The sequence below is a fragment of the Melanotaenia boesemani genome, chromosome 8, assembly GCF_017639745.1.
Source record: "Melanotaenia boesemani isolate fMelBoe1 chromosome 8, fMelBoe1.pri, whole genome shotgun sequence".
In the NCBI taxonomy this organism is placed as follows: domain Eukaryota; kingdom Metazoa; phylum Chordata; class Actinopteri; order Atheriniformes; family Melanotaeniidae; genus Melanotaenia; species Melanotaenia boesemani.
Window position 1 is genome coordinate 27,940,466 of NC_055689.1, and position 144,179 is coordinate 28,084,644.

The 144,179-nt window shown below is 38.3% G+C and overlaps 2 protein-coding genes across 3 annotated transcripts in view; one reads left to right on the plus strand and one right to left on the minus strand.

Annotated features, from left to right (window-relative positions):
- Positions 1–28,739: 28,739 nt before the first annotated feature.
- Positions 28,740–96,566, plus strand: LOC121644318 (zinc finger E-box-binding homeobox 1-like). Of its 2 annotated transcripts, XM_041992189.1 has the most exons (9): positions 29,421–29,509; positions 30,093–30,285; positions 71,123–71,302; positions 81,427–81,579; positions 82,179–82,381; positions 83,606–83,732; positions 84,233–86,040; positions 86,127–86,286; positions 94,587–96,566. In XM_041992189.1, the coding sequence occupies exons 2-9, from the start codon at positions 30,270–30,272 to the stop codon at positions 95,273–95,275; spliced, it is 3,336 nt and encodes a 1,111-aa protein (XP_041848123.1). In that variant the 5' UTR covers positions 29,421–29,509; positions 30,093–30,269; the 3' UTR covers positions 95,276–96,566. The 2 variants fall into 2 exon arrangements, with proteins under 2 accessions (XP_041848122.1, XP_041848123.1); XM_041992188.1 differs by lacking the exons at positions 29,421–29,509; positions 30,093–30,285 and adding an exon at positions 28,740–28,827.
- A 40,636-nt stretch (positions 96,567–137,202) lies between these two features.
- The window catches only part of LOC121644962 (contactin-associated protein-like 4), a 103,596-nt gene continuing 96,619 nt past the window's right edge, over positions 137,203–144,179 (minus strand). The window contains exons 21-24 of the mRNA XM_041993228.1: positions 143,299–143,386; positions 140,662–140,880; positions 139,662–139,733; positions 137,203–138,937 (exon numbers count right to left, since the gene is read on the minus strand). Coding sequence (XP_041849162.1) covers positions 138,741–138,937; positions 139,662–139,733; positions 140,662–140,880; positions 143,299–143,386 — 576 coding nt within the window. The 3' untranslated portion in view covers positions 137,203–138,740. The remainder of the gene's footprint in view (positions 138,938–139,661; positions 139,734–140,661; positions 140,881–143,298; positions 143,387–144,179) is intronic.

A 144,179-nucleotide genomic window follows, 5' to 3' on the forward strand; every position in this document is an offset into this window, starting at 1 on the left:
AGAGAGTGAGAGAATAAGGGATAGGACAGGAGTCATCGGACTGGTTTTTGCTGGCTGGAAAGAGCTCAGAGAAGAGACAGGATGCAAAACAGATGCTATATTAGCCTTCATCAGGGAGCACCAAGGTTGTAGGGCTTTTAACAACCCTACCACCCAATCTAATAAATTACAGGCTTTGTAATGAATTAACTTTGATTAACCACATTTTAATCACATAATAATATTTGCCCCAAAAAGCTATATATATTTTTTTATTTTAAATGGATTTTAGTAGACGACTGAATCAGACATTTAGACACAGACATTAATATTATAAACTCAAGCTCTAGTAATGTATGTAAAAATGCATTCAATTCCATTTCAATTCAAAACAGTAGAAAAAAATTGAAAATATTCCTGGCCAAAACTGAACAGACCTAATGTAAAAGTGCCATTTTAGGTATTTTAACTGTTCTTGCATTAAGAGTGTAGAACTTGTTACAGTACTTTTAACTTTTAAAATGTTTTAGTCCACACTCTTCATTGTTAGACATTAGTATATGACAGTAAGCCAGGGCGGGATCAGTCAGCATCAACTTTGTGTGTTTCAGTTTCTGTCTTCACTTCACTGAAAGTTCATATATTCTCTTATCATTCTGCCTTTATTTAGTATTTTGCAAGAGGAACAACAAAGTTAAACCTTACCCGCCCTTTCACACTCCACAGCAAAGAAGGTACACTTTTTCAGGAATCTTGTAAAGTCTGGACTGGTTGTCAACAGTAAATCTATCCATTATTTGCACTTGTGATATCCTGCACTATAACAGCTATTTACAGTGTTGGGAGTCACTTCAAAATGGGATAAAGTACTGCCAACCATCTTCTGCCATTTATGTGACAGCAGAAGAGGAATTTTCAGGATTTGCTAGAAAACACAGTGTCCATGAAGCCATCTCTGGTTTGATTCCCAGAAAGTTTAGCCAATCTCTTTTTCCGCCTGGAAAGTACCACACCAGGTGAACATGGAAATTCACATGTGTTTAAGTCATCCTCTGACCTAACATAGGTGTAAAGTTTCCTGCTGTTAGCCACAAACACACATGCATACACACAGTGAAGATTTCTCTCTGTCCAGCTGGAGACGATTAGTGTTTCTCCAGCCCACAGGAAGTCAGCCATCATTTCAGGCTGACAGGTACATGGAAGGATCTCACCGGCTCTCTGCTCTGCCGTCTCGTACAGACATCAGCTCTGTGATTCTTTACAACGCACTGGCAGTTGCCTGGATCATCTGGATGATCAGCTGAAGGAAAACAGCTTGCTCTATGGAGTCATTTTTGAGAAGATGAGATGGACTCCAGCTGAGATGCAATGCAGATTTTTTTAAAACTGTATTTATCCTGGCAGTTCACTGACATTCATGCTGTTTCACATTCATCCATTTCCCTGCATGCCAGTAAAACACATAATCTTCTGCTGCCCTGTTACTGAAGCAGTTAGGGGTTAGAGCATGACTTTTCCATCCATTGTTTTGACTGATTCGGCTTACAGTGTTGTAAATCTAAACCTAGGCAGAGTGGAAAACTGCAGCTCTGACTGAACAGTGACTGAATAGTGACTTAAAACAGAAATCAACTGGCTGATCTCTCTGAGCAGCAGGCTAAAAACACATCATAGGATCAGTTTGGAAAAAGGTTTCACATCATTGATAACAAGGAAAACATATCAAACTATCACCTCAGACTCTTATCTCAGCTTATTGTGAAGGTCATACAGAAAACTCAATCCCTGTAAATACAAAAAAGGTTAAAAACCACACAACTGCTGGAGTCAAATCAGGAGAGAAAGATAAAAATGAGAAAAAAATATGCAGAATATATCAATGTGTAAATTAATCCAATCAGTATTGCTGCTCCATCATTAAAGCACGATGAGCCAGATATGATTTATGTTTAAGTGTTTTGTAAAATGAATGTGCTGCAGGTGCATGTGGAGTTTTCAGTCTTATTCTGTCCGATGCTAGCTATTAGAGTTGGCTCTTTAAACTAAATAAACAGAAAAAAACAGCTACAAGCAGTTAGTGGGATTACTGTAAATGTCTAAATTAATCTTCTGTCATCCAGGCTCTGATATGATATAATAAAATGGGTTTTATTGTACAGTGACTTAAATAGGCCTGTTGTTAAAGTATTTTATAAGATGGATGTAGTCTTGAGTATACTCACCAAAGACACTTAGAAAATTTGACATGCTGCACACTTACAATAAAAAATGCTTAATTAATTGTTTCTACTATATTTAATAAATGAAACAGGATCAGTTTAAAATCTTAACGTGTCAACAGGAAGAAGTTTTATTGTGATCAGTCCATTTTAAGCCAACTATTCTTTGCTGCTGATATTACTCATGAGGATTCTCCTAAATGAAATCAAACAGTGAAGTCACAATCTAAGAGAAACTCTCAGTGTCCAACATCAAAAGATTATTGATTGATTGCTGGAAATGTGACCTGCTTAATCTAATCCAACCTGATCTAGAGCAGGTTCAATTTTGTATAACACTGTATGGTGACAGACTTAAATAACAAGTGAATCAGCTGTGTGAAAGTTAAAATCAGAGATTAACCTGAAGTTACATTACTAAGTCTAATCTCTTCTGAATAGCTAAATTTGTGTGCTTTCCGTAGCATTCTTTGCCAGCCATTGTGGGTTTTTCAGGAACAATTAAATAAAAACGATCCATTTCATCCCATATCTGAAAGGGCTTAAGATAATGATTTTAACATCACACATCAGACTTGTTGGAGACATTAACATGATGCCAGCTTAGCTAAAAGCTAACATCATGATGCTAACATCACTAACTTGGCTGCAGACTCTCCCAAACACAAAGTCAAGCTTTCATTCAATAATGATTGGAATTGTTTCACTACGCACTGTAGTCTATTGGAAATCTTAAAATTCACAATTATGTCTTAAGAGTCAGGGTGTGACTGTTGATTTGGATTTGCTTTCACCTACACACCATCTTAAGTCCTTACATTTGATGCAATTTGTTGGTCAGACAAAAATCAATCAAACAATTTAACTCAGTATCTTTTCTTTTTTGTAATGAACTGGCTTCATAAGAACACAATCATTTAAATGGGACTGATGTGGATTATTGAATGGATTTGTTTGGATTATAATTGTATTACACTGGACTAGACTGAATTATAATTGATTTGGACAGCATCTTTAAAAGTGCCTTGAGATGACTTGATGCAGTGGATGTTTGTCACTTTAAATATAAAAATGGTCAAATGCAAAAGACTTCAAATCCATCTTATTTATTCATTTATTTACTTTAGATTTTTTGTTTTTCTTCTTATGAGGACTTGCACTTGTCCAAAATAAACCTAAGCGAGTGTCTTCAGTTTGGGACATCTCCCTATAGTCAGCCAACTTATGTATCAGTCCTACACAAATTATACCTTAACTCTACTTGTTGCTCTTCATGATTTTCAAAATGCCTCTTTTTTATGCGAATAGATCTACAATAACACACTGACATATATTTTTATCTTTGTGGTTTAAATGTAAATCTAAAACAGTTTAATTGTCATATTATGACATAGTTGTTGCAGCAGCCCAGATTTGTGCCAAAGCACTACGATACATAAAGTGCGTGGAAGTGACACAAAAAGAGAAAAAAACAAACAAACAAATAAATAAATAAATAAAACTTAGGAAAGACTAATAATGCAGAGAAGATGGAGGTTATGAAAGTGTGAGTACTTGCTGGAAATTTGCCTTTATTGTTAGAGCTGGAAAATTCTAAACTGAAGACATCTTTTTAAAAGTTGGGCAGATTGGTTGGAGATGATAGAAATGCAATAGGAACTCAAATAAGGACTGGTTCCAACCAAGGTATGCAGAATAGCATCTGAACATGCAACACTTCCAACCAGCAGATGGGCTACAGCAGCAGAAGACCACACCACGTGCCTCTCCTGTCAGCTAGGAACAGGAAACTGAGGCTACAGGTCACACAGACTTACTAACACTGGACAATAGAAGATGGAAAAGCGTTTCTGGTCTGATAAATCTCAGCTCCATATTCAGATGGTAGGCTCAGAATTTGGTGGAAACAACTTGAAAACATGGATCCATCCTGTTTGGTATCAACAGTTCAGACTGGTAGAGGTGTGATGTTATTTCTTGCACTTTATCTCTTTTATTTTAGCCTTTTCTTTTCTTTTTGTTTTTATTTTACTTATTTTAATCTCTGTTTTTTAATGCACGTGTATTGCTTTCTGCACCCTGCTGTAATGTTTTATGTAAAGCACTTTGAATTCTCTTGTACATGAATGTGCTAAACAAATAAATTTGCCTTGCCTTGACTAATGATGCAGGGATATTTTCTTGACACAGTTTGATACCTGTAGTATCAAATGAGCATCATTTAAACTCCACAGTCTACCTGAGTATTGTTGCTGAGCATGTCCATCCACTTTATGACCACAGTGTAGCATCTTCTGATGGCTACGTCCAGCAGGATAATGCACCATGTCACAAAGCCCAGATCATCTCCAGATGGTTTCTTGAACATGACATTGAGTTCACTGGACTCCAACGGCCTCCACAGTCACCAGATCTCAATCCAATCGAGCAGCTTTGGGATGTGGTGGAACAGGAGATTCTCATCATGGATGCAGCCGACAAACCTGCAGCAACTGTGTGATGCTGTCGTGTTATAATGAAGCAAAATTTCGGAGGAATGTTTCTAACACCTTGTTGAATCTATAACACCAAGAAATTAATGCCGTTCTAAAGCCAGAATCTAAAATCATATTTAAAAGGGACATTTGTGTTCATCACACCAGGTTGTGAAATTTCCAGCATACATTTGAACACCTGATGCCACAGATGGCAGAATGAAACAGCTGGTGAACACACACACCCTCTTCAGGAGGTCACGGCTGTCTCTTTGTATTAATTTGCCAGCAAATGGTGGTGCATTGCACTGCTGATGAAGGGTGAAGCATGCAGCTCTTTTCATTACTGTGTGCTAATTAGAAACTGAACCGTTGTGAATGAATCACCTTATTAATCAGCAGAATGGGAATTTCCACTTCCAGTTTATTTTAACTCTCAGGAAGTGTCATAGTGTGCATTTGTTAGTGAGATGCAGATGAAATATTTTCCACTTCTGTGTTTGTGTACTTCAAAACAGCACACTGATAAGCAACCAAGAGCTCAGAAGCAGAAGATGTTACAAACGTATACTGCTGACAACTGAGGCAGAAGGAAGAAGAGTGTCGGGTTTCATCTCTGAGTGCAATGATGCACAAATATTATGTTACATCTATTTTAAGGCCACACTGGTTCTTAGTGTTGCGCTATTGTCATGTATGACATTACAGAGTATAGCTGATGATATTTTAAGGTATTCAGTGCCTCTGCATCTGTTGGCGTCAACATAGATGACACTGGGGTGAATGTCAAATAGAAGATCAGAGTTAAAAAAAATTGACCTTGAGATTCGTTTTTACTACCATCATTGCAGAAATTCATATACTATCTGAATTTTTTTGCACATATTTCCTTTGAACAAGTATATCTTAACATTCAACAGATTTAGTCAGTCAAGGTCAATTTATGCTTGATGCATAAGATGAATATGCAGACAGTCTTTCATCCGTCTCCTGCATTGTTTATGTGTGTATCTGGTCAGTTTTCAGGGGGTTTGCAGATCCAACGCTTGATGCAGCAAACGGAGCAAAACCACTAGAAACCAAGGGGACAGTGTTGAGCAGCATAGCTGACATGCGACAGGCGAAGAAAACAAACCTCAGAAGAAGAAGAGGAACAGAAAGAAGAAGACGACAATGACAAGGAAAACTGTAGAGATCATAAGAGCCTTTGAAGAAAGGCTGTGTAAGTGTGTCAGGCGTATTCGGCTGTTGCAAACAACCTTATAACGGTGCATTACCGCCACCAATCGTTGTCTGAAACCGACGTCAAAACTCTGAACTCAGCTCTGCCCACTAGTGGATGAACTGATGTAACAACCATGGGAAAGTGAAAGACGCATGTAAGTAAGAAGGGCAGTGACGCCTGACGCTTGAAATGGACATATCTATTATATACATAAGGAAGCATAAATGAGCCTTAAGTCAACTGTTCCAAAATGTACAGGACAGTAACTTTGTAGCACCAGATTTTACCATATTTGACAAGCTTCCAGGTTTTAAAAGTTTAAAATCTGAAGCTCTTTCTGTGCATTTATAAGCAGTCCTTTATTTTACTGTAGAAAAACTAAAGAAAATAGAAGCTCTATAAATAATGAATTCAAGTCATGTTATCATACTAATTAAAATTTATAATGCTGTAATAAAAAAAAGTTGTGTGAGCTTAAAATGTTTAAAATAATTTTACATACTGAATTTACAAAAAATGTCCAATTTATGCCCATAACAGGAACGTCAATACACTCATGTTCAGTAAAGAAAACATCCATCCATCCGTCCGTCCGTTCGTCCGTCCCTCCATCCATCCATCCATCCATCCATCCATCCATCCATCTATCCATCCATTTTCTTGATGTTTAACCTTTGTTGAGTCACATGGGCAGCTGCCTAAACAGCCACATTTGCCAGGTCCTCTGGGGGAATCCTGAGGTGTTCCCAGGCCAGACGAGAAACGTGGTCCCTCCTGCGAGTGCTGGGTCTTCCCTGAGGTCTCAGTGGGATGTGCCCGGAGTACCTCAGCAGGGAATCGTCCAAGGGCATCCTAACCAGATGCCCAAGGTTCCCAAATCACCTCTGCACTCTGCACCTCTGGCTCCTCTTGATGCAGAGGAACAGCGACTCTACCCTGAGCCCCTCCTGGATGACTTTTAGGGAGAGTGCAGCCACCCTGCAAAGGAAAGTCATTTCAGCTGCTTGTATTCGCGATCTCGTTCTTTCGGTCACCACCCCCACCTTGTGACCATAGGTGAGAGTAGGAGCGTAGATTGACTGGTAAATCAAAAGCTTTGCCTTTTGGCTCAGCTCCTTCACCACGAGACCGATGCAGAGTCTGCATTACTGCAGAAGCCGCATCGGTCCACTTGTTGATCTCCAGCTCCATCCTTCCCTCTCTCATGTACAAGACCCAGAGACACTTGAACTCCTCCACTTGGGGTAGACCTCATCCGCCACCCTGAAGAAAAAAAAAAACAAACAACTTATTTAAATAAACCATACACACTAACACACACAAATATACACTATTGCAGCATGTGTGACCTTTTATTTGGTACTTGCTACTAACGTGTTCACAGTATTGTCATGGTGCGATACCACAATCCCCAGACTGAACGACCATTTTACTATGCATGATGCTTTTAGTTGCATTTATGGAAGCACACATTATTATCTAAACTTGTCTCAACTGAAGAATTTCGTTCCATTGTACAGCTAATTTGTAAACTTGACATTTTGAGTTAGCTCAACAAAAACAAACCAAAGAAAAAACCCCTGACAGTGCAAGTAGGTATAATATTACAGTGGTACCTATAAGATTTTGAACAACCCTTATATACTCCACTGAGCAACTAACTAAGAATTTAAGGAGCTGACTGATGTCTGCAAATGTTATAAAAAGCTACCAAAGCACTTAGTTACCAATAAACAATTAAGTCAACTTTATGAAGATGTAGATGAACAAACTACTGCTCTCCAGAGAGGAAAAATAAAGCATACCCCACAACACTGCAGAGAAGCTACAGAGAGATTTGTTTGCCACTGGAGCATTGGTGCACTGTTCAATCATGCAGCACTGACGCAGAAAAATAACAAGCCTTTTGCACTCAACTCTTTTCTGAGATTGACCTCTTTGGAAGCATTTCCTCTTCAGAGACCCAAGTCTTCTTACCGCAAGCAAGATTATTTTACAGCCATTGCTTTTTATAATGACTCCAGTCCAATTTACCTCACTTTCTAAAGTATAAAACTGCAGTAGAATAACCAACAGTCTGAGGAAACCTTAGATCCTTAACCAGAGGTTGTAGAGATCGTTAGCACAAAACACTGGTGAACAATAGGTAGAAGAGCCATTACAGGTTAATATTGCTTGCAGCCTTGTTACAAAGTCATCATCAGAGGTCAACAAAACAACATTGGAAATATTTCCCTCACAGGATTAATAAAGTACATATCTATCTATCTATCTATCTATCTATCTATCTATCTATCTATCTATCTATCTATCTATCTATCTATCTATCTATCTATCTATCTATCTATCTATCTATCTATCTATCTATGCTGAAATGGCCGTGCGTTCCTGATTGCTGTTCCTTCTGCTTTCCTTCCTTCATTCTTTCTCACTTTATTTAACTTTTACGTATCTTTTCTCCACTGGCATTTATTTCTGTCCGCACCTAAGTTTTAATATCAGTTGAAAATTGGATTTTCTTGAAAAATATCAAATATTTTTAACTTCTTTTCTATACATTTCCGATGCGTTCCGTGCCCTGTGAGTATGGCTTACTAGTAGTCCAAGCCTTCTCACTCTCTTCTTCTCTCCTCTATTCACACTCCCCCTTGGGGAGGTTGTGGGGGAAGAGTTACTTGAATCTAACCGTTTGGCTAATGCTTAACAGCATCAAGCCACCTTCATTCTGGACTTTTTTCAAAATTGTTTAAAAAGTTGATGGACCTGAAGCAAAAATATTACCAGCTAGAAAATGCAGAAGTAACCGGAACATCTTTGAATAGCACATCTTTGCCATGAATACAAAATAAGGAACAAAAGAGAGCTGCTGACGCCATATGAACTACAGAGACTTTAACGATTGTCAGAGTCACATCTGCTTTTTATCCAAAGAGTTAAAACTAAAAAGGCTGAATATTTAGTTTTTAATGCTTTTGTTATGTGAAACAAATTACAAAAAATTCTGAGGTCTGCTTCAGATTTTAGCACTTTTAAACAGGGTCTTAAAACATTAAATTTGTAACCTTTTTTAATTAATCTAGGGAGTTTATTATAGATACAAACATCAGCATTATAGAATAAGAAGGAGAATGAGAGTAAAACAAAACTATATGATGCAAATATACTATATACAGAACATCTGAATTTAAAAATTAAATTGAAAAAATAGAATATAAAATATATGTCTGTGTGTGTGTGTGTGTGTGTGTGTGTGTGTGTGTGTGTGTGTGTGTGTGTGTGTGTGTGTGTGTGTGTGTGTGTGTGTGTGTGCGTGTGTGTGTACTGTATATATGAACGAAAACTCACTGCTAACAGTTACATGTCCAATGTGCAGATTTTCTTCTTTACCATGGCATGTCCAAGTTGAAAAGCACTGCAGGACCTCTTTCAGATGACAGCCTGGATCAGTAAAATGACATTTCAGTGTTTTCAGTCAATTTTCTTTTATATTCCTTCTTTTGCTCTATTATTTCCAAACTCGGTTTGGGAGATCTCTGAGGTGAAAACAGCCATGATTTGCCAATTTCATTAAATATGCCAGTGTGGGATGAGCCCTAAAAGCATCCAAAGTGCAATTATCTTCAAATTAAATATGCTGTCATGCTATTATCACAGTGATTCCTTCTGCTTTTCTGCACCTCCATTCATAATTTAATCCTTTATGCAGTTCCCATGTTGTTGCCAGTGCTCCTGGCAAGGTAGGATGACAGGAAGGCAGATGATGTCCTGCAGCCGCAAAGATGGCTGGCTGGCCTTGTTCTGGGTAAATGATCAGTTAAAGTTGTTGTTCTTCGTTTAGTGTTTTAGTTTTCATGTGTTAGTGAGTCAAGGCTGAAGATGGAAAGGAGAAGCCAGAAGTAATGATGTGACACAATAAAGAGAGAAGACAGAAGCAAACAGGATTGTGTGCGGGACATGCATTTGAATCTATTTTTTAGGTGGTCTAAAAGAAATGTAAACTTCTTTAAATACCTAATTAGATGGTGAACGCAGGGGCCATGCAAAAAAAGCCAATAGAAAGTTATTTAGAAGCTTTGTCATAAACACAGATTTCTATGTTTAGTTGAAGAAGTATTACAGGAAGTTAAATTCTCTTAAAGAGAAATTGGAAAGGGAAAAATAAAAGCAGAAATGCAAACCTATAGATGTTTTTTTTTTCTTTGCCATTGTTTCAGTGCATTTATATTCTGTATAAATAATGTCATGGTTGCCCAATTTGGTCTAGTTTAGGCAGTAAAATCCCTAGGTTTAGGAAAAGATTATTTGTATGGCAGCTCCTATATAAAATCATATAAAACCAGTTTTTACACAGAAGCAATGGTGTCCTCATGGAAGTCCATGGTGGTAGGGCTCTTCAGGTGTGTGGCAGCAAGCAGAGAAGAGATCAATGAGATTGGATATGAATAAAACTGAAGTTTTATCATCATACATCAGGAATGAGGCCCAAATTGTGCAATAGGCTGTGTGGAGGCAAACATTGTCATCTAAGAGGAAGGACATCAGTCATGTCTTGTTTTTGCAGACTTCAATCATTTAATCCAATAAATGACAGGAAACAAGAATCAACAACAGAATAAATTGTTTGGCATTGGCAGAGAAGACTTTGCATGTTTTTAACGGGCCCAACAAACTCAGACTCAATACTTAACTCTGCTGCTAATCCCACAAATCGTTGCGGTCGGGCACAAACCTCCTATGTCCAAAATTTGCGATTTTTGTTTTCCTTCATAAATCAGTACTATTGGTCACCCTTTATGTCTGTCTGTTGTTTTACAAATATTTAACCAAAGATATATGATGTAAAACACAATACCAAGTTTGTGGACATTGTGTCCAGTTATTACTAAACCAAACAGTTGTTTTCATTTATTGAAAAATGACAGTTTTGGCGATAGGTTTGCACCCGACAGCAGCAAAATGCATTTTCTTACAAATGTCACACCGCTTAAAAGATAAATAAACTGGTTGTCCGACAATATAAGATTTATTGTCAAGAGGTATTGTTTCATTGAAGAAATACTTGAAATTTCCTTACTTACTGTGCTAAGTTTCTTACAACCAGCTACTGGTTGAACAGGTTTTACAGCATATTTATATATATGCTATAACTTTGTTAGTATGACTACCAGCTTCAAAAACCGAAGTCTCTGAAGCACTTAGCTGTCATGACTTTGAATAGAAACATCTTAAAGTCACAATCGGAGGAAAATGAGTGACTTGTCAACCTTTTCGAAGATTGGTTTATGGAGGGTAAGCCTTCATTAGTAATCATGCACAACATGCCACAGCAGTTAGAATACATCAAACAGTGCAGACAGCATCTTTCCCCAGTTTTCTGCTTTGAACAAAACCCTGAAGAAGTGTGATTCTGAACTTGAGAGAAACATGGGAAGCTGAGGGTTTAAAAAAAAGTAGGTTTGAATATTAAATTTGTCTTTTATCACACAGAACTACATACCTGTCTGAAGTGTGAGATATGAAGCTCCTTTTAGTGACTGTCAAGTGTCAGAGTGAATTTTAGTTAGGTAAAACTCTGTTTGGCAGTTTGATCTTGACAGAGTGCAATTAGTGTCAAAACAGAGAGGAGTGCAGGGCAGATGGTTTCTGCTGATCTGAGGATGATGACAGGATGAGGTTGAGAGGGGGTCGTAGCTGCATGGTGAGAAATGGTGCTCATCGGATTGAAATGCAGCTGATTTATGTGTTCTTGTGCTTATATACAGGTATCTATGGGTAGCTAATTGGTGGGAGGAAAATCCCTTCTTTCTCTCTTGGGTGGTTGTATATTATTTGTCAGTTATAATCATCAAAATTAAAAGAAATAAACATTTGAAATATGTACATCCTTTATTTGTCTGTTAATCAAAACCAAAACTATTATTTTTACAGATATATATGTTCTACATGAATTAAAACCATTTTTCTTGTCGTGTTAATAGCTAATTTGTGGATAACACATTTTGATCAAACCCAGACATGAAAAACTGAAGAACTGTGAGATGGATTAATATGAAATTAAACATACAACAATCATTGTTCCCAGATGAAGTGCTCGATAACTTTTCATTTTTCCTTCCATCACAACGTGAGGTTGACAGTTGTGGCTTTTAGTGAAATGTGTCAACATCTAAGCCTGTTGAATAGATTGTTGTGACATTCATGTTCCCCTCAGGTTGAATTTTAACCAGATTCAGCTTTCAGTCCTGAATACTAAATTCTGAGAAATCTGGAAATACACTGCTTAAGATTAGACTTAGTTTGCTTTGTTTAAAGCTTATTGCACACCTCTGTACACTGTCCACCTCTGGTGCAGCTATAGTAAAGCTAAATTTAATAAGCTGCAGGTTTCATTTAATGACGCACTTCAAATTTTACTGAAGGTTCCTCGATGGACAAGTGCCACTCAGCTGTTTGTGCAGAATGCTGTGCCCACCTTCTATGCTTTTCTTAGAAATTTTGTAGATAAATTCATTATGATACTGGAGGATTCTAAAAATGATAATATTATGGTTTTAACAATGCTTAAAAAGAGCAGTGTACGATATAACTCTGGACTCTGGAGGCACTGGAGAAAGTGCTTGTATGGATTATAGATCAAATTTATAGTCTCTTTGTATTGCCTTTTTTCTTTGTGTTTTTGTTTTTTGTCTTTTTTGTTTTGTTCTGTTTTTATATGGACCCTCTTCCTGGCAACTTCTTCCCAATTGTTCTGGGGAATCTCAAGGTGTTTCCAGGCAATTCAAGAGATCTAATCTCTCCAGCATGTCCAGGGCCTCCTCCCCGTGGGATGTGTCCGGAATACCTCATCAGGGAGGAGTCCAGGAGGTCCAGGATGCATAAGACACTTCATCTGTCCTCTTGATGTGGCGGAGCAGCAACTCTACTTTGAGCCACTCCCAGATGACTGAGCTTGTCACCCTATCTATAGAGGAGAGCCCAGACAGCCTGTGGTGGAAACTTGTTTCAGCCTCTTAGATCTGGGATCTTTCACTTAGAGGTGTTAACTTGTGGAATAGTTGTGACAATGAAAAACACGTTCATAACTGAAATACTAAAAAGTTATATAAAATCAAGGATAAAAAGAGTAATAATGAAAATACTGAAATATTTATCTTTTTATTATTATGGAATTTTATTTTATGTATGTATTTGAAAGTTTTGTTGTTTCTTTTTGTTTTGCTTTCTTGCATTCAAGTCCTATCTATAATGTAACTGAGTTGCTGTAAAATGGGTTAGCTGTCACACAAAGTGGGACCCAAAAGCAGACTGATATGGAAGACTGAGGAACGAAGGAACAGTTTATGCTGAAGTGACGATTTCAAGAGTCTGCTATGGTCTGGTCTAGGGAATTCACTCTAGAAGGAGAAGGTTTAGTGTGGATCCAAAAAAAGGATAAACTGGCAGGGGATGATAGTTTGTCTGTAGGTGTCTTACTATGATCCAGAGGGAGTCCAGTAATGGAGGGGAGGCCCAAGAATGAGTCTCCAGCTGTGGTGAGGAATGTCCAAGAAGTTAGCAAGGCGAACAGGCAAGTAACTCAGAGCAAGAACAGGTAGTGGAAGCAGCTGGTGATTGATATCTGAATGCTGAGGCAGAATCAGCGATCTTAGCATGGAATCCAGGAGTGCCACGGTGTACACAGAAACAGTGAGACAATCCGGAAAAGACTGGGGTTCTTGCAGGTCCTTGAGTAGCAGATCTAGACAAACTGCAGGTGTGTTCTATCGGTATGCTTCAGCTGATACCTTTTGAGTAACTTTATCTAATTTTTCCTTGTTTTTCTGGTTTTATTGAAAGATTTTAAATGCTATTTAGTAAACACTGTTATATATATTAAAAAAAATACCATGGGAAAAGAAAAGTGTGTGTAACTGCACCCTTGTGGTAAATTAACATGGACACCAACATCCTCCTGTTATTTGTAAAGAACCATATAATGACTCATTCATTCCTCTTGTTTTGAGTGCATGGATATTTGCCAGTCATCTGTGATGAATGTCTGAAGTGATGTAAGACGTTGAGGTAATGTAGCTCACATCACATACTAGAGTGATCCTACCTGCTCTCTTAAATGTTTCCTTGATGTTGGTTTTAAACTCATCGTAGACTTACAGGATCAGTTTATCAATAAAGTGTCTTTGTGATGGAGTGTAGTTCAGCTTCAAAGTGCACTACACTGCACACAAGCCCTGCTTAGACAGTTTCAGTGTAATATTAACAGTTTATTCTGTTGTTCAGGTAAACATCCAGGTATCTGTGGTCCAACAACCACTTCCACCTCTTCTACTAGGATTAAAAAGATGTCCTGCTTATTTCCTATCCTGAAATACACAATCATTTCATTTGTCTTGTTCATATTTAAGATGAAGTGATTGTTGTCACACCATGCTGGGAAAGTGGTCAGCCTGTTCCCTGTATGCAGCATCTTGTCTATTATTGATACATTGAAGTCTGATGTGTTCTTGTGCTGCTGACTACAATCTTCTAGTCTCCCAAAATGTCTGTGAGGTAGATGGTAACCCAAGTGGCAGGTGGATTTCTCCACTAGTGTTTGCTGTAACATTTCACACAGCATTTCAGGCTGAATCATGTTAAATGCAATGGAAAATCAAAGTACATGATCCTCGCCATGCTATGCTGTCTGCAGTATGCAGATTAGAAAAGCCTTAAAAGGTAGATGATCTTCAGTCTAAGATTAAAAAGATTCTGTTGAATCCCACATAGCAGGACTTGAAGTCCCTGTGAAGCCTGAGGCACCACTTGACATTATTTTTTCAGCCTTTATTTAACCAGCTTAGTCCCTTTGAGACCTGGTCAACAGGGCAGCAGCATAGGTACATTAAAACAATAAGCAACATACAAAATTTACAACATTAAAACTTGAGCACATAAAACACGTGCACATGAACAAGGTAGACTGCGGTGATTTCGCCAGAGCTTTAAACTTATGCAATGTAACAAGGGCTTTAAATTGAAGTTCAGATTGTAATTTATTCCAAGTATTCGGTGCTGAAAACCTAAATGCTTTCTTGCCTAGTTCAGTTCGTACTTTGGGGACAACAAATTGCAGAGCAACCATAGACTGGAGATTGTAACTTCCTTGTTTCCTCACTTTTCCTCCTTGTTGAGACAAATAGGATGGAATGATGCCCAGACTCTATCAAATGCAAGTTTTAAATACTTGCATTTGATAGAGAACAAGAAAAGTTGTGACTTGCACATGGATAGCACTAAGCCATTCTTTGCCCACTCTGACACCTATCATTCAGATGGCAGAGGAAAGTAAAAGAACCAACAAGACCACAAGCACAAACAAGCTTACATCTCAGGTTGTGTCATATATTTTTGACACTACAAATCTGTCAGACTATAGTGTAATGAATAGGCAGAGAACTTGTTTGGCGGTACATGAAAGATGATGGGTCCCAGATCAGGCTAAACATTGCAATTATACCTGCAAAAATCCACCTTTTTATTATGTGTTAGCATATTAGCACATAGGCTAAGCCATCCTCACATATTTTGAACATGTTTGAAGCATCACAATATGTGAGTAAATGGTGTCACCCACAACTTCAAAAGGTGTCACAACAGCTGGCAAAAGATCAGTTTCGGTTGCTTTCTACACCCAACACCTCTTAGCTGGTCTGACTTTTTTAATGTGCCCCCCAATAAAATCCCCTGGCAAGTATGTGAATAATTATGCTCACAAAAGAACAGGCTACCCATGTAAATTTGAGATTAAAAAGCAAGTATATCTTTGGCTTTAGTGCGAATTTTAACTTTTTGTACTTTGTAAGCAGATAAATGGTATTTCTAAAATTAAGTATATTAAAGGACTAAGATTAATCGATAGAAACATACTCTGAAATGAACCTGACAATATCTGAAGAATTTAAATAAAATCAAACTTTTTATGTTGGATTGATGTAATTTTTTTTACAATTAAAAGAATGATTTGTTCAAAATTGTACATGATATCTATCACTTACTACAAGTGAGTTTACATCCCTGAAGTCGTACAGTAATTCTATTCATTCCCAGCTACATAAATAATAAACCAGGATTTTCATTCCTTTCTTTGAACTCTTTCCTTTCTTTTGCCTCTAGTTATTTCTGTGACAACCACTAAGTCTGACTTTCATCTTAAATAACGTCAACTAGGATGAGTCACGGGACGTCTTAGCAATGACTTACACTTCTCACACAGAGCACAGCTCCCTATCCCGTCATACACAGAGCTGAGGCAGGGTGAGATCATGGCTGAAACCCCAGGGGATGAGTTAGGAAAATATCATGTTATCCCTGCAGAATACTGGAATTAAAAGAGGAACAAGACTTCATATTGGTTGGAATACAGCACCTCGTAAAAAATAAAAATCGGTTTTATGCATATTTGAAATATGAAGTGCTGAAGCGTGTGCATCATTCACAGTGCATCAGCAGTAAATATGTCACAGCTGTAAGAGTTATAAAGACACAATTCCTTTGCAGTGCTGCTTGTTACATAAATCTGTGCTATTATGCATGGAAATTACATGGATGCAAGTACATTCTGTCATAGCAGGTGGTTTAATTTGATAGAATTTGCATGCCTGTGTGCAAAGAATATTTAGTCTTTCCACACATATACCCACTGAGGTTATAATAACGCAAACTCATGAATCTGCAGCAAAGGGTCCAATACAGGGTATGACTAAAAAGCTGGCACAGGTGTCTTGAGAATATTTCATGCCATGCATTTGGACTTGATTAAGAGTTTACAATAAGACTGGTAAACACATGATCCAATGTTGACTCAAACCCTGTAGGAATAAAGACAGCTCGGTAAAGAAGAGAAACTGAATACTGAATGACCAAAATCAAACTTTTTTGGTGTCTGAATGGAATATAGGACATAAAATGAATATGTTTATTTAGGAGGTAGTCTAAAGACCCATTTATGCTTCAGGCTAAAGGCCTTCCATCATCCTCATCCTCATGTGTCCTTTACCAGGGGTGTGGTCTGAGGGGGGCATGGGCCACCCCGATAATCTCATTGGCTCCCCAAGTGCTACCCCAAAAATAAACAATCAAATTCTGACAAATATTTAGTGTAAACTGACCTATACCTGATAAAGGTTAGATGTCCAGGTACAAGTGAATGGAGCACATAATGTTTATATGTTGTTCTGTATGATGTTTTACATCAGCACTCCTACTATCTTCATCATAATTTGGGGCATCAAACTGAGGATGTGGGGACGGTAATATTTTCCTAGGTTTCATTGCAGGGAGGGGCTCTCATCAAGACTGGAATTAAAAAGAGGTCTTGTGTTGCAATTTATATATACATATATATATATATATATATATATATATATATATATATGTATATGTGTCAATTTAATTTGTATCAGGTCTGCCCTTTTTGACGAATTCTGAGCTCTGCACTGCCTTCTGGTGAATGTATTGCCTAACAACCATGCCAACATAAAAGTATACATGATAGTATAACAGTGACATTCGAAAACGCTGGAAACAAACGTGCCGATTTATGTACATAAAAGGAGCCATAAATGAGACAGACAGACAGACAGACAGTCAGACAGACAGACAGACAGACAGACAGACAGACAGACAGTCAGACAGACAGACAGACAGACAGACAGACAGACAGACAGACAGACAGTCAGACAGACAATCAGATCGACAGACAGACAGACAGACAGAATGCACAACCACTTAAAGTCTCAATTTTTATAGTGATTGTAGGTCATATCTTTCTGTTTTCAACCATAAGGAACCCTATGAACCAATGGCTGACCTTATGTTGTGGACAGCTGTGAAGCTCCTGGAGCTGATTGTACAGAGAAGAATGCTGCACAAGCTGCTGAACATAATGGACAATTCTTCACACCCAACACAATGAGGAAACAACAGAGTGTGTTCAGTTAGAGGCATCCTGTATCCTGTACAAATCATGCATCTGATATGGCTGTGTTGGTGGTATATTTTAATAGAATAAAGTGACACTAAATTTAGTTTATTTAGTACAATTGCCCCACCATAGTGCCAGAATCCTAAATAAACTTTTTTTTTTTTTTTTTTTTTTTTTTTTTTACCAAATTAATAATAAGAAAAAATTTGGAAGGAATCAAACTTTAGAGGAAGTAAAGTTTTCTTACATAAAAGTGGAAAGAGCTACTTTGATAATAAGGTCAGCGGGGTCTGCAGAAGGAGGCTCGTGCTCCATATGGAGTCGGTAGGGCCTGATCATGTGACTTCATTGTGTCCTGAGCTGCAGTGTTGCAACAAATGAGGTCAGCCTCCAGGTATGGGGTTGAACAGCAGGCAGTGCCTCAGGATGAGCACTGCTTTACACTTACACACATATACAGGCATGCAATGAAAGCACATTATTACACGCATCCATGCACATATTAAAGTTTACACTGTAGCACACTCATATACACACATAATGCATACACACCAACACTGTGTGCCTGGCCCCAGTGAAGATGAAGTGATGCAAAAAGACATCAGTCGCTGCTGTTTCTGCATGTGACTCATTACACTGGCTGCTGAAGACTTGCCATTATCTCTGCTGAGAGCAAGCAAACAGGCCAGGTTATCACTGCACTCATCACCTGAAGTGCACACGAGCCTATTGATCCCCGGCACGATGTGTAGAGGGTTCTGGTCACTGCACAGGAAATTAATGTTGCACAAGAGAGGTGTTGATCTATTATGTGTGTTTGTGTAGCTTTGTGTGTTTGTGTCCCAACAGCTGTAATACACATGCACAAACAGCCACAAGTATGTACAATTGTTATGTAACATTAATGTTTATTTAGATATTTGTTCACTAACCCCTGAGAAAATTACCAATGTATTTGCAGCTCTCCAGCTGGATAATGATGTTCAAGTATTTGCTAACACTGTTGGTGTGCTGTTTGTGGTTGGGTAGGTACTTGACACACGAAATGGAAAGAACCAAATTCTTCTTCATGCATTTATAAATTATGAGATGTTTAACCCAAGTGCTAATCATGAATGAATGTTTGACCTGTTCTTACATGACCTCCTACTGTTGCAAACACTTGGTTGGTATTTCCATTACCTCAAAATGAAACAAAACCATTGTGTACATTTTAAAATGATGTTGTTTCTTACACATAGCACACAAAAAGATGTTCAAAACCTTTCAAGATGACTGGAAATACTCAATTTGGTTTAGGTTAAGGGTGGTGCCTTATGGTAGTGTCTCCATGGCATAAAAATATCCTGCAGCCACATAACTAGTGTGAATTGTTCTTAAGGCATTTGTGTTGCTCCCGGCATGTTAAATAGCTTTTTTTCTGATTGGTGGAAGTTAGTATTATTATTAGTATTATTATTATTATTATTTTGTACTACATGCAGGAAAGACACCTAATTACCTGCTCTTTATACATTTTACAGGTGTGAAAGTGAAGTTTCTATAAACTATTTTTGACGTGCATTAGAAAACAACTGATGGAAACAACTTAGTTTGAGATTAAAATGAGGATGCTTTTGCTTTTTTGGAAAGAAACTTGCTGGGATTCCATGTTTGAATCTCGGCTGTAGCTTTTCTGTACTCCAGCTTCCTCTTAGAATAAAAAGAAACAAAACAAAACATGCATATAAATCTCCAAAATAAGTTCAAATATGACAAAGAAAAAATGTCCACAACGACCACATTTGACTACAATTTGCCCCAATACAGACGCCCCATGGACATCAATACTTGATGTTATTTAGAAGTTGGAAAAAAGACATCTTCTGGTGTCACAGTCTGCACGTTTTGGGGACCAAAATTGGACGTCTGATATGACTTGGTAAAGACGTCGTTTAGACGTCACCTTATGAAGTGGGTAGACTAACAGGTAATTCTAAATTATCCCTATAAGTGAACTCTGTGTCAACCCTGTAGACTGTAGAATCAGCTCACTTCACGTTAAGAAAACATATTTTTAATAAGTTCCAGTATCAAAATATCTTTATTATCAACATAGTGAATCACACATTTTAATACAAATGACTCCATAAACAAAACACCCTGCTTAATGTGTTTTAATTAATACAATCTTTGACAAAACAGGTTTTGTATTTTCAGCAACTTATTTTCAATAAGTGTATTAACAAAAATTAACTGACAATCAGTTACTACTAGTAAGTTCCTTCTTCTTTTTACTCCTCCATCTAATCTGTTCTCTGGTAGATTTGTCCACTTTAAGTCAAACAAGACTAAATAAAACCAAGTAACAACAGTTGTAAACAAAGATAATGGGAGAGCATTTTTCCCAGGACGACACTCACATCCCACACAACACAGTGTGACATACTATCACATTCCGCATGCTTCAACACAGTGTGAGCCCTCTCAGACAAGCTTTCTTGTCATTTTTTTTAAGCAGTCAACTCTCTTCTTTGGGTGTTGGCTGCCTTTTGTTCCATTCTCTGTCAAGATGATCCCATACTGCTTCAGAAACATTGTGCTGGGCTCTGAGGAGGATTCATCCCTCCATCAGACCTGTTGCCACTGATTTCCAGTTCTTGTGTTATTTGGTAAATTATTGGTATTTGGTAACATTACGCCACTGTTTCCCTTCCCTAAGAAGGGCTTCTTGACAGCCAACCTTCCATGAAGACCATTTCTGATGAAGCTTCAAGTGAACAGTCCATAGATCAACTGAAGAATCAGATGTCAGGTCCTGTCTCAGGTCTTGGATTGTTTCCCTACTTCTTAAGTACATCACCTTCAAATACTGTTTAATTTTCTTTTTAAAATCTGCCATTTGTCCTCCATTTGTTCAGTTTTCTCAAACTGGCTCAAGGACAAACTGCACGCCAAACCAAGTTTTCAGCTTGTAGCTCTTAGGTAATCACCTTGTAGTGGTACTATTTTATGTTTGTCATTGGCATTTTCCACAGTTGCAACCAAAGGACAGGGAAAAGGGTGTATTTTTATAGCAGGTAACAGGTAACAAATCATTAATCAATATTAAGTTGCTTTGAAATAAACATATTACTCTGAAAATGGTCAGGTGTAAGGAATGGACTGAAAATAACTGAAAGAAAAGCCAATGTCAAAAAAAAAACTTTCAAAAAGCCAGGGGAAATATTATTTAAGACCACTTTAAAAGATTACATCAAAATCTGGTTCGCTGGAAGCAAAATGCAATGAAATGAAATGTCGCACAAGACTTTACCCAGTTTGTACACACACACACGTACACCTGAGAAAACAGTGAGCAAACTGACCCTGGTATACCTGTCTACAGCCAGAACACCCCTTAGACTTTGGCCTGTCAAACACAGCTCTTATCTCAGGTAACATGCTGCAACCTGAAATGAAAAAAACAAAAACAAAACTCTTTCAGCAGCTCAGATAGACACGACTCAGTCAATGAGAAATCGATTTAATTTTGGTTGATAAGAAACCCAACAACAAAATGTTTAGATAGCACTCAGTTCTCTCTACTTTAACTCACACTTTACTGAGTCAATGGGAAGAATTGTTGTTTACAGCCATAATCATTCAAGGTTAAAACCTAAGCTTTAAAACAAATCCTTTAATTAACTTGTTATAAAGTTAACAATTCTCAGTTTCCTTTATTTCAGGTTCATGCCAACTCTTCATGCATAATGTAACGCAGCTATCTTTAATGGAGAGAGTCGCAGACAGAGAGGGTGACTGATCTTTCTTTCCTCCTGCCATATAAACTCTGTGTGAGGTTTCACCATTATCATCTCCCCAACCACTCATCCCGACAAGTGATTTGTACCCACATCACTCATCTTGACACAAGATTAAATTATTCATATTTTGGTCACTATGCTCCTAAATACTGGCACACTGGAGGACAGTAGAGTTGAAGTTAATTGATTTTTCCAAAGGAAATGGTACATGTTTGGGGAGATTAACATATCAAAGGCTGAGCTGTGCTGTACCTTTGGCCTCAATTCCCTCTGAGAAAGAAAAGCACACACACACAGTAACTTATATACCACCTGACGCACATTAAAATACAACACCAACAGGTATTTAGCATAAAAGTATGGAGCTGCTTCAAAGGCTGAACCTATTAAGACAAACAGGTGACATTAAAGTGAGAACAGTAACATGTTGAAGTGGAGAAGCATCAAAGGAAGCATGGTAGGTTTATTATAGTTTTACCACTGCTTCTGTTGGGGTAAGCATTTAGTATTAGCTCCCTATTAGCATTTCAAAGGTACCTTGTAACTCTTGCTCTCACCTGATGTTTTGACATTTTTCACCTTAACTGTCAGCATGAAGATCTTAAGGTTACTAAAAAAAAAAATAAAAAATTAAGACTTAGGCAGCATTTACAGCAGGAATGTGTCTCTACATCCTTCTCCTGTGACCAGATTAGGCCTCCACATAAAGTAGGTTACATCACTCACAAACAGCAACCAGGTATTTGGAAACACCCGAATTTTGGACACATCAGAGTAATCATAGCTGCAGAACTTAATCTTAACAGACCTTTAATAGGCTGTGTTGTTTAATAGCTGTTGTATGAAAGAAGCAAGGGCATAAAACCCATTAAAGAAATGATTTCTGCTTTTGGAGAGTTATGGACCTCTGCTATGATTTAAACACTGAACATACAGCCCCTGTTTGAGGGTTTTTTATTTTTATTTATTATTTGTGTTTCATTAAAACCATGAAATACAGTAGGCTACATATCAGCTCAACATTTGGTCAATGCCATATTGGCTTTTAAAGACAGAAGTCACCATTTTTGGATGAAAAGATGGAGCTAGAAAGTAATATTTATAACCTTTGATACATGTATTGCATATATTTGAGATTTATTATTTATTTAAATTGTGAATTGTAAAAAGAAGGTAACAGCCCACTGATCAGAAGAATTAAATCCAGCCAAATGAGAGTCAAATAGAGTTCATCACTGATTACGCTTTATGTTGACAGCCCAGTCTCACTGTAAAAAGGAGATGTTTGTCTTGATGGAAATAGAGACCAATACTGTCGTCTGTGACAGCCCTAATCCTGTGTTTTCATTAACTCTATCAACTCTAGCCATTTACTTTTTACTCCTAACTGTAACCATTTGCAGGTGGTAGGAAAATAAAGAGAAAAGGTAATCACAGAGTCAGCTCCCTCTCAGTTGAAAGTCAGGGGTTTAACACCACTGACCAACCCCCCTCCTTCCCCCTAACACGTCATTTTTGTCCTAATCCAGGTCATCCGGTTGCAGCGGGAGAGGAAATGTCATCAATAGTGCATCAGTAGCAAAGTAGAAAACTTAGGATTCAAACTGTATCTGTAATGCTTTTTTATTTTTAATTATTATTACCTTTACTTTTAAACTGCTGAACCATCATGAGATCAAGTTGCTGGTTGAAGCTGGAGATCAGAGCCCTGAGCAGCCCACAACAGTTGTATACTTTAAGGTGGTTTCTTTTAGGCTTCACATCTCTTCCCCAGAGGTTACATCCATCTTTAGCAACTGTATGCTGTTCCTTATAAGCTCCCATTATTGTATGTGAATATTTTTTTAAGGCTCACAAAATTGCTTATGATATCTAGATCAACAGTTAAGGTCATAGATTGCATGTTCACTTACCATTAATCAATATACTTTACAGAAAGCTGCTCTACTGAGTCTATAGATATTTAGGATAAAACCCTCACAGGTTTATGAGCTGATGTCCCAGCATGTCTCCGTCAGATAGCTTCGTAAAGACCATAGCTTCGTAAACCCCTACCTGACATACAACAAAGGAAACTGTTAGGAGGCATTTAGCCTGCAGGCTCAACTCTTCCTCAAAGAACAATACTCATACTGTAGTCTACTGGCTGACTTCTCATTCAGAAGGATTTTCCAGCATAAATACAAATGAATTCACTAAAAAGAGGATAAAAGCACCAAAGCCTTTTGAGCCCAGTAGCTATTCATGTCAATACCAAATTAGCATTGAATAATGGCATCCGTTTCCCCTTTTACTTCACAGGCAGCAGGACAGCAGCAGCCTGGAGAGACGTTGTGATGTAACAGAGCAGGACTCCCCTGATAGGAGAGGACTCTATAGCCCTTCATATCCTGCCAGTGGGAGATTCAATTAAAGCATTACTAATGGGGTGGGGGGGGACTGTGCTTGTTTGGGGGCTTCGAAGTGATGGGTAGTTTAGCTTAGCACAGAAATTTGATTGTAGGAGCACAGAAAATAAACTGAAATGTACACATTTTTCTACCCATTGACGGGTAATAACATTAAGCATATGCTGGCAATTTTATGATATTTTGAGTTGTTTCTTAAGACTTGTTTTGTATTTGTTATGGAGCATGACAGTAATGCAGATTTCACTTTATTTATGGAGGAATTGTACATTTATCCAGGTTTGTAAAGTACTAACAGTAGCAGTATTTGATGTTTTGCTTTTATACAGTTCGGAGACTCACAAAAAAGTTAAACATAACAGGAAAAAAAAACACTATTGGCAAATACATTGTGGGTTTTGACGTGGCTCTGGACTGAATACTATACCTCCCGCAATGCAGTTTTTCACCAGTACATTTCTTCTGCTTAACATCTCTGTATAGTCTCAGGAACTCCAGTTTTCTATGCTGTCTGGAGGGAATTTAAAGTTATTTTTGATGGATTTGGAAGCTCTTCTCCCAGAGCCATCTGCTGCAATGTCCAGTTACTTAGCTGCTGTGAAAATATTGTTTATCTGCAGTATTTAAACTCATACTCACACTGAGCTGCCCTACCACCAAAAACACTCCGGTTTTTCTGTCTAGCACAATGACGACTCAACAAGTGGCTAGGAAATTAACCACTAATGCTTCCCTAGTGCACAATCCACTGTATCACAGTTGTCCCATCTACAAATATGCTCATGCAGCCTGAAACAAGCCTTAATTTAACCATGCAATTAAAAGGAAAAGGCAACTTTTCCCATTAACATATTCTGAACATCTTATTTTTTACCCTGTAAAAAGGGGGCAACAGTGTTAGAGGTGGCAGCAATTCTTTAACAGCTAAAGTCATGTTTGTGTGATTAAATAGAAAGCTTGGGTGGTAAAGCGGTCATCTGCCAGTAAGAGGTCTTCATTTCTGAAACTATTTGAACCACAAACACCTTGCATGGCAGCTCCTTCACCAGCGGTGTGTGAGAATGTGCAGGTGGATGACAAACCCTTGGTAAGGCTCTTTTAAGCTCCAAACCAAATGCATACCATTCATTATTTTTAATCTCATATATATTAGGGTGATGTTCTGCAACAGTATTGACTCATATCCCTTTTATAGTTTTTTACAAGTACAAAGTAAAAACAAATAAGATAACTAACTTATATGCTTAGAAAAACAAATTAATTAAATCAAGTTTTTTTTTTCCATACATTTAATATATATTTATATTAATGTATCATATTTATCTTCATATCCAAATTTTACTATGGTGCAGGATGGATTTGAAACATGGATTTGAAAATTAAAAACATAAAATTCAATTATTTTAGTTTTAAAATAATAAAAGAACATTAACTAACCAAGTGCTTGGAGTCACTGGAGAGCCACTTTGGATGGAACCATGCCTGAAATGATCAGCAAGCCAATAAGCATTTCCCTCATTAAGTCTGCCTCATCATGAAATTACACCTGATGAAAAAACAACCTGAGAAAAACCAATGAAAAAAATATTTTAAAATATTGCAGAAAATATCTCACTTGACTTTGAGGATAAGAACTTAAAATGCTCACAGGCGAAAGTAACCCACCGCTGCGGCATCAAGGAAGAAGCATTTTTTGCTGCACGAGCTTTCCTCCTGCACAAAAACCCTCATAATCCAATTGGTGTTCCCCTGCTGTCTCATGCAACCAAATGCAGCACATCAGCCATGAAGCACCATTGAACAATGGCTATAATCTCACATTTTTTGTTTTCCCGTTAAGCCTCTGCAGTCTAATATTCTCTGTTGTCACCATATGGTGCCATGACATCCAGAGGAGCTTCACTGTCAGACTTGCAGCATCTGGCATGTTCGGCCTGGAACCTGATCACCATTAAGTACAAGAATAGTTCAACTAGACCCTGTAGGCCCCTACTCTGACCTTCTGTAAGCTATCACAGAGCTTCTGTTACTTGGTAGGTTTGCATGAAACAAGGTAAACTTAATTATTGTGTGAGTTTGAGCAAAATCAGACCTTTTAAATTATTGTAAACACATTAGACTAACCAAAACTGTATGGTAGCTCATACTCAGCTGTTTATGTAACCACACTGACAGGAGATGAAACCTGATAAAACCTCGGATCTTACTTTGATCAATAAATCAGAACAAGCTCATTTTTTTAGATTAAATATTACTGTGCACCAGCAAGGTCACAAAAGAAGACTATGTGTCTGGAGTGTTTTTAGTTCACTTTGATTTCTGTGGAGCACAGAGCAGAAAAGGGGGATTCATCCTAAATAGGAAAGAGTTTAACTTAGTTCAGTAGTAAGACACAAAAAGAGTCACATTATAAGAAGTGATGTATTTTAGAGAAACCCTATGACTGCTCACTCTTTTTGCATTCTGTATAACAGGCATGCGGGGAAATCAAAATCAGTGAATTAGTGGTCTTATAAATGTAACTCCGATTAGAGACAAATGGCTGCTTTTGTGTGAAAGCTTCAATATTGCAAGAACTGCAGAAGATGTTATAAACAAAATATTACTTATTAGTTAAAAATGATAGTAGATCATTTATAGTAGTTTTTATTTTTATTTTTGTTGGCAATCCTGGTCCTAAGAGCAACAGCAGCAGCAAAGAGCCCTCAGAGTACAGAATACAGCAGCACTGATGACAAACATGTCACTGATTGAGTCAGATGCAGTTTATAAAATGGGAGCTGCTGCAGAGATGGCTTGAAAAGCCTCCTGAAGAGACTGCAACTAAGGCACCCAGGTTACAGAAGATTAAATATTAGATTTATCATCTGAATGCTGACAAAACAGTTGTTGGACAAGCTGATGTATGAGGCTGGGGCTGAACATAAGCAGCTGTTTTTTAATCTGTTTTCGTATATTTACACCTATTTTAAATTTTGACATTGCTCTTTGATGTGTGTACTTGTTTCATGTGACTTTGTTAGTTTTTAAAAGGTGCTAAACGTGTGTGTGTATATGTGTGTGTGTACCTTACGTATTTTTTTTTATTTTTTATTTCTCTTACAAATAGTATTAGTGCTATGTTTGCTGTAGCAGAGTGGAGTTTTCCACATTAGCCTATTCCAGCTTTATCCCTCTGTAGCATCCCTCTGTCCAAAGGTTTATGTTGTTAACCTGTCTGTATGCAGCAACCCACTATGCACATGTGCCTTGCATATCAGTCGCATGTATTAACATTTATTTAATTAGTTCTGACTCTCCTGCTTGATGTTGAAGGTAGCTTTTGTGTATCTGCACATACCGTGGAATAATGTATGAACAACTTCTATAATCACTAGTAAAATAAATGGAAAAATAAAAGCTGATTATTTAAAAATAATGTGTAAGATAAAACTTTTTTTCTCAAAATGGAGAAGGATTTGCAGAGTTGTCTGATTGCACATTGCCAACAAATTTCCAATCCTCATATTGGTGTACGTCAGGCTCCAGGTTAAAAAAAAAAAAAGAGCTGGAATGAAATCCAAACACTACCCGCTCTTTTCTTTGTGAACAATTCATGCTGAAAGAAACACCAAGAAATAGCATGTTTCTGTCAGTGATTCATTTACTTTAGCACACCTTACAATCTGTAACTCATAACTCATAAAGCTGCAAAATTCAGTGGGAAGGTAGTGGAAAGCGTAGAAATATCATACAAACAAAAATGTTAGCACTTTAAAATTTCAATAATCCGGAGGCACAAGTGTAACAATTCAGATCATGTACCAAAAGTTTTCTAATCTTAAAATGGGAAAGATTATTTGTTGCAGATAAAACTTTATAACACAAAATTAGAAACAGCTTAATTTGCTTCAGAGAAATTAAAAATAGACAATTCTGCTTCTTCAAAACTACACCAGTTTTAATAATCCAACATGTCATACATAATCATATATGACAGTTATCTTTTTCTTAAAGTTATGTATATGATACATGGCTTATGAATTAGCTGTTTACAGGGTGGCAATCTAATAATTAATTAATTCATTACAATTGAAAGAATTTATTCAAATGTGTCCATTTAAGCTTTAAAGCGTTCAGCCTTTTCAGAGGTGTGGGCCTATTTTGATTGCAATATTAGAATGTTTACAATATAATTAAAAAATATATGACTAATTTCTCCATTACTACATTTTACATAACACTTTCTTTTTAATACTTGTGGTTGTTATTGTTATATTTATTTATTGTTAGCCTACTATTAGTCTGTTTACTCCACTTCTCATTACTTAATCTCTTTCCTCCTTAGTTGTCCTATATAGCCATATTTGTACGTGTCCACCTGAGCAAAAAAACGTTGGCCTTATATTGAGTTTATCTATTTGTCTATCTTAAATCCAACTGTCAAGGAGGAGCGGAGATTGTTGGTACCGGGCTGACCCTGGCACAGTGGCAGAGCTTTCCTGAGAACACTCAACCACGAGCGGCCAGTAGGAGGGGCCGTGCTGAGGTGTTTGAGGAGCCGTAAAAGCAGCCAGTGTGTCGCAAACCAGGTGTTTTGCTCTGTGAAGGTGATGTCGTAAAGGGGGCAGGGATGGGAGGGGTGAGGAAGGGTGAGGAGGAGGGAGAGACAGGAGGAGGAGGAGGGAGGGAGGAGGTAACTCGCGAACGGCTGTATTTCAGACTCAGCGAGAGGATCATGGCGGATGGCCCCAGGTGTAAGCGCAGAAAACAGGCGAACCCGAAGAGGAGCAGCGGTAAGTCCAAACTCCTCTCTAACCGTCGCTGAGTAAGCCTGGCGGGCTGTCGGATAGCTTTTGACTCGGTAAAGTCCCTTTTTCGACTTTTGGGAGTGAGTTGGACCAAATTTCGGGGAGTTTTTGGGGCGTGAGTGTGTTCATATCCCAGTGTGGTGGTGTACCGTTATACCTGGCTGGCTTCTCTCCCTCCGCCTAGCGGTGCATGGGGCCGCCTGACTGAGTGAACCGTTATCCGTCTATTATAATAACCCGAGGGGCGCTCCAGACTCGTATGCATTTCCCACTTTCTTTCAGTTTTCTCATCTTTGTTTTTGTACTTTTTGCCACTTTCTAACGAAGAGCAGCACTTGGCGGCAGGTTGCGGGGCTTTCATATAACAACGTGGCTCGTTGAACGTCGCTTGCAGTTTAGTCTATGTGAATTTTAGGGCGAGGTTGTTGCGGGGGTTTGTTGCATGCTAACTTGCTGCTCTCTCGGTCCGGACAGAGGCTTTTTTCTCGCTCTGGTTTAAAATGATCCAACTCTACATGTTGCTTTTATGGCCGGATGGTTTATAGCAGTGTTGTTGTGAACGCATGGGTCTTTTTTTCTGCTCCTGCGATAGCAAAGAGATGGGATGTTTATTTTATCTCCACACTGCTTCGCTAAAACTGCAGCAACACTTGTTCACTTAGCTGAGGTAAGACTGGAAATGACAAAATCTTTTCTTTTTTTTAAAAAACAAACTAAGTTTCATATATTTCTACTGTTGCTTTGCGCATCTGTATTTTTCTGTTTCTTAACTGTTAGCATATTATTTTGCTACATTTTGACTAACTATAAAAGATTTAGCTCAAGTTCAGAGTTAATTTATAAAAAGTAATATACTTTAATAACGCTTTGGTTATGGTGTTATGGCGTCCACGTATGGTACTTTCTCAGTAATCCTCTAAAATCACCAGGGGATTTTTATCTGATATCACTACTAAAACACTAAAATGGCTTCAGAATACTTGTTTTCGGGCTGGATTATTTTTGTTATACCATCTAACGGTGTATAGTTAGTATAAATTTCAAATTTAGGCATCATTTTGAGCCAGAATCCCTCATTGGATAGTTTTTTACCTGTCCTCTCCCCCTAATACATCAACCAATAAAAAAGTAAACCCATAAATATATATATATTTTCGGACACGGATATGGAGTGTGCGAGCCGAGGGGCTGGAAAGCACCTTTTTTTTCTCCTGCTGACGCTTCGACGGTGACTCTGTGCGTCTGTACAGGAGCCATCATCATCACCACCATCATCATGTTTACCTGAACGCGGATAACGGGGCGGACAAATGGCCTAAAAATAAACACAAATAACACCTGCGGCTGTCGAGCGTTGACGGAACAGGATCATCTGACCGTTTTCTAAAGGCTCTGTGTGTCGTGAGGAGCCAGGAAAACCGCTTCAAATGTCAACTTGTGCAGGTAGAGATTATTTTTTTCACCGTGTGCCATGCCAGCTTCGCATGGATGCTCGCCACCCTTCATTCTCGCGGGATTTATCTAATCGAGACGCATTTCTGACCCACTTTTGCATGCGTTATCTTTCCTTTTATGTTTTCTTCTTCTTTTTTTTTTTTTTTTTTTTCGGACTGGTTGCCTCGTTTTTTCGAGGGCACCCCTCTGCCCCCCGCGTGTATGTGTGTTGTGGAATAAGAGCGGTCCATAAGGTGCTTATACCTCAGTTATTCCTCACCGTGTGTAGAAACACTTCTTAAAGGTCTCAACAACAAACCTTTTCATGTCCATCTATTGTGTTGCGACGATTCGTTATGCAATTTGCTGAGTGGAAGGGAATGGCGGTCAGTACCATTACTGCAGTGAAGGCGGGGTTGCTGCTTTTTTTCTGGACCGGAGACAGCCAGGTACGCAAGGTGATGCAACACCTATAAAGGTGGACGTTTTTGCCGCTTTCACATCATATACTCGCTGTAAAAGGCCCTGTTTTTTAAATATGATCTTATCCACTGGCTCATTTGGTTTAATTTCTTTATATATAACGTTGAATGAGTCTTTAATAAGAAACGAGCGCATTCTGGACCGACGAGGCGCACAATCAAGATGGCAAAAGGTGTGATTCAGTGCGCAGGGCTTTCATCCGCCTTGTATTTTCTTTCACTTTCATACAGCCTCTTTTCAGACGCATATTTTTTTTATTAGTTTTATTTCACAAGGCACACACAGCTTGTTCACAGCCACCTCCTTGAATATCAAAAGAGCTGCTGTGCCAAACATTAGCCTGTGCTAATGTACCATGACCCCCTTGCCAGTCATCATCATGATGAGGTAAACAGCTGCAGATACCGACTATACTGTCACAGAAGCTTTAATTTTGAGTTTGTAATCTCCTTACAGGTTCACGTGCTCACATCACTTGACATTTTTAACTTTGAATTATATGAACCAAAGCTATTACTCTGTATGCACATTAAAGGATGGATAAACTAGGTTAGACAGTTATCAGACCAGAGCTTTGCTAATCTTTAAAAATATCCTTGTTGTGGTTGATAATTATTTAATGTTTCTCAGGTATTTATAGATACATTGCACTTTTCAGATATAATAATTACTTTCTTTGTAATGCTAAGGAATTAATATCTTTAGCCCAAACTAAGGTGTTTTTTTGTGGTTCAATATTGAGTTTTTTTTTTTTTACAGAATAGGCCAGAATTAGGGGGATGCTACCCACGTCTGTGTTACCTTATTTTACTGTTGGGTCCAAAATGAACACCCAGCAAGTGTGAAATGTAGGTAAATTCTAGGTTTGGGGAAGAGTAAAACCAGGATAATCAGTTATGTTGTTGGTGAGTAACTCTAAATTACAGCTTCTGGTTATTATACGGACTGAGACTAATGAAAGACTCACCGTCCACCATACTTAAACTAGTTTGATATCAAATTAAACCTGCATGACTTATGTAGGGTTTTCTTCTCCAGTATGTCTCACTGTTTTTTGTTTTGTTTTTAAAGATAGACAGAATATGAGTTTAAGTACACCTTTATTCTTAATTAATAGGTAAAATACAAAATTTGATTCATGGTTGTCTCTATAATTCAGTGCAGAAGAAATATACATGACCGTTAGTTTTTCCATCAGTTTACCTTCCATCGTTTTTTCTGAGCATTAGCTAAACAAAAATGTGCATTATGCTGAGTAAATGAAAGAAAAGGATAGTTCTAATTTTAGTGCAGCACTGTTTGGAGGCTGGTGGTTTTGCTGGCTCAACCCTCTTTTGAGGCGGTGAGGTGGTGGTGAGGGGGGGGGGGTTGTCAAATCCCTGTGTGCTGGAAAAACCTTGACATTTCACAGTTATGCTTTAGTGAACCATGGCTGTTAACAACGACATTAGTAGATTGTTATCAGATGGAGCTGTAATCTGTCATTGTTGCTGGTTAGAGGCAGAGTTGCTGGTGATCACAAAACTGTTTCCAAGTGTTGTAATTAAGCTAATCATTAACTGCTTTCACTGCTTTGCTTTCTTTGAAATTTAAACCAGCGAGCAATGCAAGACAATGCAAGGATTGATGTGAGCTACATGTCATTCTTTAGTTTGTCCCTGCTTGATTCTCTGATGCCTGATTCATACCTTGTTGTAAAATAACTTCCTGAAGTGGTGCCCTCATTTAGAATAAGCCACTTTATAAGAGGAGTGAGGCTCATCTGTAGTGCCACCCAACTTCAGATAACATTGTTCTTGCTTATCTTAACCAACTAACCCTGAGCTGCATGGTAGTTGCCTGGAGGTAATGGTAGTTGGCAGTGAACTAGCCTTGTTCTAGTTCTCTACAGAAAGCAGGTTTTTGCTTTTTCATTATAAAAACATTTATAACACTCTACTCTCTATAATACTTGTTTTTTTGTATAGAATAACCATTTTAAGTATTATTTACAATGAAAACAGCTGAGGAGACAGTATAAAATAGTTTCTGCCGCTCATCTGCATGCTAATCTCTGGTTCTCCTGTAAATGGCAGGTGTCGGCCTCCATGCCGCCACCGTGGTCAAGGCTTCATCATCTGCCTGCGCCTTCAAAGCGCTTCATGTTTGTATGTGTATCGATGGACTCTCAGCTGTGCTGTAATCTTACACTGCAATTTAGGAACAACAGGAATGCAGGCTGGTGTTAACATACCTTTACAGGATAAACACAGCGGCCTACTCCCAGGCTTGGACTGCTCATTCTTAGAAGCCAGCCAAAACTCTGCCCTCATGACGGTCTGTGCACAGGAAGTGAAAAATTTACTTGGAGTAGTTGTTTATAGGTTTTGTTTTTGTATGATTTCTGTCTGGTCCCTCTTATCGTTCTAGAGTTAATTATTTAATGTTGAATGTTGTTTAGTTATTCACATAGCAGTTGTGTATGTGACAGAATTAGATGGAGCATTTTTGTTTTAGAAATGATGGCGTTATACAGCCTTGTGTGTATTTTCAGGGACTATTTTAAGTCACCGCTGTCAGGTCAAAGCAGAAGTGATTTGTACTGCTTTAAAAAACTAGTTTTGGTGGCAGACTATCTGATGAGCTTGCTGTTTAATGGGTGGATAAAGAGCATTTTCTTAGTGCCTGGTCTTTATTCAGCTCTCCAAAACTACACAAGCTTTCCACCATCATTCAGAACCATTTAATTTGGCTCAGGTCTTAATTGTTTTATGTTGTCAGCAACTGCACACAGAGTCCCTCCCTATCAAGCTTTAAACAAGGAACGAGTTGAATACAAAATAAGTGACACTTTTTTAGGCCTGTTTTGTCTTTATGTATGAATAAACCACACTCAGCCTTGGGTTCTCCACTTACAGCTGTCTTACAGTGAAGAGGAGTCATGTGAGTGTCCTGCCTCCGAGGTAATACTATGCCTATTTCTGCAGCTAACATGATTTGGCATAGCCTGGGTTCACCTAAGTACACTTATTAGTAAATGCAATTACACAAATCCAACTTGTTATTCTAGTGTTATCCTGGATTTTTCTATGGTTCGGCTGTGCTCACAACTGTTTCTATGCGGAGGACATGTTCTGTAAGTTTTACCTGCAGTTTTTTTTTATTTTACTTGAATGTTACATCAGTATCTGTTGACACATCCATCTCTGTTTCCTGTAGGAAAGATCATTGTTTCAGGATGGAAAATGATTTGAGCGGTATCAGAAGGGGTTGTGGTCAGCAGTAGCTGTTAATTGATCCATAACTAGTGATCATTCATGTGACTTTCTTCTTATGAGAAGCCTCATGCAGCATCTTTGTGTGTGAGCATGTTTCCCCTGCACAAATGGGCCTGTGGAATGACAAAGCACTACAGGATGTCTTTAGCAAGACAGCATTAACCCCTCCCCATCGCCTTTTATGGTCCAGAGGGGGAGGTGCGTCAGTGCTACTGATGCTGCTGCTGTGACTAATTGAGCAGTGTGTGTGTATGTGTGTTGTGTGGATGTTTGCGTGAAGGTGGGAAACAGCTACTTTCCTCTAGGCTTTGCATAACAACACAGGCCTGCTTGTTTGGATTTACATGCATTAACGTGGCACTGTGAGGGAAAATCAGCAGTTTTCTACTGTTGCACTTGTGTTTCAGTTAGATAACTTCAGATGATAAAAGCACCTTAACAGATCAGCCTTGAAATAGTGAAGCAAATGACTCCGTATGGCTGTATAAATACACAAGCATCAATTTTAAACTGGTTTAAATAATTTGACCCTGTTTGCCAAAGAGAGCAGCTACAATCACTTTATTAACTTAACAAGACTGTTGACTTGATCAAATGACAGATGACTAAAAACGGTCCTCAGTTCAGACGTGGTCGCTGCCCTGCAGGTGTGATTTTGTAGCTCATGAGCAGTCAACGTGAGGCTTATTTTTAGTCAAGGTGAAAGGGAAATGGTTGCTACTCTATGATTTAAAATGAAACCAAGAGCAACTAAGTAATTATGTTACTCAGGATGCACTGCACTGAATAGTGTAATCTAGATAGGTAGATAGATAGATAGATAGATAGATAGATAGATAGATAGATAGATAGATAAAAAATAGATAGTAAAATAAAGTGACATAAGGTAAAAACAAAGTTTGTATAGAAATGTAAACACAATAAGTAAACAATATATACAAGTTAGGTTGAAATGTCAAAGTTAAGGGGAACATTTTTAAATAAATGGACTCATTTTAGGTCCAGACAGCAGACATTGTTTTTTTTTTTAATGTGAGATAAAGATTTCAGTGTGCTCAAAATGTGACGTATCAAAGTTGGTTACGCTACGACTGAAGAGTTTATGAGGTAGTTATTTATTTCTGTGCTATGTAGAATGCCATGTGAAATTAAAATAAGCTTATACAGTCAATCCAAATTCTCCTTTCAAGGCTGGTAAAATTTGTCTACACCTACACCGTAAATAAAACTAAATGTGGAACCAGAACTGAAATCTACCTCGAGCGCCACTGGTGCATAAAGTCTCAGAGGAACTGCCAAACACATGTACTCTTAAAGGTGGCCTAACCCGTCTACACAGTTAACCTGATTCTCTTTCAATTTTCTGAATAATCATGTTTTCATGATCCGCTCCTGAAGCGGCTAAGAGCTAAAACTTTCACCCACACCTTGGTTAAGATGCTGATCTGTGAAGCCACCTTGTGGTGAACGGTCTTCATCAAATAATTAAAGTGTGTTTTAAAACTTTATAAGCACTTATAAATTGTGACAGAACACATGCACTAACTCAATTGTGTGCTTGTGTGGGATTTTTGTGCACACAGGGGTGTGTGTGTCAAAAGAAAGAGTCTCATTCAAGTTGTTTTAAGTGGGAGAGGGCTAGAACTCTTTCACACTCAGCCAGTGGGAATCTCCTCTCTCAGCCCTTTAGTGGTGGTACAATTTGCATACCCTACCCAGCTCTTTTCTCTTTTCTTTCCTTTGCAGCCTGAAAAGCTGCAGAGAGGCCGAGGGAATGAGTGAAAACTCAGCCCAAAGCTCATGCCTGCCTCCAGGCACAACACTGAGCCACAGCTGAGGGCGCTGTACAACAGAGTTCTGTTGTAATCCCATGTGTGTTGGTCACTGAAATGGAATGCAGCCTTCCTGTGATAGGCGACGTACTTTGATTCACTTTCATTTAAAATTAGGACACATCTCAAAGGTAAACCAAAAGGCAACAGAAACCATAGGCAAAGTAAGAACCGCATGCTGAAACTGAAACACTACATTCTCATCTCTGTCTGTTACAATACAGAAAGAAAATCATTGCTTTAAAGCAGAATTTAAACATTTTTCTAACTTTAGTTTCTTAATAATGCAGCTTTTACTGTTTGTGAAGCACTTAAAACAGATTTTTTAGAAATGCAAACAACTAATCTAAGGATTTTGTTTCAGTTCTTTTGGGAAATTCAGTATTTTTCACTTGTTTTTGACCATTTACATGAGCTGATTTCGAGATAAAAAATGTATTTACAGTGACACAAAGTAAAGCAACTGAATTGTTATTTACTTTTTATAATAAATTGAATCAGTCTGGATCAAAACATGGCAGGAGGACTGTGTAAGTGCAAACACTGACATCATGCAAATGAATTTTGCTTTGCTGGATGAACTTTAAGTGCTATTCATCCATGCTTTTTGACCATGGCATTTTCAGAAAAGATTCCCACTCTTTTCAAATTGCATTTCATACTCTATAGAGCTGGGAAATGTTTCTTTAGGTTTGTACTATTTCATCTTTTTCAGTTGCACCATGCTCGGTTGCTTTTCACAGGAACCAGATTCTTTTTGTTGGGATGTGTTCCACAGTGACTTGTAGAACCTCATTGAGTTGTTTATTCACATATAATATTTTACTACCACGACAAATCAAAACTGAATGCCTCTTCAACCCAAATGATGTAATATTGTGCATGTTCCAGTTGGTTTGTTACTGAGAAAATGATAAAAACAAAAGTAAAATGTAAATCTGCTGTTGGATGGGAGGAGATTTCCTAGCAGCCTCAGTGTTCTAAGGAGATATAAATCATGATTGATGGACAGGTGGGTTAGGAGGGGCCTGACTCACTAAAGACACTCCTGAGACTGCAGAGGGAACAGCAGCAGCAGGACAGGTGGGAGTGGAGGAGAATTAGATTAGAACACAGCAGAGTGATTTATCCTCCTGTTTTACTCGACCATCCATTTGTGTCAGAAAATTTTAGTGGAAGGTATAGGAGCCATTTCTTGTTTATTTTTAAATAAGTTTTGCTTGTCTGTCTGCTCATCTCATCACCAATTGTTGCTTCTTTGTTTAAATTATTGGTAAAGGAAGTTTGTTTTGATATATATATATATATATATATATATATATATATATATATATATATATATATATATATATATATATACATATACACAAATAGTATATGGAGCTGGTGGTAACATTGTTAGCTAGAGACAGGGTGAGCAAAGCTGTAGACTTCCAGGGACAATGACAGGTTACAATAAATCAAACATGCTAAGTTAAACAGAGTCCTGGAAACAATGCAAGGAAGACACATGAAATTATATTAATATAAAATTTTACTATAATAAAATTAAGTCAAAATACAACCAAAACCACAGTAGCAGATGATATATCGTTAACAGGGCTGATGTGTAGTTTTCTGTATTGTGTCATTCTGTTTTTTTGTGTAAATTGATTAAAAATTAGCAGACAACAAGCTGAATCACTATGCAGTCCATCTGAGTTTGATCACAGACAAAACAGGTATGTGACACTACAACTCCTGAAAGAGTGGCATACCTAACAGAAATAAATGTGGCATCTTCAGACTCTGGTTAGGTTGACAGCAACATTTCTCTCTCTGTAGAAAATACAGGTGGATGCAGTTGAACTTCACCACATCCTCTCTGTGACTCTCAATGAGGTAAAATGAGATGACTCATCGTTCATAATCATTCCCTTTATGGATTCCCTTATTTGTCTCATAGTACCTTGTTGGAGTTATGTGGTGATTGCCTATATATTAGGATTACAGAATCAGACCTCAGCTTTGTTGTATTTCAGCTTATAAAAGGACAATAAAGAAATTATTTCCTCCTCAGAAAATCTGTTGTAAAGTGTTTCAGTAATTCAGACGGAGGTGTTGCCTCTGTTTTCCACTTCCACCATGCAGGATGGATAGAGAGTGAATATGTTGAGAGGGAACTGAGAATTTGATTAGAAGCTGAGTATATGATCACTCTGGATTCTCGTCATCTCTCATCCATCGTGCGTCCTCTGGGCTTGGTTTGCAGTCCATTTATCAGCAAGTGATATATGACACCTGAATAAAGAAGGGAGAGGAGGTGAAAACAACTTACTCGCAGACAATATCTTCAGGTCTATTCAAATCTTGTAAACTGTCAGTGCAAATTTAGATTTGTTTAATTTCTGAGATTTGTCCTTCCTAAATCATTCAGGCAAATTCACAATGGAGTGAAAGAGAAAGCTGGAGGAAAGGTAGTGTTATTGAATTACAGGTGATGGCTGCTAATTGGGCCCTCCAGAGATCCTTTGTGCATGTGTTCAGTGTGAGAGTGTGTTAGGCCCAGGGGATGCAGACTTGATGAAGCTGTTAAGGTAAAGAGCAGGGCCTGAGTGCGGTGGTTTAGAGGCTGTCCTATCCCCAAGGAGGAGCACTAATGGAGGCCACCCAGGTCTGATGAATTACACCCAGACTGGATGGATGGAGGGACCATGGGGCCCAGGGTGATGCTGTTGTAATTGAGGCAGCTTGCTGAGTATAAAGAGTGCTTGGAGTTGGATGTGCTGCAGGCATGAAGCAACACGTTTGTGCTGAAGCTGTGACGATAACAGCATTAGCAGTCCACTGTGGTTCATGGCAGGGTGTCAGCAGTCACACTCAACAGGCTTTTTATCTGAATAACATGTTATTCTGCTCACACCGAGTGTATAGCGGAGGCATAAAAAAAAAGCAAAAAAAAAAAACATGATACTTGACATCAAATCTTTGGGACCATTATGTTTCGTGTGTGCTGTTGCAGCAGTTTGGACTTGTATAAAAAGAAGATCTGGCAGCTGACGTGATGGCAAGTTGTGCTGAAACAACTGGTTGACTGAAACACCTAACGTCTGCCCACAACAGATTGGCTTGTGATAGGCTGAACACACCTGATCCAACAAAGGTGCTATTGGAGTGGGGAAATCTAGAAAATATGCAACCACTGAGCTCTCCAGAACCAGGATTGAGCACTATAGGACTAAAAACTGGAAAAAGAATAAGCTGTAATCTTAGTAGACATCAGAATAAATTGTGATTTACAGATTTGAGCTTCATTGATGCTGTAATGTTTAATATAAATTGATTGTAAAAACAAAACAAAAAAAATGTATTTTCTTAGATTTCTCCTTTTATTTGATCCAGTTTGGTTTTTCTTTGTACTGCTGAGCATCCAGGAAGTAGGACACAGGCTCCTCCACTGCCACTCAGAATGCCACCATGCTCTTCCATCTTTGTTGATCAAAGCAGTTTTAGCATCCGTGTTGCCGCTGCAGCATGACTACTGAGGTGTCAGCTGTTTGGTATACACCATACTGTATGTGGGTCAACGTCTGTGCACGCTTTCTCATCTTTTGTGTTTGTTTCGCTGCTATTCATGTGATTTAGGCTTACCTCCATCACTAATGGAGACCTCTCCTAAAGGGCAGTGCACCATCCGTCTGTGTGAAGAGTGAGCGTTATCAACCATAAATGCTTATTGCTTAAAGGCTTGACTGCAATGGCAGGATGTGAGTGATGGTTGGCTGCCCTTTAGGTGTTCCTCTAAAAGGCTGCAGCAGTGGTTGAGTAGTCACATGATATTGTGGTGATGTTATACATTTCCAAAGAAAAGTAAAAAAAGGCTGGTGTTACTGTTGCGTCATTAAGATGCACATTGTGTGGTGTGTTGTTGATGCACAATTCCAGCCAAGATTGCTTCTGAAAGCTTAAATAAACATGATGGCAAGCATACTCAATGAGATGTTTTGGTATTAGTTTAAAGTGTCTTAAACTGATATTTCTAAAGCCAGTAGTTCCTTTTTTTCTACATTTACGCAATGGTAAATGGTCTGTATTTATATAGTGCATTTTCCCAAAGCGCTTTACAATATACATCACATTCACACACTGATGGTGGAAGCTCGACAGGCCGAGGATCGAACAGGCAACCCTCATGCTACAAGACGACCACTCTACCCACTGAGCTGTGCCGCCTGCTTCCAATAAAATGGGAAGATTTTTATCTTGTCCTAAAGTCTCATACCAGTCATTTTACCCCAGATTAGTTGTTGACTTTTGGATACAGTGTAGTAGATTGACAGAACGTTTAATTTCCTTCCCTCATCGGGGATGAAACCTAAGCAGAAGTCTGCCTGAGCTGCAGGTTTTCTTTTCGGGTTATCTGAGTAAGAAAATTGGCAAAGCTTCTAGGTTTAGACTGGGTTACATCAGCACACCATCTCTAGTCTCGTGCAGCTGGCAACCTAATGTCACTTTAAAGATGCTTGATAAATAAAAAAAACACTTTAATTTTCATATGAATGTCCATTTTACATGCAAACATCACTATTGTGGTTGTTCTCAGCATTAGAATCTTTATTAGTTTTTCAGTATTGGAATTTTTTTTCCTTTAGTCTGATGTTAATTATTCTAACTGGGTAGTTGGTAAAATAGGCAACAGATTAGCCAATTAAGACAAAGATTATTGAAAGCCCTGATTTTTATAATGTGTAAATTTTAATTTAAATTAAAAATTAATGGAGACAAGTTAGTATAAAATAGAAAATGGTGCATGTTAGGGATGGGAAGTGCAGTTTATTTATGCACCCACAGTTATCACATGGGTCTAACAACAAAGCTCTTTAGACAATGAAACAACAACAGCTAAAAGCTGAAACAAGCAACCTGAAAGATTTGCTGTCAGTAAATTTGTATTTGTGTGTGTGTGTGTGTACATCCTTCCCAGCGTAGCAGGTGTGTCTGAGCTTCAGTGCCATTATAAGTCTCATAAATACCACCTGACACCGTTACAGCAGGCAGGCTTCGATATAAAGCTCTCCTCCTGCGGTGTGCAGCCTTCAGCACAATTATATTATACAACACTTAAGGAGAGGAAAGCTACAGCCCTGCCCAGCCCCTCTTAACAGACTGCTCTGAGCACGCATCTCTGGTCCTGGATGTCTCCAACGTCAAATCTGAGTCGTTTTTATTTCCCAGCTTAATAACTTTCTATCAACTATGTTTTCTTATAAATTACTTTGTGTTTTAATTTGACTCAATTTGATCTTACTTGGCTTCTTTTTGGTTATTTTCTAAAAACTTAATCCTCTTCCAAGGATATAATGTCTGTTGCCACACATGCTCATCTGAGACCTTGTCCAAAATATACAGTCACCTTAATATACCTTTTCAGAGGCATTAAGAGTGCATCCAGTCTAATGGTTCTTAATGGAAAAACCCACATCAATCAGGCCTAGTTGTGCTGGATTTAAATACTTTTGTATCCCTTAAGTATTACAGCAAATGGCTACATTAGCAGACATGGCATGATGTAATTATAATTTCAGTTTGAAATTCAATTTGTGCAAATACGTCTGTGCAATGTTAGCCTCTTTGCTATCTGGTATGGATGGCATTTCACTCAAGTGGCCTATCTGAATGTACTTGACATTTTGCTAAACTGGATTCTGAGGGTCCGGCCTGTTCCTGTGTCCTCCCCTCCCTGCAATGTGTGAGCGGGTAAACAGGCAGACACACACATACACACACACAAACCTCATACGCTTTGTATTGCTACAAGCTTAGGATTATGCTTTTGTTTTTATTGCCTTCCATGTAGAAAAAAGCCTGATTTGTTTATTTTCTAATGTTTTCCCTAAACACACCTGTGAATGAGAAGTAGGGTAGCATCTCATTATGCTTCCTAAACAGGGCAGTGTTTTCATATTTTGTGCAGCAAGGATTTTCTGCTTAGCCTGTCTTGTGCCAGGCTTACAGAGATGCACAGTTTCTAGAACATTTGCCTTAATACACCTAATATGACTGCTTGATCTGCTTGCATGTTAGTTAACAAACTAAAGAACATCTAAAACACTTTTTGGGAAATATTTCCAGGGAGATGAAAGCACAAAGGCTTTTGAATTTCCACCAAACACTGTGTTGTTATTGTGAAGCTTTGCCTCCGCCCTTCATCCCAGATAGTCATTTGAACTTTAAATCCAACGGCTGGAAGCATATGGAGATGAGCCCCTGCCTCTGTTTTGTTGTGCCACTTGGATTTGGAGCCAGCCCTCCGCAGCTCTCTGTTATTTGGACACAGTTACTCCCAGCTTGACACTCCCCCCACTGATAGCCGTTCAAAGCGAGCTAGCTAGTCCAGACGGACGCGGATAGTCTTCATTTAGCAAGGACAGGACTACCATGCCAGCCGAGGCTACCTGCCAAAGTGCTGCCTGCAGAGCTCCCTATGGTTGTTGCCAGCTCCTGACATACAGTAGATGGCAGGTATTATGCTGGGAGTGCCAAAAACACAGTGCTCTGATTAAGAAATATGATGTAAGATGGTGTGAAGTAGCCTGCTGGATGTAGAAGATGGAGTTATTGTGTGTGGGGAAGGGAAGCAAGGTATCAGCTCTGTCTGCTTTCCATCTGTGTTCTGATTATGAAATTATTCTGCTGGCTGGATGCACAGAGCCATTCATAAGGGCTTAATCTGTGAGGAAAGTAGGAACATGCACTAACATGGATTTGTATGACTACAGTATGATACTGATATCACTTTGAGTAGTTTGTCAGTAACAAAGAGTAGTATTTTTTACTGTGCTCTCTAACACGGTTGTTAAATCAAGTCCTGTCTTTATGTATTTTTCTGTTGTAGGAACCTGATCCTTAAATAATCATACTTAGTGAACAATCAAAATGGCAGCTACTTCAAAAAGACAGTGTCTTAAGCTTCTGGAAGGTGACATTTCTTGGGGAAAAAGTATATATTATAGTTATTACTTGAAGACACATTACAAAGTCAGTGTGACTCATTGGACAAGGAAATAACTTTCAGCAAATACCTGTTCTTTCTTTCTAAGGTGTTCCAAAGATGCTGCTAATCAAATGCACTCTAACTGATCATCAGTGACTGTGAAAACCTCTATAAAAGTTGAGGTTTTGGCACATTTCTGGTCTGGATAATTGTGTTAGAGTGTCATTGTCAATGAGAAAAGGAATCAGATGCAAACTCAGTGAAGCAACCATTGCTGTCCATCAATCTGGGAAGGTTTTATAAGGTCATGTAAAACAAATCTGGAGCTCACAGTAAAAAAAAAAGAAAAAAAGTTATACACAGTTGCTAATCTTACTAGCAATTGATATCCCAACATGTTCATCCAAGAGATGCATCTCAAACTATACAGGCCTCAGTTGGCATGTTTAATTTTGAAGTTCATTGCAGTATCATTAGAACAGTTATTGCTTGGGTTGCAAGGAGAAAGCCTATTTTCTCTTAAAAGAAGATGCAAACCAGAAGACTTCTGGAACAATGTGCTTTGAATAGATTTGACCAAAGGAGAGATATTTGGTTGTAATGTGATGTTTGGATCAAATATGGGCTTGAGGTTGTTTTGCAGACACCTTGACACCTTGCAGTTATTGAGTTGACCGTGAACTCTGCTTTATACCAAAGTCTTTTAAAATCAAATGTGAGTTTGTCTGTCTGACAACTAAGACTTGACTGAAACTGGGTCATGCTATGCTACTAAATAATGATCTTAAATACAGCCACAAATTAACAGAGAATGAATCAAGGTGTCACAGTTGCCCAGTCAATGTTCAGGCCTCAGCCTGATTCAGTGATGTTGCAGCGTCTTAAGAGACCCGTGCAAAAAACACATTAACCTTGCTGAACATAACTAATGTTGTAATGAATAGTTTGACAAAAGTCCACAACAATGTGAGAAACGTAACAAAACAGTTACTTCACTATTGGTTATACTGGATATTAAAGGGTGGACATAATTTTTCACACAGCATTTTGGCTTAATTTTTCTTAAATAAAACAAAGTGTATGTTGTTCATCTGAGATGGTATTTACCTAATTGTAAGAACTGGTGCAGAGCAGATTTCATTGGGTCCTGATACAAAAACATTAGAAATGAAAGAAGGTGTACTTAGCTTTTCATTTAGAAATGTAGTTAAATTGATATCCATGCTCCCACCACAATATCAGTCATAATGGTCCAACTGTTAATAACAAAGATAACTGTGGTCATATGCAAGAGCAGGTATTTGAATTTAAGTAAAGTACTCCATATGCTTTGGACAAGTATATTACAGAGATGATAGGTAAATTACTGCAGAAAGATAGCAGGAAAACAAGGGGAAAAACAATCTCTCTTTTCCTGAGGGAACCTCTGTGATGTCTTCCAGAAGGTAAACATGTTCAAGTTAGTGTCAAGGCTCATTTGTCCTGGAGAAAAGTGGCTGTATACTTGATGCAAACGTTATATTGACTGATGTTGGGCATAGTCAGGCTAACACCAATGACCATGTGATGTGTGGATGTTTGCCCCCAAAACACAGAGCTGAAGCCCCATGAACCCTGCCTGGGTTTCTGTTAATCTGAGCACTTAGTTTTGCAAAGCGTAGCCTAGCAAAGCATAGTATGAAGTGTGTATTGCTCACAGCTATATATCTCTCTCTCTGTAGCATAGCTTTTGATTCAGAGGAAACCTCTTGTAGAGACACAGTTAAACACAAAGATGACATGCTTCTCACATCGCAATGTCCAGCTTTTACTGATGCCAAGCAGCTCTTTGTAATCAACACAAGCCCACAGTTTCTCCAACCTTTTTCCCAAGGAGTTTTCTGCCAGCGAGGGTGTGTGTTTGTGTGTGATTTGAATACTGAGCAGATGGGAATCGAAAGAAAATGTAGTGGAGCTGGTGAGATGATGACCACAGCAATGCTGCAGTACCTGCTGGGGCATAAATCAGGTACACAGATTGTATTATTGATAAGATGAAAGAGGTTTGGGACAAGAAAAGACGAGGAAATTAATTCTTTAGGTGCTAGTAGAACTTAGTGTTCAATGCTAAAATAAGAAAGCTACATTTAGTCAAACAATTAAAAGACAAAATATTGGTAGAAACCTTTTCCCTGCATTATCACATCAAACATGCATGGAGCTTGTCAAACATTCAAGAAAGCGTTTGCATTGAAGAATCTCAGTTGGGACAGATGAGGTAGGAAATTATTCAGCTGCAGTTTATTGAACAGGTATATGATTTAGCTGCGTGCCTCTACGTGCCTCTACATTACCTGATTGCCTATAGGATATCCTTTGTTTGGCACAGTGAAACACTTAAAGCCTAATGGATATTACATTTGAAATCATACAAAAATTGTAATGTAGATTTATTGAATCAGTCCTTTACTCTGCAATTATTTTAGTGGCTCTGAACCACCTTTTATAATTTTATGATAATCATTGTAAATATTTTTAAGCCTGTTTCAGCCAGGAAGAAGAGCGTTATAACGGGTGATTAAAGACTATACCTTGCAGTAACCTCCACATTCTTGAAAGGAAAGGTCACTAGAGACAGTATTAAAGAGTAAAGCAGAAACCAACAGAAGTCAAGTGTTTCTCCACACTTTGTGTAAAAGGATTCCTACAGATGATGTAACTTTTCCAGAAACCTTCATATGGATATCTTTTATCGTTCCACCCTCTTCTGTAATCTGGAAGTTTTACTCTTATAGCCCTCTGATGTAGGGATTCTTGACTGAGAGGATGTTAACCTTCTTGCACCCAGCAGAAATTAACCAACCCCCCTTTGCAGTGTAGAGTGGCAGCAGAGATGGAAGACAGAAAGGGGGTTGGGACTTGTGTCAAAGGTTAAAAGGCAATACTACTTGGGCAGTACATTGCACATGCACATCTTGGACCAGTCCTTTATGTCATTTTGTTTTCTGATATTGCCATGTCTAAAATGTGATTGATACATGTAAGAGGATCTCTGCTGTTATACACTGAGGTTACAGGTCATCGTTATAGATTTTCTTGGTACGATTATTTTCAATGAAATAAACACAATTTAATGATTAGCAAAAAATAAAGGGTTAGAAGCTGCTTTTAGCTGCTTTTTTCTTTTATTAGAATAACTGTTACTTGTTTAAATAATACTAGAACAGAGAAAACAGATAAACAAGACCATATGTCTGTTATTAAAAGACATCGACCTCACGCTAAGTCAGTTATGTTTTAACTGCGAAACTATCCTTAAAAAGAGATGTATTTTGGTTTTTCGTATCCGTATAATGTAACATTCAGTGAATGCTGCTGAATGAGTTACATTGTGCTGTAAACTCAATCAGATTCATATATAATTATAGAATTGCAAATGCCATCATGACTTTTCATTTCAGTGTTACGTTAGATAAACATTAACATTTAACGTTAAACCAAACTACGACGCATTTAATTTTACTTGAGCGTGAAAGGCTGGTGCTTATCTTACAGGTTGTGAAACGTATTGGATGTATTGCAATTTTTATGTCATGCTTTACAGGTTGGTGAGTCCTCCACAATGACACCGTGGTCTTTTTTTTCTGAAAACCAAGAAATCTGACATGGACGTTTTCATTAGTTTATTTGGAGGAAATAACTCGTCCTCTGCCATACTGTCCCACTGAGGCACGCCTCTTCTGCAACACACACAGAACAAAAGCAAACAGCACAGAGGTGCAACTTTGATTTTGTTCTGTGTCGAAGTTGCGCTGATCTGCCATTATCAGTCAGACATAAGAAAAATTTGAGGAAGCTTTATGATTAAATAATCATAGTGTTTAATACCAGGATTTTTATTTATACTATATTTTATTAATCCCAGCTGGTAAATTTATTATGCTTTTAACCCTTCCTAGTTACTAAGAGCAGTGGGCTGCCAGGCCAGGCTCTGACCCCCGGGGATCAGTTGGGGGTTGAGGGCCTTGCTCAGGGGCCCACAGTGGTTTACCTCAGTTGCCAGCTGGGGGACTTGAACTCAGGTGCTCCTGATCCAAGCCCACTTCTGTAACCAGTGCCCCATTAATTGGGACCTTAGCTGTGGAAGTCAGTAATTGTAACATCCTTAAAGAGGGTGCGGCTTCCTTTTAAGAACACATCAGTGACATGGGGGTTTGCTGAGATGAAAACAGCTGTTTACTTTATGGACGATCTAAGCTTTGATGTATAGATGTATGTATAGAACTGCAACACTTTCATTATTATTATTATTATTATTAAAATTATTATTATTTTTTTTTCCCTTTTGGAGCTGATTATTTTGCAGCATTTTAGCTAATTTGGATTTTGAAATATTTGGTCTGATCACATAAACTGTGGTGGTATTGTGAATAAAACAGGAACCATAAAAGGCTATATTTGTTCTTAAAAATCATATAAGATGTTTAGTCTAATGTGTTTAACTAAAACCACAAACTTTGATTTATTTGTTTTATTCGCATGTAGAGTAGAATCTACCTGATGCTGTTAATGATTTACAGTATGAGGCGTTACATGCGTAGTCATATTTCAGCTTAATCATTAGCAGTTTTATGGAAGAGAGGAAGAGAAGTCACCACTTGAATAAAAAACAGGGGTGGTAATTTGTTTTGGAGAGCATTACAAATGACATGGTGCCTGAAGACGTGCCTGGCAGCACAAAAATGACTTCATAAGCATATGTCTGGAACAATTGATGATATATTGGGTGATAGACAGTAGAAATTTATTTAAGTATGTGTTTGAGTGAAAATTTATGTATTTTTGCTTTGGAGCAGGTTTGCCAAGGCTCTGCTCAAACTGGGCAATTTTACTGCAACAATATGTCATTTATTTAATTAAATCCCAGTTGAAAGTCCCACATATTGCCAGTTAATCACCCCGGCTGTGTTCTGGTTCAACTTTCATTTTCTCATCACTCATTGCATTATACAAGTACAAAGTATGGTGTCACATCAACTCTTTAATCCAGAGGAAGTTTGCTCAGCACACACGCTCAGCAGCTGCTGGCTGACCAGTTCATTCGTTCATACAGATGGACACATTCAGACCAGTGTAATCACAGTCCTGGAGAAATTAGTACTTTTTTTAAGGAATGGAAATTCTTCACTTTAATACAACTCACCTACAATTTACTTCTGTGGAATTTATTTTAAAGATTTATTATCAAATAAATATTTACTCTTTGGACAAGATTCATTAATCAGTGTGAATTCATTGCTGAAACCACAATGACTGTGCTGTGAAACTGCTAGGTCAAATACTTTCTGAATCATCAAAACACAGCGACAGCCTAAAATTTGGTCTCAGAGGTATCTGTCTCCAGCAGAACAACACAGGATCCTAATGGGCTGCAAATAAAATAAAAATTCTCCCAGTACCTTCAGAGTTTTATGGAAGTGCCATCTGCTAGATATCTGCCTGTTTGTTGTTTTTGCAATCATAAGGTGCACCACGCAGCGTCTGCTTGGCAGGGAAAGTGTCGTGTGGGCACATTTCACAGTGATCTGGGGCTGGATAATAAGCTGTTTGGAGGACTTCCTCCAGATGTGCACCAGTCCCCTTAAATGTTTTATTTGTGATGCATTGAGCTAACATTCATAACCTGACTGATTTGGATGAAGTTTAAAGAATAGATTAAATGTGTTAATAAATTAGCAAAAACAGAAAACAACCTGGTGTAATGCCGTAAAAAAAAAAAACAGAGCAAAACAATCCTGTATATTCTTTTGGGAAAACGTTACTGATCGCACTATCTACGGCCCTCCTCTCAAACAAATCAAAATGTTGTGCTCCAAGTTAATGAGCAAAGCTCTATGTGCAAACTGTCAGTCAAACTGGAAATGAATTGCAGTATATACACTTTAGCTAACATGAAAGAAATAGAGGCAGACCCTGAAGCTGTTTGGTCATATGTTTTGTAGACAGTCCCTTGACACTAATCTCAGACTGGTGTTAATTGTCCAACTTGGCTTGTTTTCCTAGAGATTAACTTCTAGCTTGTGGCCTGCCTTGCTACATCTGGAAATTATTTTTGTTCTTTTTGTGTGTTTTTACTAGGTTTCCTCACAAGTTATTGATCTAGGAAGCTTCAGTCTTTAAAACTATTTTAGCAAATACAAAGTATGATTTTGCTGACACTCGGGTCAGAATGAGTCAAAATGTTGGCCGACATGTGTTTACAAAGTGAAGTGTTTCCATTTGAATATGTTAGTGTGCTGGTGGCCGCACCATTGCTATCTGTGTTGCCATCCTGTGGCTTATGGATGCAAATTTAAGTAGAAAATGTATAAATTAGTACATTTTTATTTATATAGCACCTTTCAAGATAAAAAATCACAAAGTACTTCACAAAGAAATGCAACAAATAAATAAATAAATAAAAGAAAACATAACAAAAGCCAAACAAATGCAAGTTTAAAAGGATGATTTTGGACTGCTTTTTAAAAGAGATGATCAAGTCCTCGCATCTCAGGCTCAGAGGAAGGGAGGTCCCGAAATAGGGAGCCACTGTTGCAAAGGATCTATCAATATTAGTCTTTAACCATTTGCACTTCACAACCAGCAGACCCTGATCATATGACCTCATGGACATGCTGGGGACATATGTTCCCTGATATAAGCTGATGCTTGACCATGTATGTTAAGACTAAAAGGTATGTTTCTCTGCAGGTTTGGCACTGACATATAAAGACTAAAGAAAATAAGATTACAATAAAAATAATAAAAATATCAAGGGCAGCCATGTAATATAACATGTCTCCCTTGGTAGAGCAAATCTGTCAAGCAAAATATGACACACAGGACAGGACAGGGTAAAAAAGACTAAAAGGTTAATATGAACTCTGTAATGGATGAGGCGGCAATGCAGGTGATTTAACAACGGAGTAAGATAATCTCATCCAGATGACCCAGTGATAATTTTACTCAGACAAGTGATCAAAAAATTACATTAATAGAATAGAAAAACTTTATTAATCCCTTCGGAGAGCCCTCAGGGAAATTTGGGTACCAGCAGCAATACAACACCGACAGTAAAGCAGGACAAGCACAAGACACAATATATACAGGTACAAAGCAAAATAGAGGCAAATAGAATGCAATAAATATAACAGTAACAATAAGATAAGTTAAATAAAACAATATAAACAATGTATGCGTGATGAAATAAAGCACATATGATCATTTACATCTTGGTATGTGACACAGTGGGACTCAGCTTTTAAATGATAAAAACGAGAGCAAGTATGCAGAGTCAACCTTGAATCAAAAGGTCCCCGTGGTTCCTAACCAAGGGTTTACCAAGTGAGACCAATGCGCCAAGAGACTTTAATATCTTAGATAAAAATCTATCAGGGACACAGACAAGGACTTCAGTGTTTTCATCATTATTAAGTTGAGGAAAATTGTCAGCCATCCAACTTCTGATAGAATGTGAGCAGTGACCAGTGAGCATGACCTGTAACTTAAAAACATGATGGGGTTTAAAAGAACTATAGCATTGACAAAGCAGTGATAAGAAACTTCATAAAAAGAGCTTAAAACATGCAGAAAAGGGAGCAGATATATAATTTTATATGTACATGCCTCTGTGATTATCTGCAGATTTATGGTCATCTTTGGATTGATCAGTTTTATTTATTCATTTTGAAAGGTTTCCTGTTGCATTTTGACTTTTGAATTGTTTCTTTTGCTGTTCTTTTTTTGCACTATAAAATCTGTACTTTTAGTAGTCATGATGCATTTCTTGACATCCTTTTGAAGTAATAAATGTCTTCTAGCGTGTGCAGTAATTTCATGAACTAAAAATTTAATCAACAAAAGACTGTCCTCATCCTTACATTTGTTACACAACAATTTGTGCACAGTCAGGAGTGACTCTGTCCTTCCTCAGCTATTCCTTTGAATATAGCTGTCTGGATTAGGCATCTTTTTTTTATTTCTGACATGGTTGGACAGCACATCTTGCAAACTAGATCTGATGGAGCATAAATAGTTTCTCAGTCAATTATGTCCCACTTTAGAACACTTGCTTTGTGTTGAGGCACTTGTGCTGTCTGACTCAGTGGGTGGCAGCTGGGTAGTTACATTTTGGTCTGTATGGTGGGAGCAATAAAGCAGGAACCTTTTAAAAAGGTGTAGTTCATATAGAAACATTAGCTCTGCTTCATACCTGATATAAAGCATGGTCCTGGAAGGTATCATGGGTGGATTTTTTATTTGGTAGTATTGGAAAACACATGGTCCCTGTTTAGTACCCAAAATTGAAATGTCATTGCTTGTTAGAAATATTGTAATTTCAAGTTTGAGACAGTTTGTGGTGGTCTTCCAACTAATTTTGGCAGACGAGACCACTTGGGCTGGAATTCAATTTGTCATGTAACGTTGCAGTAGAAGTTGTGTCTGTGTCGATGCATCCGAGGAAGATTTGTCCTTATCTCCTGCAAGATTAACTGATTTAAATGCTTCAGGAGCATTTCCAATGCCATGCATTCCTGAATTTCAACCACAAGCTAATAGTTAGGTCATGTGGCAAAAGGCCATGTGCTTAGCGTCTCCTTCCCCCTCAGCAAACTGACCTGTCCTGCCTCCCTCCTCCTTCTCCTCCTCTTCCTCTTCAGGCCTCTTCCTTTCAGGAGCTGGCCTCTGCAGGCTTTGTCACCGTTTGTTCTCAGTCAGTAGGCGCTAGTGCCCAAGCTGCAACCTTTGACCTTTTTAGAGCTGATTGGCGCAGTGTGGCCCTGAGCTTGGTTGTACTCTCATTTTGCTTCTTGTCTTACACTGAAACAAGGCTGCTTGCTTGGGGGGGGGGGGTTGCTGAGACTTGGTAACTGTATGTCTGGTAGTCTGCAGAGAATCAACAAAGCTTCAGTTCTTGGTCATAAGGTATACATGTTTACTGTGAAGAAAAGAAAATGAGGCCCAATATTGGGACTACATACATGTTTTTTGTTTTTAACGATAATCAAGGAATTTAACGTCCATGCAGAGAAATGTACTTATTTCTACTGTGTTACTTCCTAATGTAAACCAAGTCTTTGACTACAAAGTACTGGGGAAGAACTGACCTCATTACCTGCAAAGAAGGTCGTGTAAGTCCATCAGGCAGACAGGAAATCGGTAGTTGTGACCTCATTAACACATATATCAACAACGCAAAAAAAAAAACAAAAAAAAAACACTACTTTGGGATTAATTTAATCTGTTTATTCTCTTGAATCCATGTCCTTTTATTTTCTTAACTAATAGCATTATTCCATCTGAATGGGGCGCTATAAGGACAGAATATAATAAAATGGACTGCAGCATTGTGCTTTGCAGGTTTGCTTTGTGTGAGGACTTGCTAGTATCCTCCTGCTCTTGGTGCCAAATCTCATCAGCTTTAAATCCAAATTAGCCTCAGCGCTGAAACAGTGTTTCCAGTAAACATGTGGACGGTGGACTCTGGTTTGCATAGTGGCTCCTCCTTTGGGGCAGCTGCATGTAGCTTTGTACTCTTGTCGATGTCAATGGAATATGATGTGAAAACAAAACTAAAAAGAAAATGTGAATTAGTTGCATTACCTTTAAATGTACATCATCAAAAGGAATTTTGACCAACTTAACACTGAGACCAAGTGCAATTACCTAAACCTGCTAAAACGTTGAACACCACAAATGTGATCCAGCACATGAATTTCCCATTCTGTTTATTTTCAGCCCTTTTCATAAGCTGCTTTTCTTGTGTCTAAGCTAAGTACATTGTTATATGAGGTAAGTGATGGGACACTGCCAGAACTGCAGAGATCCCTCAAAAATAAAGATCAGCAAGAACAAGGTGAATAGTAAGCAGGAGATGATGGCTAATGGCCACAATACCGCAATGAAACATTTTTATAAGGTGTTATGGTCTTTTTCAAGCTAGATTTCTGCTTATATCCAACAAACTGTAATACAAATACTGGAAATATTGCAACTTTCTACAATGAACCCGTTTTCTGCATGTCATGCTAAACATGCAGCACAATCTATTTGTGCTCATAATGAAATCAAAGAGTCACATGCAGGTGATGCATGGATAATATATCACCTGCCACGAGCCTGAACACGGTAAAGGAGTGTGCACACACACAGGCATGCAGTATTTTAGCTAGCCAACAAGATTTAATGTCTCAGTGTCGGATCTCATGTCTGCTGAAGTGGAAGCCTGCATAGGATGGAATTATAAAAAAGGAGAGAACAAAGCAAAGTGCTAGTATAGCACTTTTTAGCATAAAGACACACACACACACCTCTTTCTCTCTGTCTCTCTCAATAACAGCCGGGCTTCTTAGGTAAATTCAATCAGTTGCTCCCCAGTCTGTTGGGTCTCTTGTGTGGCACCTGGCATGGAGACTCAAGATATTAAATTGATTTTCATTCTCACACGGTTGTCCTCTCCTCTCTCCTGCTTGGTGTTTTAGGGTTAATCTGAATAGTAGACTCAATCCAGCAAAGTTGAAGTTATATGAAAACACTAACTAACAGTTGGTGGCTGAGCTCACGGGGCCATATTTTATCACCAAGTCTTCCAATTGCTGGTCCATACAGTCAGCCTCTCTGTGACAGTTGATGCTACACTAAATCTACCAGTCCTCTTATGTAACTTATGTAACCTTTCTAGTCTTTTATCCCTGTGGGTCTGTTTCAGAGACTACTAGAAAACAGGGTCAACTCTTCTTAATCGCTTATTCCTGGCAGCGCAGCCTTCAGACACACACACGTGCACACACATATCTCCTTGTGCTATTTTTTGCCTGACTTTCAAGCCCTCCTCTCAAACCTGTCCTCCATCTACAGTTGTGTTCAAAATAATAGCAGTCAGGTTAAAAAATTGAGTTAAGCCCAAAGTCCTTATAATAGTTTTTATTTCCATGCATTGGTAACACTGCACATTATATTCTAAATCAAAACATGAAGAAAAAGCAGACATTTCTTTAATTATGTTACAGAAAATGAAGAAAAATGAACATTGGGCTGTTCAAAAAAATAGCAGTGTCTGCATTTTACTTTACAAACTCAAATATTTACTGTATGAAATGAAAAATATCCAGGATTCAGCATTCCTATGAATCACTAAACTAATATTTAGTTGTATAGCCACAGTTTCTGAGAACCGCTTCACATCTGTGTTGCATGGAGTCAACCAACTTCTGGCATCTGTCAACAGGGATTCCAACCCAGGATAATTTGACAACGTCCCATAATTCCTTTGCATTTCTTGGTTTTGCCTCAGAAACAGCATTTTTAATGTCACCCCGCAAGTTTTCTATCGGATTAAGGTCCGGGGATTGGGCTGGCCACTCCATGACTTTAATTTTGTTGTTCTGGAACCAAGCTGCTGCTCGCTTACTGGTGTGTTTGGGGTCGTTGTCTTGTTGAAACACCCATTTCAAGGGCATTTCCTCTTCAGCATAAGGCAACATGACCTCTTCAAGTATTTTGATGTATCCAAACTGATCCATGATCCCTGGTATGCGATAAATAGGCCCGACACCATAGTAAGAGAAACATCCCCAGATCATGATGCTTGCACCACCATGCTTCACTGTCTTCAGAGTGTACTGTGGCTTGAATTCAGTGTTTGGGGGTCGTCTGACAAACTGTCTGCGGCCCTTAGACCCAAAGAGAACAATCTTACTCTCATCCGTCCACAAAATGTTTCTCCATTTCTCTTTTGGCCAGCCAATGTGTTCTTTGGCAAATTGTATCCTCTTCAGCACATGTCTTTTTTGTAACAGTGGGACTTTGCGGGGGCTTCTTGCCGATAGATTAGCTTCACACAGGCGTCTTCTAATTGTCACAGTACTCACAGGTAACTTCAGACTGTCTTTGATCATCCTGGAGCTGATCATTGGCTGAGTTTTCACCATTCTGGCTATTCTTCGATCCATTCGAATGGTAGTCTTCCGTTTTCTTCCACGTGTCTCTGGTTTTGCTTTCCATTTTAAAGCATTGGAGATCATTTTAGCCGAGCAGCCCATCATTTTCTGCACTTCTTTATACGTTTTCCCTTCATTAATCAACTTTTTTATCAAAGTACGCTTTTCTTCTGAACAATGTCTGGAACGACCCATTTTTCTCAGGTTTTCAGAGAGAAATGCATGAGCAACATGTGCTGGCTTCATCCTTAAATAAGGGCCACCTGATTGACACCTGTTTTCAATCACAGATTGAATGACTTCACTAATTGAAATCCACACTGCTATTATTTGGAACAAGCCCCTTCAATTCATTATTCAATTACACAAACTCAGGAGCATGCATATCATGAATGTTGGCTCTGTTGGTTTTCTAAGACCCCACTACAGCAACTGGTAGATTATTTGCCATGCAGTAATATAATTTCTACCAAAAACAGGTTATTCATGTTGGACTGCTATTATTTTGAACACAACTGTAAGTCTTCAGACTCAGAAGGCTATTAAAAAGATACCTCACCAGAATTCAGCCTCTTGTTCCCCAGGCTTTCTGTTAAACCACAGGGAAGCAGGTCAGACAGGCAGACCGACTCCATCTCTGTGATTTGCCTGCTAGTTTTTTACTCATGGGTGACTGATGTTACACGAGCAAAGAGCCCATCACTTACAATGTTTGTCCTTGATAATATTCTTTTAAAGCGCCTTGAGACTTTATAGAGCATCAGGGGTGGAAGGGGTTGCAGTGGTCTACTTAGTTATGTTGTAATTGCAGTAAATTCCTTGACGTCTTAGATTTTATGTGTTTTTTATGCTATTACTGATTGTATCTGTCTCACTGGGCTTAAAGGGCAGTTGAATAACTGATCAGATGATAAACAGAAACCTAATAAGCTGCTTTTTTGACTATAAATATTTAGAAGTTTTTTTGTTTTTTTTTGGCTCTTTATTTTTTGCACAAACATAAGGAATAAAATAAAACAGTGCCCAGTACTTTGGGGGCATATTCAAAAAAGCCTGATGTAAAGTTTTGGGAAGATTAATATGTAATTAATAAGTAATTCAAATTTGTTCATGTAAAAACATACAACCACATTTAAAAACATTAGATAAGAAAAGAGAAACTGTAGTGCTAAACAGTTAAGATTATTTTTAACTTAAGGTTAGGATGCAGGGAATTTTTGTAACTATTGAGTTTATATACTTGGTTTATGAAAATTTCTTGAAATACAAAAGGGTCACTAAATCGTACAGCAAGAGGCAACGTGTTAATTTCTTAATTGTTCAAATAACTCAAAGCCAAAGAAATTAAAAGTCATCCTGATGAAGGTGATTTCCTGTTGGGATGTTGCACTGTTGGCATTTTTCTGACATTTTCTTGGTAAACAATTAAATTAAACAAACAATTAATATTTTAATCATATGCAAATGACATTTCATACAAGAACACAAATATGATAGTAATCCTGAATGCGTGATGTTGTCTGCAGTTGTCTCATTAATCCTGACATGGTTGGCCTTTGTCTGCAGCTCTGTTCTGATCACAGACTTAATTGACTAGCAGGAGGTAAAACCCAGAGAGTCCCATGTACAAACAGTGGCTGTATGCAATAAATCATCCATGATAGATTACTGTATGAGACCATTTAATCCAGGTGTCGAGCTGGTATAGATGTCCTGACAGAGAAGATTAGTGTGCGTATGTGTGTTTGCCTCCTGATGCAGCAGATTAATGCATGTACTGTTACATTAAATTAAATTTAAGCCATCCTCTGCAACCACTGTGGTGAAGGAAGATGGGAAAAGCCTTGTGTGTAATAGTGATTGTGTGTTTTAGTGTGTAGGAAAAAAAAAAGTATGTGGTCACTAGGTGGGAGCACTATGAGCGAGTATGACTGTGCAGGTTACGTGATCGACAGCAAGGCGGCAGTCTGAAGGCTGTTAGGTACTTATTGTTTTATTGTTTTTCCTCTCATGCATTTAAGAGAGCTGGCCAGTAGCAGGGAGTTTCCACCAGCAACTCTGGTCTGTTACTGATGTTTTTTCTTTTTTTTTTTTTTTTGTTTCCTGGAGGTGAATAAGATGTGAACAGGTGAGAAATGAGACATGAGTTGATCCATAAGCCAGAAAAAGTCATTAGGCCTCATAATAGGCCTCATGATTTATGCATGTTTTCCTGTAAATCCTGATCACAATTCTTTTGGTCAATTTTGAATTCATGATTATTTAAGATAATCATAACATTGAGGGCACAACGCACAGACAAAAGCTAGGACCTTCCTGCTTTTGTTAATTTATTTAACTTTTTTATTTTACTTCTCATTTATATATATATATATATATATATGTATATATGTATTAACTACTAGTGTTTAGTAAAGAAGTAAAGGCACAGCTAAAGCTAAAAGAGGACGTTTTGACTTTGTAGAGAAAGACAGGAGGAGGGAAGGTATTAAAGTAAACAGGAAGTGACCACTCAACATGCTGCTACCCAATACACACGCACACACACACTTCCAAATATGTCGTTTCCTGTGGGTGTTGCTTACTGCGAACGTGTTGGGGTCACATTTCTTTCCGTGAGATGGAGAAAGGAGGCACATGTTGCTGAGGACAAATTTGTGACATGTTTTATTGTACATGACGAGGTTATACTGATGTTGATATGTAGGTCAAAGCTGTGTTTATTCTGTGCATCTGAGTGCATGTGTGGGAGAAAATTCCTAACAGCATTGCGTTAGTGGTTGACCCAGTTGTTTTCAGAGAGAGGTAAATCCTACTGAATACATTTGTGACACACACACTGGGTTGTGTGTTGCATGCATTGATAAGCCTGTGTGGCAGATGAATGACATTGATTGCACTGTGTCGTGGATCACTTTTTACCAACTTTCAGGACATTGGGATTGAACCCCACTCAGAAAAGCTCCGTTTCTTTTGTGTTGCACACACACACACACACACACACATACATGCATACATACAGCAGCTATGTTCTGCCCTGTGTGATCTGGAAAAATTTATTCTGGAGACATTTCGTTTTCACGTTGAAATCTGCGTCAGTGAAATGTAACGTGACATTTACATACGGCTCTATGGTGCGGTTTGACCACAGGTTCAAAGCTGTGGCGAAACTTTGGATTGTAGCCACGTCGTTCACAACACCCTCACAAAACTCATCACACAGGCCAGGGAGAGACACTCGGCTAAAATGGTGACGAGATGGCATGTGATACCGTTTGTCCAAACTGTTGATGAGTTTCTTAAATCCCAGGTTGTTCACGGTGTTAATTAAGCACTGGTCTTTGGTGAAAAAAAAAAAAAAAAGAAGGAAAAGTTATGTTTGATTATTATTTGGTTGCGACTCTTCAGTCTAAGGCCTGGTACAAACATAAAGATTATCAGGCTGTTTTTGTTACGATTTTGCCCCTTCCCGATGAAGGACGGCAAATGCCCAGTTATCTTGAGTCTTATAAGATTTTCCTATAAAATTATCATTTGGTCTGAGGTGTGTTAAGAGCGAATTCATGACGTCTCCAGTAGGTTATTTTTTTCATTTCTGGCGTTTTCTGTTAATAACAGTCCCAAGACCACCACCATTCCCTCGTGTTTTCCGGTTATGTTTTTCCGGTTATGTTTTCTTCTTCTTCATTTTATTGCAGGTTGTTGCTATGTTTCTCCTACTATGGTTTTGTTAGATCACGTCTGGTCACGTGAGATTTCTGGCTCGGAGGACTCGATTGTAGATCAGTTACGGGACAGCATCGTTATGTGTGTGTTGTTCTGTGACGAGATATCTGAGCACACCACACACAGTATGATCAAAACTGTTGCATGCCTGATTTTTTTTCCCCTCGTGTTTGAGGTCTCGACCAGATAAAAAATCTCATCAGATTAAAAAACAAACTTTGTGTGTACCAGGCCCAACTTGAGAGGTGTTGGCAACTCGTGCTGAATAAAACCAAAGTGGGAGGAGTCTGCAGCAGACCGCTGCAATGCCAGTGGCGCGCGATATGCAACTGAAAACAATACAAGAGTAAACTGCGACAAATAGCATCATTTAATTTTTATGATAGTTGAAAACCCAGATTGTAATTGAGATTAAAATTCAGTTAATTGCCCAGCCCTGTTCCAGAGTATGGCCGCAACTAATGATTATTGTGATAGTAGATTAGTCGACTAGACTAGTCTACTAATCGGATTTTGAATCTCATAATTATTAAATAGCTCATATTTCACTTTCACCTTTGAAATCTTGCATGTGGTTGTTATGTAAGTCCGACATGCCTCTTTAAATGTTCGAGCGCTGCAGACGTACGTCCGTGGTACGCAATAGTCAACAGTTAATTTTGTTGTTGACTGTTTCTATTGTCGACTATTGTCAACAACATTGGCTAATCGTTGCAGCCCTACTCCAGAGTGGAGACAGTGTCTGTCTCCACTCTGTAAGGCTGTATTCATTTTTTTTTATTATTATTTAACTAGTCCAAAGAATAAAGTTTGACTTCAAGGTAATTATTTTGACTTTTTATGGACATGTTACTTTAGACATTGTTTGATGGTACTTGACAGTAAAATTGTTATGCTCAGCCTTTACCCTGGCTTATGAAATTGGGTGTACGTTTACATTTCTTTTTATATTTGTTCCACAGTGAAAAATATGTAACATTCCTCTAAAATATTGGTTTGTTTTTGTGCAGCATCGGTTAAATTCAGGACAGAAGAAGTAGCACTATGAATCAAGTCTCCTTTTCTAAATACATATAGACTTAATAAGACCATAAAAGTGCAGAAACAGGAACTTAAATGTCAACACTGTAATCGTGTTTTATATGTTTAAACAGAAATGACAGTTTTAATGTCAGTATTTCTTTCATACAGGAAAGTAAAAGAAGGGTTCAACCTAAGATTTATTTCACATTGCTTTTTGCTGCTTTTGAGGTTTATAGCTGATAAACTCCTGAAATTCATTAAACTTTGTAATATGAAAAAGATACAGAAAGCTTCTACTTAAAAAATACATATCCAAAGTATTTAAATATGCCTCTCCTGGCTTTTTTAATTTTTCTGTAAATCAGCTAGTTGTAAACATTTGATGCAGTCAGATATTTTTGCAAGAGCATATACAGTAAAAATGATCTCATGGCTGCATCATTCAGATTTTATTGGCCTCCTTTCCTCAGATTCTGCAGCTCTTGTGGTCCCACAGCATGCATTTGCTCACATATTCTGTCTGTATTTTACTGAATTAAATAATGTCGTTGAACTTTTTATTCAGCTAATTGTTTACTAGCTGAGTGCAACTTCTGGAACCTCCTTTAAATGTCATTAGTGGTTAATTTACTGCTTTATTCTGGTCTGCGCTTCATAAATAGAGCATGCAATTTGGTGGTTTAATGATGTTTCACATTTTGATCTGTAAGGCTTTCTCTGTAACAGAGTAAGATTACTTTTGATCTGCCTAGCTTCAGCAAACAAAGTACATGCACACTCCAGTTAAGAGGACAACCTTTAATTTCCTTTACAGAGCGTGATGGAAGTCTGTCTTCATGTAAATAATTATATTTTTTAAGTATAAACAGACATCTTTTCCACTTGAAACCCCACTTCAGAGGGACTGGTGTTTTTTTTTTTTTTTTTTTATTTAAATATAAATCTAGCTTCAGTCCATACCTCATTAGTTATTGGTGGTTACATGACTCTCTGATGAGCTCCACTTGATTAGACAGACGGTGGTGATGATGATGTAGTGCAGGGGTGCAGTGTAGTTGGCGGTTTTTCCAGGCAGCTGCTGCAGAACTGAGATCAGAGCTGAGAATGTTATGTAATACCCCAGTGTACTGTCACCTGTAGAGCCTGTCTCATTACACACACAGAAATTCATCATGTGCAAATGCGCACGTCACTAACCTGATGCAGATCAACCTTCTTAAAATTCACTTAATCCTTTACAAAGCACACAAGTCATGTGTTTATTTTGTTGCTGAGTTACATGTTCATGGTCCTGGATCTTCTGTCTTTTACAGTTTAGAATTTGTTAAGAAGAAATTCGAAATGCAAAAGCATTTTAAAATTTTGATATAATTGTATTTATTCTTGAATTGCACAACTTGAATTTTACAGTCTTGATTATACAGTTTAAGTAGTTAGATTTCAATCTTGTGCTTGAATCTTTTGATATGAATTAGTGCTGGGCGGTATACCGGTTTGCACCGAAAACCGGTTTTTATTTCTGTTATGATATGAATTTTTCATATACCGGCAACACCGGTTTAAATAGCCTAAATATGTCCGGAACGCAGCGCGGTGGTACATTGTTTCACAGGGGACGTATTTCATTGCTGCGCAGCTAAACACACATGGAACAGAGCGCAAGTAGTTGTGACGTTGTTGAGCGTGATGAAAATGAACAGGGGAGCCTCTGAACCAGAAGTTGAAGATGATGACCCAGAAGAACTTTTGCCGAAAAAAGGAGCTGTGTCTATTGTCTGGAGGTACTTCGGGTTTAAAAGGTCGGACGTGAACCAGACAACAATTTACTGCAAGTGCTGTCAAGCTAAAGTTGTCGCCGGAGGTGGTAACACGAGCAATTTGCTGCATCATCTTAGCCGTAAACATGCTTTGGAGTACCAGGAGTGAATTAAACTAAAAGCAGCGTCTTCCATACCATCAGGTAAAAGTGACGCTAGAGGACAGGCGAGTCAGACGTCACTTTTGGAAGCGTTTGCTAAAGGTACGCCACCCTCTGAAAACTGACTGACTGGGGCCATGCAAACCTGTATTACATGTAATACTAATGTGGAAATGTTTCTTTTTTGAATAGGGTAGTCTTAACCACTCTACTGCAGTAATTCTTATCACAATAATATGATTAACACAGTATGCACAAGGGAAAAAAACGTCAAATACCGTGAAACCGACATGTTACGGCCCCTGGTTTTCCATCCAGTGTCCGTCTGATTGGAGTCAGCTGTGTCCCATTGACTGGAAGGACAAGTGGCTTCGGGACTCCGCCCACCTTCACTTGGATTGGCCGCCTGCGGTGCCGACCATGCCCGAGGGACCGATCGTTGGAGAGGCCCCTCCTTTAAAGGACGTGCTGCGCTGTCATTCGAGGCAGCTGTGTTGGGAGAACGCAGTGTGCCGGTTTTGGGAAACTCTTTTGGACTTCTAGTATCTGACTGTGAGCTTGTTCTTGTGGCAGTACCTTTTGGTTTGGTTCGAAGAAAGACTTGTGTTGTATTTTTGAATTTGGTAGCCTTTGCATTTTCTGTTAAGTTGTTTAGATTTTCCCTCATCAGGAGGAGGATTTTGTGTTACCCTTTTTGTTTTCGTGTTTATCAACGTCCCAGAGCGTTACCTGCCTGGTTGACTTATTGTTTATATAGTCGTTTATATACCTATTTAGGACACCTTTTGTTATATTGTTGTCTTTATTGTCTGCCGGAGCAGAGATTTACGTTTATGTTTATTTATTGTGGAAAGTAATAAACTTCCGTACTTTATTTTTGCCTCCGGCCCGTTTATGTTGCCAACCTCATTTACCCTTAGACTTCCACGAGGTTGTAACAGACATGATTTTTAAAAATACCGTGATATAGAAATTTGGTCATACCTCCCAGCACTAATCTGAATTAAGATTAATGAAACTGATCTACCTGAATATAGTATTTGTATAATGATTACAATTTAAATCTTCATTAGTATGTCCTAAAATAGAAGTACTGGAAATAAAATTGGTCATACTATTCAGAATACAGTACATTCAGGTAAAGAGTTTTCACTCCAGATAACTTGGCCTTTACACATAAGATCCAGACCTACTTGCATTCATATATATTTTCACTCTTAAACAATGCTTTAGTTTAACCCTTCGTCAACACACCTGCCCACGCTGACTTTACTGGTTATGTTAATTGAAGTATCTGCTCATGAGTCACAGCCCAGTCAGATAGATAGAAGTTGCAGGTTTTGCAGTAAATGGTAATTTTGGGGGAAATAGGGGGAAATTTAACCATCCAGCGATTACCTGTATGCCACAGAGCAACATCTCAGGGTTTGAAAATGATGTAAGAGGTCTGCATCTTTCTCATAAAATTGCTAGTTTCCAGATGTGATATTCACCCTCTGGAAACATTAAAATGTAGTTCTACAATTTTCTCTTAGGTTTCTCTCTGCCTCTTGTATGTTTAATGTGGACATTAAACATTAATTTTGTTTGAGAATTTGAGTTTAAAGTTGAATTTTATACTACAACCTCTAATCTATGGAGAAAGAAATTGGTTTAGCTGACAGATGAGGTCTGAGTGTTGTAAGTCTCCCCGTTAATTACTGTCAAAGGACCTGTATAGTTAAGTATATGTAGTCAGTTGATCCTGGTGGATCACAATGTAAATTTGTTATTTTCTTGGTCTGAAATTAAGGTAAGTTTACCTCTGAAATTTTATTTTGTTACTTATTTTGATTTTGCAAGCAAGTACCAAATACCTGGTTATGTCACTTTTAGACCCACTTTTTAAGTATTTTTAATAAATATCACGAATGTAAAGTAATTCTGAGCCTTTCAGATAACGAAATTTGATTGCAAGTGGCTGTTTGTGTGAGCTATGTTGCAGGTCCTTGATCTAAGTAGAAGTAACCTAGAATCAGGATTTTCTCTTACAACTGCTGTGATTAGAGCAAGGAGTTACTCTCAAATGAGCTTTTTTGATGCCTCTCCAAGAGTGGAAATAGTAAATGATATATGAAATAGAAGAAGATATTGCAGGTTTTTGTGCAGTTATCAGGTTGTTTTTTTTTTTATAAGATATTCTGTATTACATTTGGTACAGAAAAGATACAATGTTTGAAGTACTGATACCTTAATAATTCATAATTGTACAAATTTTCTTTGTTTTAACTTAAGCTTTTCCTTTTGTGTGCCATTACAGCAAAGCAGTAATAGCAGAAGTTAATCTCTGATGTTCACTGTTGAGATTATACATTTTATTGTGTTTTCTTGCTGTAACCATCAGGTACTCTAAGAAAGGCAGTTAATTAAGATTAATATAGAAAATGGACAGCCTGTGTCCTAAATTACTCCCTTGTTTACACATGCATTCCTCATACACAGGAATTAGATTGTTGACTTTTTACTTAATGGTCATCAGTAGATTTTTACCATTTTCCATGATATTTTACAGGTGTAGAGACATGGGAATAAACTGTAATTTTGTTAAATAGAGTGGACTGCAGGAGGGAAAATTATTTTTATATCATTGTGGAATTTATCTGGGCACTGTGTGGTGGTAAGTTTGTGCATTCAGAGCTTGATTGTCTGATATAATGATCAAATTAGTGGTACATAACACATAATAGTACATATATAGTATCTGGTATGATTTGGGATCCATTACTAGAATCTAGGTGTTTGCAGAAATGTTGGACGATTTCTGAAAGTAACATACCAGATCTGCCTAGTACTTGTACTAGGCCATCCTTTGTCTGATTTTAATCAGAGGGTGGGAGGCTTGTTAGCTTTTCTATAGTTCCGACAGTCGCTGAGGGGCCAACCTTTGAAAAAGAAAGAAAATGGTCTGATGGAGCACCTGGGCTGAGCAGGAAGCAGCTGGAGGGGTCAGATTAATCTGGACACACACCCTCACACACAAAGCCTGAGACATGTTAGCCTTCTGAGACCAGGGTGAATTGTTGAGATTCACTGAGAAGTTATTAATCACACACATGCGTTTCCTTGCTGTAAGAAAAACACGCGTGAACGTACAGCACACGTGGCAGATGCTGTTAGTATTTCAGGGGTCGGTCCCTGGCCTGTGTTTTACGTTGCTGGCTCCAACCATAGGGGCTTTCCTGTGTATGTGTGTGTTTACAGCTCTGCAGCGTGTGCTTGTCCAGAGGTTGTCAGCTTTATTAAAGTAAGGTGGGCATGGAAACGCAGTGCGGTGTGCCAGGGAAATAAGTGACCACACCCCCCTGTTCATGTGGGTGACGCAGCCGCAGTCTTACCTCATGATGCCCATTTTTAACAGACACCTCAGGAATATGACTCAGTGCTGCATAGTTAACAACTTCCAGTCGTGCAGTGAGGGCTGTTTTTATTCTGTTACAGCCACTTTTTTCTTAAACCTGGAAGATTCTCAGAGAAATATAAACTGTATTTATCATTAAAGATTACTAGTTTTGTGTTTTGAAAACATGTGATAACATCCTCCAGTCTAAAACAGAGATGCATGCATGTGCTGTAGCTGGACTCTTAAATGTTGATTGTACTGTTGAATGGATCAACAAATTGATTAAGTTAACATGAAACCATATCTGGTGCAGTTTCTAAAAAAACAAACAAAAAAAACAACTTACTAGTTATGTCCATTTTTTAATTGTTTGTGGATACAAGCAATACAAAGAATCCAAAATATTTTGCATCATATACACTGTAGAAGGCTGGGATTGTCATTTTCAAAGTGCAAACAAAGAAGTTAATTGTTAAGTAAGCAGGAAAGAAATTGTGTAACTGTCCCTTTAAGTGGGCCGACTGTGCAGCTGCTCTCTGTTAAAGTCTGGTCACATCTAGTAGCAGACAGGCAGCTTTGGTGATGTACACTCATCTGTCTCTCACACACACACACACACACACACACACACACACACACACACACACACACACACACACACACACACACACACACACACACACAAACACACACATACACACACACACATAGTGGGGTAATTGTCTGTTAGGGGTTTGGCTGAGGTCCCATTCTGCACAGCTGCACTGGGTCAATACACACACACACACACCTCACAAAAAAAACACACACAAAAAAAAAACTAACTGTGGTTTGTCATACTTGTTGTTTTGTCACGTGCCCGTTTGTAGTCAGGTCTCAGAAATGATTCATAAATATAAAGGTTTCTTGTTCATGTAGCATGTAATGAATGTTTGCTCAGCTGGAGGTGGAGGTTATTTCAGTCTTAGTTTAAATGTCACAGGTGATGAGTCTCTGTATTTTAGTTGTCCTTACAGTCCATGCTAAAATAGGACAAGGTACGGTGAGTTAATTAATAGTTTTAGATGTGCTAACAAAGTTGCAGGAGGATCACTTGTTATATCTTTTGTCTTTCTTAAGTAACAGCTCGCTTCACTTTGTATTGTGAGCGAGTCAGTTCAGGTGGTCAGGATTACAACACAGATGTGGAAATGTACAGGTACAGAAAATGTATCACCCTTTTTAAAGAGCATGTAAATTTAACCATGATCTAATTTTTTACCATTTTATCCACCAGCCTAACTAAATCTGTAACATTAGACAAACCAAGGGTTACATTTCAACAATACACTGAATCTGGATCCATCTCCCTAATGCAATTCTATGAATTATCACTAAAGAAACAAGACAAAAAAAATATACTTTACATGATCCATGCAGTTAATCAGCATTGTGTTTAGAGTACTCAGTGATGCATCTTCATACAGCCTCACAGAGCCACTAACATGGCTCTGAAATTCATCATTAGGGCCAGTGTAGGCCTGACATGCTGTATATGCCGACTGATAATCGTCTATTTCGAGCCTGCCCACGCTTACACCCCTCCCCCATACTGCACTGCACAGCAGTTGACCTCTGACCCACATGCCAGTCCATGTGGTCCAGTCAGGTTTGTGTTGTGGTCGTCAAGCACATGACTTCCTCTCCAGCGTCACGTGTCCTTATGTGGGTCTGGCTGTTGGATGCTTTGCTGTGAACTGCTGCTGTTTTCCACAAGGAACAGTTTTCATGACCTTGTTTTTATTGAAAAGTAAAAGCAGCTCATATTTGAAAGTTTAGGTGCATTTTTGTGCGTTTGTTGAGCTAACTTTTGTTTACTCTCTGTATCTTGTTCAGGTCTCATTTCATAGATTTTTTTAATTTATTTTCATTGGGATCAATTAATTAAATAAAGTTGGGTTGAATAAAGCAGGATAGAATATGATTATTTAAACTGTTGTTGTATGTGCACCTTATGTCTCACAAGTCTTAATTATCCTTTCTGTGTCACTACAACCATGCTAAATAAGTGGTTTAGAAAGAAAAACCAAAAGATATATACTTATGTGCATCAATTTATTTGCTGTGAGACTGGTCTGAAAATGTGTTTTAGTAGGCAAAAAGGGCTAATTAATTTGTCTTTGAGAAGTGAAATTCACTGAATAAAGCAGAGGGTTTCTGTCTGCCAAAACCTTTGTGAATTATGTAATGAAGGAAGATTTCATTCAGAAAACATGAGACTCCAGGCTAAAAAATTTTCTGACAGATCTCTGACTGAAAAAGACAGGAGAGAAAACAGGATACACATTAGTTGCAAGTAATAATTAAGAAGCCTGTTGTGAAACAGATTCTTAATCAGAGAGATGGAAGGCAGGAAGGGAGGAATGCTTTTGTCTAGACTTCGCTCTTCCTCTCTTAGCCGACCTCCCTCTTTGCAGCCCTCCAGATGGAGAATTAACAGTTCACTTGATGTATTGTCATGATGATGTGGACAGGTCTCCCTGCCTCACTTGCTCTTACACAATAACTCCAGTTTACCTTTTGTCTTTGCTCTTCTACTCACTGCTGCCCTCTTTCAGTTGTCATGGTAGCTACACTCTCGCAAAGGGAGGAATTGGGAATATTTGCATCATTTGTATTCAGTGTGCAGCCCTCAACCTTTTTGTGTGTCATTTATCAATAAGATGCCTCATAGTTGTGAAAAAAAAAAAAAAAAAAAAGAAAACAAGTTATAAGAGCTGCAGCAATGTCTGCCTCTGAAAAATTGCAGTGAGAGGTTACTATCTGGTTCCAGTGTTTAGAAATCCTAACATAGTGCACATATATCTGCTCACCTGATAAGACTAATCATATCCTAAGGAGAAAGAGAGGAAGAAAGGGGCATATTGCTGGTTATTTTACACAGCTTCTGCCTCATCTGCCACATTCTGTTGACAAAAAAGCAGTGATATATACTCCATACCAGAATTTTATTTTAGTAAAGAGGGGAATAGGTGTTGCATTTAGAGTGCTTGGGATGCTTTGTTAACTTGAGCAGGGTTATGCACTCATCTTAATAGACTGCAGCACTATCAGTAAATGCATGAGACCTGTCAATGTATTATTTAACTCTTTAGATTAACTACATTAGATGCAGCATACCAACAAAATAAAACAAAAAACAAAAACAGTGAAGAAAATGGAAAAGCATGTCCTTTGTGTGTCTCTGTGTGTGCGCAGGATAGCTCAAATATTTATGTTGAATGTCTTCAACAGAAATTATTTTCATGTGGTGCTCAGCTGGTTGTGTTTCCCTCTAGCCAGCCCCGTTAAGAATACCACTTTACAAAGGGCAGCCTCTGGTGTGTAGAAGAGACACAAGCTGTTTCGAGTGTAGACCTTTCCATTATTGGAACTGCCACAAGCTTGTCTGCTTAATAATGTGTCTGAACCTGGAGAGACAGTATGTTGGTTTGAGGAACTTGGTGCCTGCAGCAGAGGGGTGTTCACGCTGCAGTGCAGTTATTAAACAGAGTCTACATCTTGGATAATCTAATCTACATCTTGGATTCTACACCCAGGATTCAGCTTGGGTTTTGATCACACTGTACTTGACAAATCAGATATTGATGTTAATGTAATTTTTAGAAAAATGTTTTTACGTCAACAAATATGTAAGAAGTGTTTAGGTAAGAGAAAGTTAACAAGTAATTTCCTTGTGGATAACATTTTGGTCTGGCTTTAAACTGTATGCGCTTTTAAACTGCAAAAGAATAACAAAAATTTAAAATGAAATTAAATTTAAAATGCTTAATCAATAAAAGGAATAAATAATAATTTATAAAATTAAAAAATAATTAAAAAAAAATAATTAAAAAAATTAAAAAATAATAAAATGAAATAAAATACAAATACAAAAAATAAAAAATTAAAAGAAAATCATTTAAAGAACATTCAGTATACTTGTGTCTATGGTTTATGTCTATTTTAGTTCGCTGTAAAGTTGATTTACTTCAACTCATTAAATATTTTAACAACTGCTGAAAAACATATATTGCTGTTGAGGACCTCCTCTTCTCCACGATGTTGGATGCTTGAGGCGCTCTATAGGAGCTAGCATTGTGTGCTTTTTGGTTGTTGATGCTGAAGTTTGTAGTTTTAGGTGTCCCAACCAGAAATCCCCACTGCTAACTACTTTCTTCAGCTGGAACATGGTTGATTCCTGTGAAAGCTGACATAACTGGCTGTACCTGCCTTGATGCCATGGCATAACATGGCAAAATGAATGTATTTGTTGAGTCCAGTGAGAGACTTGTGTGAATGCCATAAAAATCTGTTCTGCAAAACAAAATATGTCACTGTTACACAGGATGTTTTGCAAAATAGTTTCTCTGTTTAAAATATATAATTTATTTGTACTTTTATTTACTTTTTATCCACAATCATCATGCTTGCCACCCACCTGATAAGGGGATTACTTGGCCCTTATGGATTTATTGTTGTAAAGTCCTACTACTGACCTAGTTTTGGAGCTTTGGTCTGAAAGAACAAGACATTTTGGGTACAGAAACCATCGTTTCTCAAGCCACCTGGCTTGAGTTTGATTCATGCTAATAATAATGTTTTTTATGCCAGAATATTTGATGTTAAAATGTTAACAGAATAAACGTTAACTTTCCATAAACAATACTTTCTTCTTGCTGTTTGACCTTATTACTGGCATACCCTCTTTAATTGATCCATACATGCATCAACCTCAGCACACACACAGACACTCAGTCTGTCTGGAGCTGTTCTCCTGTAGGGTTGATGCTGCAGTTACTATATAACTATATATGGGTGAGTGACAGTAAGTGTGTGTGATCTGGTCTGCAGCATGTGCATGTAAAGGGGTGTGTGTGGTTAACGCTGCTACCTGAACCTCACATATATGGAGCTTGTTTTGTGGTTTGGACCCTGTGTGTTTGTGTGCACCTGTCACCTGTGAACAAACATCCTGAGCTATCCTCCTCATTAAGTGTCTGCAGCACCTCTGCTGAGATGTACAACATCCCTGTAGAGATCATAAACACACACATACACACACTTGTCTACCTCACATATACTCATACAGCCACATATGCACACCTGCTGACACTGAAACAGCAATTAAAGGAAAGTGCTCATCATCACTTACATCCATGTATAGCTCCATTTCCTCAGCTTCTACAGCATTTGTGCTGAATGGTTACAATACACACACACACTCACCTGCTAAGTTCAATCAAACCAGTTCATTCGGTCCATTTTTCACCTTGACCTCCCATTAAAAAGCCGTGCCCATAGACAAAGCCACTGACTGCAGCACAGTGTGAAATAGATTTGCTTTCTGAGGCTGGTAAACAAGTAATTATTTTTCTCTGGATGCTGCTTGTCCGTTTTTATGTCTTGTCTAAGTGTATAAAAAAGGAACTTGTCTGTACCTGAAGAGACTGATTGTTGTTGAAGCTGATGAGTTGCTGTGATTTTTTTTCTGTGCAATAGCAAAAAATGAAAATAAAAAACCTTTGAACTTCTTGAACCATCTATTTTCCTTAAAATTCTGACTTGCCAAAACACTTGTTGGGGATTTTATTTCAGTTCAATTGACTGTTTCAACTCTTCTAGGTTTTCTGTGTTAAGTTTAGGTGAATTTTGATTTTCTCCCAAGAAAACACAATCTCAAAACATTACTCAGCTTTGCTGAAAGCATTCTAAAACCTGACTTGGCTTTTTAATTTAAAGTGATGAGCTTGAAACAAAAGAATTAGTTTGCAGAAGACAAAGAAAATGAGGAAAAAGTGTGGAGGCATTCTTCTGTATCTGCATACCATTTGGAAACACAGCAGTTTGCTTTCTATTTCTTGCCTCCTTTATTTCTGTAATTCATTATATTTGTATAAAAATACAAGAGATCACATGTATGTTTGTTTACTATGGACCTTTCTGTTCTTATTAGCAGGGTATACACAACAAATATCACAGTTTATCACATTTTTTATTTGTTTTTTAAAGTGAAGAACAAATAAACTTGCAACATGTTGATTTCAGACATGTAGATGTGAGATATAGATAAACATAAAGAGGCTTTCTTCTCATGCAGCTTGGGTGCTAATCAGACTTCAGTTCACTGCCTTTATTATGCATCCCAGATGTGAATCAGACCCTAATTATAGCAACAAGATGCCAGCTCTTTAATGGTGTGGTTGAGAATAAGTATCTCACTTCAAGTGTTCAAGTGCATTGCATCATTATTATCCCTTCATTCTTTTTTTTCCTCCAGTGACAAACTTTAACAATGGCTTGGAGGCCAGTTCAGACTCTGATGATGAGGACAAGCTACACATTGTGGAGGAGGACAGCCTGCAGGAGCCTGATGCCACTGATGCTGATGGGACCGCACCGCTGGACAGCCATGATGCCACCATAACAGTATTACCCCACAACGGCGCCTGGAATGGAGGTGAGACGCTATTATGAAAACAGAAGAGTTTTGTGTTCAGCACAGGGACAAAATGTGGTTTTAGTTTATATGTTTTCATCTATTCAATTCGGTTAAATTCAGCTTTATTTGTATAAAAGTCACAAGGCACTTCACAGACATCTAATGGACTTAGCATCTGTAATGTGGATAAAAATTTACCTGTGAAGGTTTGCTGAGCGTGCTTACTGCCCTCTTTCTGACTTCCAACTATGAGGGAAATAAGTTAAACTTTTACTTTGCTGCACTTTCTCAGGAGTACTCCAGGGAGGCCAGTCTTATTTATAGACTGGAGGTCCAATCAAGTGATTTTTGTAATTTATATTAATATACTGACCCATTATAGCGGTATGCTCATTAATATAAGAGTATGCGTTGGCAGAAATGGGCTTATGTTTGATAAGTTTGATAAGTTCTTTCATGCCTGTGAGAGCTCACAGGCATGAAAGAATGTGAAGTAGAATGACCAAAAGACAGGCACATCTGAGGAATACACACCTCATTAAGTCCTTCACTAATGCATAATCTTGCTGCAAGTCATGCAGCGGTTTCCTGTGTAATCTCCAGCTCTCACACCCAACAAACTTTTAATAAATCCTAGACATTCGTTAACAGGCTAGCTGAACTTACAGCGCTCTGCCCAACAGGCTGTTCTTAAAAGGCACTTTCTGCAGAACCAAATCTGCCTAACATCCTAAAAGCAGCACATCCTTAGTGAATATGTTCTTTCCTTTTACTTCTAACTCAGGTTGGAGATATCACAGTCACACAAATTTGCTTGGTAATTTGCCTGGTATGAGAGATATAGGAGCAAACCAGGTGCTGCTCTGCCACAGCAGCATAATACAGTTACAGTAGACCGTGATGTTGCTAGGTATGCGTCCTGCTTCCCTGATGCATTAAAATCTGAAAGGATGCAGTAAACTCACTGTCGATGCGTCCCGGTGGCGTGCCTCATTTTCCCTTGAAAAACGATATATTGTGAACACCAGCACGTGTTTAAAATCACAGTAACTAGCAAATGAAACTTCAGTGTGTCCCTTAGATTGACTCTGCTGCCACGTCTATATTGTTAGCGCCACACCTTGAAAATGCCGAGAATTAAATAGTTTCACATGAACGTCAAAATTTCTTAATAGAACCTGCACTAACTCCTCTAGAAGCACAGCATTGCTAGGTTACTCTGCTGTCAGACATCTGCTCTGCATGTGAACACAGCATGCAGAGTGCTATGGCGTTTCTTTCATAGACATGTCTGTGGTTTCTTTAGTTTCAAAAGAGGTGCGCTTGAAAACCGACCGGTAAACACCGGGTGCGTAAATTAGTACCCGCGAGTGAAAACAGACATTGCAAAGAGGCATTTCTGCAGTGCGAGGGAATAACACAGTATTTGTAAGCAGATAATCACCGTAGTGACAGCCCGTCAATCCACTGTGTCCAGTGTGTGGACCAATGTCCTCATGGCGGTGACCAGCGCGCTCTTAATTCTGTCACTGCTCGCTCACTTAAACAGTCCTCGCTCACTCAGCTGCTGGAGTTTTAAGACTTCGCACTGTGGCTGTCTTATCCACTGATTGGTCGGTTTCTGGCTGACAACAGAGCTAATGTCAGAATGAGCTCCTCTAAAGTGTTGTCAGCACATGTAAATAAACAGCACTGCGATTTGCCTTTATGTGTAAAGGGTGATTCCAATTCTTAGGAAGCTAGACCACATTAGACCAGGTCTTAATAAAAAAAAAAAAAAACTACATCTTCAAATCTGGACTGAATAACTGAATAACTAATTTCATATAAATACATGAATATGGCCGTTAATTATAACCATGACATTCCATGCCACCATCAGTGGAGTTTAATGCTACAATTTACGAAAGAAGAATATAAAAAATGGAAAGAAATACATTTTTTAATTGCAAACCCACTGAATTTCCCAGGGACCCCTCAAATCACCACCTTTGGGTCCTGGGGACTCACCACATATTATGTCACAGTGTAAGCCTGTTTATGGGTCTTACAGACATTTCCACCAAAAGCCATCAGATCTCACTATGTCAGAGAGATGGTTTGAACTTGAGGTGTAAGGACATTTAACATACAAAGCAATCATTCAAATCATTGTCATGATTTACTCAGTATCCACCGTACAGTATGACACACCTAGAAAGTGACATCGCACAGTCTGATACAGACTGCTACCAAGACTTAATAAGATCCATCTGACAGTGTAGCATGCAATTACCCAGCACTATCGCTTGTAGTTCAGAGCCCAGTAGTATGAGATTGTTTATCTGTGCACCTCTATATGCTCTTCCTTTGATCCGATTAGCTCCTCCTCCTCCTCCCAGTCTTGCCTGGAGAGCCAGATGTTCTGCCCTTTCTGTCACTCATTTTTAGCTCTGCTTGTACAACACTCCGACCTAAAAGCTAATCTAACTACAGCACAGACACACACAGAAACGGCCTCCCCCTTCTCCCTCCGAATCAAATCTTTTTCCTCTCATCATTCTCTGATGAAACACAGAGACAAGCCACATCACCATTTCTTGTCATCTCTTTTCTCTGACTAGGGTGAAGCTGCATCACTGGTCTCCCAAAGCGATGGCTGCAAATCTAAAAACTCTTGCAATTAAGTCAGCGTAAAGCCTTAAAATATGATCTCAAACCTTAATACTAACCATTATCAGGGTCCGAGACACTCCAAGACACCCTCTAAGGTTACATGTTCAATCTCCAGTGGGTCGAAGTCGGCCTAATTCCTTTATCTGTGGCTGTTACATACATATTTATGTCTTCTTCCTCAAGCACATTAGTGTAGCAACAGTTAATCATTGTTTGGATTATCTGTCAAATATTTATTGAAATTGTGATTTCATATTCAGATTACAAACACAGACATTGAAAAATAACAATTTGCATTTTAAAAGCTTGAACATCCTGCTTTTGGCAGTTTTTATTATTTAATATGTTTATTATAATTATTGCCTATAATTTTACCTGTTTCTTCATAACGACAGAAGTGTTGACTGAGATGTTAGAGAAATAATAACGCTGTAATGAGTTCCCTCATTAGCACTGCCGAGACGGTGCGCGACTGTGGGGAGTTGAGTCAGCTTCTTGTTTTCTATTTGCAGACAGAATTTTTATCCACTGTTGTCTCCACTTGTAGATTAATGCAGAGCAGGTTTAGTCATGAAGGATCCGTCATAGCTGGGTTTTTTTTAAAAACTGTCACACGTCATGATGCGAATCAATTTACCTCCTGTTTTCTGTCCTCCTGCTCTACAATTGTTGCTGGAAGAGCAGACAGAAATAAACTTTTAGGAATCTTTTGTACTCTACTTTGTGTTTTTTTTTTCTGACTGGTTTGTGTTTCACTTGCAAACATCCTGCAGAAACTCTTTACTGGAGGTATCTGGAATTAGATATTGCTACTTGTAATTACCTGTGCTAGAAAACCTTCAAACAAAAAAGAAAACAACTGAAAATGCAGCGTAAGTCTGCATTCAACAGGAAAGTTTGATTGGCTTGTGTTTACGCTGTTTCTCAGTGCCCTTTTAATCCTCAATTCCTCGCTCACACCTCAGCCTACGCAAGCATCTGCCTTCATCTCAGCAGCAGTTAGTTGCAGCCAAGCAGGAAATACTAAAACCATGGAGACGGTGAGAATGTGACACTTAGAGATATTGCTCTCAAGGCTTGTTTCATTGTTGCTGAATAAAGCCTTACATGGTGTGAGCAGTGCTCATGAGAGCAGCTCGCTCTCTAACACTTTGTTTCTCTCCCTCTCTCAGCTCAATCCTTTCTCCTCTGTGTACTCACAACACTTCTACAAGCAGTGATTCCTTTTCATTTTTGTGCATTCTTCTACTGGGCTTTTCTCATGTATGCTGTTGGCTCCCTTCTCCTCTCCCCGTATTTTTTTTTTGTTTCATGTTTCTTCGCCTGCATCCAGCAGCAGATCTTGTAAAGCCTTTTTTAATTTGTTCTTGAAGTGCTCTTCTCACTTTGTGTTTCATTAATTATCAATGGAAGCTTTACAAAGCTTGTTGTTACTTTATTATTCTTTCACTAAATTAGGGATTATAATTATAGTTATTGGTATACTATAGCATTAGCTACAACTTTAAATAAGCACAATCATCGACGTGCCCTCTAATGAGTGTTATTGTCCCACAATTCACCAACCGGTGTCCCAGTGCCAGACAACATAGAACACCCCAAAGGTCCTAAATTGCCCTTTGTCAACCTTTTTGGTCAGGGGTCGGCAACTACATTTGGCATGAGGCCAAATTTTTTCTGACCAACTAAATAGTGGGTCAAAATTATTTATCATATATATATATATTATATATATATATGTGTGTGTGTGTGTGTGTGTGTGTGTGTGTGTGTGTGTGTGTATAAGACAAGTCTGAGATGTTATTTGTGTAATATGTGTGTTCCATACACGAGTGTTGTTTTTTTTTTTTTTTTTCTCCATTTTTGATTACCTTATATTTTTATCAACAAAAGTTATTTTCCTTATCGTTCCGTCTGATATTTTTGCTCCTGAAGTGCAACATTTCTTTGACGGTTTAGTAACCATAATGTTCTGGTCTGTTGCCTCCACTATTGGGGAAAACTCTGATAAGAACAACACAGGACTCTTCTGGAACTAGAAGAGCTGTGTGGTGTTCATTGCTAAAGCTGGTAGCAAAACATTAATCGCTAAACAGGCAGTTTCTCACAGCGACTTTTTCTGCTCCGATGTTCCCCCCTCCCTCCTTCTGACTCCTGTGCTGTGTGTCTCTCTCTCTCTCTCTCCTCTCCAGCTCGGCCATTATTAAAGGGGTCACACTGTTTACTGTTCTTTTATATATATAAGATATTTTTAAATGTAGTCTGTACTCTGAAACTCTGAATGTATGCTCCATTTTCAGTGTTCTATGTTTTTTTGGCATCCATGAAATTTCCTCCATTACACCTCCATTCTGTTTTTATGATAATCAGAGTGTGTGGTGGCATGTTTCCATTATTTGTCGATATGAGGGGTCACTTTTATTGCATAGGAAGTTCTCCAGCTTGGAGTGTTATTTTCCTGTTTTTATAGAACTCATGTATCCCATGGGTCACCCATGACGGTGACTCTCAGATTAGCCAGGCTGTCTTAGGATCAGATGGGAGTGTCTTTTGCCGTTCCAAAATCCACTCCGTTTAATTAAAGTTGATGGTTAATATCTGACCTCAGCAAAAAATTTTACCAACAAGTTTAAAGACCACAATTTCTTTATGTCTGTTTATTTTGTGAATCATGATCCCATTTTGAGTTAGCCCCTCAAAATCCTGCAGTTTCCTCCTTAATGTTTATGCATATTTTATTGGACTACTTTTACTGGACCCTTGATGATGTAACAGAGTTGTTTTTGTTGCGGCATCATCTGCTGCTGGAGTACAGGGTAGCTTCAAAGGTAAATTGCATTTGCAGCTGGCCTGAATTAGGTGTTTAGTGAATCTATAGTTATGATTGCAGCTTGGGATGGTATACATCATTCAAATCTCAAGAATTTTAGCTTTCAAATGTTGTATAACCTCTGTAGGTACTTAGAAGGAGGACTAAATAAAATACATATTTATTTGTCATGTTTTGCCCATGGGACATCTGGTACCAACGGGTTAAAGAAATGGGAAAGGAGAGCATGCGTTTGGTGGTACTGTGAATGCCATTACCCTGCGGAAACTATGTGGGTGTGCATAGCTTCTGTACTTATCAGTCAGATTCACCACTTGCTTCTGAAGTACACTTTCAAAACACTGCTGAATGCTTTACTTCAGGGTTCAAATGATGTACCCCAGTGTTTTCAGCGTGCAGTTGCTGTATCCATTTAGCAAGGATTAATGCTAATTTGCTTGACATTGACACATCCATTGTTTGCTGAAAGTCAGCAAACATTATGATTTATTATCACAACCAATGCAATAGAAATCTATCATCATCATATGAACTATGTCTAATAATAAATTACTGACAGACAGCGAGTCAAGATAAATATGCAGTAAAGAGCATGTAGATGGCTGTGCTTGTTGATTCTGGCTGTTGTCTGTCAGGGGCTTTTTGTGGCAATAATGAAAGAGAATAGTTGTTTCTACACTTCCAGACCAGTTAAAACATATAAGAGTAAATAAAATGTTGTGATAGCAATGTTAGTATATGTACATATGGATCAACATGCTATATTTCTTAAAATACCTAATTTGTTAAGCTGAATTCAGGGGAAAAAAAATTTATTTAGGGATATTTGGGCAATTCTGTTTTGGTATATTATAACTCAAACACAGTGCATAAATGGGTAAAAAATTCACTTTTACCTCCGGAAGTTTCTCAGCTGTACCAGCAGTAAAAACCAACCTGTTCACTCTTTTAGCAAAACATTAACAGACCAGGAAGGAGTAACATTTTTAGTCTGTGGAGGAGCTCAGACGGTGTTGGAAGGAAGTCATGGAAAAGTCATGAAATGTTGCTGTGCTGTAGAGCCACATTGGGAACCCTTCAAAGGCTTCGCCTGATATTTTTGGATTGTCTTGACTTTCACTGCTTTCTTTCCTCCCCGTCTGAGGCAAAAGTGGAGAGCAAGGAGAGCAGCTGGTGTTGAATTGGTTCTCTGGTGAGAGATTAGTGTGCGCTACTCCCCCTGCAGTCTGGACCGCACTGCAGCTCCAATCCATCCTGCCTTATAAATTCACCACGGACTCAACGTGACAGGTTCTGGCAAGGTATACGGGTGCAGAGCGTGCATGTGTCTGTGAATGACTCTCCCAGTGTGTGTGCTGATAAGTATTTGTGTATATGTGCGTGTGCGCCACATGATTTCCTGTTTTCATTCCTTTCTGATATTCCACATGTGTGTGTTGGGAGGTTCTGGTCGTCATTAGCGTGTAGCTTTTTGCAAGGCATTAAGTGTAATTGTAGAGTGTTGTGGGAAAATATGCTGAGAGGTGTAGGCAGCAATGGAGGAGAGTCAGAGGAAGGAGTGAAGGAGGAAAAGCGAAGGCAGAGATGGAGGGAAGGAGATGAAAATTGACAGATGTGAAAGAACTGGAGGGAGGAGAGGTGGAAGAAGAAGTTACTTGTTTACATGAATAGGAAGAAAGAAGAGAAGGAACAGGCGGAGAGACAAAAGAAGGCTATAAAGAGAAGAAAGGAAAGCAAGAGAGAAAAGGAGGGAGGTAAGAGTAGCGAGCCTGATCTTGTCAGGTCTTCTTTGGAATATATATGTATGATATGCAAAAGAGGAAAAGGAAAACAAGAAAGCTTCATTTCACAGCTAAAGTCTTTGCCCTTAGCATTGATTAAACATGCGTTTTAATACATGATTGGATCTGAAGAGTCAGAAGAGTAAAAACACTGCTGGTGTTTTTCATCATCTTGGGTGCTGTTATGATGACTAAGATGACCACAAATCCTTAATCCCTTAAAGAAAAGAAGCGCTTCACTGCCGTGAAGCAGAGGTAGGGCTGAGTAGAGAAAGTGGAATTTGGCCTCAGACCTGAAATTGAGTTTTTTAAATTCAGGTCTCATGTCTTGTTTTCTTTTTTTTTATCTCCAAATTAAGAAGAAAAGGCTAAATATGTTGTGAGCTATAGATAGATTTTACTGCTGTATACTGGAAAAAATAAACAAGTCAGATAAATAGAAATGAGGATCAAGGATGAAGAAATGAGTGTAGAAAGTAGAGAAAGATGCATGATAGGTAGGCCGAGCCTGTCTCAGTGGGGGAAAAGAGAGATTTGGAAAGCTTTTGGATGAGATCATGGGAAGGGGAGATCTGTGTGTTTAAAATGAGGCTTAACAGAGCTCAGCCTATGGCCCGCCTCTTCTTTATAAAGACACAGAGTTCAGCATAGACTGGCCCTTTCTTCTTTTTATGAGTGGTTCTGTGATTGCAGACCCTACAGACGAGCACAGCTGCACCTGTCCCTGACAGGGCTCAGCAGGAAGAGGCGTGGCCTTTGGCACCAGTCCTGCTTTCGTTTAAAATGCTCTATCTCCACGTCAACACTGGCCACAGTTTCACCTCACTGCTTGTTCTTATCAGTGTTTTCATAGAAAAGTGAAATAACCTCACTGCCTCAGTTCCTTTTACACTGTTGTTACAGTCTGTTGTTGGTAACAAACACCAGATCTTATCAAGGCAACAGGCATCAAAACAGCAAGTCTTCTTTGAAAAGTGATGGTATCCTCTTAAGAGCAATGAGCAACAAATACTCTGCTACTACTTATAAGAAGTTTATTTAAACAGCACTTTTCTAAACACGGTTAAGTCAAGATTAAACATTGAGATGACAAGAAAAGAATAGAGAGGGTAAATGGAGGCTAGATGCACAGACACAAGACAAAAAATAAGCTGTTACTGATGATGATAAAATCATTTATACTTCAGCTATAGCCACATTTACCTCGTTTGAGTCCAATCATTTCCTTTCAACTCACCTCTAAAATATACTGGAGGTGGAATTGAGGAGCCTAAAAACTCCCATTTTTCCATTATATTGAAAATTTTACAGGCTTGTGTGGCTTCTGTTTCTTAAGATATTCTCTTGTGACTCCATCAGCACCACAACACTGCAGGTCTCATTGTTTGCATTTACCCTATAGATATTTGTTGAGTTTGGCCATCCATTTGAACTGTTTGTGGCCATTTGCATGTAAAATAAATAACAGTTGGTAATGTATCACTTCTGTGTGCCTTTTACTTATCTCAGCCATTGGTAAGATAAATAAAAGCAAGATCACTGTTACAAATCGTAATATAATTGAACCACTTGTTGTGTGAAATGCAAATGCAGCCACTTCTCATCCCTTGCTCTACAAATGTCTGTAAATTATGTTTAATATCCTTGTATATCTTCTTAAAATACAAAGAGGGTAATGCTTGATGGTGTCTTGTAGGTAAATTTATAAGTTGGATAGTGTCACGTCGTTACCTAAGCTCAATTTGAACTGAGAAAAGCTTCAGCTCTAATGAAGAGGTGTTGGGTGGAGGACGCAGTGTCATATCACAATCACATCCCTGGGTCACTTTCCTCTGAAGTGCCGCATTTGAATCAAGCCCAGGGCTTTATTTATTCTTTGTGCAGCTTATTATCCTTACAGAGGAACACATACTGCTTCCTGCAAAGCAAACCAGCTGTTCTATTGAACTCAGACATCAATAACACATCCTATCAAGTTAACTGCTACACTAATAAAGGTTATATGTAAGGATAGATAAAATGAAAGGTGTATTTTTATTTTAAATTGTATTTGGAAACAATTTAATATAGACATTTCACACATTTATACTGCAAGTTAGTTTTTTCCTCCTTTAATCTAAACTTTCCAAATAATCTTAGGTTTGAAAAGGGTCAGAAGAGAAAGCTGTGATTTTGTTAGGAGTGTTTTGTGTAAACTGAAGTTTGGTGTAAAGGGGTCATCCCAGTGTTAGTGGTGGAGTGCTTTTAGCTTTCACCTTTCTGATCATATGGTGATCACAAGTGAGTACTTAAAACAACTTTTGACCTCTTAACTATTTTGCCATTCTTTTATCCCTGAAACTTGAATTTTGAATTTTCTTTGCAGCCCATTGATAAAGGTTTAAACAGAATTTCTCTGACCTTTGAGAGTAGCAGGTGGTAATTTTTCTGATTCTGTGGAGTTACCAGGATCATTAACAAAATCCCTGTCATTAAACTGAAGAAGTGTGTGATGATCATTTAGACCCCAAAGGAAAATGGTGTTGAATTTAAATAATGTTCAGGGATTATAGGGAATCATTGCCAGTCTTGCAGCGCTCCCTAGTGGTTACTCTTCAAAACAACACAAAATGAAGATTACTTTGTTCTTTCTAAGCCATTATTAGGTAAGGTATCTACTAAAGTATCTTAAAAATTATTGGAATGTGAGTTTATCCAAGAAATTATTTTATTAGCTTTAATTATTTTCTGTGTCTGTTGAAAATAGATGGTAAACTTTTTAACCAGGAGAAGTCTGGGCACCCTTACTGAACATACTTTTCAAGGATCAAGCCCAGCTGCTTCATGAACAAGTCCTCAGCTGCTGAAATGATCCTTAACTTTGTGTGTCCTTTTAGTGAAGGAGGAGTGTGTGTCAGAAGAGGAAGAGGAGGAGGTGAAGGATGCTCTAGTAGAGGAGATTCTCCAGCAGGGTGACACAACCATCATTTATCCTGAAGCCCCCGAGGATGAGCAGAGTCCGACGGAGACAGGAGGCGCAGATGAAAACGGTAACAACATCGCACACCAGACAAGATCAGAATGGAGTTTGTGTGTTGATTTTAGTCTGAAAAAGTTTTTTAATTATTTTTGTTGACAAAATCCTGTTTTGGTTTCTGTATTATTGATTAAAATTGCTGCAGATTCCCAAAGCCTGATGTTTTTTTTTTCACTGTTGCTAAATTGAAGGGCTCTGAAGGAAATAGTTCTGTGTTCCTGGACTTGTTGTCAAAGTATATTGTTGGGCATAGAGATGGAGATCTGCAAGGCTGATTACATGCCATGCATCTCTTAGCTGTCCTTCATAAGGTTGCACTCTCACATAACTAGTTAAAAGGGAAAACCTATAGAGAGAAGGTCACATAGAACTTTACTTTTTTGTGCATCCAAAAATCTTTCCAACCACAGAGTTAACTGGGAGTAAACGTTAAAGGAGAAAGTTGAAAGAAACGAATGGACTCGGCTGCCCATAATCAGAAAGGTGTGGGAGAAGGAGGTTTCAGAAACTACTTGACCATCTGATAAGTTTACAGGCAGGTCAGATCAGATGACAAATGGCCAAATTTAAGCATCATCCATAACGGCCATCTCCCTGTTCTATCCTCTACAGGCACGCCTGACTCCTTCTCCCAGTTGCACACTTGCCCATACTGTTCCCGGGGTTACAAACGCAACGCTTCGCTGAAGGAACACATTAAATATCGCCACGAAACCAGCGAGGACAACTACAGCTGCTCGCACTGCAGCTACACCTTCACCTACCGCTCCCAGCTGGAGAGGCACATGAGCCACCACCGGAACAACAGGGAACAGGTAAACGTCTCAGAGCCCAGAGGTGTCAACCTACACGCTGCTACAGCAAGGGAGTAAAATCAGCTCTTATGTTGTTTTAACCACAACCAGTTTCAGGGAGAGTTGAGGGTGGTTAAATGTGGGAGTAATCATGGACTCAGACCTGATTTTCAGCATCACATTGAGACTGTTGTGAATTCAGCCAGCTTGAACTTGAAGAACATATCAGTTATTAAAGGACTGATGCCCCAGCGGGATTAAGAAAAACTTATCCATGCATTTATCTTCAGTAGACTGGACTACTGTAACACTGTCCTTACAAGTAAAAAAAAGTCCATCAGACAGCTCAATCTAGTCCAGAACATTGCTGGTCCAGTCCTCATTAAGCATGGGAAAGTGGATCATATATCCTCAGCTTTACACTGGCTTCCTGTTTGTCAAAGAAATTACTTCCAAATCCTGCTGTTAGTTTATAAAGCACTGAATGGTTTGGGTCCAAAATACATTCAGGATCTTCTGGATGGTTGTGAACCTACCAGAACCCTCAGGTCATCAGGGTCAAGTCTACTTTCTGTTCCCAGAGTCAGAACTAAACGTGGAGAGACAGTGTTCGGTTTTTATGCTCCTACCATGTGGAACAAACTCACAGAAAACTGCAGATTTGCTAAAAGTTTCAGTTTTAAATCAGGTTTAAAAACTTTTCTATTTGCCACCTTTTATCAAAACAATTGTTAATTAAAAAGTTTAAAAAAAAAGTAAAAGTAAAATAAAGTTATATTTCTTGCTCAATGTATTTTGTAATGCTTCTTCTGGACTCCGCCGTAATGTTTTAATGTTTTACCTAAAGCTCATTGAATTGTCATGTATGTGAAATATACTAGACAAATAAACTTAACCTTGGCTTTGTCTAAAAAACAATCTCAAGTTAACAGATGATCTTTTATCTGTTTGAGATAAGTGGATCTTGAATTTCTTAATGCATTTTTATTTTCTTATTTTCATGTGTTGTAATTGTAGATTTTTTCAGTTTGGGTTGTTCAGAATCTAGACTCGGTAAAAGTAACATTTTTGAATATTTTAATTACAGTTAAACTAAATTCAACTAAAATATTTTGTGTGATTTGTCACCCTTTTACCCAGTATACTTAAAAAGATTAAACAGAATTCCAAAGAAAGAAAAGAAAAAAAAAATCAAAATAATCAGATTAATTTCTGTTATAAGAACATGTCTCTCTTTGGTCTTAGCATCACGTATCCCAGGCAACAGGAGGATCAGGAGGAACAGGTGGAACCCGCAAGTTCAAGTGTAACGAGTGTTCCAAGGCCTTCAAATACAAACACCACCTGAAAGAACACCTGCGCATTCACAGTGGTGTGTGTCTCTTTCACACACACACACACACAGAGTCTGAGCCGTTTGTACTTGTGTCACAGTGTTTGTAATTTACTAATAGTTTTGTACCCCATGCATTACTTAACCACAACATAGTTTTATTTGGTTTGCTCACTAGTTTTGAAATGTACATTTAATTGATTTCAAACTTTCTGCCAAATGAATGATCTAAAGTACATTTTTAGCCATTTGCTTGAGTTCAGAAATCAATAACAGGCAAACAATTCTAATTTATTTAATCTAATTTCCTCTTACAATCCTCCAAGTTGGGGAGGTTTTCTAGTTCAACACGAATACGTAACTGCAACTCCAATAAACAAAATGCAGTTCTAATGCAAGTACCATTAAAAATGGTTCTGATACTGAAGTGTGAAGAAAAAAATGGATGAGGAATAAACTGGCAGACCCAAACAATGAAAGATTCTCTATTGAACTTCTCTTTAAAAGGTTGGTGTCATTTTTTCTTCTTTGTCTCTTAGGTGAGAAACCATATGAATGTTCAAACTGCAAGAAACGATTCTCGCACTCGGGCTCCTACAGCTCCCACATCAGTAGCAAGAAATGTGTTGGTGCATCACCCCCCAACGGTGTTACTCGAGTGGCAATTAAATCTCCCTCCCCAACCACGCAGACCAGACCTGTAGCAATCGCTCCAGCCCGCATGATTCTTAAAGAGAAGACTGAGAGCAAACCCCTCCAGGAGCAGCTGCCAGTCACCCAAATTAAATCAGAACCTGTGGAATACGAGTGCAAGCCTGTAATGGCGGCAGCAGCGACTTCAGCTGGTAGTAACGGAGTGGTGAATGGAGGGACGGCGCAGCCTGCTGCAACCCCCGCTGCAACCCCAGCTGCAACCCCAGCTGCAACCTTGCCTCAGGGCGTGGCGATGGTTGTACCTACAGTCGGCCTGATGTCGCCCGTCAGTATCAATCTAAACGACTTACAGAATGTGCTCAAGGTGGCGATGGACGGAAATGTGCTAAGGCAGGTGTTGGGTTCAGCCAACGGGGTGGTGACCCAGGGAAAGCAGGGAATCGTAGTCCAGCAGCCGCAGCAGCAGATCATCAGTCTGCCCGCCTTTGTGGATCACGATGGTACCACAAAGATCATCATCAATTACAGCATCAGCCCCGCTAGCAGCACCACTGCCTCTACCCAGCCAACTCCACTCATTGTCAAAAATAACCCTTCCCCTCCTACGGCTGCTTCAGCAACTTCCCCAACACCGCCTGATAAACCCCAAACCCCAGAAGTGACTGACCTCACTATTGTCAAGACAGGGACACAGTCAGAGCCAATGAAAGACAAGGAGGCAGAGGCAACAACGGAGGAAGGGTCAGCATCTGTGAACATGTCAGAATCAGCTCAGATGCCAAAATCCAGTAGCACCAGTACATGTTTACTATGTGACGACTGTCCTGATAACCTGGAGGCGCTGCACCTCCTCCAACATCGCAAAGCAGCCAACGGCGAGGCTGTGGACTCTGCTGCTCTGGACCCATCATTTGCTGCTCTGCTTAGTGAAGCGGGGGTGACGCTGGAGGAGCCGCCCGTGGACGACCTCCTCACGCTCCTCAAGACCTACTTTGCATCCAATGCAAACCCCAGTGAGGAGGAGCTGACAAAGATCTCAGAGTCAGTCAGCATTCCAGTGGACGTGGTTAAAAAGTGGTTTGTCAAGATGAACTCGGGGAAAAAAGTGGACAAATGCCATGGTGATTCTACAGAACCTTCTAAAAAGACTGAAACATCAAATTCCAGCTCAGAGGACACCTCAAACCAGAATGATGAAGAGGAGGACACCAACCAGGAAGTCTGCAACAAAGCCCTGTCAGAGTCTGGTTGCGCCTCTCCATCAGACTCACTCGATGGAGATCTTGTTATAGTTAAAAGTGAGCCTGAGGACTCAGAGGTCTCGGACTCCCAAGCAGAACCTCTGGATCTCTCTCTTCCTAAACAGATCACGGCAGCATTGGAAAACAAAACGACCACACCTCCCAGCAAGCAGCAGGAGCAGCCTCTGAACCTGACCTGCCTAAGGAAGGAGCAGCTTGAGGGCCGAACCATCTACGTCACCACACCTCAGACCGGAAGACCTGTTAACATCGTCACTGCCACACAGCTGCCAACGTTAGTGGCCATCGCTGGTCAGGGTACAGTCAGCTGCCTCAGTGCCATAAACACCACAACAAAACGCACCATCCTCATCCCCCAGCTCACCTACACCTATGCCACTACAGCTGGTAACACCACTGGAGCCAAGACTGTTGTCCTTAATGGCCATAAGGTTGGTAGTGTTGTGTTTTCATATGTTTCATGTCTGTATGTAGGTTCTGTGTGAGTTTTTACCCTGCGTTCTACCATAAACCGTAGGAGAAGCATTCAGAGAGCAGCTCTGATGGTGTGTCCACCTTGGAGGAGCAGAACGAAGCAAAGAAGCGGCGACTGGAAAATGGCGTCTACCCCTGTGATCTTTGCTCCAAGGTCTTCCAAAAGGGCAGCTCGCTGCTCCGACACAAATACGAACACACAGGTATGCTTTCATCGAGGAAATCTTGCCAAAAGCACAGGAACACATGCACTTCTTATTCACCAGTTTTTTTTTTTTCATTGCTGGTGCTAAAAAGTACTTCATGTTCCAAGGTAGTAATTTGACATGTGGCATCATTTCTTGTTAAATCTGTAACTTTTATGGAGCACCTGGCCTGTAAATATACCGGCTCAGAAACAGTTGATGTCAGCACAAATAGAGACCTGACCACTTGCAGTGAATTAATCTAATTTTCCCTGAAGCTCCAGATAGTATCACATTGGAATTTATTTTCATTAAAGTCCATTAGCAGTTACTTGAACACCACACTACTGTGTGTATTTGTGTGTTAGTTAAGCATGACATCAGTGCAGATACAAATCATAATCAGAATTTCTTTGGCACGGCTCTCGTAACTCTCTGGCTTTGTCAGTCTTGAAGATGATCTTGTTAAAAATAATTAACATTTGCCGGTGGAGTGTCACGTGATCAGCTGGACAAGATGGCAGCCTAGGCCTTGAGCTCCGAGCCCAGCTCTCCTAAAAATTTGATTTCCTTGGGCTATCAAACACTGCTTCGACGAGTTTTTGTATTTAGCAGATAATAATGTCCACAAAAGCCAAAAACAGCCGGCAGGACATTGACGCCATTGCAGATTCCGTGCTGGAAAAGCAACGAGGCTATTTCGAGCCGCGCCTCGCCCAGATTCAACAGATGGGGAAAGACAACGATGGAAAGCTAAGCGCTATCCAGACGGAACTATCAGCATTGACGACGGGTCTCAGTGCTATTAAGTCCGACATTAAAGCATTGGAAACCGCGGTTGGAACCAACAGCAGCGCACTGGACATTCAAGGTCAGGCGCTGAATGCCATGGAGCGCAAGCTAGCCGACATGGAAGACAGGAACAGAAGATGCAACATCCGCGTCACTGGCCTCGAAGAGGGGCTCGAGGGCTCAAACGCCATTCAGTTCCTTACACGCTCTTTGCCCAAATGGTTCCCTGCCCTTGCTGGCCTTCCAATCGAGATTATGAGAGCACACCGCATTTACAACGACAGTAGTCGTAACCGAGGAATTAGTCGAACGCTGATCTTCAATGTGCTTCGCTACCCGTCCCGCCAAGCCATTCTGAACGCTGCACGGAAGGACCCACTCTCCATTAATGGTCGGAAGATTCGTTTCTCTCCGGATTACAGCAGCTTCACGGTCAACCGTCGCCGAGCTTTTCACAAGGCCATGGATACAGCGCGCGCCAAAGGTCTGGATTTTTTCTTGATTTATCCTGCCACTCTGAAGATTAAGGATGGCGCCCAGTACAAGGTCTTTACCTCTCCCGAAGAGGCGGAGGTCTTTCTGGACTCTTTGCCGACCCCGACTCCAGAGTCTGCGACAGGGGATGTGACTGGTGCTCTCTCGCCGTGACCGTGGGTTCGTTTCAGCCGCGGCTTCTGCTGGAGTCGACCTGGTGTGATGTGGTGTTTATTCGGCTGGAATGAACGCCTGCCTGACTGAAGGTACCGTGTATCTGAACTGCTGATGCATTTTGCGTTATGCTGATTACAAGAAAGGAGCTTTCATCATCTACATAAAGGGCTAGCCTCAAACTCTCAATACTTTAACTGTTTAAGATGTGAATTAGCTTCTTCTATAGTGATGTTTCAGCACAGGTTATTGTTACTGGGTTTAATGCCGCTTTTTCTGATATAGTATTGGTTGTTTTAGGATATGTTTTTCCTGCTCATGTGGCCTGTTTGAAATCCTTCCCAGCTGTCCAAATGTTCAGTTTCAAGCTTTCTGCTGGTTGTTAGCCTCATTGTTGCTGAGCCAGTTTATTTTAGCCGGGGATAATGTTGATTGTTCTGTGCTGGGCTGGTCACCCTTCTGTCCCTGGCTGCCCCATATCCATCGATGATCACAGACCTAATTCACAGTTTTTTTTCTGTTTTTATGGTGATGTTTTTCTTTTTCTGTTTTTTATATGTTTCATGTCTTGTGTTTTCATCCTGTGTGTGTTGTGTGGTGGGGAACTTGACTTGGAGTGCATTTATACTGGGCTCTGTCCAAAGAGAGGGCAGTAATATTTTCTGTTTGAACATTAGAACACCTCTGACAGACTATGGGTGACCTTAATATTCTTGTCTGGAACTGCGGCGGGCTCAATGCTCCTCATAAACGCACTAGTACGCTTGGTTTGCTGAAAAGAAAAAATGTAGACATTGCATTGTTGCAGGAGACACATCTGCTAAAACCAGATGCTGGTCGGCTTGCTAATAAATTTTTCCACACTATTGCATCCTCCTCGGCAGGCACTAAAACTAAGGGTGTGTCCATTGTGGTGAGACGCAGTCTTCCAATTAGGTTGCTGTCATCTTGGGCAGATGATATGGGTAGAATTGTGATTGCTAATACGGAATTCAACGGCAGGAAAATAGCTTTGGTTGCGGCGTATGCTCCAAATGTCTACAGCAGTGATTTCTATAATTTACTAACAACTAAAATGGTGGACCTAATAGATTACTCCTTTGTTGTGGGCGCTGATTTCAATGCAGTGTGGGATCCAGCTCTTGATAGGTCCAATGCAACATCCTCGGGGGAGCAGGGGCAGGCCACAGAAGCTCTAAAACGCTGGGTAGGCAATATGGGACTTATTGACTTATGGCGATTAGTCAACCCCTCTATTAAGGACTTTACTTTTTTCTCTGGTAGACATAAATCATTCTCCAGAATAGATTTTCTTTTTGCTTCCCCCCAACTTTTTCACTCCATTAGTACAGCTGTTTTACTTCCAATTGCTCTCTCAGACCACAAAGGTGTTTTTTGTTCTGCAACCATGGGCCAACTGTCTATGCGCGCACCTAGATGGCGTTTCAATACTTCTTTGTTAAAAAATGAGGCATATGGTCATCAGTTTGTTGCAGGGTTCAGAGAATTTATAAGTTTCAATGCCGGCTCTGTGGAGGATCCCAGAATCCTCTGGGATGCAATTAAGGGCTTTATCAGAAGTAACACCATTTTATTCAGCTCTAACTTACGTAAAACCAGGTCCCTTAAGTTGCAAGATCTTGAAACAGAATTCATCAGGTTGGACTCCATTTTACAAAAGAATTTTACGGATCAAGTGGCACTGCAGCGCACGTTAGTCAAGAAAGAAATTAATAACATAATGAAACAGCAATCGGAATTTCAAATTCACAGGACCCGGCAACGGTATTATTTTCATGGTGCCAGACCATCCCGTCTTTTGGCTATGAAGATTAGGAATAGTGAAAACTTTTCAGACATCCAAGCCGTCAAATCTCCCAATGGCAGTATCTGCACTGATCCCAAACAGATAAATACAATATTTCAAACATTTTATTCTGATCTATACAAATCAGAGATGCTCCCAGACAAAAAGCAATGTGATCAATTTTTGAATAAATTAGGTTTACCAAAACTTTCGAGGATGAATTCGGCTGATTTAGATAAATCAATCACACTTAATGAGTTGAGAGACGCAGCAAAGGCCATGCAGAAAGGCAAATCGCCGGGTAATGATGGGATCCCTCCTGAATTATATGTCAGGTTTTGGGATCAGCTGGGGCCATTTCTTATGGATATGATTGTTTTCTCCATTGAAAAAGGCAAATTTTCTCGGGATGTTAACACAGCTCTTATTTCACTTCTATTAAAAAGATATAAGGACCCCACTGATTGTTCTAGTTACCGCCCCCCTTAGTCTACTAAATTCAGATCTTAAGATCTTTGCCAAACTCCTTGCTCGCCGTCTTGAACGTTACATGCCGTTATTGATTAATCCTGACCAGACAGGCTTTATAAAATCACGACTGGCAACAGACAATGTAAGGCGTCTTCTTCATGTCATTGATGCAGCACCAAACGGAAACACACCTATGTCTGTGTTGTCACTTGATGCCATGAAAGCCTTTGACCGGCTGGAGTGGTCGTTCCTGTGGTCTGTTTTGGAGGCAATGGGCTTTGGTAAACCCTTTATTGGATTAGTCCAAACCTTATATTCAAATCCCTCAGCCCAGGTGTTAACTGGTCAAATTTTCTCTCCTCCCTTTCCAGTCTCAAGATCTTCTCGCCAGGGCTGCCCGTTAAGCCCTGCTTTATTTGTCCTATCTTTGGAACCATTAGCTCAGCTGATTCGCCAATCCAGTATGATTTCACCCATCACTATTCATAATACGCGGCATCAGCTGTCTTTATATGCGGATGATATATTAATATTTCTAGAGAATTCTGCTCAATCTATGTCACACCTCCTGTCCATCTGTGAGAGGTTTGGAAGTATGTCAGGTTTTAAAATCAACTGGTCGAAATCGTCTCTCCTTCATCTAAATGACTCGGCCAGAATGTCAGTTCTGCCTGTTACGATCCCTATTGTGCAACAATTTACATACTTGGGAATTGAGATTTTCTCTTCTTTAAATCAAATTGTTAAACACAACTACTCTCATCTTCTAAGTAAGGTTCTGAGGGACATGGAGCAATGGAATGGTCTTCCTATATCTATTCGGGCTCGGGTGTCTCTTGTTAAAATGAGTGTTTTGCCTAGGATTAACTTTGTCAGCGCTATGATTCCGCTTCCTCCTCCACCGGACTACTGGAGCAAACTCCAATCTGCAACCTCTAAGTTCATCTGGAACCGAAAGCGACCACGTTTGAAAATGTCTACTTTACAGAGAAGAAGAGAAAATGGTGGCCTAGCCGTTCCTAATTTTAAAATTTATTCATGGGCGTTTGTGCTTAGACCTCTGCTGTCCTGGTTTGACTTACGCCCTGCTGTTCCTTGGCTCACATTAGAAAGCAACATAGTATACCCGTGGGTGCTTAAGGATGTCCCTTTTGTCAGCATATCTAATAAGCAATGTCAGCTTCGATTTGGCCCTATTGTCTCCCACCTTTTACTAACATGGAGGTTAGCTGAATCACACTGTGGTCTCACTTGCAAGTGGCACACCCTTTCTCCAGTATTCAGCAATAAGGCACTCCTGATAGGTGGAAGACCTATCTCTGCCCCACAGTGGGAGCGAAGGGGTGTACACTATCTGAAAGATATCTATGGGGCCTCTGGCCTGCTCTCTTTTTCTGATCTTAAGGATGCATTTGATCTCCCAGCTTCTTCCTTTTTTTTTATTTGCAGTTAAGATCGGCGCTGAAGGCACATGGTATCCCATTGCAATATTCTTTACCGGTTCACCCTCTCCGAGACCTATTTACTAAGCAGGCTAAAACTACAGGAATGGTATCCAAATTATACAATTTTTTACTGGTAACGGACATCTCCACACTTCCGATAGAGAGGATCTGGAGAAGAGACTGCCCGGATATAGCCGAAAATTTTGATTGGAACAAAGTGTGGTCTAGCACTTATGAGGCATCACGCAACCCAGACCATCAGCAAATTCATTTTAATTTTTTACATAGAACATATCTCACCCCTGTCAAACTTCATCATATGAAAATTATTAATGACCACCTGTGTAGCCTATGTTCTTTAAAAGTGCCAGGCACATTTATTCATATGTACTGGGAATGCCCTCCTGTTGCACAGTTTTGGAGCAATGTTGCATCCAAATTATCTGTTTTGACCCAAGAAACTGTACCTGTCAATATGCGTCTCTTGGTTCTGAATGACCTGACAACCTTTAATATTTCTAAACTGAAGAAGCGTGTACTCTTTGCCGGCCTTACAGCAGCCAAGAAAATGATTGCCACACGTTGGAAGGCACCTTATTCTCTCAGTACATCAGCTTGGATTCTCTCTTTTCTGGATGTTGTGTTTATGGAACTTTCAACCGCCAGAATTAATGGTGCTAATGACAGCACTCTTAACATCTGGCGTTGCACTGCTGACTCCCTGAAAAACATGTTGTAAGATTTTCATTTCATAACAGTATCACTGTTATTCTTGTCATTAGATGTAAAGTCCCCCCCCTCCACCAAATTGTTATTATTATTGTTTATTATTATTGTTATTATCATTATTATTTTTGTGTGTGTGTATATGTGTGTGTGCGTACATCTGCATAGGTTTTTTTTTTTTTTGTTTTGTTTTTGTCTGTCTTGTGGATGTGTGTCTTTCTGTCAAGGTGTTCATTTGATGCATAAATATGCTGTTTTCCCATGATACGTTCCATGTCCTGGACCAATGTATGTTTGTAGAAACTGGGATCTGTTTGTTTCTTTCTTTGATAAAAGTTAATAAAAATTTGATCGCAAAAAAAAAATAATTAACATTTGCCCTTAAAGCACTTTAAAATCCATTTACACAGGATGCCACAACATATCACTGACATTTATTGAGTTGTGTTACCAATCCTTTGACCAGATGCTGCAATTTCTTAATTTTAAAAGGAATTCCCTTCACATACACTTTGCACAAGTGCTGACTTTGAAATAGACTTTACTGAGCAGAACAAGTTGCTTAACGTATCTTCTAAACCTTTATACATGTAGGCTGTTGTATGCTTTTTTTCTTTTATTAGTTAATCCCTTCAAACTGTGACAATGTCTAAAGACAGCAATTAAAAATACTTTAGTCAGACTAACACACTAATTTATGCCAGATATTTAGAGATCGTCTGACTGCAGAGAGACCCAAGCCAAAGTAGGTGCAATATGAAACCATCCAAGCCAGAATATAAAATAAAATAAGCTGGCAGATCATCAGAGGCCACATACAATGCAAAAAAAAAATTAACATGTTTCCTTTGGTTTTTGTACAAAGAAGTATATTAGCTATATTTTTTTTTTATTTAAAGATGTTTACGCATAAATTGCAACTTAAAGATCAGAATGGATTAACTAAAAAAAATACTGAATTTCACATTATGATTAGAGTAATTTGTTAATAGTTAAAAGTTATATAAATTGTCATACCTGCTCATTTCTAGATCTGTATAGTAATCCGGACCCGAACTGAAGACAGATCTATCAAGTAAAAAATATATATAAAGATATAACAAGTTATCCCTCTGAATTGCAGATATTTCATATTTAAACGTAAAAGAAAATGCAACCTCACATGGACAAATTAGGAATTACAGTAACTTTTATTTTTCATACAGTTCAGTTTCCTGCGATCAAAAATAGTTTGTTGGTTAGTTTAAAGATAATTAATCCACATATTTGTAAGTAAACTACCCTTTAGGTATGATCTTAAGAAATAACATCATGGTTGTTCAAAAATAAAATTTTGAAAAAATTTATGAAGGTAGGATGTCTCCACAGTATAAATTACCCCATTAAAGTGTGCTACCTTATACAGTATATTATGCACGTAGGACGATTCGACAGTATAAATTACACTATAAAAAATATGCTACCTTTTATTTATTCAGGTAAGACGATCCCACAGTGTAGATTAGTGAATGTAGATATTCACATATTATAATGAAACACTCAAATTGTTTAAAGGATTTATAATGTACAATTTCCATATACACAGATATAAATAAATTAAAATTAAGTTTATTTCACAACGCAAAAGTTTCACAACACAGAACAGCTGTGATGCCTCGAGAGTATAAATTAGCCCATGAAAATACACAACCTGTCTATTTATGAAGGTAGGATGATCCGACAGTGTAAATTACCCCATAAAAATGTGCTACCTTATACAGTAGCCTATATTTGTGCAGGCAGGATGGCTTGACAGTGTAAATTAGCCCATCCAAGTATTAAGGTAGGATGCTTCAGAAGTATAAATGAATGAAAGTTTCTGTTATCAGGCTTTTCTAATAATGAAAAACGCAAAATACTTTAAATATAGGCCTACAATTTCTATTAAAATACATAAATGAAATAAAAGTTATTAGTTTATTTCACGAGGTACAACAGACCAAAGCCTCACAACACGGAGGAACAGACACGTTTATGGGCGTGTTCTCACTGCACATTGAAATTATGTTTTCGTGTTGTACGCGTGTGCAGAAGACGGTAGAACACCGGTTTTGGCTACTGGGCCAAATTCATCTTTTTGACAATGATTTCTGAGGATTTTAACTCTTTTTAACCTGTTAAGGTGCAGATTTGATCATTTATTTAAATTTTGTGACCATTTTTTTAAGGCAGTATGATTACATTTTATAATCACATCTAAATATTTGCATTTTGCTTCTGAAATTGTTTTCTGCTTTAAGAAAAATAAAATTAAAAAGAATAAATACATTAGAAGAAAAACAAATCTTGAAGAAATCTGAAATGATAACCTCTGCCTTAAATGAGCCATTAAAAATGAGTATGTTTTAGTTAGCGGGCCCCTCGCTGACTCTTTCTCCTCTCCTTTGCAGGAAAACGGCCCCACGAATGCACCATCTGCAATAAGGCTTTCAAACACAAACACCACCTGATCGAACACTCACGGCTGCACTCTGGTGAGAAACCCTACCAGTGTGACAAGTGCGGGAAACGCTTCTCTCATTCGGGCTCCTACTCCCAGCACATGAACCACCGCTACTCCTACTGCAAGAAGGACGGCTCGAACACGGGCTCCATTTTGGGCCCTAGGAGGGTTCACTTGGATCTCGGTAGCCCTGGCACCGGGCCACAATCAGAGAGCCGGACCACTACCCCGCCCTCCCAAATGGACTCGGACGAGAGGGAGAGCGAGATAGATGATGATGATGAGGAAGCTATGTGCGTGGATGACATTCGAGTGGTCCAGGTGGACGATGGTGAGTGCGAGATCTATGAGGGTAACTTTGATGACGACGAAGAGGATGGAGAGCTGTTGGCAGAGGAAGAGGCGGTAGAAGAGGAAGAGGCAGAGCAAGAGAGGTCAGAGGATGAGTTTGCTTGTGATGTAGTTGAAGTGGAGCTGGGGGATGATCACACGTTGGAGGAAAGAACCGAAGAAAAGGAGGAATCGACAAGTGCGGATGCGGAGAAAATGGAAGACTGTGAAGCAGATCCAGACAAAAGCATCAGGGCGGGTTCAGGCAGCACTGAACCGTCAGAGGAAGTGGAGACAAATAAATAAATAGAGGATTTCTTCGAGACAGTCCATACAGTCATCGGTGTTACTTTAGACTAAACCAATTCAGAAGCAAAGTATCGGAAGTTGCCTCATTTTAACGGTCCACTACTGTGTACAAAAACCCAGGTGTGCCTGAACTTAACATAGAAAAACAAGACAGAGACTTTATTTGTGAAAATGAAATATCAGTGTTTAAACTTGTTTATAGAAGTACAGATTTTGAAGTAGAACCTACCCATCAACTTGTTAAGACTTGTTACTGAGACATCCCAGGTCATTTTGTTTCCTTTCATTCAGCCAGTCAGTGTTACTAATCTTGTTCTTTGAAAACATTTTAACCTGTAAAGATGAGAAAGATTTCTATACCTTTTTATTGCCAATGAAGTTTCCTAAATCAGTATTTTATTGAGTTCTACGAACAAAAGCCTCTGCACTACAGTATTCCTGATTTACCTATGGATACATGCCTCATGCATTGTATGCCCTTCAGTGTTATATATGTACACTAGCTAGCAAGATATTATTTGTGTTAGTATTAGTCTTTGCTAGCTAGTACTACTTTTGTTTTCATTTTGACTGTTAGCCTTAAAGAAAACAAAGTATTCCTGGGGAGGATTGTGGGCGGGATGGGGAGTCGGGGATGAGAATGCGGCTTCTTAACGCCATAACCAAATTTGTCCTATCAGGGAAGGAAGAATTACAACCTCAAAGCCAGCATCAGGTGCCTTTGTTTTGCAACCCAGCACAGCTTGAATGGGTGGCGTCTCCAGAGCAGACTCCCACCTCCAGGCTTAGCTTTGGCTCCAAAACAGACGCGCTTAATCTTACAAAGCTTCTCCTTCTTTAGGTTGACTTTAGTTTTCAGTCAGTGTTTCAGTATTATTAGCTTATTTATGAAGTCATACTGTATGTGAAGGATCGGGGCTGTTCCCTGCTCCACCCCAATGCCTCCAGCCTTATGCAAGACCTGTGTGCTGTTAAAAGTGCCATTGAACAGTGTTATTATTTCTTTTGACACATGTAGCCAGTATTATGTCCCGCTGTTACTTACACAGGACCCATGTTGACTAATGTTTGTTAACTTGCACAGAACAGCAACTTTGTCACAACCAAAAAGTACTTCCTGTTAAATCCACTGAGTCCGGGGCCTTTTAGAAATTGGAGGACACAGGCTCAAACTAAACATTTTATAATCAACATGTAGACTATTTCTTTTTATATGATTCTTTCCCAGAACCCGCTGTGGCGTTGTTCTTTTTTTTATTTTTTTATTTTGCTTTATTAGTGAAACTGTCTAACACAACAAAATATTCAGTGTACAATAATGAACAACAGAGAAAGGCTGAAAAACCTCACAAAGGAAGAGTTACAACCAGACAATGTGGCTTTTTTTATTTAGAAAAGAAACAAATATTCTGTTACATTTTGCTGACTAGCTAGCTAATTGATAAATCCCCTGTTTAACCCATTAAGACCTGATGTAACATACCGTTCTCATGCTAATACCTGCAACATGAGCACTGTGTCATTTACGACCCACGAATAATGACTTTATAAAGATGTATTGGTAAAACAAAAAGACAAACACTTATTTACTATAAGAAAACTGAAATCTCTTTATCACATATTGTTAGATTCTTCAAAGGCTAAAAAAGGAGGGCTCTCTTAAAACCTTCACACAGTTATCGGTTTAAAATCTTTTCTCAGTCTTTGAAGAGGCTAGAAATGTAAAATAGAATCCACATAAAATGTTTATTCTTGTGGTTAATTTGTCTAAATGAGACTTCATAATCTCCGCTCTCCTGATCTTCCTGCTTGTGTGCTAGAAATGAATCTCAGCAAAATATTTTTAAACGTGTGACTTTCTGAAAACACACCCAGAAAGGAGCTCTAAGCGAGGATGTACTGTGTAATATTTTGCCAAAGTGCTTTTGGCCTCCGCGGCTTGAAAAAAGGCCATATGTTAATCCTACATTGCAAAATTAATTAAAAGTAAATATAGTCAAACACTGCTGATGCCTACCTAAAAACGAAGTAAGATGCTACAACAAATCATAGGTTTGATGATGCAGTAAATGTCATATTTAATTTATTCTAGTTTGAAAAAAATATCTCCTCACTTCCTCTACTTGCATTTCAGGTGGAAAGGAAGAGGATTAAGGGATGTACTATTTAAAATGAAATGTGCTTATGATGCATTTAACTTTAATAAAAAGCGCATAATATCACTCCCTATTTTAAATGACTAAATGTCACCATCTCTTGCATCTGGTCCTAATGGATTTAACAAAATGATGCTTTTGTCCATCATGTTTACGTGTTGTGTTGCTGAATAGATTTAGATTACTAGCCCATAAGTATCCAGCATGTTGAAGCAGCTTTGCAAAGTCACATGTTCTATCGCACAGAAAAGTGAAATCCTGAGAGCTACAATGCCGACGCGAGTTTTCCTGTGGATATAAAATGCCTTGTACGCCTTGAGATGATCACTTTGATTAGTTGTTTCAAAGCTAAAGTGTTTACATCCCTGAACATTCAGAGAAAGGGGTGAGAGGTGCTTTAAGTCTTCCCACCAGGTTGGCTCAGGGGGCGATAACAACAGGCAAGATCTCAATATTTTAATAAAGACGCTTAACGTCAGTCACACTCGTGCACTTGTTTTCAGTCAGTTTAGAGAAAATAAAGTTGTGACAAGCTGTCCCGCACTTCAGGTAACAAGCGTTAGTGAATGTGGTTTCTGAAAAGGTTTTGTTTTACCAAACAGTGTTTTTAGTATTAGTCTGTTTCTTTTTGTTGTTTTATTTTCATATTATTATGTGTCCACTGTATGTTTTTGTCAACAATGGCAGTATTAGAACCCTTTTCACAGATTAGAAAAAAAAAGAAAAATCCTGTTTAGTTTTTAGAAAACTTTTTTATATTTATGTGTCTTATTTTTATATTTTCTTTTATGGTTATTTATTACACATTGTAGTGTACATTACTGTAGTTTGAATTGATACAATAATATATTTTAGTATGAAAAATAATCTTGAGACAAACAAAAAAAAAATAATCCTAAAATGTGGTTCTGGGATCTGATGTTTGTTTTAACAAAACAACTAAAAAAAAAGAAAAAAAAAAGAAAGAAATAAAACATGTATTATGTAAACTTGACTTCTGTTTTAAGCTTAAAAAAGAGAAAAAAAAAGACAGGAATGAAGTGAGAAATAGAAACTGTTACATGTGCATCCGCTCTTTGCGTCGTTATAAAGCTACTGAATTCTAAAACTCTGTGACTTTAAAAGCATGAGTCGTCGCCGTTTTAATGAAGGATCTTGTTATGAAGTCGTTATTCCTCCCTTCTTATTTCGAAGCCAAATTTGCATCGTCCCGCCACCCTGTCTTCTGTTCTGTGCCAACTTGTTCCATTGTACTGTTAAAAGGCTGCATAATGTTTGTCTGTACACACCCTTTGTAAATCCACTGTCTTTTTGCATCGTTTTTATCTTAAGTTTGCTCCATTTTTATGACTCCCCATCACAATAAAAAATGTAAGACTGAAACTCTGAGTGGCTTCATTTTACTTTTACATGCTGGAAATTAAAAATGTCTCATTAATATAAATATATATAAGTAAGGAAAATTGTGTCATTGTGCCATAATCCCCTGCAATATTCTCCTGTTGGTATTGTTGTGAACTACTTGAAGCAGGCGATGTGGAAAAATAGTTGAAAGGTAAAAAGAGCTTTGGACGCCAGCTTGATGTCTAATAAAAAATGGGTTTTATTACAAAAAGCGACATCTTAATCAGATCTGCATCTCTGTGAGGTCTCTGGACAATCTTTAGAAAACCCGAAGACCCTTAATTGATATTACCAACTCATGTTAGTGGTGCTTTGAAAGTTGTTGTATTAGCTGGATCCATGTGATCCTTCTGGAAACAGACTAATACCTAAATTTGCTTAGTACATCTAAATATGCTTATATTACCTACATAATGCTATCAATTAGACACTACAGTACTCACTCTTGGGTTTCTTGGTGGATTGAATTATTTCATTCTCACAGCACAGAAAAAGTAACACATCTTGTCCATTTTTACACTTAATTCATTTTACACTGTTGGTGATCCCAGTAGCGAATGGAAGATCCATACATAGCCACAGCAGCCTGGCTCCTCCCCCTTATGATGGTCTCCAGGCTGGTCATATTTTTGAAGGTGAACCAGCATGGTAGTGTGGGTCACTTTGGTACATACAGCATTCCCAAGCTTATCCTACAAGTGTTCATTCGGGATGACGTGTGGACTCATGGCAGGCCATTCCACCCCTCTGTGGTGGAAAGTGTCATCCTGGAGGATGGAGTTAGGTTCCAGATTCTGGTGATAGGGGATCGCCACTGGCTCCAGAATCTCATCCCAACATGTCAGTTTGTGTTCCAGGTGTGTTCCAACCAAAACCTTTAGGGAATGTTTTTCTACTGCATAACCTTCTGCAAATGTTCTCTAAATGTTTTTTTATTTAAAGTTTTTTTAACCTAAGCAGAACGACAGGCTAACATTAGCTAAGCATACTGTGCCTGCTGGACATCAGTAATATGATAGGCTGCAGAGGCAGAATGATGATTATTAGATGAATATGGTCGGACACATTATGCCACTGTGAATGACAACACAAAGTTCTACTGGGAAACATATAGGAGCTTTAAATTCAGCCGTTGGTGATATTAATGCACACAAATTGAATATGGTTAGTGTAGAGTGAAGCCAGTAAAAACCTGGACATGAAGACTTCCAACCTCTAAATAGTTTAATGGATTCATGAGCATTTAAACTAGATAAATAATGCCTTTCAAACTCAGACAGCACCAGAAATTCTGATGTCTGAAGGAATGAAAAAGCAGCAAAGTGGATTTTGTATGTGCTATTTATTTATTTATTTTTTATTTTATTTATTTGTTTATTTATTTATTTACTTATTCTACCCTTGATGGAGTCATTTAACTTTGTATTCTTAGGTCCAAATATTAACAAATCCCTTCTAGGCATTTTTTTAATTGCCTGTGTATCACATGATATCATCACCATTACTGAGCTCTTTGAAATCAAGATGTTTCCTCTCAGAAAGATTTATTCTTTCATTCTGAGAATTTAAAGGCTATAAAAGCTGTGACTGAATGAACTGAGCAAAATGCAAAAATGTCCAGAACAAATAAGTATTTAGAAAACTAAAGGAGGAACTTCCTAGAGGCTGTTTTGCTTTTAATTCTGAATTAAAACACAAGGTGGCACTTGAAGACCACACAACTTACCTTCACAGCTCCAGTCTGGACTGAAGGCTGCATGTGTCGTGCCTCACGAGTCCAGTCATTCAAAAATAATAACTCTGAACCATAATCATTTATTTCAGTCAATGCTCCCTATGGGATTGTAGTCTGATGCTCTATTTTTATATAAATCCATAAATATAATTGTGTTCTTGTTTTTGTCTCCTCTCAGGGACAAATGACAGATTATATGCATGGCTGGTTTTTCACTCTGTGATAGTTATTATGTGTAAATTAGAGGTGGAAGACAATAAAATCAATGACATATATGATCATTTTGATGGGAGTTCTGATGAGACTAAGCAAATTTTCTCTGAGTGGGCAAAGAGAATAGCTTGGTAAGAGAACAAACACATCGCTTTTTCATATGAATGCTTTATTATGTACACAGTGAAAACAATTAACACTCATACACTTCTGCAAAAAGCAATCAGAACAAGAAGAGGAATTCTGTGCAAAAATGCACTGTGAAACAGTTCTAAGAAATATTCAGATGGTACCTGACAACATTTTGTTTGATGTTCTGCAGCTGCTGTGTGCATTAGGAGGGAAAATAAATACTTCTCAGCATGGTACCACAGACTTTTACACCCTTTGCTAATGTTAAAGTGAAACCAAACACACCAGGTGATTACTATAAGCATAAAAAAAGGAGGGTGGTGGTGGGAATGTTATGTTGTGTTATGATTTATTTATGTTGGGTGACATGCGTTTATATAAAATGTAAATCTCCTACAGAGAAGAAAGGTTAGGAATTGAGTTTCTGTCAGAGTTTGGCACCACAAACTTTCATGACAAATAATTCTGTTGTAATTGTTGTATCTTTTAAATTTACATTTACTGGTCCTGAAATGTCTAACTGAAGGGAAGAGTTCATGTTCTGCAAATAAAATATTTGTTGAATATTTAAGAATTCTGCATACTTGTCTGACCACTGATGTTTTATAGATGCACTAAAGGGAAGGATAATCTGTATTGCCCATTACCGTCGTGGCTATTTTGATAACTTTGGCTCTCAGTCGAACAGTAGCAGGGCCGTCCCAGATAGTCAAACCATAACAAATAATGCTGCCAAGCACAGTATTGTAATTGTTTACATAATGTTCAAATTTACAGCCTAAGTTTATGGAGCAATTAAATCTTTAACCCAACTTGAAACACAGGACTTCAATATGGCCGTTCTACTATACAGTTTATGTGAATGTAGAGTTTCTGATTAGTTAGTTTTTTTTTTCTTTTTACACTTTAACGTTTAAATTAGATTTTCAAATTTTTTTTATATTGTTTTACTACATTTACTAAAACATTTGAATCTTATAAACTTTTAGTTGTTCTGCTGATTGTTCTTGTAAAGGTTTAGACTACTGTAAAGGTTGATTGTATTTTTTAAACTGTTTTCTTTTATGTAAAAGGTGCTATATTAATAAATAAATTACTTATGAAATTAGGTACTTCCGAAGCGAGGACCAACTCGTCAGTTAATAAAGATCACAATGGTGAGTGTGAAAGGATGCATTTGTGGCAAAACGAATAGCTAAGTGATCTTGTCTAGATTACTGAGCAGAGTTTGATGTCATTTTGTAGACGATGTCACCGTAGTCCAGAACTCAGAGCATTGTCACCTTGACGAGGGTGTGTTTGGGTAAAGGAAGCTTTATTGTGCAAAGGAAAAGCTAATCTAGCTTTGACTTTTGACTGAAGGATCTTTCTATATGTGGAAAAATACAGAAAGAATATAACCAGTAAGTTTTAACATAATCCAGGCAGACCCAATCATCACAACAGATCTTGGGGACATTGATCATGCTGATGCATTTGGTCTTTTGATGCTTTTATCTAACCACTAAATAATTTTTCTTCACTTCCACTGATGTTGAGCAAACAACAACAAATTCAGCTCATCAGCAAAGCAAACCAGTGGCTGTCCACTGAAGCACAACAAAGCACAGGCACGGTCAGAGCCATAATAACAGGCAATAATTAAAGCTCATTTCACGGTGCTGCTGATTATGGTTCACACACCAAGTTGTTTGACTAAATTAGTTTAAACAAGTCACAGCTAACCTGTCAATCATGCAGAACCGCTCTGGACACTGGTCAGCAACACAACAAAACTCTGACTTTAAAGCTGCTTGTTAAAAATATCAGTTTAAACTAACTACTTTTACAGGATATACCCTAGAAAAACACTGACATCGTTGATTGTTTGCTAATTTTCTCCCATAGGTTCTTTCAGAGAAATGGATAAAACATCTTTAACGTTGCTTTTTGTTCTTTGGACATTGATGTTAATTAGTCCAAATTCAATCATTTAAAAGCAAAACATAATCATCTTATTTTAACACATGGAGAAGGTGATTAACAGAACGATTCTTTAGAACATTTGCTCAGAGAACATTTGATTGCAGAAGATGGGTAAATCTGTATGGGCACAGGGTGAGCCAGACTTTAGAAAGGGGACCATATACTAAGAAAGGAAATCATTGTGTTCCTCTCTACACATACACTCACATACACTACTGACATAACTGTGGCCACATTAGAGAGAAATGAGAAAATTTACATAAATAATGTGGACCACCAAGCGGAAACATTTGCAACAAGTTAAAAAAAGGTTAATAGAAAGTTAAGTAGTTTTTTTTTTGGTGCAGTATGGAGCTTGATGTGGTATTAGGGGGATCAGTAGCTGCTCCCCCCAGCAGTCTCAGTTTACTCTCTGGTGGTGATGGTAGACTAGATCCGTGTGTCTGACACAATGACTTGTGTGGCTAGCTCCATGCTGTTAATTCTGAGGCTGGGTCTTCCCTTCCTCTGTACAAAAAAGTCAGAAATATCTCCCTTTCTCCTCATTTTTCTGCCATCCTTTACAAAATCATTCTGGTTACAGACTATATTTTTCTACATTTACTTACTTTAAAATAAACTAGTAGTCTTGCTAGCCTCCTGTTTGAATTAAATTGAATCATATAGTTTAGTTAGAAGAGTTAATCACCTTCTGTTCTACCTTCAAGCTAAAAAAATTAAGCAGGATCTTTATGGTAAAGCTAGAAGTTGCCACCAAATTATTTCTGTTAATAGTTAATGCTGAAGACACATGTAACTTAGACGCTGAGGTACTCTTTCAACATATTTATAGTTTATATTTTATTTTTTCCAATGTGCCTTGATTAACTGAGTTGATGTGCAGTCACTGGTTTCCCTATGTGTCACATATATATATATATATATATATATACTTCAAACTGGTGTGACACTGCAAATCCAAACTTGTCAGGAAAAACTTCAGAAATCTTCTCAAGTGACCTGTCAATCACCTGAGGTGGCACCTGGTTGTGACCTGATAACTTTTATGCTGTACACTGTGGGGACATGAGCAATAGACGGACACAGCACAGTGAGGAAAGGACAACTAGTCAACTTTCACGACACCCAGGTTTTCATGTCATCTTCTGTAACAGAAGCCCTGACTGCATCTTTCTTGCAGTCTAACTTCATTTTGATTTAACACATCGTGTAGTCCAAGAAAGTAAAAGGCTAAATTTCATCTCTGAGTGAGAAAACTAAAAGGTCCATTGGTTGGATGGACCTTAGACATATAAAATCTTGTATATACATTATTTATTTTCTAATGAACCCCTTCATTTTCATATATATAAATATGTACTTTACAATTTGTGTCGAAAGCCTCCAATGGAGGTATAGATTTTCCTGCAGGGAACATTTAGTGTGTGATGGCAGATTCCTGCTGAGCTTTGTATTGATTTGTTTGTCCTGCTGAATGAGTTCACTGTGTGTCATCAAAGCAGCCGTGCAGAAAGAAACCCAGTTGGTCTGTCACAAGCTCCTCTGTGGCTTTGCTGATTTTTCTGCAAACGCCACCTCTACATTTAACTCTAAGTGTCTAATCAATGTCCTTATGCAAAGCAACTCTCTCAAGCAGAAAAGCAATGAATCTCCAAGTAACAAACAAGCAACAGTGCGGGAAGAGCAGAAGAATAATACTTGTGTACGCTTCATCAGCACAGGGATTTAAAAAGGAACTTATAGGGTTAAATATTCACAAAATATGTGGGGTAGTATCTTGTGGAAAAATGTTTGAACATTAAATGGCAAATATTTTTACATAAAAGAAAAAAAATCCTAAAATTCGGCTTGTTTTGACATTTTTTTAGAAAAAAAAAAGTTTAAATTGAGATGGTGGCGCATGGTGAAACTCTTCTTAAGTCCAACTTGCTAAGCTCCTCAACCTCTAGATTCTGGAAAAGAATGAGAACTTTTAAACATGCCAGCTGACCTGAGGACACTTGTTCATGAGTGATGGCCGGTGAATAGGAGCTTTGTCACCAGTAATCAGGTTGGTGTACAGGTTATTGAGAGCTGAACCGAAAGTACAAGCTGTTAGTTTGCTGGTCAAGCTTTGTCCAACTCTCACCCATGGTCTCCGATAAATGATGCTACATTTACAGTGAACTATGGTATAGTTCACTTACGTGCTTATAAGCTATGGGCTGCAGCTGTTGGGAAGCCTTTGTTAGGTAAAAAGTTAGCTTAACTATCAAAGAGCAGTTTCTACTTTCAGCTAAAACAAGTTTTTTTACTAGTAAAGACAAGAAATGAAGGAGGAATATCTTTTGAAAATAAAAAGAAACCAGTTAGCCATCAGTGAATATGACCCCCTTAAAAACGCTTAGATTTGTCAGAGATCAAAGTTCATTGTCTTCAACTGTTGAAAACAAAAAGTCTCAAACCTGTTATCAAGATGCATTTGTGTCTAGGTGGTTGTATAATGTGGCATGAGTTGACCAATGCTGATGAGTTGATTTTTTATTTTTTTTTGGCTTGCAACCACAAACGCATGATGTCACTAAATCTGACACTTCAGTCCTCATCTTCACCAGAGCCTCCTGCAAAGGGCGCAACACAAGATACACACAGTACAGAAGATCTTTGCACACATCAGGATGCACCAGTCCTAACATGTAGCATCCCAAATTTATGGGGAGAAAAAAGACTCTACCAAGCAGTGACACTCCAATTAAACACAGTTGAAACCCCAAACAATAATATGGTAATATAACAAAAACATGAGAACAGCACCGTCCACTTCGGAGCTTCTGCTAATTTCTCCACACAAGCAAACCACACAAACAAGGTGTCATATGAAAGCAGAGACTCTGCTGAAACTAAATATGTCTGTCTCATGACTGTAGCAGCCAATGAGTAGCAAACAAACAAAAAATTAAGCCATAAATCATCTTTCTTTAGCTGTTTTGTGGTCAATGTGCTAATGTGTTCACCTCTGACTCTGCCTTTGTTTGAAATGAATATTTAAAGGTCCTGGTAATTTCCATGACGATGAAGGAGGTTTTATAGTGAAGTATTTACTCTTCCTGTCATATACTATCATTGGCTTCAGTTCTTTTTGGATCCTCATGGTGTTTCTAATGTGAATCTGGGTTTCTGAGATATTTACTTGTGTAACACCTCTATTAAATAATCTAAAAAAAACTGCCCTTGATCACTTTTTTAGCTTCTTCTTTTGGTTAGATCCTCCTCAGGTCTTACTTTACTAATTCATAGATGAAGTGGGCTGCTATCCTCTCTTTTTCACTGAGAGTAATGTTGTTTTCTGTAAGGTGGATATAACCATTTTAAATGTCCTTTTGTGTTCCAGGTGATTCACTCTGACACAGTAACACATATCTTGATTATTACAATTCTGTAGTAATTTCACATTTCTCAACTTTCTTTTGAGACCAAGATTAAATATACAGTCCTTGTAGTTGTGAAGATATATTTCATTTATATTGGGCATGTCAATTCAGACAGGAGGCAGAAAAATAGGGCTCATGATGATGAGGTTCAGGCTTTGTAAAGAAACAATTATGTAATATATGTTGCATCTATTGAAAGTGAAAAATGGACTTCTGTTTCCATGAGCAAAGACAGCTAACAAAAATGAACTTATATCTCATAAGAGCACACTTGTCTTCACTATCAGTAATCAGGACAGTGCTATTGATTCTGCATGCATGATGACTTCAGTCCTGTTGGAGAGAAACGGACAATAGGCAGATGAAGAATCAATGGCTGCACTTCTAGTACACTCATCCAAATAAAAGGTAGAAAAATATTAAAAAAGTAATACAGTGTGAAGGACAACCACAGCAGAACAAATCAGGTAAAATCCATTACATCGGAGAACTTGGCTTGTTTTTCATGTTACATGATGCACTTACAGTCCAGAGGAGTGGGAGTTAGAAAAGACATATAACTGAAGATTATTTTTTCTGGCAGAACTGAAAAAATAATATGAGAATGAGAGAAACTTTATTAGGAATTCAGCTGTATAATTGTGCAGTAGAACATTTGTGGCATAAAGACAAATGCAAAAGCTCTCAGGTGGTAGTGGATGTACCTAAATCACCTGGCTTTTTACACGTGCCTCTGTCAGTGTGGATGTTCCTTTCTTTAGCCCCGTCTGGTGTAGTAAAGCCTAGCGTTACCCTGATCTCTGTTATGTTTCCACAGACATGCATATCCTTACATGGTAGGTGGGGTATAAACTCTGTGTCAAACTCCACCCTTTAGGGTCAGATCCGTAACCCCTCCTTTACACTGGGTGCATGTACGGCTGTGCCGCGGCCTCCTCTGTCATTTTAGTCAATGGTTCGGTTTCCACCGGGTGTGCCGCAGCAAAGTATGAGAAGCGTCCCAGAAGCACATTGTCCCGGCATTCCACAAAATTTGTGTGCCAAGTCTTATTTTGACGCTCCACGCACCCAGAATGTGTCAATTTCCGCAGTTCAGATTGGGGCAGACACATAGACATATAAACATAGACGCCGCATAGACTGATGCTGCCTATTGGAGCTAATGATCAGCGCGGCTGCCATCTTGGATGGGTGTCCCATGTGCCTCCAATGCATTTATTTCTAAGGTGTATGCCCAGCTAAAATCATCGCAACTCCACGAATTTTTCCCCGATTTTTTCACGGTTTGCTTTGTTACAGACAGCAGAGATGTAGTTATGATACAGATCACTGTTACACAGTAAAAATTCCTGTTTTCATGCTGAAATCAGTTTTATAATGCTCTTTAACAAAGACATGGTAAAATATTAATAAAAGTATAAATCAATCAAACTTTATTTATAAATGAATTTCACTTTAATAAACAAGTTTGATAATTTGAATTATCTTTGTTACACGCACGCACACACACACACACACACACACACACACACACACAAACACACACACGGATCTATAACCCTTGAAAAAGAACTGTTTTCCACAGCTTCTTGCTGTGCTGGCATTCTTTAATTCCAGGGTGGTTAATTTTGCAATGTCGTGCAGCCTTACTTTAAGAAATAAACAGACAACAAAGGACAAAAGCATGAAATGGTGGTTCTCAATTCCGATTGGGTTTCAGAATGTGGGACCATCAGCCCACCATTGTTTTTCAGCTGAAGCAGGTGGTAGCTCTGGCCAAGGGATGAGGGTGCTGCAGCTGTGACAAGGCTTGCACGGCACACCTCACAGGATAGATTCTTTTTATTACATTTTTGACAACAAACCCTGAAATGTAGACCAGGGCGTTGTCTACAAGATCACCAAGGCGGACGGGCAGGTAACTGTGGTCACATATGACGACAGAAATGCTTGCAAATGCGGAGGGGAACTCTTCCTCTGCCATTAAAACAGAGTGAATGTCCACAGCTGACACAGTCTCATCTTGTGCCACTTTGCCTGACCCACTTGGTGTGACACCACAATGGACCATCAGCCATCAAAAAATGCCATAGATTGTTATTCTAGCTCCTAAATAATTAAATAAATAAATATAAACAATAAATAAAAACAAACTTTAACACAGTTAGAGAGCTGTTTGGTGGGGACAGTGAGAGCCATAAAATATATATCTTTTGAGGGTAAGTAAGGAAACTTATATTACATTATATTATATTATATTATATTATATTATATTATATTATATTATATTATATTTAATACACAATAAATAAATAATTCCTAGACATGCAGAAAGAACTGACGGTAAAAAAAAATAAAAAAATTTTCTTCCTACTTGTGAAAGGTAATGCCACGCGATTGGCTTTTAATATTGTGCTGGTCATTGCAACCGTAGGCTGCACAAAATACGGGCAGAGTTGCTGGTCGGTTTCATGGAGCCTAATCCCTGGCTTCATGGGAATGAAAGGGTGGTTTGCTGAAATACTTTTGCGGTTTTGCTGCAATCTGGCGTCATGGGGACGGCCCCTAGATTTCCCACTTTCCGACTCAAAGCTTTCTACAGACTGATTTTGTAAAACTGTTAATGTAAGTTGGGTCTTTTACATTGTGGAAGTTGTCTATGTACAGTTGTGCTTATAAGTTTACATACCCTGGCAGAATTTATGATTTCTTGGCCATTCTTTTAGAGAAAATGAATGACAACACAAAAACCTTTCTTTCACTTATGGTTAGTTCTTGGGTGAAGCCATTTCTTATCAAACAGCTGTGTTCATTCTTTTTAAATCATAATGACAACAGAAAATACACAAATGACCCGGATCAAAAGTTTACATACTCCAGTTTTTAATACCGTGTATTGCCCCCTTTAACATCAATGACAGCTTGGAGTCTTTTGTGGTAGTTGTGGATGAGGCTCTTTATTTTCTCTGATGGTAAAGCTACCCATTTTTCCTGGCAAAAGGCCTCCAGTTCCTGTAAATTCTTGAGCTATCTTGTATGAACTGCACACTTGAGATCTCCCTAAAGTGGCTCAATGGTGTTGAAGTCAGGAGATTGAGATGGCCACTCCAGAACCTTCACTTTATTCTGCTGAAGCCAATGACAGGTCGACTTGGCTTTGTGTTTTGGATCATTATCATGTTGGAATATCCAAGTACGTCCCATGCACAACTTCCGGGCTTATGAGTGCAAAATTTCCTCTAGTATATTTTGATAACATGCTGCATTCATCTTGCTATCAATTTTGACCAAGTTTCCTGTGCCTTTGTAGCTCACACGTCTCCAAAACATCTGCGATCCACCTCCATGTTTCACAGTAGGAGTGGTATACTTTTCATCATAGGCCTTGTTGATTCTTTTCCAAATGTAACGTTCATGGTTGTGGCCAAAAAGTTCAATTTTGGTCTCATCACTCCAAATGATTTTGTTCCAGAAGTTTTGAGGCTTGCTTCGTGCTGTTTGGCATATTGTAAGCGTGATTTTTTTTTTTTGCCATTGGTGTGGTAATGGCTTTCTTCTGGCGACTCGACCACGCAGCCCATTTTTCTTCAAACGCTTCCTTATTGTGCATCTTGAAACATCCACCCCACTTTTTTTCAGAGAGTCCTGTATTTCAGCTGAAGTCATCTGTGGGTGCGGGTTCTTCGCAACTCGAACAATTTTCCTGGCCATTGTGGCAGACATTTTTGTTGGTCGACCTGATCATTATTTGGTTTCATCAGAATGTCTCATTTTCCACTTCTTAATTAGAGTTTGAACACTGCTGATTGGCATTCTCAGTTCCTTGGATATCTTCTTATATCCCATTCCTGTTTTATACAGTTCAATTACCTTTTCCCGCAGATCTTTTGACAATTCTTTTGCTTTCCCCCATGACTCAGAATCCAGAGATATCAGTGCAAGGGTCTGTCAGGAGCCCAGAAACTCACTGAACCTTTAAACACACACTTATTGAAAGCAGATAGATCACAGGTATGGAGGGTTACCTTTAGTAGCCATTCAAACCCATTTGTGTCAACTTGTGTGCATGTTATCAGGCTAAAATCTGAAGGGTATGTAAAGATTTGATCAGGGTCATGTGTATAGTTTCTGTTGTCATTATGATTTAAAAAGAGTAAACACCATTGTTTGATAAAAAATGGCTTCCCCCAAGCACTAACCATGAGTGAATGAAATGTTTTTGTGTTGTCATTCATATTCTCTGAAAAATGGTCAAGAAATCATAAATTCTGCCAGGGTATGTAAACTTATGAGCACAACTGTATGTTCAAGTCATGGCAGCAGTCTGAGAAGAGACCTTTGTAGTGGGACGCATTGGACTGCTGCTTCTCTGTTGTTTATACCTTAACTAAAAATAAATATAACCATGAACTATGTAGACAATAAAGAATTAGCCTCCTCAAATACATCAATTTGACATCAGGGTATTTCATGTTACAAGTCTTCGTATCAATTATGATTACTGTACATGTGAATCAAAGAAAACTGTAAAGCTGAAGACTTGATGTGAATGTTTTTAATAAACTACTGTTTCTCTTCAACTCATTTTTATCTGGTGCCTGCTTCAGTCTCACTCATTTCCATCAAATTTACAGTACCAGAAATAGTTTGAACATTAGATTTAATGGGAAAGTGTGTCGGTACTGTACTTTGTCATCCAACCTTGTGAATAAAATTTCTTTTTTCATGCTTGTGTGACCTTAGGATGACTTGTGCAAATTAAGTGCTGAGAACCTTGAACCTTCAGAATAAGACTTTGTGTGAAAGGAGAACTGTGTTTAGGAGGCTCTGTGTGAAAGTGGATTGCTTATCTTTCTGGGTAGATTTCCACCCCAGGCTCCAGTCTCTTGGTTTTAACAGTTTGTTAAAAGCATTTTCCTTTTGCTCTGTTCTTCAGAACCTCACCTGACTCCATCAGACTCTGGTCAACGTTCTCACTTGTCCAAGTTTCATATACTGTTTAATAAACCTTGATAGATTTCCACTCAGCCAGACTCTTGTTAAATCCTTTTTTTTTTTTTTTTTGCCACCACAACCTTCAGCTCACTGCTTTAGCCTTTTATCCTGCCATCCCTCCTTCCACCTCTTCATCTTTTCCTCTCATATTTCTTTTCTTTTTCTCTAGCAGGAGGATGATGGGCTGGCTCAAGTCCAGCTCATTTTTTTCCCTTCCACATCCTGCAGTTATTGGGTGGGATGTCAGTCCTGTAAAGTAGGTGGGTATCATGGTATAATCCCTGCTCATGTTTGCTGTCAAAGTTTGTGTTATACCCAGAGATGTCTCAGTCTGTCGTGTAAATTGAGAGGAGGTCACGACAGAAAGGAATATAAATTTCAGTTACTCAGTTGAAATTCTATTTCCTGTCCTTTACCTGCAAGAAAACTGAATTCTCAGACTTTTGCATTTTACCTCAAGGCAGAGTTTGGATGTTATAACAAGTTGTTGACCTTAATGTTGTCTTATGATAAGTGAAAATCCTGCTAGATAAAGATTAACTTCAAAATTTAGTCACCAATTAAAAGAAAAATTAGTAAAACCTATAATTTGTTGTTTTTTAGCTGACTGTTAATGAAATGTAATTGAATGTTTACCACTTCTGGCAACAATTTTTCTTATTTGAATACGATAACATGTTAAAAAATAGGGTTGGTTAATGAGAGAAAGGGAGATTGGTGGTGGTGTTTTATTTAATCAGTTTCTTTGCAGACAAAATAAGTGCATCCCATAACGAGTAGCAAAGCAGATTTTACATAGCTAAAAATGCTTCTATTCAAATGTTGATGCATTTGTTTGTTTTCACAAGACTTCATTCTGCATTTAAATTTGTTCTTTTGTATGGATGAACATTTGCTAACCTACCAGTCAGATATCACCACAACCTACCATTCACTTTTAAAATAACAGCTATTATTCCAGATAAGGAAGGGTATGAAATTTCAGTGCATCACCATCTGATAGCATTAGATTTCTTTGCCCTCCAGGGCATTGTGAACATGTGGATGATGACATCCCAGCTAGCAACGTTATGGATTGTTGATAAGAATGAATGCTGAAATTCTGCTGCAGCAGACTCAGAAATTCTCAGTCATCTTAGATTTCTACCAGAATAACATGACTTTCCAATTGATATGGCCCAGTAACATCTTCTGGCATTGGAGATAATTATGTGACTGGAGGATCCTTTCCTTCACAGTTTTCCACATTTGGCAATGAACTGGTTAATGCAAACTCTGTGTGAAATATTTCAAGGTTCCCGTTGCAAAATGTTGTGATCTGGAAGGAAAACTCACCTAAACACATACTGTATGTAGCAGTGCTGGGTGCAAAAATAAATAAATAAATACAATAAATACAATAAATACAATCAATCAATCAATCAATCAATCAATCAATCAATCAATCAATCAATCAATCAATCAATCAATCAATCAATCAATCAATCAATCGTGCTTGTCCATGTCTATGCTTTCAGGTGCAAAGTTACTCTGCCTTGTCAGTGAATACAAAGAGTACATTTCTACCACCAAAACATGGTTTAAGCCCATTTCAAAACAATAGTAAATCTGTCCCTGATTGTCACATGACACAATGATTTCATGAATGAATTTATGAATTTTTATTATTTTATGCAGTCAGGCTGAATGGTGGTGTGGTGGTTAGCACCGCAATTAGAACTGCGGTTTGGGGGGAGGTTGGAACAGTGGCCTTTCAGGGTGGAGTTTCCATGGTCTCCCCGTATACACATGGGCTCTCTCCGGGTACTATGGCTTCCTCCCACTGTCCAAAGACATGCATGTTAGGTTATTTGGTAAATTCTCCATAGGAGTGAGTGTGAGCGTGAATTGTTCTTTGTCTCTCAATGAGAGAGATGGCCCCTGTTGGCCCTGCGATGGACTGGCGACCTGTCCAGGGTGTATCCTGCCTCTCACTTGTTAATTGCTGGGATAGGCTTCAGCTTCCCCACGACCCTTAACTGGACGAAGTGGTATAGATAATAAATGAATGGATGACAAAAGTCAGACAATATATTTTACCAGCATATATTGTTTCAGATTAGGGACTCCAGTCCCACCAGAAAACAAGTATTCATGTTCATTCACATGTTGAAAACATACTTTAGTAGCTTCAAAATCTGTTCTGATAAGAAGGCCTGGTTATTGCATCCAAAGCCATGCAGCTTGTTACTTTTGTGGTTTTATGTAGCATTTCATGCTATGTACTATGAGAAGACGTCCTGTGTTTCACTTTCATCCTAACACTAATCACCTGGAATGTTATTTTAGTGAAGTAAAATGACACAAAAGCAGCCTTAATTGTATATAACAAACTCATGAAATGTTCCCAACTACTATTTGTGTATATTGTCATGAGATCAACTTCAAATTCAAGGCCTAAAATTGTAAGATGATAACGTTTTGGTGGACAGTTTTGCAAAAGGCAGCATTGTGTTGTGCAACAGGAGTCACAACTAATGAGTATTAAACAGTGTAATCTGGGACAATGTATAGTTTTCTACCTCTAACCATGTATTTTGTAACATGTGAATCTAACCACATATAGAAATGGGCTGGTGTAACTCAGGAGTAAGTGCAGTCGTCTACCAACCAAATTGATTATATGCCAAAGTGTCCTTGTCATTGGGCAAGACACACCGAATTTCCCACATAGCCTCACTACAGTGTGTGCCCATTGGGGAATGAATGTTGTCTGATACTTACAGCACTTAGTATAAATCCATAGAGCTGCTTTATGAATGGGAGTGTGACTGGATGATTGTGGCATGCAGTGCTAAAGTGCTTTGAGTGGTCAAATAAACTAGAAAAGTGTGCTATGAGTACAGTCTATTTACAGTCCATAATTCAAACACCTAGCCAAATGCAGAGGGGAGTGAAGTAAGAAAATAAGAAGCTTTGGCAATGGAAATAGAAAAGTAAAGGATGGTGGAAAGTATAGACACATCTTGCAATTTCTCACTTGACGATTAGGAGCTTAACACCATCTGCTAAGGCCCTCCAGCCCCCAGTAAGGCATTTTTGTCCCAGTCCACTTTTTACTAATGATACACCACTGATATTATGTCACAAGCTTCCACATTATTATATCATCTCAGGATGGGAAAGGAGCTGCATGACAGTGGAGAACTGAGAAAGCAAAACAAGATTTCTACTCAGAACTGTACCCTCTGAAGTTTTACCATGAAACTATGGTAGACCATCATTGATATTTATTGATCTGTCATGAGATTGTGGCCATTCATGATTATACTAATTCAATAATAATAGAACATTTTAAAATATATACATGCGTTTTGATCAGACTAATCTTTGGAGTATGTTGTGTCTTTTTTCAGCAGTTGAATTGCACATAAAATAGGAGGTTGGGAACTTTAGAAATTGTCCAAAGAAGCAATCTACAGTCAATAGCTATGTTTACATGGACAAACATTTAATCTATCTGATCAGAGATTCCAGCTGACATGTTTACGTTAAATTGATCCAATCAGTTATATTTACATGATGGATCGATTTAATACGATTGTTCTGCTTTTGACGTGCACAATGCCTACTAGTCCAGAAGAAGTGTTTTTTATTTTTAATCTTTTGACAATCGAAATGTTCAGTAATCCTTAACTTTTAGTTTCTAACAAAAATGTTGTATCTGCCACAGTCCAGTTCTGTTTTGCTGCCCTCATTTTTCAAGTCTTCCCTGAAACTCACTAGTTCATGTAACCCCCATGTGGTTCAAGCATGCGCAGAAACAAAATACACCTCAAAACAATCAGAATGAGTGGATACATGCTTAATTTTTCTTGCTAATCAAGTCAGAAAAAGCCTTAAACCGCCCCTTTTGATCGGATTGAAAATTCTTTTAAATCGCGACTGATCGGATCAGCGGATATGTTTACATGACACTTTTTTATTCTGATTGGATGTTTGATCAGATCAAAAGTGCTCAATGTAAACGTAGCTAATGTTTTTAATTTCATCAGCTGAGAGCGATTCATGCACAATATTGATATTTAATTCTTTCAATATCATGATTACCATTGATGTCGCAACACTAGTATAGAAAATTTTGAGTTACATCAAGTCAGGCCTGTAGAGCGGAGCATCAGATCTAACGCATCTGAGACTGAATATGTGTCATTTCCCTAAAATTTATAACTGACAAATAGTATGGAAAGTCAGTTACCGTTAAGGTTGTAGCTTAATTTCTTTTAGGAGCCATCGATGCTCTGTAGAAATCTTTCAGAAGACTTGTAAAATATTTTGGTCAAGATCTAAAGTGATGGACCTCCTGATAAAATAGCATTCATGCCCAGAACCAAACCTCGAATGTTAGAAATAAAAACCAAAACAAATCATACCACCTGCTGCATTTGACCCTCTCAGAGGGAAGCCGATAAATCTTAGAAGTGCCACCAGAGCTAACAGTGCTTCACAAGTTCTCCTGTGCAGTTTAAGTAGGAAGATGACATAAAGTACTTATGTAGGTAAAGTCCTCAGGCCAGCTGAAGGTCATTTCAATAGCTTGCTCATGTGCTGTGGATTTAAAGTGCTTTTGTGTCTTTTTCTTACGAATCCATCAAACTGCTCTCAGCCTTGGGCAGTATTTATTGTCTGACAATCCTACCCAGCTCTCCAACCAAATTCTCTGTCCAGGCACTTGTCACTCAGTGTCAATGAAACAAATCTCCAGAGAATTCATTTCAAAGATGATGTGAAAACTTCCCTCGAAGGGACAGGAATAAACTTAAAAAAAAATATCTTGAAGGTGAAAAGAAATTAGATTTGGTGCAAAATGCCTCCAATATTTAACATAACAATATAGTTGAATATGATGTCTGAATGTTCTCTCTTCATCTTGGGACCCCCCCCTTTGTCTGATTTATGAGTTTCTGACAATTACTTTCTCTGCAATATAGGTATGAAAGATGGAAGAATTTAGTTTGGAATTAGAAAAAGATAGCCAGCCTGAAGCAGTGACAAAACTGAGAGTTAAAAATACTAATGGAGAAGTTTGTCCTAGAGAAAATTGACAGTCTTGTGCCTGTTATATTGATATCTTTTATTTTGAGCCGTTGCAGGGCTGCTAATTGATCGTCACCCTAATTTGGAGCACCTGGAGCATGGGAGTCTCAGGACATAAAAGCTCCAGGATTCCAGGCAGCTGTCCCTGCCCTTTGCTCTCTGCTCTCTTTCCTTCAGAGCTTGTTTTTTGCTTTTCACGTTGGCTTTGCTATAATAAATTAATTTTAATTAGTTTTTGTGTCTCTTCTGATAGTTTTGTTGTAAGCTACAAGCCAGGTTGTGGCATCTGGGTCAGAAAATAGTACACCATGATTGGAGACAATTTAAAAGAGAACTTTGTGTTAAAATGGTACATATTTTAGAAAATATGCTTAATTAGACTATCATTGTCTTTACCAATTATGCAGTCTTGTGGAAAAAGCAAATGGACCTTTTTTTAGTGCCAAGGTTTTAATTTACCAGGTCTTAAAAAACATGAAAATACAACCTCAACAACATGAAAGGCAATCAAATCAATATAGAATATTTTGTAGAAAGACAAAAAGTTTGTTCATTAAGAAAATGGTTTATTGATTGAAAACTTAACTTCATAATGACTGCTTATGCTTTCATATCCACCTCCAGCCTCAACCTGAGCTGTACCTCATCCTGCACCGTTGATCTCAGACAACAACACTCTTCCGGGCCTCCTGTTTCAGAACTCAGTCCCTTAACCCTAAACCGTCAATTACCTGTGGACACAGCAGACTGGTTGCTCTGGTTTCCACCTCAGGCATCAAAGCCAATTAGTGTTCCCACAGCCTGCCGCAGAGCTGCTTCTCAACTTTCCAGACTGTTTTCATTTTCTTCTCCTCTGGACCAAAAAAGACTCACCCATTAACCTGTGTTAGTGCAGGTCAGGCTGAAAAAGGAGTCGCTGCGGGATAGCTCACCTTCATCCTCCTCTAGACAGTCCAAAACACATCTCTCTCCTCACTTCTGTCTTCAGAATGGTTGTCTGCACTATTTTATGCTTTTTATGTTACACAAATAAAAGTAAATCACAAAGAGGATGTATTGATCTGAAAAAGTACCAGCCGTGTTTGTGTGAGCTTCAAAATCAGAGATGAGACTTGACATCAGGGGCTGTTATGGAACTGTTAATTTCCCCATAGCAACATCAGTCTATTTCATTTGCACATGAAATATCTGACTGTTCTTTAAATACAGCTTAAAATTGGACTCCTTTTCCATTGTGTCACGACTAAACTGGCTTAATGTTAAATGTGGGTTCATTGTTGCATCTCTTTACATTTTGCATATTAAACTGCAAGTCCTTTCTACATATGTGGTATGTTACTTCTCTGCATTTGGTGAGGGTGGAGTTTTTCTTTACTCATTTTACACCCCTATGATACAAAAATACAGCAGTAGGTTTTACTAAATGTAAACTTTTTTGTATAGATCATTATTTTATTTATTGTAGTAATATATATTCTTAACCTGATATTCTTATCACTTTTTTATGTTGTGTTCCTTTTATTGATTTATTTTCCAGTCTTTGGGGTTTCTTGACTACATAGTGCTGAGAGTGAGATAGCACTTCCCCACTACTATAATCCCTTGATCTTAAATGTGTTTGTGTGTGTGTATGTGTGTGTGCATGTGCGTGCATCTGTGTATTTGCACACAATCTTTTATTCTCCAATTTTTCTATTTTGTAAAGCACTTTGTGCAAGTGCTAGAAATAAAGTTTTAATTGACTGATTGAAAAGGATTATTAATATATATCAATCTTTGTGTTAGATAATGGACAGTGTTAATTGTTGGAAGAATGCATTTTAATATGGTTAGGTTATATACTTGGGTGTATGAAGGCTTGGTTTTAATTAGCAAAAAGAGTTGTTTTTATTAAAACATTTTGTGCTGCTTTTTGGTATGAATAGAGCTATATACACCCAATTTTATTTGATTAAGGAAGATTGCATTTCCATTTATCTGAATCAGGAATCACCAACTCCAGACTTCGTGGACCAGTGTCCTGAAGGGGTTAGATGTTTCCCTACTACAACACTCTTCACTCAAATGAAAAGTTCTGCACAAGCCTCATAATGACACATTGATTTGAGTCAGGTGTGCTTTGTCAGGGAAGCATCTAAAATCTGCAGGACTCTGGCTAAAGGGGTTTGTGATCCCTGATCTAAAAAGTAAACCATAAATTCCGACAGTAAAATGACCAGCGACAAAATAGGGTTTCACATTGATTAGGTTTTTAACAATCAATTATTGAAGATTTTATTCAAAATAATGAAAGGACATGTGGTAGAGCACAAATCTTAGCATATTCAAAGATAAGATTAAAAAAAAATTGAGCATAAATTAGATTTTCTTCATTTAGCATTAATCCAGTCTCTGGTCTAAAGCCAACTCCCCATGTCCCCAGTTCCCAGTCAGCTCACCTGCTTTCACTCGCTCCACCAATCCCCCAAGATAAAAACCAGCTCTGCGTTACTCTGACAGATTGTCTGTCCATGTTCTGCTGAGTGTGAGATCCTTGCTTTGCCCTGAGCTCTAGTTTGCTGTTTGCATTAGTGTCCTGTTTGGGCTTTAATTCTTATAATACAACAGATTCTAATAACATTTTGTAATAAATCTACTACAGCTGTTTCCTGAAGGGAAACGCAAACCCGTCATACTTCTGTTATATTTAATGAGATCATGTTGTTTTAGAAGCAGTGTTGGTCTTTCAGTCTTTCTCCCCTTTCTCTTCCTCCGAAAGACTGAACCTGCAAATATTTTACATTTGCTGTCAAGAGGAGCTAATATTCCACACACTGAGCAAAGTAACCAACGTTTCTGGGAGATTATTTTTCAGCTTTCTCTGTGGCTGTCCTATTTCTTTCTCTGTATGAGGTTAAAACACTGACAGCATCATACTGAAGATTTGGCTTTGAAAGAATATAGATAGATAGATAGATAGATAGATAGATTGACTTTATAAATCCCAAACTGGGAAATTACAGTATAACTTGACACAAACAGTGATACTAAATCATGATTATTGAATAAAGCTGAGGAAAAGTGGCACTGAAAGATGAAAATAAAAATACTAAAATACCAGTCAATTTAAAATGTTTATGCTGACAGTGTTTTGTGTTTTGACAGTGTGTTTATGCTGATGTTTTTTTTTTTAAAGACAGACTTTTCTAAACCTGCCCCTTAAACTTGTACCAAAACAGGGAGAATGGAAACTGAAAGTCAATTGTCTTTCATTAAAAAAAAATAATATTAAATAAATAAATAAAAAAATAAATAACAAATAAAAAAAACACTGCCAACATATCACACTTTAAATTTCAAATTTACTTATTTTCTTAATCATTTTGATCTTTCAGTGCATTCTTTTCAAAATCAGTTGATATTTTCAACATTCATGTTTCAATATCACTTTTTCTGTTTTAACTGTAAATTTTTCAAAGCCAAATCTTTTGTTCAGCATCAGTATGACGCTGTTTGTGTTTTTAACTCATTACCTCTCTAAGCGAAAATAATTATCTTGTATGATTCTTTCCATAAAGACAGAAGACACCATGAGACAAGTTACTTTAATGTGAGCAAACAGCTAGAGTTGAGACACAACAGGTACGTGATTATCATCAGTTCTTATCCAATCATTCATGTCAACAACAGCTGTGATATTTCAATACACAATGCAACTTGTCTTGCTTTTGCTGACTTAAGTGTTTCGAGGCTAGCTTCGCTGCAGGAACAGCTTCCCTTTGTGTTCTGGACTGCTGCCAGAAATGGTGACAAGGTTTCATCATTAGACTTGCCAGTGTCTCTCTCACTTTCTTCCTTCAAAATAAGACATAAATTCCCTGGGCCCCTTCTGCTGTGCCTTCTCTGTGGGATCAGAGGTTTCCCTGATAGATGGAACGGAGATCAAGCCTACTGTACCACCTGAATTAGCTGTTAGATTTGCTGCCACAACCACAGGTGTACTGATTGAGAGCTGCTCCTGGATTGCAGCATCCATCTGACTGTACCGCTGCCAAGTGGCAGTCACACCACAGGTCTCTACCCCTCGTGGTCCCTATGTTCCTTAAAATACAGTGTCAGTTAGTACAATATAGAACTGACTGGACCAGTGAGTAAATCTAAACAGGAGTTTCAGGACTCACATCATCCATTAAATGGGAATAAAGATGCCAAGTTTCTTCAAAAAGTGGGGGCGGGGGACTGCAACTATATTATTGTCATGGTCTAATGTACATCCACACGTCTTTGGAAAGGATACAAGCAATAAAAGTTTATATTTGCTTTTTGTGCCTATCTGGTGAAAAGCCTTTTATTGTCCACATGCCATTAATAAAAAGGCTCAGATTTCTCCAGTTGTCCCTAAAATTGAAATACAGTTTTTACATTTTAATTCTGATTGACAAATTTCAGACAAGAGTAGTGAAAAAAAGACAAACAAAAAAAACACAATTTGTCATACCTTACACATTTTACTGGTGATTCCTGTCATTCTGTGTCACAATACATGGTTGTAAATGTTATTAGGCTGTTGTGTGATCTGTAATATTACTGACTTTAGGTTTAAGGGTAATCATAATTTTCTTAGTCTGTCAAGTTTCCAAATCATAATGTGTTCTAGCAACCCAGAAAAAATGTCCCAAGGCTCATTGCCTGCTTCTGTTTCTCTTTGATCTACAGGAATTTTTTAAAGCTTTCCAGATTGGTGTGAAAGCATGTCCATCTCTTTCTGCAGCTTTATAATTGGATTGCATTTGGCATCTTTGTACATGAGCAACTATTTCTGTGGTATTATTTTTTTCTTAAACATCTGTCATTTCAGTAACTAATGCCTTGTTTTGGGTTGAGAGGAATGAAAGAACAGTAATCGTTATTCATTATCACTCATTTACTCAGCCACACATTTTCTTTGCACATCACATGGTTTGGTCCTGCAGTTGTGTGTATTCTAAAGAAACTAATTTCATCTGTGCCCAGTGGGGAAATCAAATTGTAGCCGCCAGCTCTGCCACAGCTGTTCTAACTGTAAACACACAAACTCCAAAGAAAAAAACAGAGGGGAAAGAAAATTGTACATTGTATGTTATGAATATTTGAAGTTCATGTTGATTGAGTGATATAAATTCCCTACTTGGATTTTTTTCCTGCTTTAAACTATTTTACTCTAAAATAGATAAATTCTGGTTATTTATTTACTTATTTTTCTTTTTTTTTAGGCATTTGTGACTGGCAGTGTCACATATCAGAGCAAAGAGGAAACACATTTATCGATTCAGTGTCTATCTTTATGTCAGACTTTTTTCTTTTCTTTTCTTTGAGGCTCAAGTCTAATGTTAAAAAATACAGTCTGGTCAAAGCTTCTTCAGCATTGGCTGAGTCCCACTTATTTAAGCTAAACATTAGCCTCTCTAGATGCTAATTGCTTATATAAAAAATGTTTCACTTTCCCTCATGAGGAAAATAAATATTTGTTACAAAGGATAATTATAAAAGGAAGGAATACCTTCACAAATTGATGGAGCATCGTACAAAGGCACAGAGAATTGGCAGCATGGAGCTCATCGCCACTTGTTAGCGATGTTGCCAGGTCAGTAACTGGGTGTTTGAAAAATTCCTGTTTTATCTCAAATGAAAAGTGATCCATATTCAGTTTGCAGAAATTTTAAATGTATTTAAATCAATTCAGACAATAGGCAAAGAAACATTTAAGTTAGGGGAAAAATACTGAAAACAAATTGAACAGAGAATGAAAAGGAACCTGCTGAGCTGAAAATAGCTTCACGTTTCAAGAAAACAGTAATAACAGGAGTCCAGAGTAAATGTCACGGAGTAGGTGTCTGTGCTGGACCAATGAGGTTAATGACGATGATAGTGGAAGCTTCTGGGATAAAAGGAATGGTAGGAAAAAACTGGTTTAATCCCTCTTAAATTTATCTTGTTAATGTAAGCCCACAGAAGCAGAAAGTGTGAGCATAGAGTAGAAAATGTTTTTCATTTGTTAGTTTGTCAGTTTTCATGAATGTGTGGGATATAAAAGCCAATTAATTAATCAAATAAATGGGCATCTGTCTGTTTAGTGTTTCATCTGGTTAATACAATGAAATGAAATAACTGAACGCCATAAATGATGCCATACAGATTTAGAGAAGGGAGAGAAGGAATGTTTTTGGAAAAGAATGCAATGTTAGTATATAATTCCTTTACAGTCAAAGTGCAAACAAACAAGCTTGACTTGTTTCATGATGACTTATGAAGATTTAGTTGCCTTGTCTGTCTTTTCTTTTCTTAAGTCTTCCATTATGGAACAGCCCAGGAAGTAATGAGTTTACTGAGAATATGGTGGAAAGAAGAAATGTTAAAATGTGTGTGTTAAATGTTTTCTGGAACCAGAAGCATCTTTGGAGACACACTGATCCTGTTTGTTGTTTAACTTCTTCAAACATACTGTGGACAGCTGCTGGCTGGCACATGTCCATCAATGTCTTTAATAATTTGTAAACTTATTTTTAGTCTAATTAACCAGTGTGAAAATACAGCTGACTGAAAAGCTTGAATTTAATTTCAAACCTTCTGGACTTTTTCTGAAAACAGGTTTGACAGATGGTCTTGATGTGGAGTTGACAGGAAATGTAGCAGAAATGACAAAAAAAATGAGATAATTTAGCTTGACCTCAAACAGGACTTCATTCTGCAGAGTTATGATAAGTCAGAACAAATATACATTAATGAGCTTCTGAAATGGTAATTCATTTAACTCAAGTGATCTATTTAATGCCTCATTTCACTTTGGGAAGTAGAAATCATCTGCCATCCAAATGGTTCAAATGGCAAAATTTAAGTGTAACATAACCATTTCACTATGATACCTATAAAAGGGGGTACCTTATCTCTGGAAAATGGAGGGTTAGGGCCACAGAACAAAGTTAAATAGAACAAAGTTAAATTCTGCAAATATAGATATTAGAAGTCATGGGTTGTCTTTTTTAGTACAGGGGTTTAGCTTTCACTGCTCCAGTGCCCATTCTCTCACAATACATACATGATTACAATGGCTCTCTGTTGAATTCAAGATGTAGCAGAACTTTATTACTGAGTTATTTACCTTATAAAGATCCACAAGGTCTTGCAGGTATTTAACTACTTTTGTAATGAAAGTTTGGAAAGCTGCTATATAATAAAAACGCTAACTCATGTAGTGAAGAAAGAAGCCCAATCTGTTACACTCACATTTAAATTAGTCCTTGACATTCTTACATGTTGACTATAAGGAGCTGCTCTCATAGGTCAGGCCTAAAATTTAAGCGATCTTCTGCCTAACAAGCCCACACATGAACCTAATGAAGTGTTCACAGTTTCTTGTATAAGAGAAATGAGGGAAAATTCTGGTAGAGTGACTCTCCTGCATGCTGTAGGTGGGCTGGTGATTAGCATATTCTGCTGTGTAACTGCTCATCTGATTGAACTCAGACTACAGGGTGTGAAACGTCTCCTCAGACACTCAGATCATACTCTGTGGGTGGGCTGGATAATTATTCCTGCTTTGCTTGTTCATCCAGCAGAGCAGCATGACAAAGCACTGAAGGCTCTGATTACTGTTTAATGTGGCATCTCCTCAAGTTTGATGCCGTTAAAGTTTCAGGGCAAATGTTTGTATGAATACTCATAAATAAAGGTTTATGACATCTCTTTCCTAAATGTGAAACAGGTGACATATTTGAGTGACCTTTTCTCTCAAAAGGTCACTCAAATATGTGATTCTGCACCAATAACATGATCAAATCAAACAAAGAATTGGTTTAAAGGTCCAATAAATGTTTTTTGTCACCATCAATAACTGCTCTTCATTTTAACTCTAGCTGTAATATTATGTACCTCTTTAAGCATTAACAAGAGCTGATTCATTAAGATAAGCTGTGTTGGTATTTGTTTACGTTTAGGAATATACCTTGATTCAGTCTACACAAAAACATACTTTTTTTGTTTGATATTTTTTGTAGAAAGCTTCCACATTGCCAACAAGTCCCTCCACTTGTGTATTACCAGCTTGGGTAACGCTGGAAGTCTGAAAATAATGCTTTAGGGTACTCGTTCATTGAATACAAATACAGCCAGCTCCTGACAAGTCCTCCTTTATCAAGCTGGCGTAGGAATAAAACCAGCATACGCCAATCATAGTCAACTTTTGGGATTCATAAAAACCAAACTTGATGGGAAAATGTCCCTACCTCCACGGCAACTCCAACCGAAAAACGGCAAACGGCGACACCAATGGTACAGAATAAAATCAAGGAAATAATGTCAAATGTGACACATTTGTGCACAATCCACTATTACCTTTCACACCACATGGTATATATTTAAGTTATGTGCAAAAATTAATAAAGAGGCACATGCAATATTAATACTCCTAAGATTGCATGCTCAGAAAAAACAAAACAGGATTTTCAAGAAAAAGGGAGATATTATTGAGAACCTCAACCACTAAAATATGTTTGGTCATTGTGAAACAAAACTTAAATGTTATAATATCCATTCAGCTAAATAAGGTGGACAGTCTGCTGCCAGTATGTAGCAGTCAGTAAAATAAATTGTGAAAAGTAGCTTCAGTCATTCATTTTAAGACCCAGCAGAGCAGACGCAGACTAGAGGCTGGAGGTCTAGAAGTGATGCAATGAAACACACAAGAGGTGGATTTCCTTTTATTTATTTATTCTTACAAAATCCATTTTTTATTGTTGTCCCAATTTCTGTCCAGACGGTCTTTATTTCCTGTAACACCTTGGCCACCTCGTTAATAGCGGTGATTGTGTCCCTTTGCGCCTGCAGGACTTCCTCTGAGTGTATATATTGTTTAAAACTAAATAAACTGCTTTTCTATTCTACAGTCATTTAGCAGACGCTTTTATCCAAAGTGACTTACATTTGAGAGTAAGAACAACACAAGCAAGAATTCAAACGAGATAGGACATCAAAATTACGTGGTGGTCAGACTGCTGTGAGTCCAGTTAGACACAGGTGCTGTCATGTAGTGATAGAGGCAGTGCATATAGATATATAGTTTTTTTTCAGTTTTTTTGTACGTCATTTTGTTTAAATACAAGATCATGATCTCATCAAACAAAATCATCTTGGGCATAAGTGCACACAGCTTATTCAGTACTTGGTTGAGCCAAAGAGCTGGACAAATCTTTCTAACTCATTCTGTTGAGTAGAAGAGTGAAGCTAAGTGCAGAAATGCTCCTTAAAAAGCTGAGTCTTTAGCTTGTTTTTAAAAGTGGATAAGGACTCTGCGGATCGGACAGAGTTTGGTAAATCGTTCCACCACTGGGGAACAGCAGAGGAGAAGAGTATAGCTACTGCTTTTGCGCCACGTTGTGGTGGGAGCACTAGGCATTGTTTGCTGGCAGAGCGTAACTGTCGAGAGGGAGTGTAGCTCTGGATTAAGGAGTGAAGGTAGACAGGAATTCAAACTTTGGCCTCCCGCATGGAAGACAGATGCCCTACTGACTGAGATATCCAGCCATAACATCTAATGCCCCTGGCATGTCTTACCTTCTGATGCGGTGTTGACAGCATCTGTCCCCTGCTGCCGCCCTCTGCCTTTCTGACATTGGTAATGCCCACACTGTGCCCACCAAATGAAACCTTTTTATGTTTTTCACATGGTCCATCAGGATCTCTGTCTCACATTCTGAAAAAATCTGCTTCTTCCATCTTTTCCCCTGCTGAGCCGTCATGGAAATTATATGATGAATATTTATTTTAGGCGTTCACCTGACCATTTATGGCCACCACAAGGGCAGGCCAATGGCGCTCCGCATGTGTGCCAACTTTAGAGTTGATTATGATTTATGAAACAGGCGTGAGATGTTCGTGCACACGCTTTTATAAATCTAAAAGTTTCTGTGCACCACATTTCCCTTTTTTCCTACGTATACCACCTGTAGTTTGCTTTGCTACGCACAGTTTTATAAATGAGGCCCCAGGTGTTAGTTTGTGACAGACTTGCTTGCAGTGGGAACAGCTAGATTGATGGATTGTATTTATGATATTGCCTTGCTGAATGTGGCTGTATCCATGGATTGGTTCTCATCATTCTGGCCATGAAGCTTATTCATTTTCAATGCGACTACATGCAGTAGTTATATGCAGAGATGAATGTGCAGGCTGGGAGTTGTCTCAAAGGACCCTTATTCCTAAACTCCTCTTGTGATGAGTCGTAATGTTTTTGCTACTGAACCATGGTTGGTTTGAATCGTAGGAGCACAACAAAACGACCCATTATTGCAGATAAAATCTCAGCAGTAATCATATTTTGCAACACTTGATTGCAATTTCCCTCTTGGATCAATGGAGTATTTTTCATTCATTTTTTCATTTACCCATCACAGCAAGTAAGAGTGGGAGCAATCTTTTCAAATGATACATAATATTAATCACTTAGTCAACTGTTCCCCATCATTACCTTTTCAAAAGCTCTAGAACATATCGTTCCCTGTCTGGGACACTTGAGTGTACAATGCTTTTACCCTGGAAACCAAAGATTCTTTTCTAAAATATCCTAGAAAATAACAGAATTATCAAGAGATTAAAAAAAACACTCATTTTTCAACTTTCCTATATCTTGAAATAACCAGTGATGCTCTTGCTTTATTGTTCTTGCTGAATCTTGCTTTGCAACTTTTACGTTAGGGGTCGATTTGATGTTTTGTCTCTTTTTATTAAAACAAGTTTCTCAATTATAAAATCTTCAAGAGATTAGTACTTTTACAGGATTTCTTTTTACAAGTTTTGTTCACCATGAGCAGGGGAATCATATTAATGTATGTTATGAAAAACAAGAGTCTCTGGTATTAGTACATACAGTGTACATTAGCTTGTTCAGCTAATCTCTAATGACATTTTGTGGTGATCATTGTGTATTTAACACAAATACAAGGTGTAGCTCTGATTATATTTTCAGCTGTCTCAAATGTCATCCAATTAATCTGAGAATCTGGTTTAGCCAGATTTCACTGTTGTATTTTCACAGAGGAACATAGATAGTAACACAGCCCAGCACATAATTACTTAAACTTCCAGTTACAATACCTAATTTTACATCATTATGTTAACTAATTTCAATTTATTTGGTTGTTTACAAGCAAAGGTTGTCATAGTTCTTAGACTGGAACAACAAATCAAACTAAATGTCATTCGAGAGAAAACCATTAGCTCCCATCTGGGGATTAGAAATAATAACCTTAATTATTATTTCTTTTGATCTATGTAACCATAGCAATTATCATGAAAAGAAACCGGTAAGGTCCATGTGATAGACAAATGGACTAAAAATGAGATCTTGATATAGTTTTGTCTGTAAAAGATTTAGCTGATATTTGATGTCTACTGTTTAAACTTGAAAATGAATCATTTTAAAGCTACATTGATGTGAGAAATTATGTTTGAAAAGACTGAGAAATTTAAGCCATAAATTAAAACAGATAAAGCACAGAACACAGATAAGTCTTTTATGTATTAATTTAGTTTCTGCTCTGTGTTGGATTTCACTTAAAAAACAAAAACAACTTTTCTTCCTACTACTGGTAAGTAACCAGGGGCTTCCATTCTAACACTAATGCCCCACACCAGATTTAAATCATATTACATAAATTTAAGTCAGATTATTCTCATTTCCTGAAGAGAGCTTTTCCTGTTGCCATTCACAGCAGCAGCACAGTTTGTGATGGTTACATCTGTTTTCATCGTGATCGTTTATCACTCCACCCATAATCCTTAGTAAGTCTGTACCATTTCAAGCCCTAGTGTGTAAGAATTACTCTCATCTAGTGGTGTTCTAATATAATGCAAGCAATCAAGTAATGCTCTCTGGAACCTCACCGTTTAAACGGAAGCATAAATGTCAAAATGTCAACATCTCGCACAGGTTTGAGTGTCACATCAGGTGATGAGGTACAGATTGATACATAATTTAGTTTTTTTTGTTTTTGGTGCCCTCCATATATTTGGTACCAAGCCACTGCTAATAGCTAATGTTATCGTGTGAAATTGTTCTTCGTGACTTGCAGACTCAGAGATCATCTGATGAAGGGAGAGAACGAGGGAGAGGGAAACTGTATGACTTCTGTGAAGAGTAACTACTGAAAACTGTTGCAACGGAGCTTTTCTACTGTAGGCTAACTAACAAATTAGCCGTTTCTGTTGTTTTATATAGCAAGTAACAGTAAATGATCCGACTTAAACAAAAGGATAAAGTAGTTGCTGGATCACCCTGCTCTGTTTCTAACATAACCCCAAAATAAAACTTCACTGTTAGATTGAATTAACTCACTTATCCAGCAGAAACCTGCAACCTCCGTGTTAGTGTTGAAGTCCCTGTCCTTCATCAGTTGCCTCCATCTGGTAAATGCTCCACCAATGTACACTCTCATTTTCTCATATTTCTTTTTCTTTTCTTGGCTACATTTTCCTTCGACCCATGGGGCAAAGAGTATGGACGGTCCTCCATTTCAGTGTAAACTGGCAAGTTGAATGATCCATGGTCGTCTTTGCTTGTAAAATAAGAGGTTTATCACATTTAAAACCTACTTAGCAATCAGTAGGAGTTGATCCTCATGATGTTTGATTTTTCCCTAGTTAATTTTAGATATGACGATGGCTGATCCTGAAGATGTCAGTTATGAGCTGTACAGATGATCTTTGATCATAACCAATAAGAGGAGATTTGGATGCACCGAGAAAAGATCTGGGAGCCGAGCCATCATGTCACCTTAGGAGTCTGAGCATTTAAACAGACAGAGACTAAGTGGCTCTTCAGAGAATCACTTTGACATCCTCTGATCCTTGATCTTTCACAGATTTACATATTTCCTTCCTCTCCAGTCTTTGCCAAAACTTGTGATAACAGCCAGCCATCAGTCATTAAAAAGTCTCTCATAATCAGGCAAGAAAAAGCAGCAGTTAGTGTGATGTAAATTATATCCGAAGCAGAGAAGTGAAAGTTGTGTTTCAGCTTCCTGCTGCATAGATACAAAATCCAGTTTAAACTACTATTTTTCTCTCTATTTTCCATTACAAAGGATGATGATGATGAAACAAGATTTTTGTCTTGATGGTTTCAACAGATGAGGATAGGAAGAGTATGAGTATGTATTACTTGTGATACAGGAGAGATATTATCCTATATCTTACCAAAAAAACAGAATTTAAACTGTATAAAAAAATCCTCAAACACAATTTTGTCTGTAACCAAACAACCAGAATATAGTTTAAATTTCCTAAACATGGTTTATTTTTTTCCAAATGGCCCTCAAACCCTGACATCACTGTTTTTCATCTTGATACTGTGTACCAGAACATCATTACGTTTACACCGAGGGCTCAGCTTAAGTACAAATCTTAAAAAAAGGAACCAAATCATAGACACAGGATTTAAACAAAGCATTATTGTAAATGTGCAGGTGCTCCTGAAACTGCTCTTGCCCATTAATCATGATTATTGATACTTTCATCTTCTAAAATCCCTAAATTATCTCCTTTTACTCTAGGATTTTTTCCTTAAAAAGATTACGTATATTTTTAATGTATATTATTATATGTATGCATATTTTTAAATTTTGCACGAATGAAACTGTCATAAAACCAAAGGTTTAAACCCTTAACATACACAAAAGCACTTGTAAGATTGTAGGAGTTGTATAATCTAATATACCTCAGTTTGAACCCCATTCATCTCAACCTTTTCTGAAATTCTTTCACGTTTTTCTTACTTCCACAAATTTTTACTTTTATGTATTTGATACGAAAGGCTGATTTAGTTGATACAAATTACATAGCTTGGTTATTAAATGTACATTACTGTGGTTTGCCATCACATTATGTGGGCACTGCCATGGACAAAACAAACTCTGTTGTGAAACCACCACATTTTTGCACTTGGCCAAATGTAGCTATTGCGTATCATGGGGTTGGTAATGAAAGTATAAAGGAGTCCAAAAGCAATTTTGGAATAAACTATTACTAAACCATCTGTATTATTAGGACAATACAGCGCTTCTGTATCTGCATATTATAAGAATGGTGAGACAAAGGCAAGCAACAAGGCCAGGCACACTGGTCATTCAGGTTTCATCCTTCAGCAAGAAAATGACCTATAACATAAAAAGAAAAGAACTTGGCACAACTTTAAATGGTAAAAGACTAGCACGTCCTTCAAACTTAAAACCAGTTCAGATACATGGAGATGAGTGAGGCAGCAGATTAGAAACAAGTTAAAGCACCTTCAGGGATTTTCTGTTAACGTCAAGTTGTTTTCAAGATCTGTACGTTAACAAGCCTCTGAGCATAAGACAGTGTACTTTTCTTCTCCAAATATTACTGTGTGTAGGAATTACTAACATCTAGTGGTAAAGATGGGCATAAAAATAACATCAAATTCCAAGCACAGTTGTGAATGGATGGTGGCTATTAGTGGCCACAATTCTTCCAAACATACACAACTGTTCAAAAGTTTGGGGTCACTTCCCTATTGAATCCCATGGCAAAGTGACCCCAAACTTTTGAAAGATAGTGTACATTTGTGAGTGGATCCAGTGGCCTCCGGGGCTGCAATGTCTGCATTACATAAAGCTACTTTAAAACTGTGTACACATGTACTGTCTTCTTCTATGTGCCGTTTAAAGTGCTACTTATCTCTATCAAACCAAGCTGGTACTGCAGTTTTAAAGCACAGAGGGTATCACTTCACACACAGTTTTTTGTCCATTCAGAGACACTGCAGAAAAAATAGTGGCACAAATATGGCAGCTGTCATATCTACTTGCCCACAGCAAGTAGACATATGTGGCTCATTCTAAGAGAATTAAAACTAAAGTTACTTTAGTTAAGTTATTATATACCAATAAAAATATAATAAAATAAAAAATAAAAACAAGTTTTTGCACCTTTAATATTTGGACTACTGCAGACTGGCAATCAATCCACTGTGTACCCCACCGCTCACCCCCTGGTAGCAGCTGGAATAGGTTCCAGTCTATACTAAACTGGAGTGGATACATATCCAAACAAAATATTTTGAAAATATATATGTTACAGAAATTATTGGTGTTAGTGCAAATAATCTGATTATGATGATGAGGAGGAGATTAGTAACTAACTTACACATCTTCATCAATTAAAAATAAATTTCTATTAAATTTGCATGGAAATTTGCAAAAGAAGACATTGAGGTTATTTTATACACACACATATATATATATATATATATAACAGGCCTACACCTACACTTTACATTTGCCACCCCCATATTATTTTAGCCATGACTCCACTCACCAGGCTTTTCTTTTGTTCCACAATTCTTTTTCTGGATGCTGTCTTTCTCTTGCCAAGTTAGTTTTGTTCAAGTCACTCAGTCTCTGAACTGCATTAAAAACAAAACTAAACAACAAAAAAAAAAAAAAAAAAACAGTTTATCTTTTTAACCTTCATCCCTCCTGTGCTTTTTGTCAGCATTTGACTCCTCCCAACCTCTACTGCTACACAGAACGGCATCGCACTACGAGTCACAACCAAATTCATTTAAAGTCATCATCAAACTGAAAAGAGGCAAAATTTCTTTGCTACCTCATAGTGTTTTGGAAAATCCAAAGCATATCAGCTGACTGCATGGTTTCTTTTTTTATATAAACTGAAGATGAAATAGAAGAAAAACTCTTCAAAAGGGTTAGCTTGGATTTGATCTGTGTCTTTCACTGAATAGATAAATGCTGCCCAACTGTATTGGCAAAGCTACTTTTCCAGTTTTATGCCTCAGCGTGTTATAAAAGTCTCATGCATCGTTGTAGCAACTTCTTTAAAACTCTGACATCAACACCACGCTGAGAAGTCTGATGCTGCAGAAAGCTGCCATCAGTGGCGACTTAATGTAGCGGGATCAGAAAATACAGAAGGAGATTAACTTTAAAGATGCTCTTTGAAGATTTAACAACTTATGTCATTAACATCCCATCTGTGCTTCAGGGTCTGACAGAGTGATGGTGTCGTGTGTTGATAAACAGCTGCCATTGATCTTTTCTGCTCCTCATCCTCCGTCTGTCAGCAGCATTATTTACACATGAGCAGGATTAACACTGGGAGGGATCTCCTTAATTGTTTTAAGTGCTCATAATATAATGGGTGTTTATAACTACGTCTGCCTGACAAAGTCCTTCAGATTACCTTTCTGTCTCGCTCTCATCATCTCATCGCTTGCCACTGAATCACAGTTCACCTGTCGGATCAAAGCAGATTTGCATTCATGAAACACGTTGACTGTTTTCGTGTGCAGTGAACGAGGTGACAGACAGCCACCGTGTTACAGAGCATGTGCTGCTGTCAGTGTTAAAAGCCTCACAATTCAAAAGACATTAAGAGATCAGGGAGAGGAAACTCCCTGCAGGCAAGGAGGAGAAAACTTTTAAGTGGAGAAAAGCACAACAAGGAAGCAAAGTGAGACAGATGTAAACGATTTTAGGTTAACTGAACACTTACTCCATTAAAAAAAATACGATCAAGGCCTTTGGATGTGTATTGACATTCTGTCCTTGTCTTCTCTCTGCTTCAAAAAGGAAACTGAACTTCCAAGTAACTCCAATATTATCCTAATTAAAGCTCAGATACTTGAAACCCACTTCATTGTATCAGATGTTAACAGAAACAATGATCCATACTGAAAGATAGTAGATAGATACTAAAACAGAGTTGTTTTAAAACATTAGACAGTAAAAATGTCATTCTTTTTTTGTGTTAAAGGGAAATGCAGCTTCTATCTTTGAAATTACAACTGTTATTAATAGTATGCTACCTTACAGGAGATGCCTTTTTTCAAAACAGTTTTAAACTTCGCACAAAAAGTAAGTACATTTGTTTTGTTTTTTTTCCCCCAATTATTTTTTCCCTTATTTTACACAGCCTGAAAGCCTGATAAGGCACCTTTACAACCAGGAATAATTTGTAAGGATAATGCATCTGTAGAACGAGCAACACAGCTCAACGTGTGGGTAGTGCACCTCAAAAATATACCAAAATCCCCTGCAAAATTCTCCTGTTAGTATTCACTCATGTTTTGAGATTTAAATGCTGCCAGGTGTGCTCCAGTCATAGATGACACACACATGAGATTCTGGAGCCAGTGGTGATCCCATATCTCCAGAATCTGGTATCTAACTCCATCCTCCAGGACGACGACGATCCCCCAAAGAGCCAGGATCATCAGGTAGCGATTAACATGGAAAGATGTAAACAATACTTTTCTAACTTTAAAAATGCCGTTTAACTTTTTGTTGGTACAAATTACAGTTGAAATAAAGCAACGTTTCCTCATAATGCTAATGGAAACTGTAGAGCAGATTCATATTTCAGTGATGCAGAATCATTAAAGTTGTTTAACACATTAAGTTTCAGTCTGTTTGCTGTATGTTCTGCTTCTCTTCTACAGTAATAATGAAATCTACTCTCTGCCCAGATTCGCATAGACCCCTAGAAGCTGCTGCAGAGGGGCCCTCATTCAACTATTCACCACTCCATGAAAAATGTTAGCTAATGTAAGCCAGATTTGTAGTCTGTGTTATCACTGCTATGTATGTTGTCATTACTATCATTATTATTAGTCATTAAGCTTATTATTCATTCTCTCTTTTCATTCATTCATTCTTTGTACCGCTTAGTCCATTAAGGGTCGCGGGTAAGTTGGAGCCTATCCCAGCATTAACAGGTGAGAGGCAGAGTACACGCTGGACAGGTCACCAGGTCATTATATTATTATAATTTTTTTTAATGTTACAGCAAAGCTTTGCACAGTAGATGTAGATCATAGTCAGAATAAAGTTTCAGTAGCAGAATGAGAACAGACTTAATGTAGTGATGCAACAGTGTGTATGTTCTGTATGTCTGAATTCAGCCAACAACAACAGCACGATAGGAGAAACTAAGCTTGAAGCAGGTGGGTTTCGTAATGGTTACAACAGCATTCAAGTCTCTAATGTCAATATTTTCAAATCCAGACACATTTTGGGTATGATCTTATTAAATATTCACAACAACTCTGTCATCATATTCACATCAGACACACGCAGCTCACCCCAGCCTGTTCATCTGGAATGTTTCTGTACCTTTGTCCAAACATGAAGGCCATTAAAATCTATTTTACAATGATAATTGGCCAAATCATTAACCTTATAATGTATGTATCATTTTTTATACATACAGTTGCTGAGACATTTTGCCTAACTTAATGGTAAAAGCTCTGTTCAAAATCCTGTTTACAGAATCTGATACTTAACTTCTGCCTCCCGGTGGATCCACAAGACTTCTACGATAATTTTGACATATCAGATGGTAATAAATGGAAAATATGCAAAAAAAAAAATTCTGTTTATTATTTTTTATATTCTGTTAAAGCGCCAAATTACAGAAGTGTATAAACTAAAGAAAAAAAAAAAAAGCGGGGGGGGGGGCCTTATCACGTTATAATATGATTTTATTTTTATTGTATTTTTATTGTAAAAATGTGAAACGAGTCATGTTATACTGTGATATGTTTTATTGTAGAAACATGAATCAAAGCTGCCTAAAACATACTGGATCAAAATACATTGGATGGAAATGATTCTTGTCAAGCAGAAAAAAATCAGTTCTTATTGTCAAGGATTAATTGTCCTATCTGATTTATTGTTGCACACACAGGGATGTGGGAGAGTTATGAGCAACACGGTACGTTACCTGCCTGCGCGCAATGAGAGGTGCATGAGTGTGTCTGAGTTGCCGTAGAGTGTGTGCACTGCTTTGGGTTAATTCCATGTACCAGTGATTATGCCTATGGCTGTTTTCTGAAAATAAAAATGAAAATTTTAAAGACTATATGCACCGCTGGGACTGGGAGAATTGAGTTGCAGACATGAAGACGTAGTCCTTTCTGCAATGTCAACAATATCACAGTGTCCTTCAAGCTTCATCAAATCTATCCAATGAAGTCAGACTTAATCCATCTAGTAAATTAGACATTTCTCTGGCCGTAGCATGCACAGTTTCCCCATATAAAGACAAATACAGTTCATAGTCCACGTTTTCACCACAAAACGTATCACGTTATAATGAGCTTCACATTTTAAAAACTATCAAGTTATAAGAAGGGCTGTCAAATTTTTAATCAGATTAATCAGAGCTTTCAAATTAATTAATCATGATTAATCACCATTTGCAAATATTTATATGCCTGACATATTGTATCAACAGAAAAAACCAATGCTACAAATATTTAGTGTTAACTGACCACCAGATGTCAAAGGTCAGTAAATGCAGCATGTAATGTACTTCTCTGTCATATCTACCATGTTCTAGATCATAATGCAGAATTCATACAGCATTATCTTACCAACCGTCTCCATGGTAATAATTTCTGTCAATAAACCAGCAGAAGTTAAACAGCCAACATTGATGAAGAAACTTAGATAAAACTGATGAGCTGGAGTGTGAGTATTTGTGCAGCAGTGATAAATGTCCTACAGCAACATCACCCAAAGTAAACACCTGCTGATAAAATAGATCTTTGGCTCTTTGTTTTACAAGTTTTTCTTCGCTTTTTTATATTAGATGATCACTTAATTTTAATAATCAGTTCAATATTTCTTATAATCCAGACCTAAAAAAAGTCATTTGTGCCCCCCCCCCCCGGTCAGTGCTCCTGCCTGGTCCCCCCTTTTACAGACCTGCCCCTGCATAGCTGAAGTATAAACCCTGTTTACCGCCTGTCAACTACTGTGTTAGAGATGGTCCTGCCAAAAACAACAATGAGCGCTAGTTTCCTCCTTCTCAGCAGAACCATAAACAAACGCAACAAAAAAGAAAAGCCGATCAGCTGATCACCGACAGCTGTCATGATTCACGGAGCAACATGAGAACATGAGAGGAGACAGAGGACCAGTTGTGCCGCTAGAGCAGGCACGTTGCTGCAAAACGCAGGACAAGTAAAAATATAAATAAATAAATAAAAAAAAAACAGGAAAAGTGTGGAACCCTTGCACTGGGAAAAGAATGTGTGTTAAACCACCTCCATTTTTACACGAGGGCACCCATGGGCTAGTCCATTAATGCGTGTTTAATATTAAGGCCATCCATAGAACCACCCGGCTGATCTTTTCCATCTCGCCTCTCCACGTTCCGCCGTCATAACAAGAAATGACAACAAAAAAGGACTTTTCTCCCCATTTTTCTTAGATCGGGCTTTAAAGGCTTAAACATTTTCTAAACCTTGATTGCAATAGAAAACAATGTGACTTGTAGCTTCCACACAGATTCCAATTTTCATTTGAATGCAGTTTTGTCACATATGTGACCTTTTTAAAAGTCCATTTAAGAATACTGACTGTTTTAATGTTTTTTTTATTTTCCATTAATATTTATATTTCATTATGTTATTTGAGTGTGTGTTGGTGTGTTCAATAATGAATTAAACCTGAGAGGTCTTTTATATAGCTATTTTCCATTAATGTTTGGGGTGGCATGTGTGCTCTTTGGAGGAGGAGGAGGAAGGATCGGGGGACAAACCATAATCCCACCTAAGGCATCAAAGGGGCTAGGTCCCACAGAAGCACAATCCTTGCAAATTAAACATTGTTGTAAAGACGACTAATCAGTCTTTCCAGCAATGTTTAATACAACGGGGGGGTGTCTAGTTTTGGATTCATTCCTAAGTATTATTTACATTATTATTATTATTATTATTATTATTATTATTATTATTATTATTAAAGTATTAATTTCATTCTTTCCAAAACAAAACCATCAATACAGGACAAATTTCAAACATTTGGATAAAAAGGAGCAGAAATAAGAAAATGTTGCAGTGTGGCTCTCTAAAATATTAATCTTTATTAGCTTTATGCTAAATTTAAAAGTCTATTGTCCTTGAATGCATTAAAAATGACTTTACTGTGCCTGTGATTTGCCATTAGATGTATATTAATGTTCTTAAAGCAGAACCTGGCAACTTACAAACAAATGATGTCAAACAGTCAAAGTTATGTAGCAGTCTTGTAAAGAAGCAGACAGGGGCAAGGTTTACAAGCTGTGCTTATTCATATTGTCAAGCAACAAGCGTTGCTTTGAAAGAGATAAACCTCAAGATTATATAACGGTTTTGATACTATATTTATAATCTACATTATTGCATCTTAAAGTATTCAGTCTACAGTTTTCAGAGTTAGTGCCAGAGTCAAATCCATCTGAGGATTACGATTCTTTGCTTCCTGCAAAGATTTACCAGACCTTTTTTTGTTGAGGAGCATTTCCTATCAACCAGAACTGTAGTAAAACGTGTAAATCTTATTTACACATCCAGCAGTTTATGGTGTGGCATTGTCATTCACTTGGAGCTGTAAAAGTAATATTTCCCCTTGTTTAGAAGTGGTTTTGGTTTCTAGCAGCTCCTGAGGGAAATATCTGGCTACTAGGCTGCCTAATGCTCCACTCAGCACACCAACAAGATGCCAATACAGTCTGCCATTAGAGCTGCTCAGTGAGCTGTTTGAACAAAAGTGCCTCTTGGTGCTGAAAACACTGGTGTAAAAGTGGGGAGTGTGCAAAACAATAAAGTTGTGGGTTTCACACCAAAACAATGAGCACAAACTCACAACAAGGCTCTTTTAAAAAGGATTGTTCATTGTCAAATTGTCATGGGATACAATGATAATCAACAATACCCACAAGAACTTTAAAGCTTAGTAAATTTAAGCTCTGAATTTTGCTATTGTTTTGTCTTATGGTGGAAGAAACTATCTTCTTTCTGTACATGGGAATTAACTGTAAGGGGTGTGTGAGAGAAATTAAAAACAACAAAGACGAACCTCAAAAGTTAATGATAAAAAACAGATAAAATAGCCATATGCGTGAAAAACATCTCTCAGCATGTGACCACCAGAAGGTAGGGCTTCACATTGTCCCTGCCCGTGCACAATAAGAATACGGATACCTTCATAACGTCAAACATTTTCAAGATGACAAAGTCACACTAGCCAAAGATTGCTGCAAAGACATTAACCCAACATTTACAGTTTCGTATATTCACAGTTTCTGAAATGTGTATTATCACTTTGAAGTCTGACTGTTGCCTATTTTGGATCAGTATACTCACAATTTCAAGAAAAGCAACAGACATGACCCTGTGTGTAATGTTCCACTTTGCCTTCTGCTTCCAGTGGAGCCACTTCTGCCAGAAAAGTGTCTGAGTGGTTTCAGAGTGTGCTGCAGAGTCCTGAGGAGTGTCAGTATATTCCAGTCCACACTCTCAGCTCTGAAACACCAGAGTCATTGGGTCATCGGGCGATCTGTTAGATGAAATATTCCTTTGAGTTTTCAATGGGGAGATTCTGGGCATCAGCTTGGTTGTTGAAAGGAAAATCTGGACTGTCCTCCTGTTTGGCTCCCTTCCCTTCCTGGTTTCGATATGTGTCCTTCCTCCGGTAAATGATTCTGGCGGCTATGGCGAGGCCAGTCACAGTCACAAAGATGACAACAGCTATGACACCTGTAACATCAAAGGATTTCAGGGCTGAAAGCTTAGATACGTCTTCTGATTTCCCTCTGAATTAATAATCAAAGAGACAAAGCAGCAACTATATTTCCATGTGTAGCGCAGAAATCCCCCCCCCCCCCCCAAAGTGTCGATTACTCTGCTAATCCAGATTTGAAAAACATTAAAAACCATTTCTAAATCTTTTGATCCATCGGTCTCATCTGCTTTGTTGGGAATACTAAAACAGGTTTCATATAATAGGAATTCCAAAATCCATCTGAAATCAATTAAATACATTATAATACAAAGTGCTTATGGTTTTTTACCACACCGGAAAAGTTTTCCCATTAGCAAATAATTTCTGTAAAAATCTAATTAGAAAAGCTGCCCTTTGTGTACTAAGAAATTTAATGGACATTTTGAAATTACTTTCCTCTGGGGTTTTGCTTTTTCTATCTACACAATTATAGATTGAACCTTTTCAGTCTCCACTTTGAATCAATCTGTGCTGGCAGCGCAACAAAGTTTAAATTAGTTTTAAATGGACTCCCACCTCACACATCACTCCTCACTTTACACGGAGTCCAGCGTCTGCCCAAAACTTCACTCTCCACACTTTTAACTTTAGCCTTTGCAACTTTCTTTAAACAAATACAATAAATGTTCATATTTGACACATAAAGATCTTATTTACCTATCATGACCAAAAAGAGGTTAAAGACAAGCAATTTTGTACCTCCAATCAGAGCCGAGTCAGTCCTGATGGCATTGACTAGAGGTTGACCTGAACCCACTGAATCAGACTGGTCTACAGCAGAGAAAGAGAAAAAGAGGAGGAGGAAGATATAAGAAGGAAAAGAAATAGGTAAGACCAAAATGAAAACATAAGCCACCACCAAGAAGAAAAATGAATGAAAGAAGCAGAAATTATACACAGGGCATATAAATGCGGAATAATGGAATGTGATGAAGGAAGAAATTAGTATTCAGAATATGAATCAGATCAGACAGAATTCTTCATCAGTACCAGAAAATGACCAGAATAAAGCCTTGCAAACTGGATAAGAACAAATAGAGAGGAAGAAAATCCCAGAAGGTTCTCCTGAGTGTTTGTAATTAAAGAATCAATCACAGTGACAAGTCTCCAAAAACAAGAAATGTTCTCCATGTGATTAATGATCTCGGTATGAACTGGTAAATTGGCTTTCATCCATTTTGGACACACAAATGGAAAGGAAACAGGAGGTGTAAGAAGCTCTAAATTCTGCAGCAGGCAGATGAAAACTTGAAATATAAAGGGGTAATGTGACTTCGAAGTAAATTTTTCTTTATATGTTATAACATTTAGGGTGGTAGAGCCCTCAAGCCTCCACTAAAAATACACTTGTTATAGAAAAAAAAATCTTTGCTTAGGTTTTCTACTGTCAGTCCTGCTCTTGTGCAAGTAGAAGCAAAAACTTTGGGAAATTTGAGTGAAGCAATGTCATACATATGTATGTGCTAATGAATCAAAATCTGGTATAACTACACTGTTGTTGCCTCACACAGTGGGGCTTTGTTTCAATGCTTGACTGTTTGTTTGTTGGTTTTTGGAGTGTGTCATCCAATTTTAAGTTTTGTTCAAGGGAAGAAAAAAGGAAAATTTTAACAAGGTGCAAGTTGCTGTTATTGTTTCAGCCAGAGGTGAAGCATAAAACAACACAACTTGAATTTTCCTAACAGAGTTTATCTCTCACCTGCCAGGCGGTGTGTGTTCTCAGCTGCGAAGGGATTTGCTGAAGCAGCAGAACCGCAGTTGGACTGAAGTAAAGGTCCAGTGATGACCACAGGGCTGGTGTCCGGGTGGAGCAGAGCAGCTTTCAGGGGGCTGATGGAGTTGAACTGAACCACTGACAGACAGCCAGTAAAACCGAGAGATGCTAACCTGGCCAGGTGTGGATCCAAGTCATCGGGCTCTAGAGGCAAAAAGAAATAAAACAGTTTAAAGCTACACAAGAAAAAGATCCATAGGAAAAACTGGCTGCAGATTTTTCAGTTACCTCTTTTGTTTGTTTACTCTGAAAGCAGCAGGGCAGAAAAAGTGATTCTGCTAATTCAAGATCCACAATCGCAACAAATTCCAAACTCACAAACCTCCATTACAGCAAAGTGACTGTCAGCTACTCTGCTTTCAGTCTGCACCCATCACTCCATAAGATATATGTGCACTCTCCTCCTCTTTCTGTTTGTTTTACTGACTTGAGTCCCTTCATCATTCATCTGCACTCCTTCACAGCAGCGTAAACAGCAGCTGTGAAAACCAACATTAGAGCCGTAAGCAGCAGCATCAGTGTCTGATCAGATGACTGAGAGGTGACGGTGGTTTTACCAGGACACATCTGCATGTTAATAAGAAGCATCACTGCAGCCTGTAAGCAGCTTCCAGCTTAAACGCCCCTCACTACATCCCATCTCTCCCCCTCTCAGTCTCTCTGTATTCCTTCTGGGTCCATTAGTTAGACTGATGGATGATGGGGTTTGAAGGAAACGACAGAAAATCCACTTTGCTGCTGCTTTTCTGATCCTGATCTGACTCTCTGCCTCCTCTGGGTGGACAGAGTGGATGATGGGTCATGTGCTGACATGACGGGGTTGAAACACTCTTTGTGACACTGAATTGCAATAAAATGGACCACAAAACTGCCATGAAATGCAGATTTGAGGCCAAAATTAGTTAACAGTTTTAGACATTTGAAGGACGGAAAAGTTAAGGGATGTAGCCTACTACATTTTTCTACTCAGTCTTTTCAGACAACAAGCAGGAGTTTTACATAAAAAACTCAAAATAAATTGAATAATATGAGACTACAGGTAAGTATTTTCTTAATAATATGTAACATGAGTAAACAGTTGCTTATTATCCTGCACTACAGTAGTGTTTAGGAAATCAACAGGATATCAGTACAAATGAATAATTGTTATGATGTGAACTAGTCCAATGAAAGCTGATACAACCAGATGAATGATATTTTCCTATTAATAGCCAAATCATTCCATTTACATGAACAGTGCGGCTGCTGTGACTGTCTTATCAGAGAGCTGTGACAGCAGCCTGGGGCCTCTTAGCCCCTCATTTTATTCACAACTCATATTTCAAACCATCTTTGAAGGAGTCGCTCAGAGGGAACATGAATAAATCATGACGGTGCCAATTACTGCCGTCACACTGACACTTTTACAAGTTCCTGTCCAGAGAGAAGCATCTAAGTGGATAAATCTTGGTGCTGAAAACCTGGTACTGAAGTTGGTGGCTCGTTGCAATAACGCAGGGGAATGGACTCTCATGCAGAAGTTATGAGGACAGTAAGAAAGTATGTGATGTCAGATAAAGATTTGAAAAAAGAACCAATTAATTTAGCTTGAATCTAAAGTCTCTGCCTGTTAATTTGAACACATCTGGATCTACATCATGGATGACAATTTCATGTCCAAACTAGTAGCTAAATCAGTTAATAGTCTTAACAGTTTAATCCAATGAGTTCAAAATGTAGAGCAGAATCTGTTTACAGAATCATCAATAAGCCAACATTTCTACCTCATATCAGGCTCAAACTGGTCTTACAACATGTAAACACGAGAATGCCTGAGAACACCCTCCCCTCACATTATTTCTTTATAAGTACCAGTTTGTATGCACTGTTTGTGCATCTGGTCTCAGATGTTTATATTTGTCTTCTGTTTCTTATACATGCAAACATGTCTTCTTTTATAAAGCAACACACATACAATGAGGTGAATTAGAATTAACAACCTGCTTCAGGTTTTATGCTTCAGGACATGATATAAAAACCATCTGGTCCTCATCAGGTTAATACAAACTCAACAATACAAGACATATTACACAACATTATTACTTAATAAAAACTATTAAACCTTTATTGCTTCCATAGGAATAATAACAGTAAATGCAGTCAGAAGCTTTTAATTAAATGCACTTGATTGGTTGATTATTGTTAAATGGATAGCAAAGCCACAGAGAACAGAACTTAGCATTTATCTTATTAAAGCAGCTGCTGCTGCCCATCAAGGCTTATGAGGAGTGTAATCATTCTACAGTGAGACAGAAACATTTAAGTAAGCAGAAAAATTAAGTAAATTCTGCAAAAACTGAACAAATGGGATTCATTTGTGGTAAAAAAAAAAATTAAATAAATGTTGAAGTGTTATTTGAGATGGGAGAGGGGCCACTAGGTTATGGCTGTACTAACTACATATAAAAAAGCTATAAATAAAGTAGATTTCTATTTAAACCTTGAGAAAATGGGGAATTATTCCTATAAAAGGCATATACATAGAATCAGATTACGCTCTGTTTATACAGCTGTTTTACTCACCGAGCACTCTGCCCAACACCAGAGACTTGATGGCATTAAACTCTCCATCAGATGTCAGGTTGAACTCTTCTGTGGGATTTTGGTCAACCTGGCGAAGAGGAGAAAAACAACAAAAAAAATATTTATATCAGCCTTTCCTGTTTCATATTGTGTATCCCATTACTTGGTCAAAAACTGTGGCCAGCTGAATTTGGAACAAATTTATCTGATTTATTCAGAATTTTCCTTCTATTTGTCATCACTTGTGGTCTGTGAGAAAAACAGAGTTCACACATTTAAAGAGAAGTATTCAGTCATCTGAGGTGAAATTCTCCACTGGAGATTATTTTAATGAGGGTTGCTCTACAGGGAGAGTCTCAGCATGTGGCCATCAGGAGGAAATCTGAAGAGAGCCAAAGCTGAAGTTTCCAAACAAACTGGATTCGAAGACAAGTTAAAACCAATGCGTAGTTTACTTTTCATTCCTTCTTCACTGCGTAGTATCCACACTGATGGCTTTAATTTGACAAACAGCTATAAAGCAGTCCGCACAAACTCTGCTCTTTTATGTCACATATTTGCATATTACTAAAGGTACTGAGGGGGGAGAAAAAAAAGCTTTAAATGCTGGTGAAACTCAACCAGGGATAGCAGAGAAATTTTTCCTTTTATTTTAGTATTAAGACATTTGAGAGAAGGGTTCCATTTTTCATGCAAACTTTTTATAAAAAAAAGACATTCACTTTTAAAATGTATTTTGACTTTTAAAACCAGTCCCAACTCATTTAAATAGTTGTAAGTACCTGAATTTACTTGCAGCAGGTAGGAGATGGATATCATTATCTGTACCGCTTTGTCCAGTGAGGGTCACGAGGAAGCTGGAGCCAAACCCAGCATTTTAG

Bases quoted from the DNA above. Each gene is read 5' to 3' on its own strand.
- LOC121644318 (XM_041992188.1), top strand. From the start codon at position 28,770: ATGGCGGATGGCCCCAGGTGTAAGCGCAGAAAACAGGCGAACCCGAAG. The intron at 82,382-83,605 runs GTAAACGTCTCA...CTTTGGTCTTAG, and splicing joins ACCGGAACAACAGGGAACAG to CATCACGTATCCCAGGCAAC. The intron at 86,287-94,586 runs GTATGCTTTCAT...TCTCCTTTGCAG, and splicing joins ACACAAATACGAACACACAG to GAAAACGGCCCCACGAATGC.